The sequence below is a fragment of the Malania oleifera genome, chromosome 2 (genome assembly GCF_029873635.1).
Source record: "Malania oleifera isolate guangnan ecotype guangnan chromosome 2, ASM2987363v1, whole genome shotgun sequence".
NCBI lineage: Eukaryota > Viridiplantae > Streptophyta > Magnoliopsida > Santalales > Ximeniaceae > Malania > Malania oleifera.
In genome coordinates, this window is record NC_080418.1 from 35,288,837 (window position 1) to 35,433,015 (window position 144,179).

At 37.4% G+C, this 144,179-nt stretch overlaps 4 protein-coding genes across 4 annotated transcripts in view; 2 read left to right on the top strand and 2 right to left on the bottom strand.

The window, feature by feature from the left end:
• Positions 1-13,033: 13,033 nt before the first annotated feature.
• Positions 13,034-91,186, bottom strand: LOC131149514 (large ribosomal subunit protein bL9c). Its single transcript, XM_058100026.1, has 7 exons — positions 90,705-91,186; positions 90,454-90,581; positions 74,579-74,624; positions 52,148-52,245; positions 52,023-52,070; positions 14,048-14,244; positions 13,034-13,350 (listed from the first exon to the last, which is right to left on the bottom strand). The coding sequence occupies exons 1-6, from the start codon at positions 90,852-90,854 to the stop codon at positions 14,124-14,126; spliced, it is 591 nt and encodes a 196-aa protein (XP_057956009.1). The 5' UTR covers positions 90,855-91,186; the 3' UTR covers positions 13,034-13,350; positions 14,048-14,123.
• Positions 91,187-110,254: 19,068 nt separating this feature from the next.
• LOC131148118 (protein SENSITIVE TO PROTON RHIZOTOXICITY 2) lies at positions 110,255-111,529 on the top strand. The gene has a single exon (XM_058097850.1). It carries the CDS (start codon positions 110,255-110,257, stop codon positions 111,527-111,529), a length of 1,275 nt encoding a protein of 424 aa, XP_057953833.1.
• Positions 111,530-137,615: 26,086 nt separating this feature from the next.
• LOC131149516 (probable histone H2B.3) lies at positions 137,616-138,538 on the top strand. The gene has a single exon (XM_058100028.1). It carries the CDS (start codon positions 137,894-137,896, stop codon positions 138,323-138,325), a length of 432 nt encoding a protein of 143 aa, XP_057956011.1. The 5' UTR covers positions 137,616-137,893; the 3' UTR covers positions 138,326-138,538.
• A 96-nt stretch (positions 138,539-138,634) lies between these two features.
• LOC131149515 (pheophorbide a oxygenase, chloroplastic) overlaps positions 138,635-144,179 on the bottom strand; it is a 6,128-nt gene continuing 583 nt past the window's right edge. Inside the window, exons 1-7 of the mRNA XM_058100027.1 lie at positions 144,074-144,179; positions 143,693-143,928; positions 143,373-143,499; positions 142,291-142,427; positions 141,437-141,596; positions 139,220-139,498; positions 138,635-139,079 (exon numbers count right to left, since the gene is read on the bottom strand). The exon at positions 144,074-144,179 is cut by the window's right edge and continues 583 nt beyond it. Of these exons, the coding sequence (XP_057956010.1) occupies positions 138,825-139,079; positions 139,220-139,498; positions 141,437-141,596; positions 142,291-142,427; positions 143,373-143,499; positions 143,693-143,928; positions 144,074-144,179 (1,300 nt within the window). The 3' untranslated portion in view covers positions 138,635-138,824. The remainder of the gene's footprint in view (positions 139,080-139,219; positions 139,499-141,436; positions 141,597-142,290; positions 142,428-143,372; positions 143,500-143,692; positions 143,929-144,073) is intronic.

The window sequence follows — 144,179 nt, forward strand, 5'->3', positions numbered from 1 at the left end:
TACCACCTTCCTTTTGGACTTGGGAATGGGGGGAAGATTGGATGATTCAATGACAATCTTGACCTTAATATCTTCCATCAACATTACTTTCGAGTCATTATTTGAGAATTTGACAACTTTTTTACCCTTATCAATAATTTTTACTACACGAACAAGTTCACAAAAATAGATGGGAGAAAATTAATTGAAAAGGGGGGTTTCTAAGAAGAACAATGAAGAAATACTATCAAGCCAAAGGATGAAATGACAAAAGATGACTTATATATGTGAGCCATTGTAACCTTGCAGCTAAAGGAAAAGGTGTTTAGATAAATGTCCAAAAATTCCAAGTGGTTAAATAAGAGTTTGTTAGAGAAGGATTTGGTAGAAGTGATATCTAGGAGCCAATTTGACCTGAATGAGAAGGGAAGGTTTAAGAAGCAGGGATATAATTGATCAATCTATTTGCCTATTTTTCTTAGATAGTCAAATGATTCTTTGGTCATAATACCAGGGAATGTTAATATGTGCTTGGCCAACACATTTAATAAAGTCACAAAATTGCCAAGATAGTATTGATAAAGAGGAGGACATGAATGGACAATGAAAATGATTCACTCTAAAAATGAGCAGCTCGGAAGCTATCCCAAGTATATGAGTTTAGTCATGTAATAATTAGCCCAAGGGCCGAACCGTCTCCTTGGGGAATGCGGTTTAATTCCAAACTTTGTGTAATCCCAAAAGAAATTAAGAATAGAAATTTTTTACTAAACACAGTTCAGATTTAGTTTCGTCATATGTTTGAGATTTTGCAATGGAACTTAAAACCTCACTAAAGATTTAACATGCATAAAATAACTTGAATGAACACTAGATTCAATTCCAGAATAATGAAAGAAACACAACCTACAATCATTCAATTAAATAAAAATGCTTACTTTAAACATAAACCCAAACAAGAATAAATTCTAACTAAATAAAAACACTAACTTTAATAATAAAAACACCCAAAGAAAATATCTAAATCCCTACAAAAACTTTAAATAAGGAAAAGGCAACTGAAATTAACAATAATAATGCTCAAACAAGAATTTAAATGCAAGAGAGAGAGAGAGAGAGAGATTAAAATAATGATATAAAAAAAAAGAACCAAACAAAGCTAAATTTAATACGATAATCCAAAAGAAATTTAAACTTCCAATACTTTAAATGAAACACAACTGAAATTAATAATAATTTAAATAAGTTTTTAAGTGCAAGAGAGAGAGAGAGAGAGAGAGAGAGAAGAGTAGTGTAGCCATATGTAATGGAGGAGGAACTGAGGAGGCCGAATGTGGAGCTGCTATGCGGCACTACCTCTTCCAAGAACCCCTTGCTGCCTTGTCTTGTGCGGCTCCCCCCAAACAAAAGTAACCCTACTCTCCTTAAAAGTTTCGTTTTTTTTCTTTTCCCAAAAGCCGTCCAATCGGTTCCCTTTACTGCCCCTAGCACCCACACACACACACATGGGCCTCTTTTCTTCTTTTGCATGGATGGGTCACATCATGACCTAGCTTTCTTTTCTTTTCTTTTTTACATTTCCGTTCCAACACCTATACATGGCCAATGCCCACTTTTTTTTTTCTCAACTCACACACACATAGCAAGGCCCAATCCGACCTCTCTTCTTCTTCTTTTTTCAATTCTGCTCCTTTGCTGTCAGCGCCTCTTCTCCTTAACACTTCTTGCATGGCTAGGTCACATCATGACTTGGCCTTCCTCCTTTTTTTTCCAATTTCATTCCAGTGCATACACAGGCCACAAGGCCCAACTTACACTTTATTCCTCTCCCCCCCCCCCCCTCCCCGGCGAGCTGCACACACGGGCCTTCTCTCGATTCGGCTTCCTGCTTTTTGAGACCAAACTCACACAGCTAGCCCAAAGATGACCCAACCCTCAAACTACATGTACCATGTGCATACACGACCCACTTCATGTGAAGGTACACGGCCCCTTTTATCCATTTTTTTAGCTCCAAAGCATGGCAGGCCTTGCTTTTTTATTAAATTTCCAACAAGACCCTTTCCATACTCGTACATGGTTCGGTTTTAATTTCCAAAAGATTATTCTTTAAATATCCAAGAAAACCCCGATTGCTCACGATCTTGCCTTCGATGCACATGACCTTGATTTGGAACTCCAGCTTACATACACGACTCTCCACGAACACGGCTTATTCAAATGAAATTTAATTTCGACTTGGACGTCCAAAAATTATCCTACAATAATAAAACACAAATGCTTGTAAATTTTTGACAAAAAATAAGATAATTATTTAAAAATTATCAAATAAGCTCACTGATTAAAATAATGAACATAATCAGACATTTAATTAAAATTATAATCGTCAATGCATAAATTTAAATGCCTAATTACGCACCTTTGACGTGTAATCATATCTCCTAACTAGCGTTTTGCTAGTCTCTAGCAAATAACGTGAACGAAATCTAGGGCGGTACCCACAAACACTGATTCCAATGAATATTAAATGAACGCACATGCAACACACCCATACCATTTCACATATAGGAATATAACCAGATTACACACCAGATCATTTATACATAATTCACACAACTCTAAAGCAAGTCACTCATGCAAGTTTCATCATTAGATAGCCATTAAGAATAGTATACTCACATAGAGTCAACCAACAATTACAATTCAGAGTTAATGTAGTCATATAAATTCGAGTATAAAAAGGCAAAATCTCAAGACATGTGTAATGTATATGACTCATTACACCTAGGATACCAATGGGCACCTATAGAACGGTCGTTATGACTCGATCTAACATGTATACCCTCAAAAACACTCAAAAAGGATGTTTCACTCGTCATATGTGAGGAGGATTGTCATGATCAAACATCCTACATATTGTAAGGAACAAATGTTAAATGCATGGAGTGGACTAGTCTGAAAAGGATCCAGCCTATTTGTGAGGTGTTGGGTCCTTCACCTTAACATCTTCTAATCTACTCGCCATATCCAACCAAGACCACCCTAGATCAACTTATTCACAAACCAGGCGTGAATACATCTGAGGCATTAGGCGATTGAAGATGCTTCATACATGGAGAACATGTGTCGTGTCCCTAACTTTTTGTGGTATTTGTGTGGAGCAGGTATTAACCTTTCACTTCACTCATGTGCATTTCTATTTTTCCTTTTTCTTTCTTCTGCTCATTTTTCAATTTCTTTCTTTTCATGGTCAATTAGTGTTGACCATATGGGTCATACCCGATTTTGATAATGACAAATACTCTTTGTATTTGATGGCTTTCAAGTTTGTGTGCAGGATCATACTAATTGGATTATATTGATGGCATGCGACAACTTCAAGAAGAATGAAGACTCTGGCATATTTGTTTATTGTAATTCCTATTATTGGGTCTCTAATAGTAACATAGGAGAAAGGTATGTAATAATCCCTGCATTACACGCATGATAAGATAGATAAGCTCAAAAAGACCTAGACTGACCTTAGGACCCTCATGTCTGCATTAAAATATGCCATATTGAATTAAATTCAATCATCATATGAATAGGGATAATTTTATAAAGGGACTAGAACCGAAATGCTCCAAAAAGGCATGTTCTGTCGACCGAACTGTAATGCACAGAAGCATTCGGTTGACCGAACCTTCACGGGGTCAACATTTTTTACCCTTCGATCGACCGACCAGAAATGTACTCCAACGTCCTAGTTGACCGAACCTACCTAGGGTCAACAAGTTGACTCTTCGGTCGACTGACCAGAAATGAGTTGCAATGCTCTGGTCAACCGAACCACCTCAAGGGATGTCCCAATGCTTTGGTCGACTGAACCTCCAAGTTTAAAAGAGTTTGGTCGACCAAAGTTTGTACAATTCGGTCAACCAAACCCAGTACGGTCGACCGAACCTCAAAGGTTCAGGAATCGCCTTATGAATGGCCGACCGAACACTTAGTTCAAATTTTCCCTAGTCAGCCAAACTAAGCACTTCGGTCGACCGAACTCTCAAGACGATCGATCGGTCCTCTCAGGTTATCCGAATTTACCGAGGTTAAAACGTAGTTAAATATTATTAACCTCACTTAAACTTTTACAAAAATGACATATATGTCCCCAATGGTTATAATTTTCACATTTTCTATATATAGGGGCTCATTTGTGAAAATTAAGTAGAGATTAGCAAGATCATTAATGAAAAATCCTCTTAAATTTAAAAAACCTATTTTGCCTATACTACTCCCAAATACTTTCCTACTTCATTTTCTTTGATCATCTAAGCTTAGAGAGAGTGTTTAGATTATTAGTGCTTCATTCTAAATAGCCCTATACTCTCATTGAAATTTGTATTGTTTGATTTTTGTATTAAGAGCTTGGCATGGGTTCTTCCCATAGATTTAACTTTATAAATCTTATGTTGGGAAAACTCATTAGCTTGAGGATCTTAGCATTGTTATTGCAAGATTCCTTAAGCAATAGTTTTTGTGTGCAAAGTATTTTACAAAGCTTGATTTCAAACAACTCTTGTGCTTGATACAATTTGAGAAAATATTTTTGAGTTCATTTGAATATTATTGCAAGCATCTTTGAAACACTAATCTGATATTGAGATTTGACATACTTTGCTTTCAAAGATTAGCTTGTTTGAACACTCTTGTGCATACTTGAGATTATCATTGTATTGAGTGTAGACTGCACATCTACACCACTGAGCTTATCGTTCTTACAAGTTTGGTGTGTATTGATTATATTGTGTGTATTGTAGTACATATTTGCTTGTGTAAAAAGTGTTTATTTATACAAAAATTTTCATATTCGTTGTATTCCAAGCATGGGTTTGAAGAGGAAGACTAGCCCTATTGAATAGTCCCGGATTGGCTTAAACCCGATTAGGAAAGTTAGGTGCACCATCCTGGTAAGGTGGTTGAGGTCAGCCCTCTTAATTGACCTAGTTGTAACAGGTGCCGCTCCACCCGTTAAGTGAGCATTAGTGGAATCCTAATGCTTGCTAGCTAGAGGTGGGGATGTAGGCACAGTTGGTCAAACCCTGATAACATATCGTGTGCTTGTTTATATTTCTGCAATTTATATTCCTACACGTGTATGTTATTGTGTGAATGATGAGCATGATTTAAATCTCCACATATTATACTTATCTGCGCATTTGGGATTACATAGAAAGACTCTAGGTTATGTGATAGTGCAAATGTCTGGTCAAACCTAGGGAGAAATTTTAAATACCCAATTCACCCCCCTCCCCCTCTTGGGAATACACCAACGTCAACAATTAGGACAATCCTTATACTTCTTTTTTGTCTTCATACCACCCATGTAAATTAAGCTCGAATAGTAGTCCATGAACTAATTCTATTTCTAGGGGTGGCTCAACCTTCACATCTTGAGTAGGCTACAAGACCTAGGTTTCTATCTCCCCACTGAATGTCGCCTCTAGGCTAGCAAGTCAAAAATTGAGACTAGTGTACAAAGAATATCTAGAAGAAAAAAAAGTTGAGTTTCATGAACTCTGAGCTGACGTCAAAAACTTAAAAGGACAATAAATGGCTCAATAGTACCTCACGAGGTGTCAAAGTCGCCATGGCCGCTCTCTCAGTGCTCACAAGGAACCCTAAGTGCTACAAGTCATGTGAACGTGTATTTTCAATCTCATGCGATACCATATAAATATAAGAGTTTATATAGCCAGATTAACACGAATGAACTACTAGTCAACCTACATAAAGTTACAGTTCCTAGATTAGCCATATAAAGAGAAACTACACATAAATAATCCACTATACAGCTTAAGTGTGTAACTCCTAGGTTATATGCAAGTATGTGAAGGGTATAAGTCAATGGTAATCATGGTCTAATCATCCATATTCAATTTTATTTTTTTTTATTTTTTTCTTTTTGTGTTTTCTCATTCCCCCCTGCCCCAACTAAAGTGAAACATTATCCTTAATGTGAAAAACGGAAGAGATGATAATGAGGGAAGTAGGGCATATCTGAGTGGAGAAGTAAGGGAAAAGAAAAACTGAAACTAAGGAAAAATGTACCTGAAAATTAACTAAAAATAAAATAAGGTAAAAAAAAAATGAAAAGAAAGGAAAGAAAAACATCACAGTCTATCTGGCAGAAGCTCTAGAGGAATTTCATCTGGTGGGTGTAGGTCTATAAATTGAATCAGCGAGTCTCCAAATTTAAGTCGCCACCATAAATTAGTATTGTTACTTGCACAAAAGTTTGCCTCAAATAAATCAATACATTATGAGATACCAGACAAAACATGTGCAAATTGCCTTCCTTGTTTGAACAAGAAAGGATCTTTATTCAGTATATTTTTCAGGAAATTCATTTCTTTAAGAACCAATCTTTGAAGCAAGTTGTCAGAGCAGTTATCTTTGGTTCTTAAGAAGCATCAAAACTTCAACATTAAAATTTTTACCTAGTTCCTTGAAATTTAAACTCTCACCATTCTTCTCTACTTCCTTATCAGGTGTACCAATCACCTTGCCACTGAGGGGATTTGTTTCAACATTGCACTCCTTGACATTTACTCCGGTGGGGAGTGATGGTTCCACGGCTATCAATCTCTGAGGGTAAAGTACCACAGGTTGGTACTCCTTACTGGTCTCGGTCTCAACGTTAATTGACTTCTTCAATTCTGGGCTCGCTTACTCTAATTTTTCTTTGACCTCATCTATCTCAATTGTAACTTCAAGTGTCAGGACAACCATTGGTCTGTCAATGAGTATCTCAGGTTGGGAAACTTCTTTTCCACTTCTCGAAGTAATAACGATCTCTGTTGTCTTAAGAGAAATATTATGTATTTGTTGTTATTGGTGCTGGTATTCTTGAGGATTAGGTTGAGGTTCTACCAAAAATTTCCATTTTTCTAAGATATTCAACTGCGTGCTCATCTCATTAATGATGTCCCGCAATTCATTCATGGTCTTAGTATTAATCTGCATGAATTGCTAAAGAGCATCCTCAAAGACTTCTCTGGTGGATCAGGTGCTGCATTAGATTGAAATCCTAAAGGTGCATAACTCTGAGAGATCTGTTGTGGCTAATACTGATGCTGAAAGGCAGCCTAATGATATGACGGGTGATAAGGGGGTGCATAGGACTGGGAAGGTTGATTCCAAAGTTGCTCTATAATATTCTCCTTTTCCATCTCCATAGCCTCCACTCTTCTGGCAAGTTCAGCCATACGTGCCTTAATATAAAAATTATCTTTCAGTTCATACCACTCTCCACCATGTATTGCTCTCAATGATTGAGCTGCAATTGGTCTTCTGTCAATCCTAGTGTTCCACTGTTGAGCATAATTAGCTAAATGATCCATAAAATCCAATGCCTCATCAGGCTCCTTGTCGAAGAAATATCCTGAACATATAGTATAAACGAATTGTTTCGATTCAATAGTCAACGCAATGTAGAAATAGTTGACCAGACACCATGATTCAAATCCATGGTGGAGACACATGTTAACCAGATCTCTAAATCTCTCCCATCTTTCTTGAAATGTCTCATCAACTCCTTGCATGAATCGATTGATCTGTTCCTGCAAAAATGGAGTTCTCTGTAAGGGAAAAAATTTATGCAAAAATTCATTTTGCATATTAGCCCAACTAGAGATAGAATTAGGCCTAAGAGAATTAAACCACGTCTTAGCCTTGTCTTTCAATGAAAAAGGAAATAGACGCAATCTAATTACCTTATTAGTAGCATCCCCATCTATGAATGTAACACATGCAAGCTCAAAATTAGTTAAATGCTGATACAGATTTTCACACTTCATCCCATAAAATTGAGGTATCACAGATATCATTTCAGGCTTAATGTTAAAGTTCTGTACATTCTCAAGAAATATGATGCAAAAAGGTTGTGTGGTTTATGTGGACTGCAAAAAATCCATAAGCATGTGTGGTGCAAGTGCAACCATATTTTCTTCAAAACTCTTTTTTTTTTTTTTTCTCTTTTTTTTTTCTTTTTCATGATAAAACTTAAAATAACAGGAAAAACAGATGTTTGAAACTAAAACTGACATTCTCCGGCAACGGCGCCAAAAACTTGACTCACTCTAAAAATGAGCAGCTCGAAAGCTACCAAGCATAAAAGTTCAGTCATGTAATAATTAGCTCAAAGACCAGATCGTCTCCTCAGGGAATGAGGTTTAATTCCAAACTTTGTGTAATCCCAAAAAAAATTAAGAAAAAAATTTTTTTACTAAACACTGTTCAGATTCGGTTTCCTGGGATGCTTGAGACTTTGCAATGGAACTTAAAACCTCACAAAAGATTTAACATGCATAAAATAACTTAAATGAACGCTAGATTCAATTCCAGAATAATGAAAGAAACACAACCTACTAACTTTAAACATAAACTCAAACAAGAATAAATTCTAACTAAATAAAAACACTAACTTTAATAATAAAAACGCCCAAAGAAAATATCTAAATCCCTACCAAAACTTTAAACAAGGAAAAACAACTGAAATTAACAAGAATTTAAATTCAAGAGAGAGAGAGAGAGAGAGAGAGAGAGAGAGAGAGAAGAGAAGAGGAGAGGAGAGAGAGAGAGAGAGAGAAGAGAAGAGGAGAGGAGAGAGAGAAAAAAAAAAAGAGTAGTGTAGTTGTATGTAATGGAGGAGGAACTGAGGAGGCCGAATGTGGAGCTGCTATGCAGCACTGCCTCTTCCAAGAACCCCCTGCTGCCTTGTCTTATGCAGCTCCCCCCAAAGAAAAGTAACCCTACTCTCCTTAAAAGTTTCATTTTTTTTTCTTTTCCTAAAAGTTCTCTAGTCGGTTCCCTTTACTACCCCCAGCGCCCACACACACACACACATAGGCCTCTTTTCTTCTTTTGCATGGTTGGGTCACTTCTTTTTTTTTTTTTTTTATTTCCATTCCAACGCCTATACACGGCTAGGGCCCTTTTTTTTTTTTTTATTCTCAACTCACACACACACAGCAAGGCCCAACTCGGCCTCTCTTCTTCTTCTTCTTCTTTTTTTTCAATTCTACTCCTTTGCTACCAGCACTTCTTCTCCTTAACACTTCTTGCATGGCTAGGTCACATCATGACCTAGCCTTCCTTTTTTTTTTTTTTTTTCCAACTTCGTTCCAGTGCATACACAGGCCACAAGGCCCAACTTACACTTTATTCCTTCCCCCCCCCCCCCGGGGCGAGCTGCACACACGGGCCTTCTCTCGATTCGACTTCTTGTTTTTTGAGACCAAACTCACATGGCCAACCCAAAGATGACCCAGCCCTCAAACTTCATGTGCCATGCACATACACGACCCACTTCACGTGATGGTACACGGCCCCTTTTCTCCATTTGTTTAGCTCTAAGGCATGGCAAGCCTTGCTTTTTTATTAAATTTCCAACAAGGCCCTCTCCATACTCGTGCATGGTTCGGCTTTAATTTCCAAAATATTATTCTTTAAATATCCAGGAAAACCCCGAATGCTCAGGGTCTTGTCTTCGATGCACATGACCTTGATTTGAACTCCAGCTTACGTACACGACTCTCCACGAACACAGCTCATTCACGTGAATTTTAATTTCGACTTCGACGTCCAAAAATTATCCTACAATAATAAACACAAATGCTTGTAAATTTTCGACAAAAATAAGATAATTATCTAAAAATTATCAAATGAGCTCACGGATTAAAATAATGGACATAATCAGGCATTTAATTAAAATTATAATCATCAATGCATGAATTTAAATGCCTAATTACACATTTTTGTCGCGTAATCAGAAAACTAATATTCATCTTATTTCATCTTTCCTCCAGAAACTATTCAAGAATTCTCGTATATTTGGTGTTCAAAATATGTCTCAAGAGTTATGCACACAGACAAAGGAAATTAGAAGAAAAAAAAAAGAAGAACACAACTTTTAAGTGGTTTGACAATGTGTATAAATCTATGAAATCCTTGAAAATCTACTTTTTATTGTGAGCGAAAACTATCTTAGCTTCTGATATCCTCAATCATGTGTATTTATATGCATATGTATGCTACCTATATGGAAAAAATCCTAAAATACAGTTGTATAATAATGTAATTACATTACACCCTGACTTTGAAGACAATAATGAACCACAAGGGAGTTTCAACCCCTAAGCTTCTCACCCCTCCACACAAAACCTCACACTAATTAGTTTATAAACTTATGAATGTAAGTCACAAACTAGTTGTTAGAATATAACTTCTCTTTATAAATAGGTATATGAGATTTCAAAATTTTTATCACTAATGTTGCTTTAAAAATAATTGTAGTCTTTATTCAATGTCACATAACTTTGCCAAGTTGTTATATCTAATTTTCCTCTCTCCCCCCCCCCCCCCTATTAGGGGAAACATAAACCTAATAATCCCTAATTCGTATTTTTAATTTTTTTGGTTAAAAAATTTTTTAAAAATTGTTAAAATACCTACAATAGTCACAATTTAAATAATATTACTCTATGAATTTACTTTCCATCGCAATTTGTAACATTAAAAATCTATGTGACAAAAGCACAAAAGAAATGAGGAACTTATGAGCCCATATTCCTTACTTTTTGCTTCTGTCATATGGATCCATAATAAATAATGAAACTTGCCCTAAAAATTACTTGATTGAAGAACTACTTACACAATCATTGACATGTACATTTTATAATCATACAAACACACTTATGTTTTATTTGGGAGTATGTACTTCAAATTTTAAACTTGAACTTAGATGGATTTGGACAAATTTAATATAAGTTATGTTGCATTTTATGAAATTTAATACGAATCCAAGTCGGTCTCCAACCATAATGTAAAAAAAATTGTGAAATTAAGCTGTATACCTAACAGTGATCCAAATAAGAGCCAAGTGCCAAGCCAATAACATGCAAGACCCTCTGTAATTTTCTATACAAACTAAAGGCACTTCCACTGATTAGGTTTCTGACCTTCTCATGACATGACAAGTGTGCAGCAGTATCCTACGTGGCATCATGTAATCCCCCCTCCACTGCCCATCTGATTAAGACAAATGCAGGCTCTCCAACTGTAAAGGAGAGTGGGGACTGACTAATACAGCCAAAACAAACCCCTCTGATCATCATCTCCTTATGTTTTCTCCATTGAATTTGAGTCCATGTGGCTTGTCGGGGCCTATCCCTAATCCAACGCCTGCAATGCCGTTTGCCTGCCACTCCATGAATTTCTTATAGTTCTTTGTCCAAACCCCAATTCCATGGTCTCTGCATGATTGTCAAGATTTCTAAGTTCATTCAAACCTATCCATAAAGTAAAACATCACAACTCAATTCTGTTCCAAACAGGAATATTGTTCAATTATGACTTTGAATCTATTTTAATAATATGGATATGGTATGGATGAGATTAAAAAAAATAACTCTTTTATGCATAAAACTAAAAAATACATGGTCTAGGAGATAACCTTTTGCCTGAGATCAGTTTCACTTAATTCAAGCTGTAATGGGAATATGGGATAATTTCCTCGAGAGGTTGACTTTTATTTAAAACACGATTGAATGATGCAAATATGATTTCAAAAGTGGTTTCATGTTAATCGCAATTTGAATAGCTGTCCATTGTCCAAACCCTCAAGGAATGTAAAAATGGTCAATGGCCCCCAAGCACAGTTTGAGCTGTCAGGTTTTGACTTACACCATGTTGAGGGCCACTCCTCATACTAAATTTCCCTAGTGCAATGGAGGTGTTCCTCGAAGTTTTTTTTTTTTTTTTCCTCTTTCTTTTTCTCCCACTCCTTTTTGATTAAAATAAAAATAGGGAAAAAAACTACGACATGGAGAACACAATCCGTTCAACATCTGTTATAAGATAACTTAAAGACAAGCAAGAAAACACAATTGAAGCCTTTTTACTTACTATGAGACAAAATGAACATGTAAAGAACCATACACTAGAGTTAGAACATAAGAATAAGGGCGCTAACAGCAAAATTATCATTATCAGCCTTAGAAACAAAGAAAATAATAACTTTAGCATTGAATTCCACAAAGAGTTTTTGAAGTCGAAGGAATGAGCGAAAGAGGATCTTGCAAGGCCCAAAATTCAACTAGAGCACCTGTTGAACAAGCTAAGCTATGGAAAAACTGACCAGCCCTCAGCATGGACTAGGGTTGCAAATGTAGGAGCGATCAAGTCGTCAAATTTGTAGCAGTTATGGTAGGGTAAAAGGGTGAAGGATTCCACCTAACAGGGGATCATGTGGTAGAATTTCCCACAAATGCCGAGTCGTCCATGGCATTGACATCCCAGATCACGAAGGTGCCAAGTAAGGGAGTCACCCACTGCACAAACTCCAAACCCGTTCACGCCTCCTCGTTTGTATGTCAAACGTTTTTTTGTGTTCATCTTTTGGCGAGGATTTGTTTATCTAACTTGGGACCACAAGGCCCAAAAAATAAATTTGCCTAAAACCCAATCAGAGAAGTAAACGTATTCACTGTGGTTGGGCAACAGCTTGACAGGCAGATACGTTTATAATAAAATAGTGGCCCAAGTCACATGACATGCATAGAGACAGACAGGACAAGCAAGAACAAGCAAGAACTGTCTCTTTATGTTGAAGAGCAATATACACTATATACATTGCTCATTTTATTTCTGCAGGTTGGTCACAAAATTTTTCACTTTAGTCCTCTTATTCATTTCTTTTCGGCATATCTAACACTTTATTTTGTCATGAATTCAAAAAGGATTTTTTTTTTTAAATATATATAACTGGAACCATAACTCAACCTCAACTTCTATTCTTTCAATAGAAGGCAGCAAGATCCGGCAAAAGCATCATCTGCCCGTTGCCAAAATAGGTGGATAGTAATATTCAATTGTTAGATTTCAGAAATACAAAAGAGAAGGACCGGAAATCTTGGGATCAAAACGTTGGTCAAAAGGACTGTTCAGCAGTAAATGGCTGAGACAACCATACGATCTTCCTTCTTCAGCAAGCAGAGATGCCACTCAAGAGTGTTCATCAACCAAACACAGCCTCAAAGGAAATTTATTCTGAGAAATTTCCAACACCAGACACTTTGTATTAAGTATACAATTGTTGGAAGGTCAGAAAATAAAATAAAATAAAATTGGGGAGAGAGTATAAGGAAAATAATTGGGGAGAACATGAATATACATTGCAACAAGAAGTAAAAGAAAAGAAGTCTGATAAGCTGAGTGATGGAGAATTACAGCCATAGGGATTACACTGTTGGGCATAAATCTGACATTATACATCACAATGAACCAACTGAAGATCCGTTGACCAGAATTTGCTACTACTTTGTTCATGTCTGCCTGCAGAAATCATTAACGCATTAATCTCAGAATGCAGCAGAGAAATTTGGCACAGCTGAGCACGCAGGCATGCTGCCATGTTCACATCCAGCTAATATTGAGGGTTTGGGTTGGTTGTAAAAATGAATTATGACTTTCATGCAAATGAATTACTTCTATGCTGCATTCAGGAACATGGATTTCAGGTATCGCATTTGGATTGGGTGGATTTGCACAAAATTCAATACCATTTTATATTACCATTTTTCCAAATCTATACAAATCCAAATCCAAGACCTCTCCCAAACATATGGTAAAGGGAAATGATTATGCACAAAAACAACTGTCACCAAAAAGGAACCTAGCCTGACATGAAATGGTTTTTATGATCCAATACTGTTCAATTATCCAAGGGAAATGACAGCATTAAAATAAATAAAATTCACTCTAATTTTGAAACCCAAAAATTTAGCTATTTAGGAAATATTTAGCCATCCTCGTCTTTCAAACAGATGACACCAGCAGAAGTGGAAATTTCACCCAGATATAAGTACAAAACCAAGGGTGTTTTTCACCCAAATAAAACTAATGGGATTTCAAGGCATTTTTTCCCACTCAAATTGTGATCATATAAATATTTGCAGCAAATTTTCTGCAAAAAACTGAGAAATATGCTGGAATATGAATTCATGCAAGAGATTTTGCTTTTGCAGTTTACCTTGAGAGGTGCAAGCCGCTGGAAAAGAAGTTTATTTCAAAAAGTGGAGCAGCAGAAGGCTAGAAGCTTCTTGTCTCTAGTTGGCGTACACACTCAACCTCACTCGAGCAGTAACTTCCGGGTGAAGCTTCAACTCCGCAATGTATTCCCCTGTTTCCCGAATTTCTGGGAGAGAGACAATTCTCTTATCCACATCCCTACAGATGAGTGAGGAAATGAAGCAATATAAAAAACATATGAAATATTGAAGAGAAGTTGGCACAAGAAATCTACCGAAGGGTTAAACATTCTAACTGATCACGATGAGAGCCTAGCCTTAAATTTGATTGGTGCAGTTAAAATAGCTCCAATAGCATTACTTAAATAGTCCTTGTTAAGCAGTGGCTCTAGACGGAATGGGTGGTAAGAAACCCCACAGGTCCAGTGGAGGCAATTGCCCCTGGGACTGCAACCCCTGTACTTAGAAGCGCCTCCCCAAGAAATTTAGAATTAATGTTATACCATGCATTTTGAAATTAATACAATGGTGTAATCCCCACAAAAGTTCTGGATATAAATTCCTCCTGAACAAGAAGAACAAAGAAACGGGTACACAAGAAAAAGAGAGAAAAACCAGGCAAACAAAGCCTACAGATCAGGTGAAGATCAAAGAAATCCACATTGCCCGAACAAGTTGATAAAAACTCACATCAAAGCAAAAAAAAAAAAAAAAGGGAAAAAAAGAGAAAGAAAGATAAATCCTTTCCTAAATCAGATCAATAGACAAAGTGCAATCTAGAAAAATACAAGCAACTCTCTGACCAAAGCACCCATAAAACAGCAAAACTGCAACCCACCGTAAAGTCATTGCATCATTGTGTCTCCCAAAACCTCTAAAAAGGCCTCTTAAAGAATCAAGGCATAACATTTTCCAAACAGACCAAAAAGCTTGTTCCATAAATTGCAGGCCACAAAGCACAGCTATGAATTACAGCTTTCTCAAGAATAAGACACAATTAGATGCTTTTAGACTTCCAAGAAACAAGAAAGCAACGAAATGCTAAATGGGGAGCATGAGTCTTGCCACTACCATAACATTTCATACACACAAAACGAACACACCAAAAGCATTCAAACTCTATGCTTTCACATCCCCACAATAAGACTCCAACAAACTAAGATGCAAAGAAAGCTCCTCAATCTCCCTATTGCTAAGATTCTTCCAAAAACGAAATTTCAAGGAAACGCAAATCACTATCAATAATTTAAAACTAAGAAATAAGTGTATCATGATGCAAGACGAAAGAGAGAAAAGTAACAAATAAACAATACTCCCCAAAAAAAAAACAAACAGCCATAGTTCTAAAAAATGGCTCTTGCATAACAGTATCGGTGGCTTCCGAGATCATTAAGGACAATATCTCAATGGTGCATCAATTCACAACCATGGCCATTAAAGTCGGCTACAGTATGACAATGGCCATTACAGACCATTACAGGCTGTAATGGGCTGTTACAGTGCCACTTTGCCAGACTGGCTGTGAATGACTAAAATAGGTTTTTTTTTTTTTTCATTTTTTCATCTCTTTTCCCTTTATTGAAAATAAATTTTAATTTCTCTTTTCAATTTTTTTTATAAAATAAATTCATTTTTGTGTTTATTTTCCTTGGTATGCATTTTTTTTATAACTAACAATCAAATAAACCCAACTTTTCACTCGTTGATGATACTATTTCATTCATGCCTTTTGATAGGCTGTCCTATAATATTTTTTCTATTTAACAAGTTAGAATAGCTATGCACTCGATCCATTTTCATCAAGTGGGATAGAAGTTTAAAAGTGTTCCATACTTTCACCAAATGAGTATGTGTTGCTAACTGACGGGAGAGAACTAGAATGTTATGAGGATGTCAAGTCACATGAGTACAAGAATGAGTGGTTGAAGGCCATGCTAGAAGAGATGAAATCCTTAAAAAATGGGTGTTTAGATTGAAAAATGAAGAAGGAAACTCACCACCAAGGTACAAGGCAGGACTAGTTGTGAAAGGTTTTGGTTAAAGAAAAGGCATCGACTTTGAAGAGATTTTCTCGACCGTGGTAAAGATGTCATCTAATTGAGTTGTTCTCAGATTGGCTGCCAGCCTGAATTTGGAGATTGAGCAACTCAATGTAAAAGTTGGTGAGCTAGTGTTGGGCCCGCCTCATATAATAAAAAGGAGGCAAAGACTTGCTCCACATGGTGGTCATACTTGGCTGCAGTTTGGTGCAACCATTTCCACCTATTGCATTGAATAAGAAGGAAAGTTGATGGTGTCGTTTATTTTGTGGAGGAGACTTGCTGCAATGATCTCCTCCTCCTCTCATATAAAAGGAGAACTTCTCCTCTATTGTGAAGATAAAGAGTGTGAGTGACGACACAATAAGTGTGAGTGTACTGTGAGTGTGTATTAAGGTGAGTGAGTTGAGTGTTGTAATCCTCCCCCTCCTTCACTGTATACCCTAGATAGTGAAGTTACACCTCTACCGTGAACGTAGGCTAAATTGGCCAAACCACGTAAATCTTGTGTATTCTTTGTATGTGTGTTATTTGATCTTGGGCGGGATTCATATCCTAACAATTGGTATCAAAGCGACTGGTTTACCGCCTTGATGGCAAGTTTTATTTCTGTATATTAATACCGCCTTGATGACAGATTTTATTGCTGTGTGTTAATACCGCCTTGATGGCATGTTTTATTGATGTGTATTGATATCGCCTTCATGGCTAGATCTGTTCTTAATTTTTGAGATTATACTGTAGCAACATTGTTCACTGCAATTGTCCATGTACAGTACCATAGCATTTTAAATGGAGGAAAGTACAAGTCTTGACAGCAGTTCTATGATCCAACTTATAGAGACAAATTATTCCATCTGGAAGGCAATGATGGGAGATTTGTTGTACTGTAAAGATCTATTCGATCCTATTAAATGCAAAGGGATCATACCAAATGGAAAAAATGAGTCTGATTGATAAGAAGCCTTCATGATAAGAAGACTTGTGAATTTAAAATTATGTGATGGACAAAATGTTTCTGATCACTTGGATAAATTTAATGAAATTCTTGATAGTCTGACAAGCATGGAGTTGACTATTGTCGATGATATACAAGCATTGATCCTGCTGAGTTCATTGCTAGATAGCTAGGAGACACTGGTGGTAGCTCTCAGTAATTTAGCACCAGACGGAAAGGAAGCCTCGAGTATAATGAAGGATAGCATCACTAGAAAAGGCAAGAGAAAAGCTGAGCAAGGCTTGCCCACTCACTCCCAAGGACAAGCAATGGCTACTGAAAGGGGCAGAAGTAGATATTCCCAAGGAGACAAGAAGAACATAAGCAAATCCAGAAGTTAGTCCAGAGGCAAATCAAAATCAAGAGGTAACTTCACCTGCTATTATTGTAATAAGCTTGGAGATATAATGGACTATTGGAAATGGAAGGCAAAACAAACCAACAAAGACAAGAAAGAGGAGGACAAAAGTAGTGTAGTTGTGACTTCTCATAAAGGTGAAACTTGCGTGGTGTTCACAGGAAGGACACGTTAACCTCACTTGCCAAGACACAACATGGACGATTGATTCTGCAACATCATTCCATGTAATAGCAAGAAGGGACTTCTTCTTATCTTACAAATGTGGTGATTATGGTTTTGTTAAAGATGGGAAATGAAGTCAAATGCAAAGTTGCTGGTAAAGGAGATGTGTTGATAGAAACAAATGTTGGATGCAAGCTACTATTGAAGGATGTTTGGCATGTCCCATACATTCGCCTTAACCTGATCACCACAAGTCAACTTGATGACATGGGTTATGAAATCTATTTTGGTGATGGAGTCTAAAAGCTTAAGAAAGGGAATTTGGTGGTGGCCAAAGGAAAGAAGGATGCTAACTTATACTACACTCAAGCTAAGCAATTCTGTGCAGGAGATGTGAATGATACAGAATATGAAGTCACCACTAAGTTATGGCACAACTAACTTGGCCACATGAGCGAGAAGGGACTCCAGATTCTTGCAGGGAAAAAGCTCCTTCCAAATTTCTCAGGTAAATCTTTGAAGAATTGTACTCATTGTTTAGCTAGTAAACAACATAGAGTTGCATTTCAAAGAACACCCCATTTAGGAGAAAGCATATTCTAGTTCTGGTTCATACTAATGTGTGTTCTAAGAATTATAAAAGTATTGGTGGGTCATCGTACTTTGTAACTTTCATTGATGACCACTCTAGAAAAGTGTGGGCATATCCTTTGAAAAGTAAAGACCAGGTGTTAGATATGTTCAAGAATTTCAGGCCAATGTTGAAAGACAAAGTGGAAGAAAGTTAAAATGTGTTTGTTCAGACAATGGTGGTGAAAACATTGGACCATATGAAGAGTATTCCAAAGTCCAAGGTATCGAGTTTTAGAAGTCAGTTCCCAAAACTCCTCAACATAACGACATTGCAGAAAGAATGAATAGAACTATTAGCAACAAGATTATTTGCATGCTCTCTCATTCAAGACCACCAAAATACTTTTGGGGGTGAGGCGTTAATGACAGCAGTTAACCTCTTCAACCTCTCTCCTTCAGTTCCTTTAGGAGGTGACATACCTGAAAGGATCTGGACTGGGAAATATGTATCCTATAAACACTTAAAGGTGTTTGGTTGTAAAGCTTTTGTCCATGTTCCTCAGGATGAAAGGACCAAACTTGATGCAAAGATAAAAGTTTCTTCATCGGTTATGGTGTTGATGAGTTCGGCTACAAAGTATGGGATCCAAAGAACAAGAAAGTCATCCAAAGCAGAGATGTGGTGTTCTTTGAAGATGAAACTATTGATGATTGTGAGAAGGCCGATATTCCAAAGCATGTCCTTAGGAATCCAATCGAGTTGATTCCAGATTTACCACCACAGCCATAAGAAGAGCATGACAATAAATGGAAGTCGATGAGAGTGGTGAACCAATAGCTGAAGGTAATCAAGAAGCTCAAGCAGAAGAGCCCCAGATAAGAAGATCCACTAGGAAGCGTCAACCTTCTAGCAGATACTCACCAGATGAGTATGTGTTGCTAACTGTCAAAGGAGAACCAGAATGTTATAAGGATATCATGTCACATGAGCACAAGAATGAGTGGATGAAGGCTATGCAAGAAGAGATGAAATCCTTACACAAGAACCACACTTATGATTTGGTAGATTTACCAAAAGGAATGAAAGCACTCAACAACAAATGGGTGTTTAGATTGAAAAATGAAGAAGGAAACTCACAACCAAGGTACAAGGCGCGACTAGTTGTGAAAGGTTTTGGTCAAAGAAAAGGCATCGACTTTGAAGAGATTTTCTCGCCCGTGGTAAAGATGTCATCTATTCAAGTTGTTATCGGATTGGCTGCCAGCCTAAATTTGGAGATTGAACAATTCGATGTAAAACTGCATTTCTCCATGGTGATTAGAAAGAAGAAATTTACGTGAAACAACCTGAAGGATTCAAGCCAAAGGAAAAGAACAGTTGGTATGCAAACTGAGAAAGAGTTTGTATGGCCTCAAGCAGGCACCGAGACATTGGTACAAGAACTTCGATTCCTTCATGATGGAGCACGAGTATAACAGGTTCAAATCTGACCATTATGTTTTTATTAAGATATTTTCTAGTAATGACTCCATTATTCTCATGCTTTCTATGGATGATATGCTGATTGTTGGTCGTGATATTAAGAAGATAGAAAAATTTAAGAAAGAACTGAGCAAATCCTTTGCAATAAAGGATTTTAGTCCAACAAAATAGATTCTTGGAATGAAGATCTTTCAAGATAGGAAAAATAGAAAGTTGTGGTTATCTCAAGAAAATTATATTAAGAAAGTTCTAGAAAGATTTAACATAAGCAAGGCAAAACCAGTGAGTTGTCCACTTGCAGGACACTTCAAGCTTACTTCCAAGCAATATCCTACAAGTGAAAATGACAAAGAAGAAATGAAGAAAGTGTCTTACTCTTCAGCCGTGGGTAACTTGATGTACACCATGGAATGCACAAGACTTGATATCGCTTATGCAGTTGGAGTAATCAATCGATTTCTTTCTAATCCTAGCAAAGAACATTGGGAAGTCATCAAGTGGATTCTCAGGTATCTCAAAGGTACTTCTCATTTATGTTTATGTTTTGGTCACGGCAAACCTATGTTGGAAGGTTACACTGTAAGCGGAAACCTTGAATTCTATTGAATTAATTTTTCATATGTACATCACAATCTTATATAATACAATCACCTATTCTAAACAAGGAAACAATCCCCTTACCGAATAATATCAAATCCCCCACATTTACCCACTTTCCTAATTTGTTTATTATTTACAATGATACTTGGGATTTTAACATTCCCCCTCAGGTTGGATCATAAATATTAATCATCTCCAACTTGCCAATGAAATCGTCAAAGTTCTGTCATCCCAACCTTTTAGTGAAAATATCTGCAGTTTGTTCCTTGGTAGGTACATAAGTCATTCAGATAATTCCTTCTTCAATTTTCTCTTTGATAAAGTGTCTGGCCACTTGCACATGTTTAGTCCTGTCATGTTGAACTAGATTGAGAGAGATCCTGATAGCTGCCTTATTGTCACAATAGAGTTTGATTGGAAATTTCACCGGGACCTGTAATTCTTCCAAGAGTTTCCGTAACCACAATCCTTCACATATCCCTTGAGCAACTGCCCTGAATTCAACTTCAGCACTACTACGAGCTGTTTTTTGCTTCTCCAAGTTACCAAATTTCCCCAGACAAATGTGCAATAACCTGTGATGGACCTTCTATCTTCCACTGATCCTGCCCAATCTGCATCTATAAAGATCTCTACTTCCTTGCTTTCACATTTCTTAAAAAGTCCTCTTCCCAGGGATCCCTTGAGATATCGAAGGATCTTGTACACGGCATCTAAGTGGGCTTCTTTTGGTGAATGCATGTGTTGGCTTACTACACTAACTGCAAATGCAATATCTAGTCTAGTATGTGATAGGTAGATTAGCTTGCCAACCAATCTCTGATACCTTTCCTTTTTAACCGGTATTCCACAGTCTTCAACCCTCTTTACCGCTTCAATTGGGGTTTCGCTAGGTTTGCATCCAAGCATGCCAGTTTCAATTAGGAGATCAGTAACATACTTTCTCTGAGAAACACTAATTCCCTTTCTCATTCTCGCCACTTCCATGCCCAAAAAATACCGCATTTGTCCCAAGTCTATAACTTCAAATTCAGCAGTCAGAACCTTTTTCAATCTCTCCATCTCTACTGTATCATCACTAGTAAGGATTATATCATCAACATACACTATTAGAATTGTTCTCTTACCTCTTTCAGACTGTTGGAAGAATAGGGTATGATCTGATTGCCCTTGGCGATAACCTTGATTCTTTATTACTTTTGCAAATCTGTCGAACCATGCTCTAGGAGATTGTTTGAGTCCATACAAGGACTTCTTGAGTTTACACACTCTGTTTTCTTCACCTTTCCTACTGAATCCTGGTGGTATAGTCATGTATACTTCTTCTAACTCGCCATTTAAAAAAGCATTCTTAATATCAAGTTGTTGTAGTAGCCAATCTAAGTTGGCTACCAAGGATAAGAGGACCCGAACTGTATTTAAGTTTGCCACCGGTGCAAATGTCTCTATATAGTCAATGTCATAAGTCTGTGTAAATCCTTCTGCAACAAGTCTGGCTTTATATCTTTCAACTGTCCCATTAGATTTATATTTCACTATGAAGACCCATTTACAACCCCCTAGCTTCTTCCCTCTCGGCAAATTTATCAACTCCTAAGTTCCATTTTTTTCTAAGGCCCGCATTTCCTTCATGACTGCCTCTCTCCATTTAGGCATTTCTAGAGCTTCCTGAATGTTCTTTGGAATTCTCATCTTTTCAAGGTTAGAGACAAAAGCACGATATCCTATAGACAAGCTTTTATAAGACATGTATTTAGACCAGGGGTATTGAGTACATGACCTGGTTTGTTTTCTGATTGCAATAGGTAAATTGATATCATCAGGTACAGGATTATCAGAAGAAAGCTTAATTACCAGATCAGGATTGGGCATGGACTCATGGTTATTTGGAGTCATCACTGGTTCCAACGCTTTTGGTGCCTCAAGTATGACATTCTCCCTATTCTTTGTGTTTGACTTTCTTGAGTAAACAAGTATGTCTGCGTTGTTTTGCTTTTCTGTATCTCCCCCTGAGGTTAAGTGTTTTGTTGTTTTTGGCAGGTCATGAAGTGCTGCAATGGAAGGCTCGATAGATGGGTCAGGGAATGAAGCAACGGGAGGCTCAATAGGTGGTACGGGTTCAGATGACGCAGATTCAATAGTAAAGAAGTCAAAGAACCGATCTTCACTCCATTTCTCCCCCTGAAGAGAGGGTTTTGGGAAATAAGGAGTGGTTTCAAAGAAAGTAACATCAAGACTAACAAACAGCCTTTTTGAGACAGGATCATAGCATTTTTAGCCTTTCTGGATAGGGGAATAACCAAGGAAGACACATTTAACGGCACGGGGATCCAATTTATCCCGATGGTGTGCATGAACATGAACAAAAACAGTACAACCAAAGATTTTCAGTGGGAGACTGGAGGGGAGTCGAGAGGAAGGAAAGTGTTCCTGGAATTTCTGAATAGGGATGACAAAGGAAAGTACTCAACTCGGCATTCGATTAATGAGATGTGTGGCTATTAAGATGGCATCGCCCCAAAAATGGTTTTTCATGTTGGTAGTGAACATTAATGCCCGGGCTACTTCAAGTATATGTCTATTTTTTCGTTCAGTAACCCCATTTTGTTGAGAGGTATCCACACAAGAACTTTGATGAACAATCCCATTTTCTTGAGGATAAGTTCCCAGAATAGTATTAAAATATTTCGTACCATTTATCAGTACGTAAAATTTGAATATGAGTCTAGAATTTTGTATGAATCATGGAATGAAAACTGATGAAAATGGAGTGGACTTCAATTTTGTCTTTCAGCAAGTAAACCCAACAAAGACAAGTATGGCCATCAATAAAAGTAACGTACCATTTTGTATTGGTGCGATTGAGGGAACGTGAGGGACCCCACAAATCACTGTGAATCATAGTAAATGGGCGAGATGGTTTGTATATGGATGATGAGAAAGAAGTACAACGGTGTTTTGCAAGCTCACACACGTCACATTGAAACTCAGAAGACATTTTATTTGAACAAATAGAAGGAAACAAACGTTTTAAATATTGGAAATTGGGATGACCCATCATTGAATGCCATAACAAAAGTTCACTATCTCTAGAAATAGATGCAGAATCACAAATTGCAATATTACATAGTTCACTCAAGCCTGCCTCCTCAAAGTAGTAGCGTCCCTCATACGCCTTAGCAGTGCCAATCATCTTCCCCGATGATAGGTCCTGAAAAACACAATGAAATGAAACAAATTTAGCATAACAATTTAAGTCTTTTGTTAACTGGCTTATGGATAATAGGTTGCAAGATAACTTGGGAACATGTAGGACAGATTGTAAAGTTATAGAGTCAGATATGTGAATACTTCCTTTACCAGCAACTGGTGAAAGAGAGCCATCTGCAATTTTTACTCTCAAATTCCCAACATATGGTGAGTAGGATGAAAACAATTGATAAGAGTCAGTCATCTGATCAGATGCACCCTAGTCAATTATCCATGGAGATTTGTAACAGGATGTAGCATTTAAAGCTGACAAATAATTACCTCGGTGAGCCAGGGAACCAGAGGAAGACTGACCCAATGTTTGAATTGACAAAATCATTTTATACAGCTGATCTAACCGCTCAAGACTGAATGCACTACTTGAGGAGGTATTGGTTTTTTCTCCTTGTAATTTTTCAGTTGACCCGTCAATGCTAGCCTGGTACCCACGATTTTTTTGGTATTGTCTCGGCTTCCAATCTGCCGGTTTTCCATGAATCTCCCAGCAGGTATCTTTTAAATGACCTGTTTTTCGGCAATGTTCACACCATAATTTACCTTTCTGTGGTCGTTGACTGGATCCCCCTGGGCCTTTTGATACAAGGGCCGATACATCAGGCCCATTAGTGTGCCCATTTGGATTTGGGGCGGATACGAGTAGGTCTAGCCCGACATGGTCACTTTGGGGCCTCAGCATCACACGCCTCCTACTCTCCTCCCTCTTAACTTTTGCGAAGACTTCTCGGGTTGAAGGAAGAGGTCGCCGGCCAAGGATGCATCCCCTCACGTCTTCTAGATCTCGGTTGAGGCCAGCAAGAAATTCGCGAAGACCCTTTCGTTTTCGAGCCTCCTTCGGTATCGTGTGCTGTCGCCTGAGCACTCCCACTCCTCGTTGATGCTCAGGTCGAGCTCCTACCAAAGATGGGTCATCTCCATGAAATCCTCAGTAACGCCTCTCTCACTTTGCCTCATTTGCCACAATCGGGTCTTGATCTCGAAGATTTGCGAGTAGCTCTCTACGTCGAAATATGTCTCACGAACGCCATCCCATACGTCCTTCGTCATAGGCAAGAACAAGTAGATTTTCCCGATTGACAGCTGCATCGAGTTGACCAGCCAAGCGGTGACCATGGAGTTTTCGGACCTCCATTTTTGCAACACTACAACATCGGTAGAGTCTGATTTCCTCTGTTCACCGATAAGATGACCTAGTCTCCCTTTTCCTTCAATCACCAATTTTACGGATTGAGCCCACTCACGAAAATTTTTTCCGTTTAATTTCTCCACTGAGAGTGGAAAAGCTGTGTTGTCTAGCCCATTCAAACCCCCAACAGATGTGGCCTCTACGTCACCGTCGATATTTTCAGAAGAGGTCGACCCTCTACTGTTGATGGTGCCACTGGCCATAGTTAGCTAAGGTTGAGAAACCCCAGCTCTGATACCATGTAAGCGGAAATCTTAAATTCTATTGAATTAATTTTTCATATGTACATAACAATCTTATATATTACAATCACCTATTCTAAATAAGGAAACAATCCCCTTACCGAATAATATCAAATCCCCCACATTTACCCACTTTCCTAATTTGTTTATTATTTACAATGATACTTGGGATTTTAACATACAGAGATGCAGATATGGCTAGTGATGTTGCCTCCAGAAAGTCTACTTTGGGATACCTGATGACATTTTCAAAGGGAGCAATGTCATGGCAATCAAATTTACAAAAATGTAACACATTGTTCATTACTGAGGCAGAGTAAATTGCCATCACTGAAGCAAGCAAAGAGCTTCTATGGATAAAAAAGTTTCTCGAGGAACTTGACCTTAAGTAAGAGAAGTATGTTCTATACTGTGATAGTCAAAGCGCTATTCATCAGAGCAAGAATCCAAATTTTCATTCAAAATCGAAGCATATAGATGTCCAATATCATTGGATTCGAGAAGCCTTGGATTCAAAGCAGTTAAGCATAGAGAAGATCCATACTGATGAAATGCATCAAACATGATGACTAAGACAATGTCCAAGTCAAAGCTCGAAGCATGTAGAACCACAACAGGTTTGGTGGAACTCTCCGCATGAGTCAAGCGGGGGAGATTTGTTGGGCCCGCCTCATACAATAAAAAGGAGGCAAAAATTTGCTGCACATGGTGGTCAAACTTGGTGAGCTAGTATGGGGCCCACCTCATATAATTAAAAGGAAGCAAAGACTTACTGCACATGGTGGCCATACTTGGCTGCAGTTTGGTGCAACCATTTCCACCTACTGCATTGAATGAGAAGGAAAGCTGATGGTGACGCTTTTTTTTGGAGAAGACTTGTTGGATGATCTCCTCCTCATCTCCTATAAAAGGAGAACTTCTCCGTTGTGAAGATAGAGAGTGTGAGTGAAGACACAATAAGTGTGAGTGCACTGCGAGTGTGTATTAAGGTGAGTTGAGTGTTGTAATCCTCCTCTTTCATTGTATACCCACATATATAGTGAAGTTACTCCTCTCCCGTGGACGTAGGCTAAATTGGTCGAACCACGTAAATCTTGTGTTCTTTGTATGTGTGTTATTTTATCTTGGGCGGGATTAAGGTGACCATCAGCTTTCCTTCTTATTCAATGCAATAGGTGGAAATGGTTGCACCAAACTGCAGCCAAGTATGATTTAAAAGAAGAAATCTACGTGAAACAACCTAAAGGATTCGAGGTCAAAGGAAAAGAACAGTTGGTATGCAAACTGAGAAAGATTTTGTATGGCCTCAAGTAGGCACTGAGACAGTGATACAAGAAGTTCGATTCCTTCATGATGGAGCACGAGTATTACAGTTTCAAATCTGACCATTGTGTTTTTATTAAAAAAATTTCTAGTAATGACTTCATTATTCTCATGCTTTATGTGGATGATATGCTAATTGTTGGTCAAGATATTAAGAAGATAGAAACTGAGCAATTCCTTTGCAATAAAGGATTTGGGTCCAACAAAACAGATTCTTGGAATAAGATCTTTCGAGATAGGAAAAATAGAAAGTTGTGGTTATGTCAAGAAAAGTATATTGAGAAGGTGCTAGAAAGATTTAACATGAGCAAGGCAAAACCAGTCAGTTGTCCACTTGCAGGACACTTCAAGCTTACTTCCAAGCAATATCCTACAAGTGAAAATGACAAAGAAGAAATGAAGAAAGTGCCTTACTCTTCACCCGTGGGTAGCTTGATGTACACCATGGTATACACAAGACCTGATATCGCTCATGCAGTTAGAGTAGTTAGTTGATTCCTTTCTAATCCTAGCAAAGAACATTGGGAAGCTGTCAAGTGGATTCTCGGGTATCTCAAAGGTACTTCTCATTTACGCTTTAGTCATAGCAAACCTATGTTGGAAGGTTACACAAATGCAAATATGGCTAGTGACGTTGACTCTAGAAAGTCTACTTTGGAATACCTTATGACATTTTCAAGGGGAGCAATGTCATGGCAATCAAAGTCACAAAAATGTGTTGCATTGTCCAATACTGAGGCAGAGTACATTGTCACAACTGAAGCAAGCAAAGAGCTTCTAAGAATGAAAAAGTTCCTGGAGGAACTTGGCCTCAAGCAAGAGAAGTATGTTCTCTACTGTGATAGTCAAAGTGCTATTCATCTCAGTAAAAATCCAAGTTTTCATTCAAAGTCAAAGCATATTGATGTTCGATATCATTGGATTCGAGAAGCCTTGGAGTCAAAGCAGTTAAGTATAGAGAAGATTCATACTGATGACAATGCATCAGACATGATGACTAAGACAACGTCCAAGTCAAAGCTTGAAGCTTGTAGAACCACAACAGGTTTGGTGGAACTCTCCGCATGAGTCGGGCGGGGGAGATTTGTTGAGCCCGCCTCACATAATAAAAAGGAGGCAAAAACTTGTTACACATGGTGGTCAAACATGGTGAGCTAGAGTTGGGCCCACCTCATATAATAAAAAGGATGCAAAGATTTGCTGCACATGGTGGTCATACTTAGCTGCAATTTGGTGCAACCATTTCCACCTACTGAATTGAATAAGAACACATGTTGCTGATGGTGATAAATGATTACGCGTTAAAATTGCGTAATTAGACATTTAAATTCATACATTAAAGATTATAATTTTAATAAAATGCCTGATTATGTTCAATATTTTAACAGTGAGTTCAATTTATAATATTTGGATTTTTATTCGATAATTTACGGATTTTTGTACTTTATTATTGCAACGAAATTTTTGGAAATTAAATCCGAAATTAAATGTACGAAGCTATGTGTATCAGTGCTAGGCGTTCGTGATGGATCAAGCACCGGACGTTGGACCATGCGTGGAAGAGCCATGTAAGTGAGTCGTGTACGTGAACCGAGTGCCATGCATGAAGTCGTGTACATTAAGTTGGGCTTCATGCTTGTGGCATGATACGTTGAGAAGAACCAGCCGTGCGTTGGAGTCTTGGGGCAGCCAAATACACACAAAGAAAGGAACAAGAGTTGGACCATGCACGATAATGCAAGAAGAAGCAGCCCGTGGGAACCGTACATGAGCTGGGCTTCATGGAGATGTGATGTGATCACGTTCAAAGGAAGCCCATGCGTGAAGAGCCGTCGATGCATGCAGCAAATGGGCCGTGCACTGGATCCAAAATGAGGAAGAGGCTCCGAATTGAAGAGAGGCGGCCAGGGATTTCAATTAACATGGCTAGGGACATTTTGGGGAGAAGGTTGCTTTTGCTTTTATAAAGTAGCTTTTAGGGTTTTAATTTTTTAGGGCGACTAGGATTGGAAGCTTTTGGAAGGGGCAGGAGGTCTTCTTTTCTTTCTCGGAGGAGGCAGTGCCACACCACAGAAGCTCTCCACAGCCTGCTTTCTTCTATTCTCTCATCTCCTATCTTTGCTTCACTCTCTCATCTCCCATCGTTGCTTTTCTTTTGTTTACTTATTTGTTATTTGAATAGTTATATTAATACCGTGTTGAATTTAAATTTAGTTGGAATTAATTTAATTGCTACGTTCAGTTTATCTTTTTCTTATTTAAAATCTTTGTTGGAATTTAAATATTTCTTTGGGGTATCTTTATTATTAAAGTCGGTTTTTTTTATTTAAAGACCTTGTTGGATTTAAATCTTGTTTGAGTTTATTCATTATTTAATTTAGTTTATTTACTTAGTTGAGCTTTATTTATTAGTTAGTATAGTTCAATTTTATTTAGTTGAATGATTTCATGTTATTTATTTCATTATTCTGGTATTGAGTCTGGCATTTATTTAGCTATTTTTATGCATGTTAAATTTTTAGTTAGGATTTATGTTGTTCTATTGCAAAAATCTCAAAAAAAAAAAAAAAAAAAAACCGAGGAACTGAATATGAACTATGTTCAATAAAAATTTCCTTTCTTATTTTCTTTTGATTTTACATAAAGTTTGAAATTAATCTGCATTCCCTGAGGAGACAATCTAGCCTTTGGACTAAATATTACATGACAGAACTCATATACTTGGGATAGTCTTTGTGCTGCTCATTTTTAGAGTGAGTCAATAAACATACAAAGAATATACAAGATTTACGTGGTTCGGCCAATTTAGCCTATGTCCACGAGACAGGAGTAACTTCACTATATATATGCAGGTATACAGTGAAGGAGGAGGAATACAACACTCAACTCACTCACCTTAACACACACTCACGGTGCACTTACACTTATTGTGTCTTCACTCACACACTCCCTATCTTCACAACGAAGGAGAAGTTCTCCTTTTATAGGAGAGGAGGAGGAGATCATCGCAGCAAGCCTCCTCCAAAAAAAACATCACCATCATCTTTCCTTTTATTCAATGCAGTAGGTGGAAATGGTTGCACCAAACTGCAGCCAAGTATGACCACCATATGCAGCAAGTCTTTGCCTCCTTTTCATTATATGAGGCGGGCCCAACACTAGCTCACCAAGTTTGACCACCATGTGCAGCAAGCTTTTGCCTCCTTTTTATTACATGAGGCGGGCCCAACAAATCTCCCCCGCCCAACTCATGCGGAGAGTTCCACCAAACCTATTGTGGTTCTACAAGCTTCAAGCTTTGACTTGGACGTCGTCTTAGTCATCATGTCTGATGCATTGTCATCAGTATGGATCTTCTCTATACTTAACAGCTTTGACTCCAAGGCTTCTCAAATCCAATAATATCAGACATCAATATGCTTCGACTTTGAATGAAAGCTTGGATTCATGCTGAGATGAATAGCGCTTCAACTATCACAGTAGAGAACATACTTCTCTTGCTTGAGGCCAAGTTCCTCCAGGAACTTTTTCATCCATAGAAGTTCTTTGCTTGCTTCAATGATGGCGATGTACTCTACCTCGGTAGTGGACAATGCAACACATTTTTGTAACTTTGATTGCCATGACATTGCTCCCCCTGAAAATGTCATCAGGTATCCCAAAGTAGACTTTCTGGAGTAAACGTCACCAACCATATCTGCATCTGTGTAACCTTCCAACAAAGGTTTTCCATGACCAAAACATAAACATAAATGAGAAGTACCTTTGAGATACCTTAGAATCCACTTAATGGCTTCTCAATGTTCTTTGCCAAGATTAGAAAGGAATCGACAAACTACTCCAACTGCATGAGCAATATCAAGCCTTTTGCATAACATAGTGTATATCAAGCTACCCACGGGTGAAGAGTAAGGCACTTTCTTCATTTCTTCTTTGTCATTTTTGCTTGTAGGATATTGCTTGGAAGTAAGCTTGAAGTGTCCTGCAAGTGGACAACTGACTAGTTTTGCCTTGCTGATGTTAACTCTTTCTAACACCTTCTTAATATATTTTTCTTGCAATAACCACAACTTTCTATTTGTCCCATCTCTAATGATCTTCATTCCAAGAATCTATTTTGTTTGACCCAAATCCTTGATTGCAAATGATTTCTCAGTTCTTTCTTCAACTTTTCTATCTTTTTAATATCAAGACCAACAATCAGCATATCATCCACATAGAGCATAAGAATAATGAAGTCATTACTAGAAAATCTTTTAATAAAAACACAATAGTCAAATTTGAACTCGTTATATTCGTGCTCCATCATGAAATAATCGAACTTCTTGTACCACTGTCTCAGTGCCTGCTTGAGACCATATAAACTTTTTTTCAGTTTGCATACCAACTGTTCTTTTCCTTTGACCTTGAATCCTTCCAGTTGTTTCACGTAGATTTCTTCTTTCAAATCACCATGGAGAAATGCAGTCTTTACATCGAGTTGCTCAATCTCCAAATTCAAGCTGGCAGTCAATCCGAGAACAACTCGAATAGATGACATCTTTACCACGGAAGAGAAAATCTCTTCAAAGTCTATGCCTTTTCTTTGACCAAAACCTTTCACAACTAGTCGCACCTTCTACCTTGGTTGTGAGTTTCCTTCTTCATTTTTCAATCTAAACACCCATTTGTTGTTGAGTGTTTTCATTTCCTTTGGTAATTCTACCAAATCATAAACGTGGTTCTCGTGTAAGGATTTCATCTCTTCTTGCATGGTCTTCAATCACTCATTCTTGTGCTCATGTGACATGACATCCTCATAACATTCTGGTTCTCCCCCGTCCATTAGCAACACATACTCATTTGGTGAGTATCTGCTAGAAGGTTGACGCTCCCTAGTGGATCTTCTTATCTAGGGTTCTTCTGCTGGAGCTTCTTGATCACCTTCAACTATTGGTTCACCACTCTCATCGACTTCCCTGTCATAATCATGCTCTTCTTGTGGTTGTGGTGGTGAATTTAGAATCAACTCGATTGGATTCCTGAGGACATGCTTTGGATTATCGGCCTTCTCACAATCGTCAATAGTTTGATCATCAAAGAACACCACATCTCTGCTTCGGATGGCTTTCCTGTTCTTTGAATCTCATAATCTGGAGCCGAACTCATCAACACCATAACCGATGAAGACGCACTCTTTTGTCTTTGCATCAAGTTTGGTCCTTTCATCCCTAGGAACATGGACAAAAGCTTTACAACCAAACACCTTTAAGCTTTACAACCAATCCTTTCAAGAATGTCACCTCCTAAAGGAACTGAAGGAGAAAGGTTGATGAGGTTAACTGCTGTCATTAACGCCTCACCCTAGAAAGATTTTGGCAGTCTTGAATGAGAGAGCATGCAAATAATCTGGTTGCAGATGGTTTTATTCATTCTTTCTGCAATGTCGTTATGTTGAGGAGTCTTGGGAACTGACTTCTCAAGCCTAATACCGTGGACTTTGCAATACTCTTAAAATGATCCAATGTATTTGTTAAAGCTTGATATACATTGTTGGCTCACAACCTAATAGCTTAAAATTTTAAGTAAAGTGGTAATCTAACATGTTATCAAAGCTGGTTACGAAGAGGTCCTGGGTTCTAGTCTCGTCGCCCACATTTATTCCATGGTATTTAAAAATTTATTGTGTGTTTATCTCACCACATGTTATCGTGCTACACATGCGCCCAGGGGGGGGGGGGTTAAAGCTTGATATGCATTGTTGGCCCACAACCTAATAGCTTAAGCTTTTAGGTAAAGTGGTAATCTAACAGTATTCACCACCATTGTCTAAACAAACACATTTTAGCTTTCTTCCACTTTGTCTTTCAACATTAGCCTGAAACTTCTTGAACATACCTAACACCTAGTCTTCACTTTTCAAAGGATAAGCCCAAACTTTTCTAGAGTGGTCATCAATGAAAGTTACAAAGTACAATGATCCACAAATACTTTTATCATTCATAAAACACACATCAGTATGAACCAAATCTAGAATATGCTTTCTCCTAATTGGGGGGTTCTTTGAAATGCAACTCTATATTGTTTACCTTCTAAACAATGAGTACAATTCTTCAAAGATTTACTTGAGAAATTTGGAAGGAGTTTTTTCCCTGCAAGAATCTAGAGTCCCTTCTCGCTCATGCGGCTAAGTCAGTTGTGCCATAACTCAGTGGTGACTTCATATTTTGTAGCATTCACATCTCTTGCAAAGAGTTGCTTAGCTTGAGTGTAGTATAAGCTAGCATCCTTCTTTCCTTTCGCCACCACCAAATTCCCTTTCTTGAGATTCCAAACTCCATTACCAAAATAGCTTTCATAACCCATGTCATTGAGTTGACCTGTAGAGATCAGGTTAAGGAAAATGTCTGGGACATGTCGAATATCCTTCAGTAGTAGCTTGCGTCCAACATTTGTTTCTATGAACACATCTCCTTTACCAGCAACTTTTCATTTGACTTCATTTCCCATCTTAACAAAACCATAATCACCACATTTGTAAGATGAGAAGAAGTCCCTACATGTTGTTACATGGAATGATGCTGCAGAATCAATCGTCTATGTTGTGTCTTGGCAAGTGAGGTTAATGTGTCCTTCCTCACACACCACAAAAGTTTCACCTTCATTAAAAGTCACAGCTGCACTAATTTTGTCCTCCTCTTTCTTGTCTTTGCTGGTTTGTTTTGCCTTCCATTTCCAACAGTCCTTTATATGTCCAGGCTTCTTATTACAATAATAGTCGCTAGTTTGTTTTGCCTTCCATTTCCAACAGTCCTTTATATGTTCAGGCTTCTTATTACAATAATAGCAGGTGAAGTTACCTCTTGATTTTGATATGCCTCTAGACTTGCCTATGTTCTTCTTGTCTCCTTGGGAATATCTACTTCTGCCCCTTTCAGTAACCATCGCTTGTCCTTGAGAGTGAGTGGGCAAGCCTTGCTCAGCTCTTCGCTTGCCTTCTTTAGTGATGCTATCCTTCACCATACTCAAGGTTACCTTTCTGTCTGGTGCTGAATTACTAAGAGCTACCACTAGTGTCTCCCAGCTATCTGGCAATGAACTCAGCAGGATCAATGCCTGTATTTCATTTGCAATAGTCAACTTCACGCTTGTCAGATATCAAGAATTTCATTAAATTTATCCAAGTGATCTGAAACATTTTGTCCAACACATAATTTTAAATTCACAAGTCTTCTTATCATGAAGGCTTTGTTCTGGGCAATCTTTGGCTCGTACATCTCTCCCAAATGTTGCCAAAGTTTGTAGGCATCCGTTTCTTTGGCTGTAACACGGATTGCCCTCGGCTCAACCCACTGTCTTATAACACTGACAGCTTTTCTGTTGAGCTTCTTCCAATCGGACTTATTTTTTCCACTTGGTATGATCCCTTTGCATTCAATAGGAACGAACAGATCTTTACAGTACAACAAAACTTCCATCATTGTCTTCCAGATGGAATAATTTGTCTCTGTAAGTCGGATCATATAACTGCTGCCAAGACTTGTACTTTCCACCATTTAATATGCTATGGTATAGTACGTGGAAAACTGCAGTGAACAATGGTTCTACAGTATAATCTCAAAAATTAAGAACAGATCTAGCCATGAAGGCGGTATCAATACACATCAATAAAACCTGCCATCAAGGCGGTATTAATACACAGCAATAAAACCTGTCATCCAGGCGGTATTAATATACAGAAATAAAACATGCCATCAAGGCCGTAAACTAGTAGCTCTAATACCAATTGTTAGGATATGAATCCCGCCCAAGATCAAATAACACACATACAAAGAACACACAAGATTTACGTGGTTCAGTCAATTTAGCCTGCATCCACGGGAGAGGAGTAACTTCACTATATATGTGTGTGTGTGTGTGTGTGGGTATACAATAAAGGAGGAGGATTACAACACGCAACTCACTTGCTTTAATAAACACTCACAGTGCACTCACACTTATTGTGTCTTCACTCACACTCTCTATTTTCACAACGGAGGAGAAGTTCTCTTTTTATAGGAGAGGAGGAGGAGATCATCGTAGCGAGTCTCCTCCAAAAAAAACTTCACAATCAACTTTCCTCCTTATTCAATGCAGTAGGTGGAAATCATTGCAACAAACTGCAGCCAAGTATGACCGCCATGTGCAATAAGTCTTTGCCTCCTTTTTATTATATGAGGCGGACCCAACACTAGCTCACCAAGTTTGACCACCATATGCAGCAAGTTTTTGCCCCTATGCCTAACTTGGATAAATTATTATCCATTATAAAACAGCAATTTGGAGGCTGATTTTGCCAAAATCGATTACACCAGTGCGTCTAGAATGGCAAAAATAGCTAGGTATGGGTTTGACCCAGTAAATGTGGGCCCCACTAATAACGTGCTAGATTGGCCCCACTAATGACGTGGCAGATGGGCCCCACTAGTGACGTGGACATGTAGGGCAGTTTTAGGCCTTCTCAACCCCAAAATCTAGCTCATGGGGTGAAACTTTTCCTCACACTTAATAACTGACCCAGCCCCATCCACATTTTTTGATGTGGGATAACCCCAACAATCTCCCCCTCACACATCGAGCTCCAAACCTACAACACCACCCAACATCCCGAGGAGAATGTTGAACCATGGCTTTGATACCAATGTTGGGCAGTCCAGGGCCTTCTCAACCCCAAAAGCTAGCTCATGGGGTTGGGGTTATCCGACATCGGAAAATGTGGATGGGGTTGGGTCAGTTATTAAGTTTGAGGGAAAGCCTCACGCCATGAGCTAGCTTTTGGGGTTGATAAGACCCTGGACCGCCCAACAAGTATCACAGCCATGGTTCAACATTCTCCCTGGGATGCCAAGTGGTGCTGCAGGTTTGGAGCCCGATGTGTGAGGGGGAGCTTGTTGGGGTTATCCAACATCGAAAAATGTAGATGGGGCTAGGTCAGTTATTATGTGTGAGGGAAAGCCTCACCCCATGAGCTAGCTTTTAGGGTTGAGAAGGCCTTGAACCGCCCAACACACTTTGTTACACCAGAAGAGTCCATAGGTGTGCTTGATACACATGGCATGGGTGAGTTGCTTAACCCAAAAGCTTAATCCTATTGGGTCTTGGGCCCAACCATGTATATAAGCACCCATCATCCACTCACTTTTTCCATTGTGGAACAAACTCACAAGTGGAATTCTCAACAATCTCCCCCTCACTTGTGAGTTCCAACTGCTCCCCCTTGAACGGAAGTCATCTTCTCCCTCATGGGACTAATTCTCCAACAGTCACTCAAGTAGGCCTTACTACCGCACCTTACATGTCTCAAATTGTATTCCATGTGGGCCTCCGTACCAATCCTTCCTCCCACATCTTGACCCTATTCGAATCCATCTTCGGTCACACACTCTCACACCCACAGTTATGTACCGTCGGCTCTGATACCAATGTTGGGCGGTCCAGGGCCTTCTCAACCCCAAAAGTTAGCTCATGGGTTAAGGCTTTCCCTCACACTTAATAACAGACCCAGCCCTATGTCGGGCGGTCTAAGACCTTCTCAACCCTAAAAGCTAGCACATGGGGTGAGGCCTTCCCTCACACTTAATAACTGACTCAGCCCCATCCACATTTTCCGATGTGGGATAACCCCAATAATCTCCCCCTCACACATCGGACTCCAAACCTGTAGCACCACCCAGCATCTTGGGGAGAATGTTGAACCATGGCTTTGATACCAATGTTGGGCAGTCCAAGGCCTTCTCAACCCCAAAAGCTAGCTCATGCACTGAGGCTTACACTTAATAACTAACCCAGCCCTATCCACATTTTCCGATGTGGGATAACCCCAACAATTCGAATGAAAGCCTCGCTTGGATCTCAAGTTGTTTGGGAGATCATTTGAAAAGGCAGGTAGAACCATAAGATGAGGGTACCTTGAATCAAGCACAGAAGGATGTTTAAAGGTTTGGATGAAATTAAGTTTGAAAAATAAGGATTAGAAGACTCACCCTTATATATCAAGGTTTGGATGAAGTAATGTTTGAAAAAGTTGCAAGTGAAACTTCTTCTAAACAAGCACAGGAGAGCCTACAAAACTCACAAAAAAGGAGTTTATAAAGTGGTGAAACTATCACTCCAAACACTTAAAGGTGACTTTGAAACACTACACGGAAGATTCTAAATTAATTTTCGATTTTTTTTTTTCATTATTTTTGGGTTCTTCGCAAGTCTATGAAGAAGGCTTATTAAGAAGAAGCAAAAACTATTGGAACAAACTCTTCAAACCAAACTTGTTCAAGGAGAGAGAAGAAAGTTATGAAAGAAGAGGTCGTGGATGTTGTTATGATTTGGGTCGAGAAACAAGAAGAAATGATTCTGATTCATCCAATAATGATAAGAGGGACCAAAACTCTTAATTCGCTAGAGGAAGTGGAAGAGGATCAAATTTAAGAAGGCAAATGTATGACAAATCTCAAATTAGATTATACAATTGTAGTAAATATCATCATCACTCATTTGAGTTTAGAACTCTCAACAATGTTGAAGAATAAACAATTGTGTAGAAGAAGAAACTCCTCTACACGCTTCTTCTCACCCAATAGCAACTAAAGCAACCAAGATGACATCCAATACTTATGGTATATGTTATGTTTAAAGATTAAAAATTTACTAAAAATCACTTGTATAGGATTATGGAATCAAAGTATGTGAATATATATTTTGTTAACAAGTTTGCTAATGCAAAAAATGAATTCATGGATGTGGTGTCCGTTACTCATTATGTAATGTTTGTAATAGCCCCAACCATTACACTGCAATTGATATTGTAAAGCAGAATGTTAGCATTATTTAAAACCATGGCAAGGATATGAAATTCTCAAAAGAAAACAGGGAAAAAAAAAACAACAACAACAAAAAGAAATTAAAAAGAAAATTGAAGGGGGGGAAATCCAAAATTAACCAAGAAAACCCTTGTTTAAGCCCTTCCTAGTATAATTCACCAACATTTCAAAGCAATTCCTTTTGACTCTTCTTCACCTTGGATTTACCACCATCAAGCCATACTTCATTTCCTCCACACCCAAACAATTGAAGGTCCAATTCATCCAACAAAATATGACCTAGAAGGTCCTCCTCAAAAATCTCTTGAATTGGGGTGGGCAATATTCCATCACTACACTTTTGCCCTTTAACAATACCACCATCTTCAAAAGTACTAATCCCGTCCAATCCTTCCATTGGAGGTGGTGGCACATAAGTTAAATCCCTAAGACAAACACAAGAAGAGTCAGAACCATGAATCTCATCCAAAAGTAAACCCCTATCACATTCAAAATCAATACTTCCTTCACTATCATCATTAGAAACAACGCCCACTTCAGTTTATCCTTGCAAGTGCTAGCCCTCTCACCAATTGGCTCCTCCATTATTTTCAAAACATCATTCTCTTAAGACTTTTTTTACCTCACCAAACAAATTTCAACTTTTTTCAAAATATTTCCTCATATTCAAAGCCCAATTGCACTTCCTTTCGGCAAGCATAAACTTTTGACTTCAAATTATCTGAATTTGCTTCCTTACTAGACCTATTTCCCTCCAAACCAGCAACAATTATACCCTGAGTTTCATCCTCACAAGAATTATTATTCTTAGAGAAAACTTTCCCTTTTTATCACCCATATACTGCGAACCAATGATCCTCTGCTCTAAATGAGAAAACTCTCCCTCTAGAATACATGTTAAGTTTTTAGAAACTATCCTTTCTAATCCTGCTTCTTTCCCTCTTCTATTTCCAGAGCAGCTCCTACTATCCGCTTGGCCACCATGGATCTGCTTTGAAGATGAGTGGCTGGTGTTATCATCTACCTTTTGCTTGGAGGGTTGATGAAGTCCAAACCCACCCTTAGTTTTTAAAGAATGAATTTGGGCTTCATTCAGAAGGGGACCTCATAATCAGCCAGGATATTTTGGGCTTTTGGAATTGGTTTTTGAATATTATTCTACTTGTTAAACAGGCCCAACCTATTAATTATAGTCCAATTACAGGCATGCTTAACATACAAGCCCAACATCGATTTAAAAGCTCCCATTACTGTATAATATATGGCCCAGGTCCAATATAAGCATAAGAGACCCAGGCCCAACCGACCTAGCCTTTGGCGTCCTTTCTTCCATGAAGGAAACCTAGCATCTTCTAGAACTCCTCCTCATCAGGAGCCCTGTCCTCTTTGACTTCAACTGATCATTAATCACTTGCATGCGATGAAGACCAAAAGACTTTGTCTTGCAACTTCTGCTCCCTTCTCCCTTGAAAATTGGCTAACCATAAATTTTCCAACGTCACGACTTCCTCCTTTTTATCCAATGAGGCAAATGGACACATGGTGATCTCCGCTACTGCCTTGGGAAACTGATCCCTAGAAGAAACCATTTTTCCACTACATGAAGCACATAACAACAATTTATCCTCCTTCCTCAAATTATTTGACTCTATCAAAAGATCCTTCACACTTTTAGGTTGAAGTTCCTTTGAGTTTGGGATACTTGACTCCTGTTGCCCTAAAAATCCTTGTAATCTGTCCACAAAATTCTTTAGCTAAGCCCTTGCAGACCCCCCAGGATTGAAAACTAATAGCCCTTACCTCTAGAAATCAAACCAACTTATATAAATTTTCCAGCTCGAGTTGGTCTTACTTGCCAACAGATACTCAAATATACCAAATTTTTCCTACTAACGAAGCTACTCAGCCCATGCCAAATGAATTTAGGTAAATAAGCCACATTTAATATATTAATTGAAATTAATACCGGTACATGAATAAGGCTCCATGTAAAGCCTATAAATAGCTATGGCATAGATTCAAATTGTTCCATACTTTCTCCACTCTCCACCTATCTTGAATGCTCTTTTTTCCAACAGTAGCTACCCTATGAAAAAATATTGTATTACAAGTACCCAATTAAATCTAACCTTGTGTCTCCAACTCCTATCCACCTATAACAATTCCAACAAATCATTTTAATGGTCTCTCCTAGAGGCCAAATCCTCCAAAAGAGTGCCCAAGACTTCCAAGTCATCTTTTTTTCTCTGCCCTTTTATTTTTTAGATAACAAAGAAATTTATTAGGAAGAAATAAGAAAGAATTACAAAATGGAGAACAAGGCATCCTCCAACAACTCAAGGAAAACAACAAAAGGAAAGGGGAAAAAACAGCACTAGTGAAGCAAAACAGCACTGGTGAAGCAAAGCGATACAATCATGCTAGAATTCATCTTGAGAAACATCCCTACAACCGTTTGCAGAGCACTTCAACAATGTAATAAAACACACTACAAACCAAAGTATGAGAGTTAATAGTACCATTAAAGATTCTAGAATTTCTTTCCAACCAAATAGACCAAATAATGGCAAGAACTTTCGATCTATACAAAGCTTTCCTTTCCTTCCCCTTCCCAAAGCCTTTAAAATTATCAGCTCATCCAAAGAAGGGCAGCTGAATTCTCACCAAGAACTCCAAACAAATCATTCCACATATTCATTGAAAAAAGACAATGTAAGAACAAATGTGAAGGAAGTCTCCTCCCTCCTGAAATAATGATAATGCAAAGCTTGCTCCTCTGAGTAGGTCATTACTATTGATTCTAAAATTCCTTTTAAGGAACTTTATAAAAGAACAGAGGAAAAAATTTTACAAGAATCTTGCATAAAGAATCCAAAACCTAACTTCTTTTATCTCTTGCCAAAGAATGTGAAAAGAACCAATCACATTCAACAGGATGATAAGATCATTCATCTCTCTCTCATACAAATTTCTTAGAGACTGAAAATCCCAAGACTATACATCCTACTGAACGAAAGGAAACATAAAATCAGTCAAAAAATGAGAAATATGGGGAGAGGCTCTAGCCAAAGAAGCCTCCCCAACCGAATGATATATCAAAACAAAAATCCTCTTTCCATTACCAACCTTATATTAAACATAAGGAAAAAAGAGAAGATAGATCTGTTAAACAAATTTCCAAGTACTCACATAAAATACTTGCTCTAGCTTTGGAGTCCCACATTCCCACATATTATATTGAAACTTGAGCTTATTTTGCATTACCTTCTGCTAAAGGGAGTCAAGTTCTAAGGGAAAACACCATAACCATAGAAAAACTACTCACATCATCTAATGAAAAAAGAACAATTTCATCCAAGAATTAGTGCATTGTAAGATAGCCAAATCTTCATGGCCCACTTTAATACCCTCTACAGGATCTCTACCAATTTCTCTTTCAATCATCCCAATCAACATATCAGCCACGATACTGAATAAAAAAGGAGATAACAAGTCCCCTCTTTTAAGACTCCAAGGCCCTTGTCTAAGACTCACTAAAGCTTTAAACCAAACTGGTCTCTCCATTCACTAAACTGGGGAAAACAAAAAACAAAAACAAAGAAAAACACCCTCTAACCACTTTCTCCACTTCATCCCAAAGGCCTTCCTACCCAAAACCCTATCAAAACAAAAAAACAAAATCTTAAGTACAAGTTTATAAGCTTTCGAAAATCCCATTCCAAAACAATGTCATTCCTTCCTCTTCCAATACATCTTCCACAAACTGATTCACCATACTCCAATTCATGGTTGTTAGATTCTTACAATTCATTATTCAATTCGTATGATTTGAATCACTTCTACATTAAATCAATTCGAATCTTACTAGAGAATCTAAACACGGCTGAATCATTGTCGAATCTATCGATTCACCTCGTGAATCTAACGATTTGATCCGAATCTATCTATTCAAAATTGTAATAACTATCGTGGAATTAAACTTATGAGTCATACGATGAAACTATGGGAAAGGGTAGTTGAACAAAGATTAAGGTTAGAAACAAAGATCTCAGAAAATCAATTTGGTTTTATGCCTGGGAGATCTACCACAGAAGTTATTTATCTCTTGAGGTTAATGGAAAAGTTTAGGGAAAAGAAGAGGGACTTGCATATGATATTTATTGACCTTGAGAAAGTATATGATAGGATACCTAGGGAAGTTCTATGGTGGGTTTTAGAAAAAAAGGGTGTATGTTGTAGGTACACCGATGTCATTAAGGATACGTACAATGGAGTAATGACTAGTATAAGGACTATAGATGGAGAAACTAGAGAATTTCCAATTACCATAGGTGTACATCAAGGATCTATTTTGAGTCCTTATCTTTTTGCTTTAGTGATGGACCAATTGACTAAGAGTATTCAAAAGAAGGTTCCCTGGTGCATGTTGTTTGCAGATGATATTGTATTAATTGACGAAACTAGTGATGGAGTAGAGGCTGAGTTAGAATTATGGAGAGAATCTTAGGAATCTAGAGGCTTTAGGATAAGTACAAATAAAACAGAATATATGAAATGTAATTTTAGTAATGATAGGAGGAATATTGGAGACAAAGTTAAACTTGATGATGAATAAATAAATAGCACTTGTAGATTTCGATACCTTGGATCTATTATGCAAGTTGAAGGAGAAATTGAAGATGATGTAATGCATAGAGTTAAAGCAGGTTGGGTAAAATGGAGAAGTACTTCAAGTGTGCTATGTGATCACAGAATACCCTTAAAATTGAAAGGGAAGTTTTATAGGACAGCTATAAGACCAACTATGCTATATGGATCAGAATGTTGAGCGATGAAGAAACATAATATCCAAAAAGTAAAAGTTACCGAGATGAAAATGCTTAGATGGATGAGTGGTATAACATTGAAAGATAAATTAAGGAATGAACATATTTGTGGTAAGTTAGGTGTAGCTCGAATAGAAGATAAGATAAGGGGGGACGACTCAGATGGCATGGACACTTGCAACATAGGCCTTATAGTGCACCTGCGAGGAAGAGTGACTTAGTTACTATGGGGGGCAGTACAAGGGGTAGGGGTAGACCTAAAATAACTTCGGAGGAGATAATGAGTAAGGATTTAATATCCTTGAATCTATCAAAAGAAATGGTCCATGATCGCATAAATTGACAGAAAAGGATTCATATAGCCGACCCCACTTAGTGGGACTAAGGCTTGGTTTTGTTGTTATTGTATATCTTGACAAACCCAACTAGTTTGAAACCCCAAAAACAAAATTTCTTTCCCCTTTTTATTGCTTTTATTTTTATGCAATTACCTTCATCATTCCTTGTCTATGTCAGTTTTGTACTAAAAAAGAGGAGAAAATTGAATTTTTGGTCTCATGTTGTCTTCAGAAAATCATTCTTCACTCTAGGAGTATAGTGTTCTGCCATTGATAAGAAGCGATAGAACACTCACCGGCTATGGCAGTACTCTTGTTTCGTGTTGTTAAGATTTAGCTGGTTTTTTCAGTAGTTTGTTCAATTATTATCATTTTTGGTTAATTGTTTTTTTTTTTTTAATCTAAGAAAGAATATGCATGAAATAATATTATATTTTAATTGTTGATAAATACCAAAAATTCAATTTTTTATTATTTTTTTCTTGATTCTTTCGCTTAAACAATATAAAGTTCATTTTTTTATTAATATTTCTTGATTCATTCTCTTACTTTTCATTTGTTTAGGGAAAGCATACTGTGGGAAAACATGTTTAATGACTTGTATTCTATGATGTAAATAGCTTAGTTTAGTTTATATTTATATTGTATATAGCAGCCGTAAATAATGCTGCAAATCAGGCAGCATGTTGACACTGAACATGTTCCTGAAATTCTGGCAGCATTTAGGTGCTGAAAATCTGCCTGAAAATATGGCACCAACTATGTAAATTTTTCTATATAATGAAAGCAAACCCTATGGAAAGGGTATTCAGACCAAAATTGACATGGTATTAGAGCCTACTGCTGCTTCTTTGTACCCTGGTTTCTAGGTTCAAAAACAGAGTATTTTTGCATTTTTTCTGTTCAGCCTTCATTGCAGAAATTTCTTAGAGCAGTTTCCATCCTTATTTCTACCGTTGCTAGCCTTCATTGCTGATGGTTTCCATTTCTGAGTGATTGGCCTTAGTCGCCAAGAGATCATTGTTAGTGAAGAATGTCGGAGGTTGGAAACTTGTGGTGCACTTATTGTAAGAAGGCACACCATACTCATGAACAGTGTTGGAAACTTCATGGAAAACCTCCAAGCCGAGAGTGGGGACAGAAAGGGGAGCAACCAAGGAACAATGGTCAGGCTCATGTTGCTGCGGTACAGCAAAATGACGCAGCACCACAGGGGTTAGGCAGTCTCAACCAAGAAGAGGTCGAGAGGGTGAGATCTCTTATTGGCAATCTTGACAAACCTTTAGGTACTTGCTCATTGGCATATTCAGGTGAGTTTCCTACCTCTATTGGATTAAGTGTCTTGGGTGAAACCTTTGCCAACTCCTGGGTCATGGACTCAGGAGCTACCGACCATAAGACCCACTCACCGAATGGTTTTTTCACATATTTGCCATGCCCAAGCAGTAGGAAGATAGCCACAGCCAATGGTTCCTTGACCACTGTAGCAGGGGTAGGAGATGTCAAAATAGGCTCATCACTGATTTTAAAAAATTTTCTCCATGTTCCTAGATTATCCACAAACCTTGTCTCTATTCAAAAACTCATTTTCTCCATGTTCCTAGATTATCCACAAACCTTGTCTCTATTCAAAGACTCACTCAAGATATACGTTACAATGTGGTATTTCATCACAGTTTTTGTGTATTTCAAGGCGAGGATTCGGGGAGGATAATTGGACATGCTAGAGAACGGGATGGACTCTACCACCTCGAAGCACCAAGTCAGTGAAACATTACCAAGGGCAAATTATCTCACTCTTTTGTTTCTGAGCATTTTTTGTCCAATAAAGAGAAAGTTTGGCTTCACCATCGCTGACTTGGACATCTGTCATTTAGAATCATTAAAATTTTGTTTACTTCTTTATTTAAAGATATAAATGTTGAGAATTTTCATTGTGAAGTGTGTGAACTTGCTAAACACAAACGTGTATCTTTTCCAGTTAGTAATAAAAGAAGTTCTATTCCTTTCTATCTCATTCATAGTGATATTTGGGGTCCCTCTAATATTCCTAATGTTTCTAGGGCACGATGGTTTGTGTCATTCATTGATGATTGTACTCGTGTTACTTGGCTTTTCTTGCTCAAACATAAATACAATGTCTATACTGTTCTCCCAAATTTTGTTCTATGGTTAAAAATCAATTTGGGGTTGATATCAAAAGGTTTAGATAGGATAATGCTAGGGATTATTTCAATCAAGTCCGAACTCCATACTTTCAGAAGGAAGGGACAGTACACAAGTCATCTTGTGTCAATACCCCACAGCAAAACGGCATAGCAGAAAGGAAAAATGGTCACCTTCTTGAGTCAACCCAAGCTTTCATGTTCTAGAAAATGTGCCTAAATCCTTTTGGGGGGGAAGCAGTTCTTACAGCCACTCATCTTATAAATCGTTTGCCTTCCAGAGTCTTTGGATTCAAAAGTCCAATGGAAATGCTCTCAACATTCTATCCTTACCTACACGCTACAAATAATCTAGTCCCTAGGATATCCGGGTGCGTATCATTTGTTCATATTCATAGTCAAAGTAGAGGAAAGCTAGATCCGAGGGCGTTAAAATGTGTCTTTTGGGGTTATTCTTTGACTCGGAAGGGGTATAAATGTTATCATCCTCCATCTAAGAACTTTGTCTCAGCGGATGTAACTTTCAATGAACAAGAATCCTATTTCACCACTCCTTATCTTCAAGGGGAGAGTTCAACAATGGATGATAAGGATAGGGAGGATAGGGATATTTTACTTGATCTGCTGTCACTTCCCGTATATAAACCAGTTCCTTGTTTCTTGTTCCCCTGTGCCAATTCCTGTGCCTGAGCCTGTGCCAAATCGTATGTCCAAACCCGTGCCCGAAATTCCCTAGAAAATAGCTGACTCTGCTCTTGAGAATGTGAGATTTGACAAAATGTTTTCAAGGAGGAAGGTGGCTGTCGCTGAATCTATGCAAGTCCGAGACTCCAACTCAGAACCTGAGAATGAGGTAACAAAATCTAACCCTTCATTGCAAGCTGAAACTGAACCTCAGGTTAATGACCAAGATCTTCCCATTGCTGTTAGAAAAGGAACTAGATGGTGCACAAAACAACCTTTATATCCTCTCTCACATTTCTTGTCCTTCAAAAATTTTTCACCATCCCATAGATCCTTCCTTGTTAGCTTAAACACCGTTGTCATCCCTACCACCTTATCCAAGGCTTTATCCAATGAGAAATGGAAACAAGCTATGAATGTGAAGATGGAGGCGTTGGAAAAAGACAAAACGTGGGAGTTGGTGAAACTGCCAGCAGGAAAGAAGCCCGTGGAGTGTAAATGGGTTTACATTGTGAAGTATAGAGCAGATGGATCAATAGAGAGATACAAGGCAAGGTTAGTGGCCAAGGGCTATACTTCAAACCTATGGAATTGACTACCTAGAGACTTTTGCTCCAGTTGCGAATGAACACTGTTAGAATCTTGTTGTCTCTAGTATCTAATTATGGTTGGGACTTGCAGCAGTTTGATGTCAAGAATGCATTTTTGCATGGAGAGCTAGCAGAAGGAATTTATATGGAAATCCCGCCAAGTTATGGGAATAATTTGGCTGCTCATACTGCGTGCAAGCTGAAGAAAGCCTTGTACGGTCTTAAACAATCGCCACGGGCATGGTTTCGAAGGTTTGCAAGAGTTATGATGACCATGGGATATAAACAGAGCCAAGGGGATCATTCATTGTTCATTAAACACTCACCTTCAAGGGGAGTCACAGCCCTCTTGGTATATTTTGATGATATAATAGTGACAGGGGATGATGATAAGGAGCGGCAGATTTTGAGTCAGTGTTTGGCTAAGGAGTTTGAGATCAAGGCATTAGGGAGGCTGAAATATTTTCTTGGGATCGAGGTGGCTCACTCTAGACAGGGCATTTTTATATCTCAGCAGAAGTATGCTACGGATCTCCTCAAAGAAACTGGCAAGACGGTGTGCAAACCAGCAAGTACTCCAATAGATCCTAACCTTAGAATTGGAAAGGCAGAGGAGGATGCTGCAGTAGATAGAGAAATGTACCAACGCCTGGTAGGAAGACTCATTTATCTATCTCACACACGACCGGATATAGCCTATGCAGTGAGTGTGATTAGTCAATTTATGCATAGCCCGAAGGAAGTCCATCTGCAGGCAGCTCACCGAGTGTAAGGGAGACCAGGAAAAAGTATTTTGTTTAAAAGGAACAGAAGCTTAGTTCTTGAGGCATACACGGATGCCGATTATGCTGGGTCGATTGTGGACAGGAGGTCGACCTCTGGATATTGCACCTTTCTTGGCGGAAATCTTGTGATGTGGAGGAGTAAGAAACAAGATGTGGTGGCTGGGTCTAGTTCGGAGGCAGAACTCCGAGCAATGGCTTAGGTTGTATGTGAACTACTTTGGTTGAAGATTATCTTAGAAGACATGAAGATTAAGTGGGATGGTCTGATGAAACTCTATTGTGATAATAAGTCCGCAATCAGCATAGCTCATAATCCGGTACAGCATGATCGAACGAAGCACATTGAAATTGATACACATTTCATCAAAGAAAAGTTGGAGAGCAGATTGATTTGTACACCTTATGTGTCTACACATGGCCAACTTGCTGATGTACTTACCTAGGGGTTAAGTAGTTCAGTGTTTCAGAGTATTGTATCCAAGCTGGGAATGGAAAATACCTATTCGCCAGCTTGAGGGGGAGTGAGGGAAAACGAGTTTAATGACTTGTATTCTATTATGTAAATAGCTTAGTTTAGTTTATATTTATATTTTATATAGCAGCTGTAAATAATGCTGCAAATCAGGCAGCATGTTGGCACTGAACATGTGCCTGAAATTCTGGCAGCATGTTCCTGAAATTCTGGCAGCAGATGCCTGAAATTCTGGCAGCATTTAGGTGCTGAAAATCTGCCTGAAAATATGGCACCAACTACGAAAATTTCTTCTATATAATGAAAGCAAACCCTATGGAAAGGGTAAGTAGTTCAGTGTTCAATTGTTTTTTTTTTCTTTTAAAGAATATGCATGAAATAATATTATTTATTTAATTGTTGATAAATACCAAAAATTCAATTTGTTATTATTTTTTTCTTGATTCTTTCACTTAAACAATATAAAGTTCATTTTTTTATTAATATTTCCTGATTCATTCTCTTACTTTTCATTTGTTTAGGGAAAGCATACAAATGAAATATGAATTTTTTGTTGTCAAATGCGTTTTACTATTTTTCTAGTTGTTTGTATATCATTATATGCATGTCATTTAAAATTGATTTTGGAAATTTATACTGAATCTTACGATTCGATTTGATTCGATTCTCAATTCTCAATTCCCAAAATTGGAATTTCGATTCATGATTCGAATCTTGATTTGACAACTATGCTCCAAGTGATCAATTTTTTTTTTATAGAAAGTGAAGAGATTTTATTGAAGAGAAAATACACAAAGGAGCATAAGAAATACTATTTCGAAGTTAGAAAATATAAGAGCAAAGAGAGAAAAATATCAAAACAACACTACCGCCCATCACACTGTACGTCTGAAAAAGGCACTCCTGTGAACAACCATCAGCAAAAACCCACACCGAGACAAATACTGAATACCATCCCAAAGCATGGATGAAGATATATGCTTTCTGGTGAATATATGTGTGTTGCTCTCCAACCAAATCCCCCACAAAACAGAAAAAAGCTCGCACTTCCACAATGCTTAACCATCTCTACTCCTAAAATCAGAAAATGAGACAGCAAATAGTTCCTCACAGACTCCAAACATACCCATTTCTTTCCAAATAGACCAAATAAATTAATCCACATCCTCCATGAAAAGGAACAATGAAGGAATAAGTGAGAGACAGATTCTGAACTACCAAAACATTAAAAATGCCTTAAAAGGTCTACTACCATGCAAGAGATTGTTAGTGTAAATTCTGCACACACATCTTCGTTTTAATCAATAAAAATCTTTAAAAAAAATTATTTCGAAACATTGGCAATCGCCAAATACTGATTTTCTGAGTTCTACCATGTTTCCGTAATGCCACACAACTATAATTGTGGCTGGAGATGTGGAAGAGAATTCTCACAAAAAAAAGAGAAATATTAAGCAATATGTGATTTGCCTAGTAATTTGAAATGCAAATCTTCTAATATAAAGGAGATTACAATATTTTGATTCTCCCTCCCCTAAATCAACATATACAATTTAAATTCGACATTAGTTTGACCATACAATTTTAACCATAAGATACTATCAAAGCAAACAGACAATTTCCCACACCCATATAAATAATAAATTAAAAAGAAACAAAATTCTGCATCTGCTTCGGGATTTCTGGTCTAAAAGGCAAAATGTGCTATTTAATGTCCCATTAAATTAATTTTCCATTATGTTAAAAGGACGTCCATGGGCCACAACACTCCCAGCTTTGCAAGCGTAGTGGGAGGGTCATCAAAGTGCGTGCAGCCTTACCCCTGCCTGCTTTTATGCAGCAAGGCTGTTTCCTTGGACTTGAACCCGTGATCAACTAGTCACAAAGGAGCAACCTTCAAGGCCCGCCCACTAAATTTCCATTATTTTCTAATTTTTTTTAATTGCTTGCTTGTAATTCAACCAAGTAAAGAAAACCTGGAATCTTATATATATGTATGTATGTATATATATAAGTAGAACAGGGGCCTCACTAATCCCTATGGCCTCTGTTAAGGCTTGATATACATTGCTCGCCGACAACCTAACAACTTAAGCTTTTTGGTAAAGTGTAATCTACCAAGGTATTAGAGCATGATTCAACCTTGACCCTACCATCAAACCAAACTCAGCCGTCACCAGAAAACACCCTTCCATTGCTGCCCTTCTCAGAATCACTACAACCCTTCAATATTTCACAAAATCAACCACATAGCCAAAGATAGAACCCTCTGAACCATAATCCTGCAAAATCCCATTGCTGGAAAGTTTCCGATGTACCCCCACACACTGGCTGACTGCCGGAATTCCCAGCCCCATGCAACGGCATGTAGAGAGAGTTTCTGGCCACCTTTTTATGATTTTCTTTTTCTCCAGAATGTTCTGATTCCTTCCATAGACCACAATATCAAGCTTTTGGCATGTGTTTCGGTCAAAGATCCAATTTTTTCGACCATGCAATCGTGGTTATCCGTTAGTTGCTGTATGGTGTTAGTAAAGGACACTGGTGAGTCTCTTGGAGCAGTGGCAGTGTTCATAAGCTGTTTCATGAGGCTGTGGCAGTGTTATATCAGTTTTTTTGCGACTTGACCATGGTAGTTTCAGTGGTTCACCTAGTTCGTGGTAGTCTTGGTGTGTTGTTTTTTTTTTTGTTTCTTGGAGGGGCAGTGGAAGCCTTATGCTCGTTTAGTTGTGACTCATACGTGGTGGCTCACCTTGTTTGTGGTTGCTACAATCATTTTGTGCTGTGTGTTGGTTTCTTGGGGCTATGTCTAAGTTCTGGCAGCCTTGTGCCAATTTATTTGTGACTCAGTTGTGATTGGTCACCTTGTTCGTGGTTTCTCCAATCGTTCCAGTGCTGTGTGTCAGTTTCTTGGGCTGTGTCTAAGTTTCTTGGTGCTGTGGCAGCCTCGTGCTGATTTATTTGTGACTCGTTCATGGTGAATAAACTTGTGAGTGTTGGTCTAAGCTTGTGAGTGTTGGGATGGAGTTTGCAAATCCCAAAAGTATGGTACCATTGTTAGTCACTTGTTTGAGTGAACTGTGTACTATGACTACGTCAGAGGAGCATTCAAGGTTTCTACAGTATCAATTGTCTCAATAAGCATCTTATCACATTGTATCCTTGGCCTACAAAGGTAATCCAATAGTCTTATGTCATTTGGTATCTCTCCCACTAGTCCTTGATTTATCAATTCTGCTGCCACTGACCATATGACAGGTGCAACCAACTTCTTCCTGCCCTCTAGTATCCTAAAAATCTATCTCAAGTTACCCTTGATGATGGGTCCACTACTGCGGTAAAGGGAATAGGAAAAATAAATTCTACTCCCCTGATGTTAAGGCTTGATATATATTGTTGGTCCACAACCAAACAGATTAATCTTTTAGGTAAAGTGGTAATCTAACATGGTATTAGAGCTAGTTACCAAGAAGTCTTGGGTTCTGATCTTATTGCCCGGGTTCATTGTGTGGTGTTTAAAAAGTTAACGTGTTCCCTGCCTGTAATGGGTGTTATTTATCATATGCTTATCTTCTCACGTGCTGTCGGGCTGCAAATCAGGTAAGGTAATCTAACAATCTCCAAAACCCCAAATCCTAAATTCTTGTGATTTTGAATTAAAAATAAAATAAAATTAATTGAACCAATTAATTTTTTTAATAAATAAATAAATAATATATAATATATTTATTATAATGCCCTCGCCGTGTGACCTAGAGGTCACGGGTTCAAGGCGTGGAAACAGCCTCTTGCAAAAATGCAAGGTAAGGCAGCGTACTATAGACCCATCGTGGTCCGCCCCTTCCCCGGACCCCGCATTTGCGGGAGCTTTGTGCACCGGGCTGCCCTTTATATTTATTATAATGCCCCACACAGTTCAAAATAGGCATTTATCACACTCATTTTCTCATACATCTTGGACTCATTTATTGGGGTTTTTGAAAAAGATACACATACATTTAATGCATGGGTAGATACATAGATTCATTGCATGCTTTGTTTAAAAGATATCCTAAATAGGTTAATTTAATTCAATATTCTTGTAAAAATCACACATGCATTCTAAGATGCATACTACAAGTTGACTGCGTAAGAAAAACATCTTTTTAGTGATGGTGCTGCTAGCATTCTCGGCAACTTTACAAATATGCATCTCAAATTTCACATGGTGTTCTTTTGGGTTCCACATATCAGGTTTGAGTGATGATTGTGTGGTACCCAAAAGAGCATCACACTAGATTCCTGATACAATGTTTATAAAGTTTACGGAAGGGCTAGCACTGTCCTTGTCATTTATTTAAACATTGATCAAATTGAATAATGAATAAGAAAAAGTAAAACAAATGACATTTAAAATTTATTCTTATTATGTTTTAAATTATATATTTTATAATAATATATAAACATATATGTTGCATAGTGCTCAACAAATTCAAAAGCCAAATATCCTATGCATCACACGAATCTCTACTAGTTTCGTTACAAAAGTAGAATATGTAATTCTTTTCCTATATCATATTGGCAATCAAAAGAAACATTGTATTCTACGTTGACACAACAAATAATTTTACAACATTGTTGTGTATGAGAAACAAAACAACTGCATATGGACCATCAAATTCATTTATCAGCAAGTTAGATGACTAGTAACAACAAATGCAAATTCCAAACTTAACAATAACTCATGATCAAAAGAAACTCAGATATGCACAAAAATGTGGGGAAACAAATGGCTTTTACAAGATTCAAAATGGATATCAGGCATGAATATTAAAGTTTTCTAGAATAAATTACAAGGATAAAAATGTAAAATAGAAGGAAAAGTAGCATATCCTGTTGGGAAATAATTTGGACATTTCTTTGAAATATTCGTGAATATTCAAAAAATTATTAGTACATTCCACAAAGGTCCGTAGTAAATTGGGAACCTTTTGAGGACTTTAAGAAGTTGTAACCATTCTCCTAAGAAAATATCTGTATGACAAGTCTGTTTGGGTAGGATGACAATACCTCTGAAGCTGTGCCTTGATTATGTCAACAAGATCTTGTGAAGTAACACTGCCAAAGTATATGTCAGACATTATATGCCAACAATATTAAAATAATCATTCAACATTTTGCTGTGTCCCACTTACCTTCCAAAAATTAGTTTTCCTTTTCCTCCTTTGCGCTTGACTTTTAATGCTCCAATGGTTTCAAAAGCCAAAGCCAATTGTTGTGCCTCTTCTTTTACCTGCATTCAATATAATATTTGCTAGAAATGGAGAAGGGAGAAAGAGCAGTGGTAACTTGAGAACCTAAAGGGCTGTTTGGTATCACTATCAAAACTCAAAGAAACGAATACCAAAAACTAAAAACATCAACTAAAAACTAGAAACTAGCAACTTTTGGGGTTAACATTTATAAAACTAATACAAATTAGAAACCTAAGGAAAAAAAAAAAAAATCTCATTTTCATCTTTAAATCAAAAGTATTGTAAAAATACAATTAAAATAACAAAATTACAAATAACAAACATTTAAAAAGTTACTATAATAAAAATAAAATTTATTATAATTATTTTTCTCAATTGTTCTACTTTCAAAAATTACTTTACAATAAAAAATTTTATTGAACATGACAATTGAAAAATAGTAAAAGAGTTTTGTAATTGGTTTTATTATTATTTTTTTAAATTAATGTATATTTTTCTTTTAATTATATTTAAATTTATATGATCATTTAATTTTGATTTTAATTTAAAAGTGTATAAAATGAATAATTTAATCCAAAAAAAAAAGATTTCTAGATATTAAAATTTTTGGCAACAAGTTGTCAAAACAACTGAAAACCATAAAATCTAGTTTTCAACTTTTTGGCAAACAGCTGAAATCTGACAATAGAAACAAAAAATTGACAACAGAAACAAAAGCGTTCTTATAATCTGTTTTTTCACTATGGAGAAACAAAAACAAAAAACAACAACTATACCAAACAAGCCCCAACTAAGTGTTAGATCTCCCATTTTATTTATAAATATGTTTAGTGTACTCCAGAAGAATAATAGTAACCTCACTAACATATGGTAATTGGTAATAAGACACATGGTAACTTGTATCACTCCCCCTATATCATATGCTCCTAGCTTGATACAAATTAATTTAAGTTGGGCACCCACAAGGAATTAATAAACAAGTCAGCCTCTTGATAAAATGATAGCCATTCATATGACTGATTACAATGAACTTCTACACAAGCTTTTCCTTGAACAAAATGAGAATCAATTTCATTGTGTTTTCTCCTCTCATTAAAAAATGGATGGGAAGCAATATGAATGGCAGCTTGATTATCACATGTCAACATCATTGGTTGCAAATTTGCAAAACCAAGCTCTTCCAACATGTTTTTTAACCACACATATTCACATTTAGTATGTTCATGGCTCTACACTCAAACTCTATGTTTGAGAGTGCAACCACAGTTTGCTTCTTACTCTTTCAAGACACTAAGTTGCCACCAAAACAAAAACAAATTATGTTGTTGTGAACATTCCGTTAAAGGATGTCCAATCTGTATTTGTGTATTCTTGAAAAAACATCATCACCTTGTTGTGCTACCAATTACCTCTTTCGAGTGAAACTTTAAGAATGAGAAGATACAAAAAACAGCATCTATGTGACTGGTTCAGGGAGAATCAAGGAACTAACTCACAATACTTGTTGAAATTTAATTTCCCAACAAGGTTCTAGACCATCTTTAGAGAACCAAACTTAATCACTACTGCACTAAATCTACCAAATCGTGCTTTGGGAGTCTGCTTCAAGCTGTACAAAGATTTTTTAATGGCAACACACCAACCCTAACCGCCCCCACCCCCCCCCCCCCCCCCCCCCCACAAAGCAATAGCTTTATATAGAGTCCCTCTAGAAGATCACCAAGTAAAATTGCATTCTTCATATCCAACTTATGTGCCACCAATTATACGTAGTAGATAAAGAGATGCACTCATAGCTAAAGAGATAAAGAAACACACTAATGTAAACTAGAGAGAACATGTTTGAATAGCTCAAAATCCTAACCATACATCTGATTATATGGGTATACTTTTTAGCCACTAGTGTTGCCTTAAAATGGCAATAGAACCATATGGATTTACCTTCACAGTACACACCCAATGACACTCGACCACACTTATCAAGGAGCGGCACAAGCTCCTAAGGCTTACTTTAGCCTCTATATAGGAACTTCTAAAAAGGAACTAACGAAAGGAGCTGTTTGAGATTTTTTTTACAATTGTTCCCCCCCCCCCCCACCCCGGTAAAAAAGGAGTTGTCAAAAGGAAAAAGCCAATTTTGAATGCCTAGTAAAAAGTATAAGGTGGTTGAAAATATTTTAAATGGAAATGCAATTTGTGCATAATTATTTTTAGGAAATGTTATCAATAAATATTAATAAATAAATAAATAAATAAAACCCACTAGGAACAACATGGAATAGAATTTTTTTTTGGGGAAAAAAATAGCTTTTAGCTTTTGAAAGCTTCAGATGCACAGCTACTTAAGTTCCCCAAAAAAGTTTAAAAGTTGAAAAAGTTGTTTACCAAATGCATTATGTCTTGCTTTTACTTCTAAAAAATGGAGAAGTTGAGGCATGTGCATGCAGCCCAGGGAAGGGGGGCAGGGCTCACCCTAAGTATCATTTACCTACAAGCCATGCATCTCTTCACCCATTGTGGCTCTCCACCCAAAGTAGCACAAGGTGTTAGAAATAGACTAGAGAAGAGAGATGGATGATAGACACATTAAATAATAATATAAGGATAACAAAAAAAATCATATTAATATGAATGCATTTACCTTTTTGCTCAACAATAGGAAAATCAATATCAACAGAAGCAAACTAGTAACAAAGGATCAAAGGTGCAACACGATTCAAATGGTGAAGCGAATTGTTGAAATTTGAAACAAGATAATGAGTGAGGAGGTTACACTCACAAGGAAATTGTTGTGCTTAAAATACATGCATGGGCTAGTAGGCCTAGTTTTAGAGGCCCGACATGGACATGTTGCACTTGTCAATGGGATACTTAGACTTGCACAGTGAGAGCAAATGGACCTTGGATTTTAAAAGGCTAGTAGAGGTAACCTACCCAAATTATTTAGAGGCTCCTATTGTGGACTAGAAAAGAAAAAATTGGGCTTGATTCACCTTCCTTGTTTGCCAGTCCACAATAGCAAGGTGTTGCAACATGTCAAGAAAAGTAGGTGCAACCTTAGACATTAGTTCAATGAATTACGAGGGCAATTGGTGAAGATGATATCTCTATTGACAGTCGAGACTCGAGACAACCTCAAAGTGTCCTACGTCAAGTTTCAAAAGCTTATACAAAGGTGAAGGCGGGTATGGGGGTTGTACAAAAGCTTAAGAGGAAGGAGATCCTAGTGTCCAATTAGTATGAGCCTATGTCCATCAAGTCCTATGATTTTCAAAAGGAGGTATTGTTATTGGAGCAACTAAGATGCAATGAAGGTCTAGATTTTTATAGTGTAAAGATTCTAAAAAGCAAAGGTCAATCCAAGTTGCAAGAACAGATAAAAGAGGTGGAGGATTGTATTGTGATGACTCTTTACAAGTTAAGCATTGTATTTTTACTACTAGAGGAACTTAAACCTCATACAATGGTTGGGTTTAAGGAGGGTACTAGCCCGATTCAACTAGGATTTAATCCAATTGCTTCACCTTCTATGATTCCTAGTCCAATTCCTAGTTCCATTCTAGCAAATGTGGTCTACAACCATGGGCACTATTGAGTAGTGATGCAACCTAAGGTATTCTTTCCCCTCTGATGCATTCTAATTCCAATTTCAAACATTGTTGTGCCAAAAGGGGTTAACCAATGAGGGAGACTTGTGTATTGTGGACCTTCTAGGGGATGAGTGGGAAAATTGGGATGTTCAAACCCTTTTTGATGAGTTAGGTGTCAATCTAATGAACCATAGTGGTTAAATTGTTAGGATTAGTAAAATGTTATTGGGGAGAGAAAAAAGAATTTAAAGTTAAGTAGAGAGTTAGGTAGACTTGCTTCTTCTATTATTTATGATAAGGGGCTGGAGTTTGGGTAATATTAGAGGTGTTAAATGAGGCTTCAACCTCAAAATTCTTGGGGACCTAGGGGTGATAGAAAGTACAGAGGGGTGAAAAAGTTAGTGAGTAGAGTATCTCCAAAAATTTTGCTCATTCTAGTATCCTACATTATTAGATAATAGTGGGTACTAGAATAGTGTCTATTAAGGAATGTGTGGTTGGGTTGTTTACAATTGTGTACGGGCTTACTTTGCTCCTTGCCTCCTTCTAGGATCCTTTTTTTGAGGAGTCGGCTAGTTTTTCGGTCTTTGTAGCCCACATAGGGCCAAAAGATTAGAAAGAGCTTATTTATGAAAAAGGGGTTCTTTATGTCATTAGTTCATAAATAAAGTACCAATAGTAGTGATTAAATTCCTTCTATAGTTCCATGTGAGAAACTAGTACAAATATAACCTACATGTCCAATTGAACTATGAGATAGAGGTCTTTTGACTTTCTTTGTGGCCATGGCAGCTGTTACTCGTAAGATCATAGAAGCAACGCTGCAGAAAAAGAAGATTTGTTGCAATGTAGCACTATAAGTACCATAAATAGAAATATGTCATTTTTGTTCAAAACTTCAAATATAGGCTGGCCGTAGTTACGATGATTCCCATGATATTATTATATGGGATATTATTCTATGGAAGTGGGCAGGCTGTTAGAAGTTCAGTCCAGTTTTTTTTCTTCCCACCCCCCCCCCCCCTCCCCCCTTTAGGAGAGGGATTGACCTTTCTAATGCATATTCAGGCAGCCCCACTAATTTGTTTCCAGTCTGAGCATCAAGTAGTGCAACCTTGATCTACTTGACTAAGCTTCATGGATGTTCAAGGACGCAGTTTGCTTTACCCAAACAAGGCAGAACTCCCTGATCCCAACATTCACAAGTTTCAAATGAAAAGTGCAGCAAGCACCTACTCCTATAAGAAAAAAATATTACTTTACTAAGCAAGCAAGACAAGCCCTTTATATGTTATTAGTAAAGGCCCCACAAGACAATGGATTAAACTATGAGAAAGCTGTTCACTAATGCCCAAGGTCTTAAATTCCGATTTTGACTAAAATTTCAAGGCTAAAAAAATATGGAAATTTTGTTAATGATGTCAATTTCGATTTTAAAAAATAATGGGAATTACTAGTAAAGTATGGTATTCTCTTATCAAACTTTAGAATTTGTCGATAAACATAATAATGCAGAATTTAGAACTAAAATATCATACATAAAATTCATCAATAACATGTTGTGGTGTATAAGGTGCAATACAGTAATCTTATTAGAACATACTCAATTAAAGTAAACAAATCCACAAATTTGGTAACTGTTATTTATTATACAAATACCAATAATTTAAATATAATTGACCAAATAAAATGTTGGACCTAGTATATAACTTTATTTCCATACAATTTTGAAATTATGAAAATTATCATCCATATCCTTCTAGCAAGCAAAAAAAAAAAGGATTAAGAGAGAAATTTCTATTGGTTTTCAAATCTCAAATTTTAAGTTCAAGAAAATTTTATTTATAGTTAAAATTTTGCCCAAGTTAATTGAAAAAATCTCAAGATTTCGATAAATTGTTATGATCTGTGGAAATTTTGAAAAAAAAAATTTGCAATATAGAAATTGACTGCCATTTGGATTTCGAGGGTGGTAGAAAGCAGAAATGTCGATGGAAATTTTGACAATTTTGTGGAAATTTAAGACCATGCTAATACCCATCTATTTTCTTGCTTTTCAGCTGTTTCTTGTTGCCCCTTACTCCCTTAGTGAAAACTAAATTAGGTTGTTGGGGTATTTTAACATTGTTTGGATCGTTGGTGAGTGATTAGGAGGGTTGAGAGTGACTGGCAGTATAAAGATGCTTGATTCCTTTATTCAGGATTGTCACCTTAGGGATGTGGCCATGGCTAATGGTCATTTTACTTGTGTGTCTTCGGGAAATAGGCTCGCATTCTCTTGTATTGATAGGTTTTTGTTCATTAACAATAGGGAAGATTTTTTTTTGAATGTCATTCAAGAGGTTTTAGTTAGGCTGCTTTCATATTATTGCCTAGTGTTGTTGGATGCTAATCTGGTTTAGTGGGGCTCTACTCCTTTTAGATTTGAAAATATGCAGTGTGCAACCCACCTTAGGGAGGTGTGTTAAGACTAGTGGAGAGACTATTGCACACAAGCATGGGCGGGTTTTAAAATTTATGAAAAAATTGAAACTTGTGAAAAATAATTTGAAAGTGTAGAATAAAGAGGTTGGGAATATGAAAGAACAGAAGAATGATTTGGAGATTATCCTTTTCGACGAGGACATGTTGGAGGCAAAAGTTGAGGATTAATTGGGTTAAAAAGGAGGTTGTAATTCAAAATTGTTTCATAATGTAGCTAGAGGAAGGGGAAGGAGAAGCCTTATGATTCAAGAGGATACTATGGGGGTTATATTCATGAGCTCCATCAGAATGAAGTGGCGAGGAGAAATGAGAACCCTGTTTTTATTGTCTTGTTTCTAAGGAATTACCTAAGAAGAGGGATTTTCATCCCATTCGTTTGGTTACTAGCCGTTACAAATTTTGGGCCAAGGTTTTGTGCAAAAGAGGCCGTGAGGCGTTGGGAAGGACTCACTTTGGAACAGGCTGCCTTTATGCAATTTTTTCCCTTTTTTTTGTTGGCCCCCGCGGGGGGGGGAGGCTGGGGGAGGGGAGGGGAGGGGAGAGCAAGATATCCTCCAAAGAACGAAAGAAAACAATCAAAGAATTGCAATAGCACTGCCTTCCAATCCCCAACCAGATCAGGCAGCAGCAAAACCCAAAAACCAAATGAGTGGGCCTAGAAAAGGGCTAAGACACTACTTATCCACAACGAACAAGGAGAGGTGGTACAAATTATAGTTGTTAGAATCTTACGATTCAAATCATTTCTACACCAAATTGATTTGAATCTTACAAGCGAATCTAAAAAAACTGAATCAACTGAATCGATCAATTCATCTCGTGAATCAAACAATTTGATCCAAACCTATTGATTTACACAATTTTGGACCTATCATATCCTAACAAGCCCAACTAGTTTGAAACCCCAAAACAACATTTCTATCTTCTTCTTTTTTTGCTTTTAATTTTATTCTTCCTACTCTTGCCCAAACCCCAATATCTCACCAACTAGAAATCCCCAACCACCTGTGGAGACACCCAAGCATTCCAAACCAAGAAAAGAGAGTACTTTAGAGATAAAGTGCCACCTTGAGGAGAAGGAAGAGATGAGCATTCGTTTCAATGGACTCACAGCACATCACACACATGTCAAGGTTGAGGGCCTTGAAGGCCTCTTAACCTGTGACTGATCGTGCGTGTTAATCCTGTTCAGAGTCACCATGCATACAAAAGTCCAAACCTTGAAAGGAACCTTAGCCTTCCAAACGATGTAGCTCCAAGGGAAAAGACTGAAAGAAGGAGATTTAAGATGTAGATTTGTTTGCTAATAAGGTGGTTGAGGATGTTAGGAAGGGAGGGAGGGGAGTACTTAAATTTTGGGCTTTGAAAAAGCATATGGCTCTGGGTTAGTCTGCAGAAAATGGATTAATGGTTGTTTATCTACAGAATGTGTATGTAATTGTGGATAGTCAACCAGGGATGGTTCAAGGTTATTCATGGGTTAACGCAACGGGGGGCCCTTTCTCCTTTTTTGTTCACTTTCACAGTTGATTTGTTGGGGAGGTTGTTTACACATGATGAGGGTCTTAAGGTGATTCATGATCTTAGGTTAGGCAGGGAGGAAGTTATTGTGTCCCACCTCCAGTTTGGGGATGACACATTACTTTCCTTAAAGATAATGTCGTGAAATTAAGGTATTATCTTCACTAAAAAATTTCGAGAAAATTTCAGGTTGAAGATCAATGTTTAAGAGTGGGTGGTTGATATTAGGGGTGTACAAAAGCAACCGAAAATCGGACCGAAACCAGACCGAAATCACAAGCGGTTTGGTTTTTCGGTATCCGGTTTCGGTTTTGGTCTCAAAAAATGTAAATTTTTTGTTTCGGTTTCAGTTTCCAAAATATAACCGAACCGAAAAACCGATTTAAATTTAAATTATATATATAAATGAATAAAATTACTTAATTAATATGTTAATACATGATTGGTCCATTTAATATTTAGAAATCAAAATGTCCAATAGATTCTCAACAACCCTTGTGAAAAGCAATTGTTGAATATTTAGAAAATCGGTTAAAAACTGGAAAAAAAAAAAACCCGTAACCAAACCGTCGAATGTTCGGTTCTCCAAGGGATAATAAATCCAATCGGTTTCAATTTCAGTTGGGGAATAATAAAAATCACAAGATTCAGTTCAGTTTTCGATTTGGCCCATAACCAAACCGTAAAAAACCGATTACACCCCTAGTTGATATAAACAAGGGAGGTGTGAATTAGAGGGGTTTATCGCTTCAGCAGGTTGTACAATTTTAAATTAGCCTCGACTTATTTGGGTCTTCCTATTGGAGGAGATCCTAGCTCTCCTACTTTCTAGGAGCCGGTGGAGGACAGTGGGAAGGAGGTAAGAGGGGTGGAAGATGGCTCATTTGTTCTTAGGAGGTCATGTTACTCTGATTAGTGTAGTTTTTTCTAATCTGGTTCTTTACTTTTCTTTTTCCTTCTAGAATCCTTGCATGTATGGCCAACAGGCTGCCACCTTGGAGAGGCTTTTGTGAGACTTTTTATGGTTGGGTGTGGGTAATACAGAGAGGGATCATCTTCTTGGTCAGGATCAGGTTAGGAAACCGAAGACTGAAGGGCATCTGGGTCTTGGTAATGTGGTGTCCAAAACTCTATTTTTCGTTGGAAAATGGATAGGGAGGTTTACATTGGAGGACAACTCTTTATGACATGAGGTTATTAGAAGCATGGAATGCATTGTAATGGTTTGGATACTAAAAGATGTGGTAATGCTTCTTGTGTGAGCCCTTAGAAGTCTAGTTCACAGGTTGCTCATTCTTTTATCCTCTTTCTTAGATCGGAGCTAGCAATGGGAAATTTGGGAGGATATTTGGGTGGGTGAGGTTTTGTTTGGAGTTCTTGGTTCCATGTCTCTATCGACCGTCTTCAATCATAATGCATCAATTAATTCCTTTTGTTCTTTTGAGGCAGGCCCTCTTTCTTGGTATTTCATTCTCAGAAATCTCAATGAAAGAGAGGTTTATGAGTACACTATTTTCTTGAGAGTGTGGATTTGTTTGTTTCTCAAATGAGGCTCTTTTGGTTAGCAGTCCTCAAATGAAGAATAATTCGAGAATTTGGACGGGGATGCTTCTAGTCCTTTCACTTGGAATCTTTCTTCTCTTAATGTTGAATTCTTCTAGATAACCCTATTTTCTTTTGAAAATAATGTCTGAAAAGCTAAGATGTGGACTTTGGCTCTCAATAGGATTAATACTAAAGACTGGTTGCAGATAAGGTGGCTTTACAAGGCAGTCATCCTATATTTGCATTATGTGTTCAGAATCTGACGAAACAAGTGACCAGCATTTTCTCCATTGTTGCATGAAAAAGGAGCTTTGAGGTAATCTTGTTTCTGTTTTCAAAGAGGCAATAGTTTTGCCATGCTTAGTCAAAGCATTCCCAATGGTGAGGTGAAAGGGAGCGAAGGCGCAACGATAAAGTTGTCGTCGTTTGACTTGGAGACCATGGGTTCAAGGCGTAGAAACAGCCTCTTGCAAAAATTCAAGCTAAGGCTGTGTACTATAGACCCATCGTGATCCGCCCCTTCCCTGGACCCCACGTAAGTGGGAGCTTTGTGTACCGGGCTGCCCTTGTATTCCCAATGGTGAGATTTAGGGTCTCGGGAGGAGAAATAATGGAATGATGTTATGGAAGTGTGCTGTGTTTGTTCTTTTTTGGACTCTGGATAGAGAGGAATGCTAGAACCTTCCACGGAAAATCAGTTTCTCCCTATTTATTATGGGACAGACTCAATAGAGTTGTTTTTCTTGCCTTTTAGAATGCACTCTTTGAGATTCTTTTGGGGAGTTCTGTTATCTGATCTCTGATGGGATTCCTCTAGAACGCATTCTTTAGGAGGATATCTTATTCTCCAACATTTACAATTCCTTCTCTATTCTATTAATGATATTCTTTTATATTTTTTTATAAATAAATAAATAAGGATCACCGCCAAAGGAACCCTTTAATAAGTCAATGGCCAATCTTGAATACCACACCCAGCTAAAGAAGCCAAATCCAAAGATATAGCATCACACAGATTAATGCCTGTGAACTGAAAAGAAGTTCCACAGACTAATACCTCTCAAAAAGCTGTAAAATAGTGAGCGCATTCAAAGAGGCTCTCTATGATGAAATAAAGACGATTCATCCACAAACTCAACATGAGACACAAGTCACAAAACAACCCCCTCACTCCACACTCCAATCCCTTCTACAAGCCACTATCCACAGCCTTCTCTCCCATTCTACTCAAGATATCAACCACAAGAACAAACAAAAAAGGAGATAATAGATCCCCTTGTCTAACTCCCCCAAAGCCATAAACCATGACTTAGGCTCCCCATTAATAATGACTGAAAAAGAAGCATTGGACAAACAACCCATTATCCAAACTCTCCACCTCAACCAAAACCCTTCCTATTAAGATGAGCAATATCATTTTATTTTATTATAATATTTTCTAATTTGTATTCATTTGCATTTTCAGTTTTTTGGTTTTTTGGTTTTTTTTTCTCGCTTTTATCTTCACGACTTTTTCCAGTGATACCAAATGCTAAAGTTCTCTTTCCCAACAGCACAAACAGAAGGGAGGCTGGACAAATAATTGCAAGAGCAAGATTCCCCAAACAGCAACCTGAGTAAGTGAGTACCCTTAATCCACTCCAAAGTTACAGGAGAAGCTTTCAATTCACTCACAGTGAAGGTCCAGAGTAAAATGGCAAGGTGGAAGTCGAACTTTAAAGTTTAAATAAATATGACAGGATGACAAGCAGTTTTTAGTACCAAGACTATTCACATAATGCAAACTAATTCTTTACCAGTCCCAGTTTGTGAATAAATAGATAAATTATTTGGATCAACAGGTTCGCGAGCAAAACAGCTCATTTAGGGGCTGTTTGGTGATCACTATCAAAAATTAATGAAATGGAAACCAGAAACGAAAACCAAAAACTAAAAACTAGAAACTAGCAACCTATTTGGTTAATATTTATAAAACTAAAATAAATTAAAAATGCTCATTTTCATTTTTAAATCAAATAATAAAATTACAAAATAATGCACATAAAAAAATGCTATAATAAAAATAAAAATAAAAATTATTTAAATTTATTTTTATACATTCAAAATTTACTGTTAATGGTTATTTAGTTATTTAGCATTATTAATAATTGTTAAGAGTTTGGTCTGTAATAAGTGTAAGTTAGCAAGGGTATTATGGTCATTCCAATTGAAATTGACATACATTATAAATAGAGAGAGAGACCCATCATTGAGTTTAGGTCTTCCATTTTACCCAATTATTCAACATGGTATCAGAGCATGATTCTGAAACCTAAACCCTACGTGTTACCACCACCATCAAATTGAAGCTTGAAACCCGAAATCCGCTGCATGTCTATCATCAAAGAAGATTTTTCAGTGATACTATAACCCTAGAAAACAGCCAGCAGCAGCAGAAATTCAGACCAGTTGCTTGAATTTTCTGAGCGACATTGCCAATTTGAGAACATCAAATCCACTATAGAATTGTCAAAACCAACACCAGTCACCCACAGACACTGCCGATCTGCCCTCCCCTGAAATCCCACCTCCAGGCAGTGTCCCACGTGCCCTCACGCACTGGATGAAGGCTGCCAGGGCCAACCCATGCGCCGGCGCATGAAGCCACTCTCAGGCATGGTTTTGACCTGAAATGATCCAACAGTGATCCAATCTCTCTATTAACATGTTTTTGGAGTTTTTCGTGATTTTTTGCCCAAAGATCTCACCTTTTTTAATTGCTCAAGTGCGACACCTAAGGAATGGTTGTTTGATGCTTCGTGAAGAAATTTATCAATGGTTATTGAGTTTATTGGGTCTAAAACAGTGGGATTTGCTGTGTTTTTTGATTCAATGATCTAATTCCTTCCATATATAAAAATATCAAGCTGTTGGACATGTGTTTTTGCTCAAAGATTCAATCTTTGTTTAACCATGCACATGAGGTAATTCATCAGTTGTTGTTCAGTGTTAGAAACAGTCATTGGTGACTTTCTTGGAGCAGTGACAGTGCTCATAAGTTGTTTTTTGTGAGGCTATGGCAGTGTTATATACGTTAGTTGGTGATTTCTCCATGATTGTTTCAGTGGTTCACTTCTCCAATTGTTTCAATGCTGTGAGTTGCTTTCTTGGGGCTGTTTGAGTTTCTTGGTGCTGTGGCAGTCTTGTACTAATTTGTTTGACTTGTTCATGGTTGGTCAACTTGTTCGTGGATGTTCCAATTGTTCCAACAATTAATCTTGTGGTCATTGGTCTGAGTTTGTGAATGTCGGGACGGAGTTTGCAAATCCCAAAAGTATGGTTCCTTTGTTAACCACTTGTTTGAGTGAACCACTTACTGTGACTATATCAGAGGAGGAGTACACAAGGTCTCTACAGTATCAGTCATCTCAACAAGCATCTTCTCACATTGCGTCTTTTGCCTAGAAAGATAATCCTGCGGTCTCTATGTCATCTGGTATCCTTCCTACTAGTCATTGGGTTATCGATTCTGCTGCCACTGACCATATAACAGGTGCACCTAACTTCTTTTCTAATCTCTAGTATCCTAAAAATCTACCTCAAGTTACCCTTTTTGATAGGTCCACTATTGCTGTTAAGGGGATAGAAATAGTAAATCCTACTTCTTCCATCTCTCTTTCTTTTGTTTTATACATTCCTAAATCTCCTTTCAATCTCATGTCAGTTAGTAGGCTTACAAAATCACTAAATTGTTTTGTCACATTCTTTCCTGATTCTGTGGTTATTCAAGATCTGAAGATGAGAAAGAAAATCGGCACAAGACGTGAGGCTCGTGGAATTTACTACTTTGAGTTGTTTTCTCCACCCATTGCCTACACAGTTGCAGCTACACCACTTCAAATCCATTGTTGCCTTGGTCATCCATCCTTGGACAAGTTGAAACAACTGGTTCCTACATTGAGTTATGTGTCTAATCTTGAGCGTGAGTCCTGTCAATTGGGCAAGCAACACCATGCTCCCTTCGCTTCCTAGGTCGACAAACGAGTGGTTAGTCATGCTAGTCCATTCCGATACTTTGGGTCCTAGTCGTGTCACATCAAAGTTGGGGTTTCGGTACTTTGTTACATTTGTCAATGACTACTCTAGGATGACTTGGTTACACTTCAGGAATTATTGATCCAAGTTGTTTGATATCTTTTGTGCCTTCTATTCCCAAATAAGTACTCAATTTGATATGCCAGACAGGGTACTTTGTAGTGAATCTACTAAGGACTACTTTAGTACCCAATTCAGTACTTATAGGACTAGCTCTGGTAAGATCCATCAATCCTCTTGTCCATGGTAGTTTTAGTGGTTCACCTCTCCAATTGTTCCAGTGCTGTGTGTTGCTTTCTTGGGGCAGCGTTTGAGTTTCTTGGTGCTGTGGCAGCCTTGTACTGATTTATTTGTAACTTGTTCATGGTGGGTCACCTTGTTTAGGGTTGTTCCGATTGCTCCAGCAATTAATCTTATGATCATTGGTCTGAGTTTGTCAATGTTGGGATGGAGTTTGCAAATCCCAAAAGTATGGTTCCTTCATTAGTCACTTGTTTGAGTGAACCGTGTACTGTGACCATATCAAAGGAGGAGTATTCAAGGTTTCTGCAGTAGCAATTGTGTCAACACGCATCTTATCACATGGCATCTTTTGCCCAGAAAGGTAATCCTACAGTTTGTATGTCATTTGGTATCCTTCCTACTAGTTCTTGGGTTATCGATTATGCTGCCACTGACCATATAATAGGTGCAACCAACTTCTATTCTAATCTCCAGTATCCTAAAAATCTACCTCAAGTTACCCTTGCTGATGGGTCCACTATTGTTGTTAAGGGGATATGAATAGTAAATCCTACTCCTTCCATCTCTCTTTCTTCTGCTTTATACATTCCTAAATCTCCTTTCAATCTCATGTCAGTTAGTAAGCCTACAAAGTCACTAAATTGTTCTGTCACATTCTTTCCTGATTCCATGGTTACTCAGGATCTAAAGACAAGAAAGGCAATTGGCACATGACGTGAGGCTCATGGACTTTACTAATTTGAATCGCCTACTCCACCCATTGTCTGCACAATCGCAGCTACACCACTTCAAATCCATTGTTGCCTTGGTCATCCATCCTTGGACAAGTTGAAAAAGCTAATTCCTACATTGAGTTTTGTGTCTAATCTTGAGTGTGAGTCTTGTAAATTGGGCAAGCATCATTGTGTTCCCTTTGCTTCCCTGGTCGACAAAAGGGTGGCTAGCCCTTTCATGCTAGTCCATTCCGATACTTGGGTTCCTAGTCGTGTCACATCAAAGTTGGGATTTTGATACTTTGTTACATTTGTCAACAACTACTCTAGGATGACTTGGTTATATTTAATGAAAGATCGTTCTAAGTTGTTTGATATCTTTTGTGCCTTCTATTCCCAAATAAAGACTCAATTTGATATGCCAATCAGAATACTTCGTAGTGATAATGCTAAGGAGTGCTTCAATTCCCAATTCAGTACTTATATGACTATATCTAGTATGATCCATCAGTCTTGTTGTGCCCACACTCCACAACAAAATGGAGTTGTAGAGCAGAAAAATAAACATATTCTTGAAGTCACTCGTACACTATTGTATCAAATGAATGTCCCCAAAGTTTTTTGGAGTGATGTTGTGCTCATAGCTTGCTCCCTCGTCAAAAAAATGTCATCCTCTGTCCTTGGTGGTAAAATCCCATTTTCAGTTACCTTCCCTAAGGCTCCTTTGTTCTCCATTCCTCCTCATATATTCGATTGTGTGTCCTTTGTCCATCAATTAACTCCAGGAATGGATAAGTTGGATCCTCGTGCTATCAAATGTATTTTTTTTAGGCTATTCCTATATTCAAAAAAGATATCAATGTTATAAACCTACTTTATATCGATTCTTTATCTCTACTGATGTCATCTTCTTTGAGTCTACACCATACTACTCTGATTTCTTGAGTTTTGTTGGCCTTGATGAGTCCTTTCCTCTGCCTTGATCCTAGCCTACGATCTGTGCCCAATCCTCCTCCATCTCCACCTAGTTTGAGTCCTTCTAGTCGCTTGGATCATCCCAATTTGCAAGTTTACACACAACAACTCAAGGGGGAAGTGCCTCCTCAAGCTTCTACAACTATGCCTCTAGTTCCCTCATCAGATGATCTTATTTCCCACGATGTTGATCCTCCTATAGCTATTTGAAAAGGTAAACGCACTTGTACCCAAGGACTTAAATTTCGGTTGAAATGTCGAAATTTCGAATTTCGAGGGGTCCTAAAACGAAATTGATATACAGATTTGATTTTGCATAAATTCGACCAAAATTTCAAAATTTCGGTAAATTTCGAAAATTTCAATTGTTCTTTCGAAATTTTCAGGAAATCATGGGAAAAAAAATTGGAGGGGGGAATTTTAGTGCTATCCTCTGCCTTTGATTTGTTTTTCCCACGTGATTTGTTGGGTTTTTTTGTGTAACCCATGAGTATACAGTGGGGACTAGAGAGATTTGAGTCAAATCTCAGTTCACTACTTGAGTCATGACTAAGAAAAAAGAGATCTTGCAGAGGTGTTCTGCAGATGCAAGCCAACAATTCCACAAATTCATCAAAAGGCTTAAGACCCTACCAGCTATCAATGAAAATATCTACACAATAACGCAAACAAAATGAAATTTTTTTCTATAAATTAGCTTGTAGCATGCATTAGGATACATACCTCAAGATCCTTGACAAAAGGCTTCCTCTTCTTCCATCTTCCACCTTCTAACTTCAAAAAAAACGCTAGATTTCAATTGCCTCCTGCCTCCACCATTGAACTCCAAAAAGCCCTATCCTTCGACTCCCCTCCAGTGCTCCGACCCTTCGACCCTCTACCTCTAGCCTTCGGCTTCACCCTCCACCTCCATCTCCCAAGTCGTAGACTTGCAGCCAGCAGCAACACCTCCCATCACTGCAATCTTCCTCTCGGCTCTCACAGAGCTGCAAATAGGACACGACTTAGTCGAGACTCGAGTCCACCTCCACGAGTAGCAACACGAAAAAAGAAAATCAAATTGCCTGGTTTAAGTTTTAACTTTTAACTTACTTATATTTTTTTCTCCCCCGATGCTACTACGCTTCCTTACCAAAGCCCTTCCTCAGAAAGTAACCCCGAATCTCCCTTCTCCCCAATATATTTACGAGATTGCCCCTCCTTAGAACTTAGATACATTTTCCCTACTAACCTCTCCCATTTACCCCCTTAATCCAAGATTGCTAGTAAATAGTAAATAGTAAGTTTAGTAACTAAATAAAATTAGAGTAATTTACTATTTAGTAGCTTATTATAGTATAAATTAATAAATTATTTCATTTATTTGAATTTTTTTAATTTCCAAAATTTATTACTTAATAGTAATTTTGTAAAAATTATCATTAATTTTGTAATTTTAATTTAATAATTTAATATTTTTCTTAGTTATTAATTATCCTTATTTAGCATCTAAATATTTTTCTTTTAAAATTGTAGAGTAACATTCAAATAATTTTTTAAAAAAAATTTAGAGTAATTTAACACCTAATCATTATAGCCTAGTAATTAAATAAATTAAAGTAAATTACTACTTATTAGCTTAATATAGTCTAAATTATTTCATTTATTTGACTAATTTATTTCCATAATTTATTAGTAATTTTGCACATTATCAGTAAATTTCATAAATTTAATTTAATATTTTAATGTTTGTCTTATTTATTAATTTTATATTGATAAAACATCTTAAATAATTTCCTTTTAAAATTGTTGACTAATTTAACACCTAATTTTTGATTCATTGTAACCTTGTAAGAAAGTAAAATTATCTACAAAAAATGTTTGAAGGAAGAAAACAAGATCTAGCATGAGAACATGGGTACCCGATGCCTAATGTAAAGAATGGATTTATTTGCAAATGCTGCGGAACACAAATGAAGAGTGGTGGTGCAACAAGATTAAAAATGCACTTAGCAAATTATGACCCACAGCATAATATAAAATTTTGCAACAAAGTACCTCTAGAAGTTAAGCAAGAAATGAAAATTGTTTTAGAATGAAAAATAGCAGCTATGGCAAAGAAAATAGAAATAATGGAGGAAATAAAAAATGAATTGCATGGGAACTTGATGCAACCACAACAAATTGATGAAGAGGACAATGCTGACGATATTGCATACCCGCCTGACATTTCTCCCTATGAAAGGTCTACATACCATCGAGCATTTTATGCTTCAAAAAAGACGGAATGAGAAAGAGACCAATCTCGTAGGTTTGCAAGTAGCCAACAAGGAGGCAGTTCTAAGGCTGGTAGTAGTGGAGGGCGACCTCCGATGAGGCGATCTCAAAGTGTGAGAAAGCCAGAAACAGAGCCATATATTTGAAAGTCTTCTCAATATTACAAGTCAAACGCAACAAAACAAAAAAAGCTTGAAAATTTATTCAAAGGAAGTAAAATAAAAGAAGAAATTAATAGACTGATTTTAAAGTTTTTTATATATGATGATGTTCCACCTAAGAAGGCAAAATCATCTCATTTTAAAAACATGGTATGGGGTTGCCAAGCAGTTGGAACAGGAATCGATTCACCAACACCCTATAAAATTAGAACAAAATACGTTGATTTAGAGGTAAAAGAAATGGAAGGTCACATAGAAGAAGTGAAGAAAAAGTGGGTCACATATGGCTGCATGGTAATTTGTGATGGATGGATAGGCCGTACAAAATTATCCATCATAAATTTCATGGTTTACTCGAAAGGAAGCACAATTTTTCTAAAGTCAATAGATGCTTCTAACAAAATAAAAGACCATCAATACATATATTCCCTATTAAAACATGTGTGCAAGAGGTAGGAAAGCAACATATTGTCCATTGTATTGATCTCATTTTTTAGGAGATCGGAAAAAGAGAGACAATAAGCACGGTGATCTTGCAGGGGAGACAGATCACTAATTTTATATATAACCATGGATGGCTGCTTGCTAAAATGAGAGAGCACTGTCAAGGGGATATTGTGTGTCCAAGAGCCACACGATTTGCTACAAACTACATCGCTCTTGATTACTCACAAAAAAACAAAAAGAGTAGGTTTAAAATCTCTATTCACATCTGATAAATGGGCTAAGCATGCTCTTAGTCGAATAAAATTGGGTAGAGAAACTGAAAGCATAGTTCTTAACCATCAATTTTGGGATAGAGTGGCAAAAGTTGGTAACATTTATGAGCTTATATATCGAGTATTGTGTATAGTCAATAGTAAAGTGTGGCCAACATTAGGAGTTGTGTTTGAAACAATAAGGGAGATGAAAGAGACCGTTGAAATGGGTGCAAGAAGTGCAAAATGAAATCTCAAAGTAATCAATGACCGGTGGGAAAGAACCCTTGAACACCCTCTTCATGCAGCAGGTATAAAATATTTATAAATGTCAAGAAATTCATATATCAAATTACTTATTACATATTTATACTTTACTTTAATTGATTGACAGCTTATTTTTTAAATCCAAAATGTCAATACAAAGAAGGAATTGGGGAAGATTCTTATTTTCTTGATGCAGCTCATAAAGTTTTTAACACCCTTGAGCCACATTCCTTTGGCCTAGATCAAATTGGAAATGAGGAATATTTTCAAAATAAAATAAGTCTTAATCCATGTTTAATTATTCAATAACAATTTTTTTTATATTATTCTAATTAGAAATGCTAAAAGAAGCTTCGAAGAAGCGGCTGCTAAAGTAGCTAGGGCAACCATGGCACCTGGTAAGTATATATATATAAATGTATAATACAAAGTTACAAACTTCAAGTATAATCTGCTAAGTACTAACTTATGTTCTTAAAATATCTTGCATAGTCGATTGGTGGATGATGTATAGATCAAGTGCTCCAATCCTAAGAAAGCTAGCATTGCGCATTTTCTCACAAACTGCATCTTCATCAGCTTGTGAACAAAATTGAAGCACATTTGCACTCATTCACACAAAGCAAAGAAATAGACTAGTCTACACCAGACTTCAGCAACTTGTTTTTTGTTATAACAACATGAAACTTCAAATAAGAAATATGGAGGCCGAAATGGACAAAGTGGCTGAACAAGATCCCCTAGACCTTCTTGAGATATCAGTTGAATCGGGAAATGAGGATGAGTATCCACTTTTCCAGTGGATGAGCCCATCCCATCTAGATGAATGAGATGGAAGTCCGCGCCTACAAATGGCCAAGCATGCACGAGATGACTTTAGCATTGATGTTAATCACGTGATGGTAACGAAGTAATATCTAGTAGTGATGATTCACTAATGAATCTTGGGTCTAGATATGGAACTTCATCCACTATGCCCTTTGGTGGTGACGACGATGATGCTGGCGGTGACATATCTAATCCCGACGATAGTAGTGGGCAATGTGGTGATGGTGGGGACTATGGAGGAAATGAGGGATGGCAAGATTATAGACTAGAAGTAGAATATACACATCCTCCCCAACTAGAAGATAAGGGTGCACAAAGAGAAACACACCCAGTTGATAGGTAGTACAATCATAGAAAGGGAAAAGGGAAGATGCATCAAATAGAAGAGGAGACCTTTTCCCTTAGTTTGGAATCTATGAGTATAGGAACAAAGCATGACTCTAATAGTTATAGTGGTTATGAATCTACACAGAACAGCTCCTCACAATCTACATATGGCCAACCGTTTCCATATGCATAGGAGCGGGCACGACAATGTGGAAATTGGCAACCACATGCCTAGGGGTAGGGACAAATAGGCCAAGAATGTATGACCAGTATGCAAATGCAAAACAATCCTATGGACATACACAACAGGTAGAACCTGCAAGAAGACATCCTAGTACAGGTTGATCTTCTGGCCGAGTATAAATTGCCATGAACCAAATGACTATGGAAGAGTATGAACAACACATGTACACCTATACTCAATATTTTGGAAATTATATGACATGAAGTGATTATTGTAAACAATATATGTCATCTCGAAATACCAATGATAGGGAAAGGAGAGATGACTTTGAGCCACCAAGAAACTCCATGTGGTATTGGATCATTAAATGTATGATATTTATTGAAAATGTAGTTGTTTAAATGATAATTTGTTGCCTTAAAACATTAAAGGAATAGCTTCAAAACTTTATAATCATTTGAATGTTCTCCATTTCATAGCTTGTTTCGCGATATGCAGTTTAATATCCTACACACTAAAAATTTGTCATATATGCATTTTTTTTAATGTATTTTGATACCATATTAAGCATAATCATTTATTTTAATATGTCCTAAAGTTTTATTGTAAATTTCCATCATTTACTATAAATTTCCGTAATTTCTTTAAACCGAAATCGAAATTTCCATCAAAATTTTCGTAAATTAAGACCATTGAAATTTCCATCGAAATTGAAATTTAATTCCTTTCTTGTATCCAATTGCTGATCTCTAATTTTGTTTGTTATGATTTCTTATCACCCTTTTATTACTGTTTGTTAGTACTTTGTATTCTGTTGCTCTTCCAAAATCTATTTCTGGAACCCTTTCCCATTCTAGGTGGAGAACAACAGTGGTTGCAGATATGCGTGTGCTACATGATAATGATACTTTGGATTTGGTACCTCCTCCTCCTGATAAATCTGTGGTTGGTTGCCGCTGGGTGTACAATGTGAAAGTCAATCCTAATGGCTCTATGGCTTGTTTGAAGGCACGCCTTGTTGCTCAAAGGGAGTCAAGCTAGGTATGTCAACTTAAGAAATCATTGTATGCATTAAAACAATCTCCAAAAGCATGGTTTAGCCATTTAGTGCTCCATATTCCATCTAGCGGGATTTTGCTTATTATGTATGTGGAGGACTTTGTGATCACTGGTGATGATGATCAAGGCATCCAAGACCTAAAGCTTTTCCTACACAATAAATTTCAGACCAAGGACTTGGAACCATTGAAGTACTTCTTGGGTATAGAAGTATCGAGATCTCATACAGAAACTATCTTGTCACAAAGGAAGTATGTTATTGATCTTTTAGATGAGACGAGATTGATGGGATCCAAACCTACTGATACACCCATGGATCCCAATAGTAAGTCGGTGCAAGATATGAATGATTTGTTGCCTAACCTAGGTCAGTATCGAAGACTTGTTGAAAAGTTGAATTATCTCACATTCATTCGACCAAATATATCCTTCGCAACAAGTATTGTGAGTCAGTTTCTCAATTCCCCGAGAACAAATCACTGAAATGCAGTAATTCACATTTTGAGATATCTCAAAGGTGCACCAAGGAGACACCTCTTATATCAAGATTGGGATCGCACTCATATTCAGGGATATACAGATGCAAATTGGGCAGGGTCAGCTTCCAACTGAAGATCCACAACCAAGTATTGTATCTTTGTCGGTGGTAATTTGGTATCTTGGAAAAGTAAGAAACAAATTGTGGTGGTCCAGGTCAAGTGTTGAGTCAAAGTACAAGGCTATGGCGCACACTACCAGTGAACTTGTTTGGCTGAAGAACATGCTAAAAGAACTAAGTTTCCCACATTCTCAACCCATGGAGTTGATGTGTGATAATCGAGCTGCTATTCATATTGCCTCCAACTCAGTCTTCCATGAGCGGACAAAGCACATGGAAGTTGATTGTCATTTTATTCAAGAGAAACTTGTACAGAAGCTCATTACAACCACTCATGTGAAGGTTGAGTTTCAACTTGTTGATTTGTTCACTAAAGCCTTAGGAGGTGCTCATGTGAAATTCATTTGTAACAAGCTAGGAGCATGCGATATATATGCTCTAGCTTAAGGGGAAGTGTTAATGGTTATTTAATCATTTAGGATTTATTATTATGTGTTAAGAGTTTGGTTAAGGGAATTATCAAGGGTATTATGGTCATTTTTGTTGTACTTGACATATGTTATAAATAGAGGGAGAGACCTATCATTGTGTTTTAGGTCTTCCATTTTACCCTATTATTCAACAATAACAAATATGGATAAGGAAAACCATGAAGGGATGAACATAAAAGTCACAAAGAGATGGGAGTTAATAATTGTCACAGTAGAGCAATCTGAACAGTGGGGATGGCATGGTGGTGGTTGTGGTAGTGATGGTGAAGTGGGAGGATTTTTCTTTCTTTTTCTTTCTAGCTTCCCATTTTCACCTTTGAGGGAGTGTATCAGCAATTTAATGTAGTGCATGATTACCCGTTTTTTCTCAGCCTCAATTCTCTCCCCTTCCATCCGCATTTCCCTGCCAATGAAGAATCAAAAGCATGCAAGGAATTAGTTTCAAAGTAGAACACCCAAAAAATCACCAAGATCATTCTTGGGGGATCCATTGTCTAGAACAATGACTAGCCATTCCTATCATAAAAAGTATGCCATGTGACAGAAGATCAGGCAGCCTTGGTCATCTAGATAGTGTTTTAGCATGCATATTAATTACTATTCATTTCTCATTCAGTAAGAAATTGCAGTTTTTGTATGGTGGTTGTGACATTTAACGAGGACATTAGAAATTTAATAGACTAAACACAAAACCAAAAAAATAATTCAACAATACATGACCCTTGGGCTTTGGGCACAAGAATTAATGGCTAAAATGGTGTGATGTCCAACATGCATGATAGAATAAAATTTCCTAACCACATAATTTATAACTCTTTAACATTTTTTTTTTGGTGACAAATATTTTGAAAACCCTTAACAAAAAGTGGGCATAATTTATGTAACAACACTAAAGTCATGTTTGGTGCCTATTGAACTTCATAGCTCAACCCAACAAAGCCTTAGCGCAACTACACCAGCCAGCTGCATGTTGTTGGTGCGAAGATTAAGATATTATAAACAGAGTATTCTAAATTCAATATTATATTGCCATTCCTTTTTTCACTTTTATTAATATCATTGACGCCAAAGCAAATCATTTGCTAACATTACAAGACTGCTTTGTCACACAGATTCTTCTGCAAAAACATCCAGAGATCTCCAAACCAACAACTCCTTCCTAAGTAAAAGGGAATGAGGATAACTCGTAGTTGAATGGAATGGGAAAAATAAAAGTTATGTTGATAGTTATAGTTTTGATGAAGCTTACTTTATCTGGGTTGTTTCAAGTTGAGTATATAGAAGCAAATCGTTATATTAGCTCATATAGTTTCCTAGAATTAAATTTTTTCAGCTAAAAGAAAATAAAATTGTTTAAGCCTTTATGAAACCTTCCAAAGTACCGTTAATTGAGTACATAGAAGCTAAGAGTAAAAGCTTCAATGATAATCATATTCATGACACCTATTCACAGTTGAAAGATAGCATTTTGAAACACCATAGTATTATCTTATGGTTGTTCAATTGTGATAGAAGTCATAGAACCTTGTTTTCAGGATGACTTCTACCACAAAAAATATAGTCAGCTTGAGAGACAAATTTAAGTTTTTTGATTGTTGAAATTTTTATCCATCATCAAGAAAAGAATAAGATAAGGGAGACTGATCCATGAAACTTAATATACGAAATTCTTTTATCCCATGACATTGATACAACATCAAAGAAAAATATTCCAAGCCAAAATTTCATAGTAGTGAGTAAGAGTTACAGCTAATTATTCTTTTGTTTTTTCGATAATAAAAGAAGCTACATTAGAATATTAGATAGAGAGAAGAGAAGGTGCAACGTGCGGATACAGCTTTTCCATACTATAGTTCTCCCATCCATTCATTGACTAGAATAACTTTTAATAATATTGGATGTCTCCGAATTCTTAATTTCCATGAGATAAACGAGCTCAAGATCAATCTGAACTTGCTCCTAGTTTTTCTTTGTGCTTATAAGGTCATAAAATAGCTTTAAATTCTTGTGGATCACAATGAGTATATCACCAATGTGAGACCACTATGGAACCACGCATGGCAGAGGAACCACTATGAAACAAGGAAATATTCTTCCAACCTACTCACTGTCACCATGCGATACGTGCTTAAACATTAATTTTTCAAAACGACCATGAAAAATCCAGCACCTAAAAACTAAATTGCAGAGTTAATAATAAAGTGTCATCAATAAGAGCTAATGCTAGCGAAGCCCAACTATGTTGCCATGCTTGCTAGAGATTTTTCTTTCATCTCACCTTAATCTTGAATGAACAACTAAAAGGGGACCAAAATGTGAGGCAATAAGGGTAGGCCAAAGCATGTAATGTGATCTAACTCAATTTCTCAAGTTGAACTCATGAAGTATGAATTAAGATGTATTCCAACTCCCCTCCCTTCTTGGTTTTGATGATAAATGCATTCCTAAATATTATGTGTGCCTATACATATGTATGAATTTACTAATTTTGCATACCACACAATTCATCAATTACACAAGGAACAACAACAACAAAACCAAGCCTTAAGTCCCACTAGGTGGGTTCGACTATATGAATACTTTTCCGCCAATTTATGTGATCATGGACCATTTCTTTTAATAGATTAAGGGCTATTAAATCCTTATTCACTATCTCCTTCCTAGTTATTTTAGGTCTACCCCTACCTCTTCTACTACCCCCATGGTTTTAAATCGCGGTAGCGGATAGCATAACATAACGATAACGGGTGTAACAGGAAGCGGGAGTAGCAGATGTTACATAACAGGAAGCGGGTGTAACGGTCGTGAATTGTTTTGAAGCATGCACAAGCTTGTGCATATTAGCGTACTTGCATGTTTTAAGCTTTTGGCCCTTCTTAGAAAGAGTTTTAGTGTATTTTGGATTGTTTAGTTCAAGCAACTAAGTTATTTAGTAAGGGCAATAAGTTTACATTTGGTTTAAACTACCATTGATAGAAATCCTGTGTGTGCGCATTTATACTTCCTCATTATTCTTATCTGTGATAAATTCTTATGAGTGCTAAATTGATTAAATAACAAAATACATTATACACTCCATTAATCTATTAGACACATAAGACATACGAATAATACAAATATAAAATAGTTAGAAAAGAAAGAAGGTTGAAGTTGAAAAATATAGAACATAAATATCACATTACTAATATTATCAAAATAAAATTTTTCCTAACAAGTTCGTATTTTCAAATTGTTAATTAATGCATCTATTGTGAGTATTTAAAGAAATAGTAAATTTTGTATCATTGTCATCCTCTTTATAATCTTTTCCCCCTTTTGCCACTTGGTATATTGAGAATGATATATGAAAGAGAGGGAAAAAGTGAGAAGTAAAAGTAAAAAATAAAATAATTTTTTGGTGTAAGTGTCCTGTAGTGGTTATGTAACGGCCGTAGCGGCCTTTACATAACGGTCGTGGTCCGTAACGGCCGCTACGACTGTGATTTTTATTCCCACCGATTTCGCGGTGTGTAACGGTATCGGTAACCTAAAAAACCATTACGTAACGGTGTTACGTAACGGTCACGACCTTTATTTAAAACCATGACTACCCCCCACAGTAACTAACTCACTCTCCCTCACTGGCGCACTATGTGGCCTACGTTGTAAGTGTCCATACCATCCGAGTCGTCCCTCCCTTATCTTATCTTCTATAGGAGCTACACCTAACTTACCGCAAATATGTTCATTCCTTAATTTATCTTTCAGTATTATACTAATCATCCATCTAAGCATTCTTATTTCGACAACTTTTACTTTTTGGATATTCTATTTTTTCGTCACCCAACATTCTAATCCATATAGCATAGCTGGTCTTATAGTTGTCCTATAAAACTTCCCTTTTAATTTTAAAGGTATTCTACGATCACGAAGCACACTTGAAGCATGTTGACCTTATAGGTCACACTCGGTTTTGATCATGACAAATACCTATTGTATTTGATGGCTATCTAAGGATATGTGCAAGTATATATTTGGCAAATCAAAATGATGGCACATGAAGAAGAGTATGAAGACCCTGAAGACCATATTTGTGTTGTATTTTAAATTCATTAATATGGGTCTGTAATAGTAATTAGGATATATGGTCTATAATAATTACCTACATGTCATGCATATAGGATATATTGTAAGCTCAGTAAGACCTTAGGACCCAACACTCATGCACAAATATCATTCATAATCAGGTGTGTAAAAAGGAATGGAATTGAACATAATAGGGGAAGTATGAGAGAGGGCAGGCGACCGAACCCCTGGAGTCAAAACTCCTCAGGCGCCCGAACTACTGGAAAGTCAGCAGTTTGACCTTGGTTCGGGCTACCGAACCAAAATGAACACATTGCCCTCAGGCGCCCAAACCCTTTGAAAAAGATGGTTCACCAACTCGAGCTGCCGACCATTTTAGTCCAAATCATGCCCCGGGTGACCGAACTCTTGTGTTCGGGCTACCGACCCCAGAACCCGGGCACCCGAACCTCGAAGCAAATGTTTCTGACTTTTGTTTGGGCTACCAAACCTAGACTCGGACGACCAAACCATTTAAAATGTTCTTCAAAGCTGAGTTTATTCGGGCGACCGCACCTTGGTTCAGCCACCCAAATCTTCTCGGGTAAATTAAATTTTTACCGAGGTTAAATTGATTAAATAGGGTTAATATTTCCTAAGTGCTTTTAAACTTTTCTAAGAATTCCCTATGGGTCCTAAACGGTTATAATTTTACCCTAGCCTATAAATATGAGTTCATTTGTGTAGATTAGCAATAATTAGCAAAAAATCATTAGTGCAAAATCCTCTTTTTTTCAAAAACTCATATTGCCCAAATACTCTCAAATACTTATTCTCTTGATACATTCTAATATTGTGAGAACTTATTGAGTGTGCTTGTGATTACTAGATACTACTAATACTCCCACTATTCTTGTTTGATTGTGTGATTCATTTTTAGGGAGTTTAGTTAAGTTTATCCCACATATTTCAATATTATAAATTTTGTGTTGGGATAAACAAACAAGCTTAGGGATCTTTGCATTGCCATTGCAAGATTCCCTTTGCTTTGATTTTGTTGTGCAAAAACATTTTCTACAAGCTATAATATTTTTCAAACTACTCTTGAGCTCATTACATTGAAAGAAAATAATTTGAGTTAGTTTGAATATTTGATTAAGCATTTTGAAACTCTAATTGAACATTGAGATATGATATTAACTTGTTTCAAAGATATAACTTGTTTTGAACACTCTTGAACATTCTGGTGATAATATCTTGTTGAGTGTTGTTTGCACAAATATTCACATCACTGAGCTTACATTTCCTATATTGTTGATGTGCATTTGATTGATTGTCATTGGTACAAATTTACTTGTATTAGAAGCACTTTTCATTGTACGAAAAAGTTTTATCTGTTTGTACTTCCAGGCATGGCCTGAGGGGGCGGTAATCCAGCCTATAAGGATTGTTAGGGCCTTCTCCGCCCCGCAAGGAGATTGTGTAAAGGTTAAGGTCAACCCTATGCTAATTGACCTGGTTGTTTAGGTGCCGCTCCACCCGTTAAGTGAACCTTATAGTGGTAATCCTTGTACTTGTTAGCCAAGGCGGGAATGTAGGCAGTTTGCCGAATCTCGATAACATTTATGGGTGTCATCTCTATTTACTGCTTTATTGTGCATGCTTAACTAAATTATTTGTGCTGTTTAATTTCCGCTATATATTTATATTCATTTACTTATCTACACTAGATTGACCCTAGGCTTGTGTAATACTGCTGTTGTTGGATTAATTGAACCTAGGAAGAAAGTTTTAAATACCAATTCACTCCCCCATCTTGGGATTGTACCAAAGCTAACAAAGCACTTCTCCATTTTACCCAACTTGCTCTAACTCTATGCATTACATCATCTTCAATTTCTCCTTCAACAAGCATAATAGATCCAAGGTATCAAAATCTACAAGTGCTATTTATTTCTTCATCATCAAGTTTAACTTTATCTCCAATATTCCTCCTACCATTACTAAAATTACATTTCATATATTTTGTCTTATTTCCACTTATCCTCAATCCTCTAGATTCCAAAGTTTCTCTCCATAATTCTAACTCAGCCTCTACTTTGCCCCTAGTTTCATCAATTAATACAATATCATCTGCAAACAACATACGCCTTAGAACCTCATTTTGAATACTCTTAGTTAGTTGGTCCATCACTAAAGCAAAAAGATAAGGGCTCAAAGCAGATCCTTGATGTATCTCTAGTTTCTTCATCTATAGTCCTTACACTAGTCATTACTCCATCGTACATATCCTTAATGACATCAGTATACCTACTACATACACCCATTTTTTTCTAAAACCCACCATAGAACTTCCCTAGGTATCCTATCATACACTTTCTTTAGGTCAATAAATACCATATGCAAGTCCCCCTTCTTTTCCCTAAACTTTTCCATTAATCTTCTTAAAAGATATATAGCTTCGGTGGTAGATTTCCAAGGCATAAAATCAAATTGATTTTTCTGAGACCTTCATTTCTAACTTTAATCTTTGTTCAACTACTCTTTCCCATAATTTCATCGTATGACTCATAAGTTTAATTCCACGATAGTTATTACAATTTTGAATATCTCCTTTATTTTTGTATATAGGTAGTAAAGTGATTTTCCTCCATTCATCTGACATTTTCTTAGTTTTTATAATTATATTAAATTAATTATTTAACCATATAATTCCGTTATCACCTAAGCATTTCCAAACTTCAATTGGGATGTTATCCAGTATAGTTTTCCCATTTTTCATTTTTTTAATGCAAACTTAACTTCGTTAACTCTAATTTTGCAAATAAATCTCATATTTTTAGTCTTTTCCTCATTTGTCAAATCTAAGTTTAAGTCTTCTATTTGGGTTTCATTAAACAACTTACTAAAGTAACTTCGCCATCTTTCTTTAATGTCTTCGTTCTTAACCAAGAAAATATCATCCTCACTTTTTATACATTTTACATTTCCTAAGTCCTTACTCTTCCTTTCTCTAACTTTAGCAAGTTTAAATATATCTCTTTCCCCTTCTTTTGTATCTAATCTATCATACAAACTATTAAATGTTTTGTGTTTGGCTTCACTAATGACATTTTTTGCATCTTTTTTGCCTCCTTAATACTTTTCAAAGTTATCCATATTTCTACATTTTTGCCACGTTTTATACCAAACTCCTTTTGTCTTTATCGCTTTTTGGACATCTTTATCCCACCACCAAATTTCTTTTCTATTTGAGAATCTTCCCCTTGATTCACCTCAAATCTATTTTGCTATTTTTTTAGTAGAGCTAGATAATCTACTCCAAAGAGTATTTGAATCTATCCCATCTTCTATAGTCCAATCCCCATCTTTGATTATTTCATCTTTAAATTTTATTATATTTTCTCCCATTAGGTTCCACCACCTAGTTCTCTTACACTGGTTTATTTTATCATTTTTCTTCCACTTTATAATACATATATCTAACACTAAAACTCTATGTTGTGTGGTTAGGCTTTCACAGTTTCACCTGGAATAACTTTACAATCCTTACATGATAAACGATCTACCCTCCTAGTTAAAAAAAAAATCTATTTGACTTCTATTTTGTCCACTTTTAAAGGTAATTAGGTGTTCTTCTCTCTTCTTAAAGCAAGCATTCATTATACTAAATCATATGACATAGCGAAGTCTAAGATCACCTCCCCAAGCTCATTTTTGTCTCCATATCCATATCCACTATGTATCATCTCATAACTTTTATTATCCCTTCCAATGTGTCTATTCAGATCTCCTGCTATAAATATTTTTTCAATCCCTGGTATGTCTTGTATAATACTATCAATATCTTCCCAAAATTGTCTCTTAAGATTTTCTTCTAAGCCTACTTAAGGAGCATAAGCACTAATGATATTTATTATCTCTTGGCCTAATACCATCTTGATTTTTTATAATTCTATCCCCTACTCTATTTACATCAACAATGCTATCTTTTAAGTTTGTCTATAACAATTTCTACTCCATTCTTATGTTTCTCTTTCCAGTGTACCAAAGTTTAAAACCTGATTTATCAATTTCTCTAACTTTTTCCTCCACCCACTTAGTTTCTTAAAGGCAAATTATATTAATTCTTCTTCTAATCATTGTTTCCACAATTTCCATGCTTTTACCCGTAAGTGTTCCTATATTCCAAGTTGCTAATCTAATCCTAATTTCCTGAACTAATGTCTTTACCTGCTGATGGGGATTAACATGCACATCGAGTATCTTTCGCGGATATTGTGACACATGCCACCCGAAGTCCACCATTGGATGTGAACTTTATTTGTAGCAATTGAAGCTTCTCTTGGAAGCTAGCTTGGAAAGAGGATGACAACTTGCAAGTCAAAGAGTTTTATTTTTTCAAGAAGCATGACAACTTGCAAGTCAAAGAGTCTTAGTTTTTCAAGAAGCATTTATTTCATTTTAAGTTCCTAGACTCCACTATCATAATTATTCTAGTTCCTAGGCACCTATTTCCTATGACAAACTATTTCCTAGGAACCTCATTACCTACGTTTTAAATGTTTTATTTTACTTTTGTATTTTTTTTAATCCCTTAAGAAGCCAGGTGCAAGTCATGTGCATGCTCATGTAAGGCTATAAATATGCCATCACTTGTATTGTAAAAGAGAGCATTGCATTTTCAATTAAAAAAAAGGAAGCCTTTGCTTGAACTTGTGAAACTTGTTCCTCTCCTTGTGAGTGAGTAGTTTAAGGCTACGTTCCATCTCCCCGGAGATTGGGTGATGAGAGACCACGACAACATCAATGTCATCATCAACACTACACGCCCACTCCTCTGTCATAGCTCATAGCCACAACCTTCCTCAAGCTTCATTATCGTCTCAAGATTTCTAAGGATCAACAAGCTTGTTCGTGGTGCGATCGAGTAGTCATGTGTCATGGTATTTGTCATTCCAAACCTTTTGGTAAGCTTGTTTCAATTCTTTGTTTGTGACCATCTAAAACAGCCCCTAAAAGTACCTTGCAAGCCTTGAAACTCAACCTGAATCCTTGATTGAAAAAACATTGTTCATTTTCTTTGAATCTTCTTAAATTTTCAACATGAACATGCTTGCTAGTACCGTGCTTAGGGATATTTGATTTGTAAGCTAGGACTTGTGATCTAAGACTTTTAATATAGCATCTTTTAAAGTGAACTTGATTATTTGAATGAAATGATCAACTAAGGGCTTTTAAACCAAATCATATACGTTTTCAAAATCTCAACAACTTGTGATCATTAGAATATTTTTTTATGTTCATGCTTGGTTAATTCAATTCTTCCCATAGATTGTGATATTGTGTGTGTGCTACAAAGAGGGTCAACCATAGGACTAGGGCTACTTAGAATCGTCCTGCATAACCTGCCCACATCCAAAATGATGCAGGAACCCTCGCATATTTGACGCCGTACCCAAGCACCGACACAGCACGTCACTTTAGGGCGACAACTTAGCCCACCATCACCCACTTTTTGCTACACCCAGGTGGTACAAGTGCAACACGTCATTCGTGGGGGACGCCCCAGCAAATATTCAGTAAGGATTCATATCATAGTGAACAAATTTTGCGCTGGCTGTCAGCTACCTAACGCAACCTTCGTCCTTTACCCGGGTTTGGGACCGGCTGTGTGTGAAAAAATTAGGATATTAAGTGCATCACAAGCGGAGTTAAACAATTCATTAATTACAACTAAACAAAAAGGAAAATCTAATAACCATTATTTCTCGAAAATTCTTAACTAACATCAAACAAAAGCCCCTTGTCATTATGTAAACATGTGCAAAATCTACCAAACCTAGATAATTCTACTGTAAACTAATTTACCCTGTGTTCAACACATTAACCCCTTCCTCTCAATCTCCATGACAAACATATTCCTAAATTCTATTATTTGTTTATTCTGTATAATATGCAATTCATCAATCACAAACAAATGGAAAAAAAAAATATAGTAATTTTTATAGAAAAATCCTACATTGGCACCAAAATACCAAATAGAGCCCCTCTGTCATTATGCGAACTCATGCAAAATCTTATCTACTTAACCTGGATGATTCTATGGGAACACATTTACCCTGTATTTGGGGGCATGGAGTTGTTGTATTTGGATTTTTGTTGCTTTTAACATAATGCAATACAAAAGAGTTGTTGAATACCACAACGGCACAATTCCAAATACAAGGCTCAACCTCCATCCTCCCAAACACAGCAGAAGTATCTAACCAATTGGAGCAAAACAAGGAGCCTCAAAGACATTATCCAGCTAAGAAGGCACTAATTGCATGTTTGATACATAGAAATGTGTCACGAGCTAAGCTTGTTCAGGGCATTATGCTTGCCTGTGACCACTTGCCTCGTGTGTTTGGGATGGGTTTCCATCATGTAAATACTAGTGTAGGGTTATTTTCCAGTATTTATTCCATTGTGTGCCAAATAAGGCAGTATGACTCCTCGGTCACTTTGATGTTTCCTTGTGTCAGAGTGAGAATAGCCTAGAAACCTCTTTAGGGGAGGGTGAGTGTTCATCAATCATTGTAGAATTCACTAGCTATTGTCAACATGTTTAGCTTACTTGCCTCCCTCGCTAAACACACGATGTCAACGGAGGTGTTGTTAAAGAATTGCGTAGTTTCAATGTTTACTGCTTGTTTGCCACTGCTTTCATGAATGCTTACTGTTTCCACTGCCATTTGATTGAATGTTAATGAAAGTGTTTAGTGGATGAATGTTGATGAACGATAGGCGGGCTAGTTAAACAAAAGTGTTTTAGCTAGCGCTGCACGGCCTTTCACAACGGTGTGAAAATAGTCGGACCATGACATTTGTATCAGAGCCAAGGCTCAGTTGCTACGAGAATTCAGTTACCTTTGCTGTGGGATTTGGAAAGCTTTGGTGAGTGACCATGGCACCAAACAATGCTGAGAGGATCAGCGCACTGGAAGTGCAGGTTGAAGAAACAACCAACAATATGGCCAACGAGATGGCCCAACTGAGGGGACTTGTTGATTAAGTGATGGGATCACACCAACATCAAGCAAGTTTGACAGGCCCGAATGGCTAATCAGGATGCAAAGGTGAATCTGATGGTTCTTGCTATGGGGAACTCCAACACTCCGAGAGTTTGCAAGGCCAAGGTACCGGAACCCAGGACGTATGGGGGTGCCCGTGATGCCAAGGAGTTAGAGAACTTCTTGTTTGATATGGAACAGTATTTTCGCGTCGTGAGGATGGCCTCAGAACAGGTGAAAGTGGATACTGCAACCATGCACTTGGTTGGTGACGCCAAACTGTGGTGGTGTACTAAGTACAATGACATTGAAAATGAAAACTATGTAATTGATAGTTGGGCAGACTTGAAGAGAGAACTCAAGGCCCAATTCTTTCTTGAGAATGTTGAGTATAATGCAAGAAAAAAGTTGAGACACCTCAAGCATACTGGGTCAATCAAGGAATACGTGAAACAATTTTTTGCTTTGATGTTGGATATCAGGGATATGTCGGAGAAGGAAAAGTTGTTCTATTTTCTAGAGGGAATGAAACCGCGGGCAAAAACTGAACTTCATAGACAAAGAGTTCAAAACTTGTCTACTGCACAAGCTACTGCAGAACGCTTGATTGACTATGCTGGGGAGAATACCGCTTCGTCCAAAGGGTCTAGCGGAGAGGAAAACAATGGAAAGTCTTTCAAGAAAGGCAAACCGAAGAGTCAGGGGAGCCGACTATAAAGCATCAATCTCAAAGGAAGCTTTGTCGTCTCGAGGGTTCAACACACCCAAGAGAAAGGGTAAACTTGAGTGTTACTTGTGTCGAGGTCCTCATAGAGTTTTTGAGTGCCCTCACAAAGCAACACTTAATGCTTTACAAGCTTCCATTGCAGAATAGGCAGTGGGAGACGATGGGGAAGAGGATGATACCCTGAGGATAGTTGCAATGCGGCAGGTGAGCGCATTGGAAAAGCAAACTAAAGCCCCAAATATTACACGAGCCAAAGGGCTAATGTTTGTGGACTTGAGAATCAATGGAAAGAGTACCCGCGCTATGGTGGATACCAGGGCTACCCATAACTTTGTTTCGCAACTGAAAGCTTGGAGACTCAACTTATCCTTAGAGAAGGATACAGGACGCATGAAAGCAGTTAATTTTGTAGTCCACCCTACTCTGGGAGTAGCCAAGCAAGTTACTGTGAAGCTTGAGTAGTGTGAAGGTCATGTGAATTTCACAGCAGTGTCATTGGATGACTTTCCATTCATTTTGGGAGTGGAGTTCCTAAGGGGGACGAAGGCAGTGCTAATGCCTTTGGCTGGTTCCCTATGTCTGATGGGAGATCACCCATGCATGGTGCAAGTTGTTGCAACGAAAGGAGACAATGGGATGTTCCTTTCAGCCATGCAACTCAAGAAGGGTTTGAGAAAGGGAGAGCAGACATATCTAGCCACGGTGGTAGTAGATGAAGAAGTAGGCCAAGAGCTGGTGCCTACGACCATCCAAGCGGTGTTGGATGAGTACAAGGAGGTGATGCCAGATAAGTTGCTTCGCAAATTACCTCCATTACGAGGTGTGGAGCATGAGATCAAGCTGTTTCCAGGAGTGAAACCACTTGCTAAAGGATCATATCGGATGATGCCTCCAGAGCTAGCAGAATTGAGGAAGCAACTTGATGAGTTATTGGAAGCAGGATATGTTCGCCCTTCCAAAGCACCGTTCGGAGCATCGGTGCTGTTTCAAAAGAAACATGATCGGAGTTTGCGGATGTGTATAGACTACCGCGCGCTCAACAAGGTAACAGTGCGCAACAAGTATCCTATTCCGTTGATTGCTGATTTATTGGATCAGTTGAGTCATGCCAACTACTTCACTAAACTTGACTTGAGATCAGGCTACTATCAGGTGAGGATTGCTTAGGGATGAGCTGAAGACTACTTGTGTGACACAGTATGGAGCATATGAATTCTTGGTGATGTCATTCGGGTTGACGAATGCGCCTGCAACATTCTGTACCTTGATGAACCAGGTTTTTCGTGAGTACCTTGACAAGTTTGTCATGGTGTACCTAGATGATATTGTTGTCCACAATTCTACTTTGGAGGAACATAAAGAGCATCTACGGAAGGTGTTCGACAAACTGAAGGGGAACAGTCTGTATGTGAAAAAAGAGAAGCGCTCTTTCGCTCAACGGAGCATCAAATTCCTTGGTCATGTGATTGAACAAGGTCATATCAGGATGGATATGGAGAAGGTAACGGCAATTCAAGAATGGAAGATCCCAACGACAGTGAGGGAGTTGCGTTCCTTTCTGGCCTTGCCAACTACTATAGGAAGTTCGTAGAAGCGTATTCACGAAGAACGACTCCTATGACAAAACTACTGAAGAAGGGTCATGGGTGGAACTGGACAGAGAAGTGCCAGGGAGCCTTTGATGACTTGAAGGATGTCGGATGTCATGAAACCCTTTGAGGTACAAATAGATGCTTCAGACTTCGCCCTTAAAGGAGTCTTGTTATAGGAGGGACATCCTATTGCGTACGAAAGCCGTAAGCTTAGATAAGTAGAGCGAAAGTACACAACTCAAGAGAAGGAGATGCTAGCGGTGATACATTGTCTTCGTGTGTGGAGGCATTACTTACTTGGGTCAAGGTTTGTGGTGAAAACAGATAACTCAAGTGTTAGCCATTTCTTCACACAGCCAAAGTTGACACCCACGTAGGGTCAATGGCAGGAATTCTTGGTAGAATTTGATTTTTCCTTTGAGCACAAGGCGGGGCAATTGAACCAAGTCGCGAATGCACTGAGTAGGAAGGCCGAGCTGGCGGCCTTACAAATGGTAGCACATTTAACTGTGAGAACTGTTACCACAACGATGCCGGAACGCATCAAGGAGAACTTAGCCAAAGATCCTGTTGCGCGGAACTTAATGAAGCTTACCGAAGAAGGGAAGGCACAACAGTTCTGTATGAAAGATGGATTGTTGATGACCCATGGTAACCGGCTCTTTGTGCCACGAGCTGGTGATCTGAGGAAGACATTATTGAAAGAATGTCATGATACCATGTGGGCCGGACATCCAAGATGGCAATGCACTTTGGCCTTACTAAAGCAGGGGTACTATTAGCCACACATGTGTGATGATGTGGGTGATTATACCCGAACTTGTCTCACTTGCCAACAAGACAAGGTGGAGCGGAGGAAAATTGCAGAGCTGTTGGAGCCCCTACCAGTACCGTCCAAACTGTGGGAAAGTGTCTCATTGGACTTCATCACCAACCTGCCCAGAGTGGGTGATGCAGGGTCTATACTTGTTATTATAGACAGGTTTTCTAAGTATGGTACATTCATAGCCGCACCAAAGTACTGTTCGGCAAAGGAGACAGCACAAATATTTTTCAAGAATATTGTGAAATATGGGGTGTTCCCCAAGACATTGTTAGTGACCAAGACTCGAGATTCACCGGCAACTTCTGAACAGAACCTTTCAGAATCCTCGGTTCACAACTTAAAATCTCTTCGAGTTATCATCTACAGACGGAGAGATTCAATGGGCTACTAGAAGAGTACTTGCGTCATTTTGTCAACGCCAACCAGAAGAATTGGGTGCAACTACTTGATGTGACTCAATTCTGTTTCAATGCCCAAAAGAGCTCAACAGCCAACAAGAGCCCTTTTGAGCTTGTTACAGGCCAGCAGCTGCTGTTACCTCACACAGTGGATGAGCCGTACAGAGGAAAGAGTCTCAGGCGTACATCTTCACCAGAGAATGGAGACAGAATGCTGAGATTGCCCAAGCCTATTTGGAGAAAGCTACTAAGCGGATGAAGAAATGGGCAAATCAGGGGAGAAGACCGCAGCACTTCAACGTAAGTGACTTGGTGCTTGTTAAGTTCAATCCTGAACAGGTTATGTCACTACGAGGACAAGATAGGAGACTACTTCTTAAATATGAAGGACCAGTCCCCATCTTGGCCAAAGTCGCGAAGGTCTCCTACAAAATCGACCCTCCGACTTGGATGAAAGTGCAGCTTGTGTTTCACGTCAACTGCCTCAAGTCATACAATGCCGACACCGACAATCCGAGCATAAGTTAGTCAACCAAAGCAGAAGTGAGTACAGTTCATCCCGACAGACGTGAAGTTGAAAATATTCTTGCAAACAGAGAGTTCATATCCTCAAGGAAGAAGCGGCAGGAATTCTTAGTGAAGTGAAGAGGCCTTGGTGATGAAGAAATCAGCTGAGTTTCTGCGGAAGATATGCAACCGTTCATGGACAAAGTTGAAGTGTACCTAGCGTCAAAGTCTACGAGGACGTCGACCGCATAAATGGGAGAGAATGTCACGAGCTAAGCTTGTTCAGGGCATTATGCTTGCCTGTGACCGCTTGTCACATGTGTTTGGGATAGGTTTCCATAATGTAAATACTAGTGTAAGGTTAATTTCCAGTATTTATTTCATTGTATGCCAAATAAGGCAGTACGGCTCCTCGATCACTTTGATGTTTCCTTGTGGCAGAGTGAGAATAGCCTAGAAAGCTCTTTTGGGGAGGGTGGGTGTTCATCAGTCATTGTAAAACTCACTAACTATTGTCAATGTGTTTAGCCTACTTACCTCCCTCGCTAAACACACGATGTCAACGGAAGTGTTGTTAATGAATTGCGTAGTTTCAATGTTTACTACTTGCGTGACACTGCTTTCATGAATGCTTACTGTTTCCGCTGCCATTTGATTGAATGCTAATGAAAGTGTTTCATGGATGAATATTGATAAACGATAGGTTGGCTAGTTAAACAAGAGTACTTTAGCTAGCACCGTACGGCCCTTTCATAACAGTGTGAAAATAGTCGGACCGTGACAAAATGGAATGGAAACCAGCGGAACATAATTGAATTTATCACTTGTTTTTTTTTCATTCCATTGCATTCCTACCCCATTCCATTCTGCAAACCTAACTTAAAAGGAGACGCAAAACATAGTCCCAACAATTCAGGGCAGCTCTAATTGAATATCGCAAATATGCGAAAAGAGAATTGCATTAAAAACTTTAAGAAAAATTATTTAGAAAACAGAAGAACAAGGAGAAGAAAATGAAATGATCGGGATTTGGGGATGAGGTTATTCCAGAATAGGGCTGATATTGTTCAATTTGTACATTACCTGAGAAGAAGCGGAGTGACAATCTGAGCCTTTCCCGTGGGTAAGAGATAATTTCTGTAATACCCAGCCTTCACATCAACTAGTTGCCCAATTTTTCCGAGCTCTGCTACGTCCTCCTTCAATATAATCTAACACCATCCAATAGTAATCTATAACCCCATTAAAATGCAGAAGTATGTGCGCATACAAAGGTGGCGATTGGCAAATGAAGACCCATTTCACTTCGATAATCGTTTCCAAATTTTCCTTACCTTTCGAGTCTTCTTGGCTTTCTTCTGTGCCACCACCGCCACAGTAATAGACCCTCTGTCTGGTAATGGAGTGGGTTCGTTCATGTTTTTGCCAAAGCTTTGCAGCCACGAGGATGAGCTCCATGACAGAGTCGCTGCTGTTGATGCCATTGCAACACCCAGACCGCTCTCTCTCTCTCTCTCTCTCTCTCTCTCTCTCTCTCTCTCTCTCTCTCGGGTGCCGTCGGGTATGGTCTCTCCTACGAGCTTATCTGCAGTGGATATGCCACTGGCAGTGAAGTTGAATCTCGCGGACGGCTCTGATGGCAGCTCGCTGCAACGACTCCCCGCCGTTGATTTCAAAAGGGAGGTTCGTGATGCCACGGTCGCAGCCGACTGTCCGTGTGCTTGTTAATACACACACGGAGGGGACGAATGTGACATTACAATTTGGGAGATGCACCTAAATATTTGAATTTGGATTTGGGAGCGTGAGTCATTTCATGCATGTTATGATTTTGTTTAGACGCCAAATGAATTAAGCTAAACATGAAATGTGATATAAGTATAAAATTAAGCACTAAGTATTAAATATTTAATATTATTTTAAATTTATTAGTTAAGTCTTAAAGTTAATTGAAATTATCCCTAGTACTAAACTGTTTTAGTAGTTTTAAGGATATCTTTTTCAATATTAAAGCCCTTGAGCTAAGGCATATTAAAATTAGTTTACTAAGTGAATCAATATGACATGAAATCATTTGGCCATAATTCTTAGATTATTTGATTCAACAAAATAGTTTTTCCTTTAAATAAGATGGAATATAGTTGAATTTTATGAATCAAGTGAATACTTATTTCTTGTATATTCTTAATTATTTCATTCAATATATAAAAAAAAATAAATGAAATTTGGGAATGATTATCCCTTGTCTATTCCTTATTATGGAGTTATAAAATGTTTCATATTTTTATTTGCTTTATAAATAATTTATTTTATAACTAATTGTAACTAACCTACTAAAGCTAATATATTACTAAAAATAGGCATTTCACAAATCAAACATAAGCTAAAAGTAGTCTAAGTGAATTAGATGGCAAGAAGAAGAACTCAAAGATCCTTGTAGACACCTCATTTTATCTAGAGCTTTATATAGTAAAATTAGGATTTTTTTTAATTTAATTTTAATGTCCTTTTTTATTTTTTTTAGGTACGATTTTTCATTCAAATTCAAATTTTGCATATGATTTTATTCATTAAAAACAATAAAATAAGAAAAATATAGAAAAAAAAACTAAATACATTAAATAAAAAAATTGAATACATGGAAAATATAAAAAAAAAAATAGAAGAATAAAATATAGGAAAAAATAAAGTTAAGTGGGCTAGCTTCTTCATGCTTACACCCGCACACATAAAAAAGATTTCAATTAGACATATGGATAAGTGCAAAATCAAAATTAGAAGATGAAAAATCAATCAAATCAATTTAAGATTGTTTGATCAATCAAATTCAGATTGATCAGTCAAGATTAATGGAGTTATTACCCTTTAAGCCTATAAATAGTGAGTTTCAGAAGACAAAGAGACACAACAGGGAAAATGAATTACTTACTAAAAATAGAAAAGAGAAAGATACTTGGAGAGGAACTAGTGGTTGAAAAAATATTTTTGAGAGAATTGAATGCAAAAATATGACGAAAAAATTGAGTGGTTAAAGACTGAAGACTGAAAGAGTTCGAATTGCTGAAATCGGAGAAGTGGCGGTGGAGACTCAAAGGCTGGTGGAAACTCTAAAGAGGGTTCGAGCGAAGGAAGAGTAGGTTGGCAGAATTCTAGATTAGAGGTTGGTGTTAATCATATTAATTCTGTCTCAAATTTTGGCACTGCTAAATTTTAAATTCAAGTTGGGATTTTAGTTTAAAACATAACTCTAAACAAAATTTAACCTTGTCCCAAAATCTTAAAAACCATACTAGAAAATAAAGTCCAAATTTGGATCCGAAAAAGCCCATATCCAAATACCCATTGATCCGACCCGGGTCCAATCAAATGACCTGAAGACCTAGGACCTAGGTCAACCTTAACTTGGATTCGTTGATCCATTGACCCAAATCCAGTGATCTTAGAATCCAAGAACTCATGTTAAATCATATTGGGTCCAACCCAATCGGCCAAGCCCCAATTGAATTCAAACCAAACCCATTAAAACTTTAAATCAAACTCCACTTAATTACCTGGACCCAAATCAACTTATCAACCCAGTTGTTAGAACCAAGCCCAATTAAATCTAACTCAGTTCAAAGCCCAATTGGGCTCAACCCTATCCTAAGCCCAACCTATCCGTTTACCTAGCCAAATACCTAATCCAGCCCAAGTCAAACGTAGCCCAACCATATCAATCTAATCCCAAATAACCCTTAAATGTGTTTGGTTCCTAAGAAAATTTGCAAGGAAAAATTCAAATAAAATTCAAAGAACCAAAGATAAAATTGGAATAAAAATCAAAATAGAAGGAAAAACTCACATGTGGATTTCAAATTCATACTTAAAGAAATTGTCTCTACCTTATCCTTCATTTGAATCTACAAAAAATAAAAATAAAAACAAGACGAGAAATTGAAATGAAAGATAGTAAGATTGAAGAAAGGGAGAGAAGTAAGAAAACGAAAAAAAAAAAAAAAAGAGAAATGCGCAAAGGAGAGAGAGGGAGGTTAAAGAAGGAGAAGAAAAGGAAAAGAAAAAAATAGAAAATTTTTATTAAATTTTGTCTAAATAAAATAAATATAATTAGTGGGACACATGTCTCCATACAAATGGTGACACATGTCGTAGTTAGGACCACATGTTTAGGGAGCAATGTTGCACGGTCCTAATCATCTAATGCGTGTTTTCTCCAGATGGTCGGGTCGCTGCTACATCAGTGATCCGCATCAAAAGTCCAACGATTGTCGCAGCCTACCACGTGGTGGGTGACGTCACCCTGCTACAATAAGTTAAAAAAAAAAAACAAAAATGAAATAAAAAATAACAATATCTTATGCGACATGTCGCAATCATTGGCCGACACATGGCAACCCTTTTCCCCAATCGGGTCAGCCGATCTGATTCAGGTCAACTTGAGCAAACTCATTAACTCGATTCAAACTGTTTGAACCAATCTTACCAATTTCAAACCACCAGGATCATTTCTTTAATTTAAAAATTGATTTTTAATTTATTTTAATGTTTAAAATTTTGGAAAAATAGTAAAAAAATTGGAAAAAAATTGATGAAATTTTGAAATTAAAAAATGAATAAAATTTATTTGATTCATTTTAACTCCAATAACAAAAAAATGGAAAAGTAAAAATACAAAAAATAAATAAAATGGTTAAAAAGTCTTTAAAAATCATATGGAGTTGAATAAAAATGTTGTCTTACAAAATTTTGGAAACCTCATAATGTTTTAAGGACTTTTTTTTTTTCTCAAATTTGATAAATTTGTTTGATTATTGTCTGTATATATATATTTTATTTTGTGTGTGTATGTCCCAACAATTAAACAAAGGGTAAAGAGGTGTTTCAAACCATAGCTATATTAGTTTTGAGATGAATTTTTTTAACAAGATCCCCTCTTTTGGAGGTCTTATTAGACATTCATAAATCGCACCTTATTTTATATTTTATTGTGAAATTTTAATATTTTTTTATTTATTAAGGAGTAAATTAAATACCATTATATTCAATTTAGGAATAATTCATAGTTAATTAGGCATTGTTCGTAGAAATGGTGTGTAGGGGGTGCTAGTACATTTCCCTCGCATGACTGAACTTCTAATCTCAACTATAGTAAATGTAGATCGAGACTACTGGTTCCTTGGCGTAGGATTAGTCTAAAGACCCATCAACGAGTAGTAATTAGGTGAACTAAACCGCACCTAGGTAAATAGCAAGCTAGTGAAGACTCCATTGAACCTTTATTATTATTACCCCTTGCCATTTCGAACTCTTATCCGGAACATTGCAACAACTTGGCGACTCGGCTGGGGACTTAGGGAGTCGAGTCATTAATTAATTTTGAATTATCCCAAATATGAATTTAATGGTCCTTTTGATTACTTCATGATATTTTACCTGTAAATATGAATAATTGTTGTGTACTTGTGAATATTTTACCTGTGTGTATAGCTCTTCTATATATGTTGTAAATGAATGGATAAATATGTACAAGGTGTGATGATGTGCTGGAATAAGGGGATTGGCTTTTGAATTTATATAAGCATTCACACTCTCACGAGCCTTATACTCGGACTTTACCCTTTTTAGGAATAAATAAGGGTGCAGTAGCGTTAGCTTCTATAAAACAAAGGTCTTCGGGAGCATGTGAATCACTCCACTCAGTTTGTGCTTTGCCCAATCCCATTGGGTAAGGATAGGAGACATTCTGGGAACCTATTATTAATAGGGAATAGAGTTTGAATCACACATATCTAACTCTAGTTTCCTCCATTAACAGAGCATCGGAGAAAACCCATAGTCAATGAATCCACCTAGGGTTAGGATAAGAGCTTCATCCTTCTTCACATGACTTAGTCCATTATTTTGTTGTATATTGTTTTGAGTTCCCTTATGTTTTTTACCAAATTCTTCATTCATTTTAGGCATACTCAATACCTTTCCAAAATTCGAATTAACCCTAAACTATCCCATAAACAGCTCAATAGTGGTGTACAGTAAAGAAGAAATAGAAGTTCAATAGTATTTAGGAGTCTGGAAAAGTCGTTGAGAAAGTAGTTGGATTGAAAAAATTGATGTGATTGAAGAATGAGTTGAGGTTGGTGCACCAATCGAATTAATCCTCACAAATTTCCAACCATTGTGTCCTCAGGTAGTTCTCACTTTTTATATGGGGCCTTCGGTTACCTAGATCCCGCCTTAGTTTCAGACGAGAATGGAAGTTCAAAGAAACAATATGGCTACATGGAAAGGTAGGGCTGCAAGAAAGATTTCTCCTAGCCAAGGAAAGCTTTGTGAAGAGTTAAATTGAACGCTCAAAAAATGAAGTGTATGGGATAATTCTTATGTAACGACCCGAAAAATAATGATATTTAAATAATAAAGGGGGAGAGAAATGGAAACAGTAACAAAAGGAAGCAGTCGACTTTGAGAAAATACCTCCAATAATTTATCAGGGTCTTGTCGACGAATACAGGGGATTTGTCGACGAAGGTACAACAGAACCTTGTCGATGAGGGCGAGTTTCGTCGACGAGAAAATACCGAGAAGGGTTTTTGGAGTAGACTGAAATTCGTCGACGAGAGATGAAGTTCATCGACGAAATTATTGAAGAACTCGTCGACGAGGTGACGTGTCTCGTCGACGAATCCGGCTCTATAAATAGTGAAAACTAGGATTTTTCAGCAATTATTTGGCACAATTCTTCCTTCTTTCTCTCTTTACGCCCCTCCCTCCTTCTCTCTTCGATTCTGGGCCCATTTTACTCCAGATCGATGATCTGAAGCCACCACGATACTCCTAGTAAAGTTATTTGCAAGTCTGCCGGAACTGATCGTTGGTGGAGTTGGTTTGGATTTCGTCCCAATCTCAGGGTAAGGCATTTTATTCAGTATTTGTCTTTCCCTTAGTTATAAGAAATACAATACATGAAGAAATACTGATGTTTTGTTCGGGGGGATTTGATTTTCAGGGTGTTGAGTGGAGAACTCTGCGGGTATAGGGCCAAAATTTAGTAGGGGCTTTTCAAAGTTAAGGTAAGGGAAATATGCTATGTTAGGAATTATTATAATGTTAACAAAGATTTTACACATATGTATATACTAGCTTATTACCTAGTTTTACAGAATATGAGTTTTAAATGCTTGTGTGGCCTGAGTGGATATTTATGTGATGAAGAACTTATATAGTTTTTACAGTGTATCATATTATACTGAATACACATATATAGACAATATATACAGTTTATATAGTTTTTCCAGTATATGGAGTTATACAATATATATATATATATATATATAGTTATATATTCACAGGGATTATATAGAAATATATGCATGCATATACAACTTTTATACGAATAGTTTCATAACATAGGTATATATATACATGTATATAGTTTTGCTCAGATCAGCATATATATTACAGCTTTATACAGAACAGTATATATAGTGTTTATAGTATGCCATGTTTCCTATTACCATAACATACAGAGTATACAGACATAATATATAGATAGAAAATACAGACAGACATACAGAGATAGCATCAAGATGCTACAGATACAGTATACAGAGATTACAGTATTTACAGTACAGGAAGATAGCGTTATGGTAATTTTGGAAACATGATGAAAATAGTAAAAGAGTATATATATATATATATATATATATATATATATATATATATATATATATATGTAGTATCAAATCCCTGAGGAAAGAATATAGACAGATACAGATAAATAATACAGAGCACGGTACCATTGCTAGATACAAATAGAGTGCAACCACATATCTCAAATAGTGTGTCGGTACCGTCGACCGTGCTCGGAGAGTATGCAGCTCCCCAATTCGCTAGGTGGAGGGCGCCGGTTTGACGAGGTAGTAGCCAATCCTAAGCCTAGGATTGGATGTCGTTTGACCGGACTGAGGTAGTGTAGAGTATATTGACTTATCTGGAGGGTCGACCAGATTAAGTCCCGCCTATGGGCCGCACAACCCTGTCATGAGGGGTCAAATCATGACATACAGAGTTCTAGGAATAAAACACAGTTATATATATGTATACAGTTTTACAGTATATGATGAGTATAGTATGATATTAGCAGTATGAAAAGTAGAAAATACAGATGATACAGTTATATTTTAAATTGTGAAAAGAAAGATATGTTTTACAGATTTACTATTGTATTACAATTCAGTTGTTATTTAAACAGTATTCTTAACTTAGTTGTCACACACTAGTAATAGCATATTTCCACTTACTGAACGTTGACTCACCCCATGACTTTAACATTTTTCAGGTGAGCTAGCTGGGCGAGCAGATTAAGCTCGCAAATAGAGAGTATTTTGATTACCCTGGTTAGAGGGTGAGTTTTTGACAGAGTTTTGTATTTTTGGGGTAGATGATGCTGGAGGGATTTGTTTTGTATGGCTATGGTTGATATGTATACTGGATTCTGGTATTGTATAGTGTATATATATATATATATAGTTATATGATTTGTATTTCCGCTGCTTAGGTATGGATGTAGATAAACATATATATAAAATTAAAAAAAATGGTAAGAATTTTGAGGATGTTACATCTTAGGTGCCAGCAGAGGAAAGAAATGTAACACGTAAGTACAAGTATGATAGTTGGATGATAAGTGTAGTAGTAGTATTATTGAAAAACTGAAGCTTTGAATAAGTACTTGTTGGGGATGCAGCTCATATTTAGAGCGGATCACATGTACCAGAGAAAGTTATGTGATACGAGGGACAAAGGGAGAGAAGTAAGGTGCAACCATGGAGGAAAAACCATCAACGATTTGGTGTGTAACCGTTGACGGTTTTAGACAGTAGTTGCAAGGTGTTTTATTTTGCTTCAAACCATCAACGGCTTGATCAAACCGTCAACGGTTTCCGTCGGCGCAAGGGATTTGTAGATTGGGCTTATCGAAGGGATTTCCTATGGGGAATTGCTATAGAAGTGTTTTAGATTAACTATAGGTCTTTTATACGCATTAGATTATTATATAAACAATATTATGTAACCCTAGAAGGGATTAAGCTTGGTTCAAGCTTCATTAGGCTTGTAAGCTTCATTGATCATAGTGAAAACCAAAGTATTGCTCCTATGGACATAGGTTATTGCCGAACCACATAAATCTTGTGTGTTCTAGTTGTATTTTTTATTCTTCTTATTATTGTTTGCTTGCTTCTTGATTGTATTTCATCATTGAGTGATTGCACTAGTGATTGTTGGTGTTCGTATTTGATTGTGTGCTTCCTATTGACTTTTTTAGTCTGATTCTTATTTTGATGCTGACAAAGGACAAGTTACTTATGTGTGTATTTAGTGATTGAACAGGTTATTATTCAACACATACATAAGGGGACTAGAAATGGAAGTCTCAAGGACTTAAAGACTATACTTTTGGCACATTCCATGAAGAACCAGAAGAGCAAAGAAATGAAGACAAATTTATTTTAATTGTAATTGCATTTAATTTTGATTATTTGGTCTGTAATAATGCATGCATCAGTATGATATGGATTGAATGCTCAGATGGCCATAGATTGACCTTAGGAGACCTAACCTTTAACACAAAACCTTTTTCTTAAATGTCAAAACTTATACAAAGGTTTTCAAAATTATTTTAGGTCAACAATAGGGACAAAATTGAGTTTCATAAGGACCTTGGTCGACCGATTACTTACAGTTCAAATCACCTCAGTTGACCGACCACACTTAAGGCCAGAAGTCAAATAGTTGACCACACCTCGGCCGACCGAGCATAAAATGAACATAGGTTTCACGGTCGACCGACCCATGAAATTTAACTTTTCAACCTTCCACGGCTGACCGTCCTTTTAATTCAAATTTGCCTTGGCCAACTGGCCCTCATTGCTCGGCAGACTATTCTTGAACCTAGGTTGATCGAACTTATGAAGGGTTCGGAAACACCTTCGACCAGTCGACCCACACCTTGCTTGGTCAATTGAACCCTTTAGAAATTCAAATTTCTGTATTAGAGGACAGCCGATCGACACCTTGGTTCAATCGACCGAACCTCTCGGATTTTGGTAATTACCAGCGGTAAAACTTAATTAATTTTTCATTAAACAAATTCCAAAATACCAAGCGTGTCCCTAACGGTCATAATTTTCTAAAAATCTATAAGTAACCCTTCATAAGCTTTAATTTGGAACATTGATTAGCCAATTTTTTCTCTCAAATTTATTTAGGCTATTTTCAATCAAAGTTCCCCCAACCTATTTTTATTGCAAAAATCTTTCCTTTGGAGCAAATTTTTACTCTCCTACTCTATTTCCTTTTGTTCATTTGAAAAACTTTTTGAAAGAGAGCATTTTTATTTTAGGGCATTTATTTTTGCATCCATGCTTTCATAGATAAATTTTATATTGTAAAAATCATTTGAAAAACCAAAACCCTAGGTTCTCCTACTTCGTATTGAAAAATAATTTTGGAGAAAATTTCTTATTAGGGTAAAATCTTTGAAGCACTTATACATTATTTTTCAAAGATTAAAAATATTATTTTGAAAATAACACCCTCACTCTTTGAGCATGTTTCATATCATTATAGAGTGCATTTTAAGAGTTTTATTGTTATACATCTCTACTTGTATTTTCAGAAGCATTTTTAAATGTACAAAAAATACTTTTTTATGTACCGGTTGGGTTTAGCTCATAAATTTAACTGAGAAGTCTCTGCCCCATAAGGGAGACCAGTTGGTTTCGGCCCGTAAATTGAACTGAGGAGTCTCTGTCTCATAAGGGAGACCTATTGGGTTCAACCCGTAAATTGAACTGTGGAGTCTCCACCCCATAAGGGAGACTAAGGGAGACCAGTTGGGCTCAGCCTGTAAATTGAGTTGGGTTTTGGCACCGCCCATAAAGTGTTGTTGAGGTATCTCCGTCCTGTAAGGGAGACCAGTTGGGTTCAGCCTGGTAAAAGAGCTGGGGTTTACCTTGTCCAGTAAGGAAAGGTTGTAAACGGCTTCTGCTCCACCTAGTTAAGTGAGTAAGGATAGTGGAATCCTTGAGGGGGTATGCCCAAGGCGGGGACGTAGGCTGGTTTGGCCGAACCTCAATAAAAAATATCGTGTCTCTCTCTCTATCTCATTTACTTTCTGCACTTTAATTTTCATATGTGTATGATTGTTTATTTACTGTTATAATTATCTGCATGCACACATTTGAATTAAATGAGATATGTTGCACTCGTGTATGTTCGCATTAATTGGTAAATCATTTTTACATACACACCTTTTAATTTAAATTGGATATGATGTGGTATCTGTATGCTAATATTTAAATTGTTATAAATGATTTATTGGTTTTAAATATTAGCATATTGGATTAATTGGGGAAATTGAGACTGCTTAGAAAGAACTTAGGTTGTGTAATACTGATTGTGATTTTGAATTAACCTAGGAGAAATTTTTAATACCCAATTCACCCCTTCTTGGGATCACACCAATTACATCACTTCCACTGCGCATGTTTAAGTTGAACAAAACACCAACAAGTCATATAAGAGCTATTGGTTTTCAATGGCTGAGATCTCTTCTGCGAGGTTCGAGGTTGGTAAGTTTGATGGAACGGGGAAGTTCAGATTGTGGCAATGAAGGGTGAAGGACTTGCTAGTGCAACAAGGGACGGTGAAGGCTTTGTATGGAAAGAAGTCGGACTACATGAACGATGCAAGTTGGAAGGAGCTTGAAGCAAAGGCAATTTGCATGATCAGGTTATGTTTGGCCGATGACGTGTTATATTATGTCATGTATGAGGACTCGTTGGCGGAAATTTGGTTGAAACTGGAGCGCTAGTACATGTCCAAGTCCATCTCAAACAAGTTGTATCTTAAGCAAAAGCTTTATTGGCTTAAGATGGCGGAGGGTTCGGGCTTGACTCAACACGTCAACACATTTAATCAGATCATTAGTGATCTAGGGTGAGTTGATGTGAAGTTCGAGGAGGAGGACAAGGCATTGATGCTGTTGAATTCCCTACCTACATCACCTACACATGAGAATCTGGTTACGACGTTGACTTGGGGGAAAGAAACCCAAAAGTTGGAGGACATCACGAGTGCATTGTTAGGGTTCCATCAAAGGAAGAAGGTCGGCTATGAGGGTTCACATGGTGAAGGGCTCATGGTGAAGGGTAATCAAGACCGAGAGAGGCAAGTCCTGGAGTGGATTGAGTGGTAATAAAACTCAGTCTAGGAGAAAGAAGGACGTTCACTATTTTAAGTACGGGAAACTAGGACACATAAAACTGGAATGTCCATAGTAGGAGAAGGGAAAGACAAAAGCTCAAGGGGGTTTGTCAAAATTTGTGAATGTAGTTGAAGAAGGGGACTCGGGGGAGCAGTGATTATGAGATGCTTACTGTTTCATCAAGTTCAGAACGCCTCACGGGTTTTTGGATCATAGACACAGGATGTTCTTTTCACATGACGCACAACAAAGCCTGGTTCACCATTTACAAATTAGTGAGTCCTAGTTTCGTTCTTACGGGAAACAGTATGGATTGCAAAGTTATCAGAATGAGGGATATTAGGATTAAGATGTATGACGGTACGTGGTAAGGACGTTGTGTAGGGTAAGACATGTTCCCGATCTGTAGAAGAACGTGGTATCATTGGATGCTTTGGATTGTAACAGGTATAGTTACAAGTCCAAAGGCGGGACGATAATGGTGTTGATGGTGTATTGATGGTGATGAAGGGACTAAAGATAGCAAGGAGTCTCTATGCACTGCACGGTAATACAGTTATAAGTGGAGCAGCAGCTGAGAGTTCTGAGTCAGGAAATACCGTTTTGTGTAATGTAACCACTCACAAAGCGGTGGGTATTCTTAACTACACTAGTGTGGATGTTTGGGGACTGATGAGGGCAGAGGTTATCACGAAAGATCTGGGGGTATCTCATGCGACACAAGTTGGAGTTATTTGCCAGGTGTAACTTGTGGTTGAGGTGGAGTACTAGACCTGGAGAGAGTTCCTTAGGTCAGATATTATTGCTGAGTATGTTGGCATTCAAGGAGTTTTGTGAGCAAGACATGGTGTATGCAGGGCTTGCAAGGGACTTCTTGGTGAAGTCAGCAAGTATGGTGTGTTTTTCGGTTAATTGATCACCAAAGGAATCACTAGATGGGAGAGTTGCAAGAAGTACTTGGACTAGTTATGCAGTAGACTTTGGAAGTCCAGCCATGCACGTTTCTAGTGAGGTAGGTTTTAGGCTTTGTGCGATGTCTAGACGGTGCTTCTTTGTGGTATATAAGAAATATGGGTTCAAGTTGGGTGATCCAATGGCAAACAGGGTGACAATTGGTGAATACATAACTTTAGGTGCTAAAGTCATGGGACAACATACTCAGGTAGATGAAGAGAAACGGGTGCTAGAAAGCTGAAATAGCAGCAATGAGCATGTTGTGCAAGTGGAGTTGCAGTCTCAGGGCAAAAGTACAGGGAGTTCTAACTCAGGAGACTTGTAGTATCACAGGATAAATTGGAGTAGAAAAGAGATTACAGTGTAGGTGGAGTTACGAACTTAGGGTAGAGATGACGTTAGTCATAACGCAGGGAGTTCAAGATCGGGAAACCAGCAGGATCACAATGGGCTTAAGTGCATTATTAGGCCACCACCCAGGTGTGATCTGATGTCTTATGCAACCATTACTACCAAGGAGGATCCTACTACCTTTCAGGAGGTAATGCACGACCAAGAGAAGGGTAGGTGGACATGTGCCATGGTGGAGGAGATTGAGGTAGTATATAAGATCAGACGAGAGGGTTGGTGGGGCTCCTATAGGGGGAAAGGGAGATAGGATGCAAGTGGGTAATAATTGTGTGGTTTTATGTGAGTGACATGCCAATTATTGGAAAGGTTTTGACTAAGGTAAATCGGTTGGGGACTTCGTTGAGAAAGGAAGTTGACATGAAGATGTTGAGTGCTGCCAAGAGTGTTCTTAGGTTAGAGATTCGCAAGGTTAAAGTTACAGGGAGATTGGGATTATCTCAGGTTGACTTTGTAGTCATAGCTGCGAGGAGATTGGTGTTATCTCAGGGTGGTTGTATGGAAAAAAACTACATGGAGATTTTGGTTATTTTAGGGTGGTTTTTGGGATCAGGTGTTGGTAAGGTTTAGCATGGTTAGTGTTAAATCAGACAGCAGTACACCGTTGGAAAATCTAAGTAAACAGTCTACCGTTTAGTACTCGAGGACGGACGATGATTTTCGGGTCGTGTCAAAGGTTTCCTATGCCAGTGCAGTTGGTTACTTCGGCGGGCAACAGAGGGTTTCGTCAGTTGTAAGATTCGTAGATGGAGACTACATAGGTGGTTTGGATGACAGGAAGCTTGCAACGGGGTACGTTGTGGGAAGACCTAATTGTTGGAAGTCCAGGGTATAGTCTTAGGGTGCGCTGGTTACAACTGGATCGAAGTTCTTAGCAGAGGCTGAGGCTACCAAGGTTGCATTGTGGTTCAGAGGATCGTTTATGAAGCTAGGTGTTTCAACTAGGTGGAGTTCCTACTACCACAGTCAAGTTCAAGCATGACTCTGATTCACTCATAAGAGGTATGTGTTATTTTGTGATAACAAAAGTGCTATTCATCTCAGTAAGAATTCAACCTTTCATGGTAAATCAAAGCATATTGATGTAAGATATCATTGGATTAGAGATATTTTGGATTCTAAGTTGCTTGAACTTGAGAAGATCCACACAGATAAGAATGCCGCTGATATGATGACAAAGGTGGTGCCTCGTGCAAAGCTTGAGTTGTGTGCCGAGGCAGCCGGTATCAAAATTGTTTGATAATCTTAATGAATGTCTCCTTCCTCTTATGGGCTGGATGGGGAGATTTGTTGGGTTCTGGCCACATAAGAGAAAAAAGAGAAGAGGAAGTACATGTTTCTAAAAGCCCATTAGGGCAAATTAAAGAAGGCAACTGTGTGTTCTCCTTTGGTGAGCTGCAAAAAAGGGGGCAACAACTGTTGTTGTTGTGTGTGTGGGAAAGAACACTCACAGCCATCTTCATCAGCTCGACGATCGGAAGGTCTTTTGTGATACGATTTTACTGAAATTTGGAGAACACATTTGGGATTTGTTGACCTTCGATCTGAATGGTGGAGATCTGTTTCAGAGCTTTGGAGGACCTAATTTTGTAGTACTGATAGTAACTGCATTCGGGTGACTTTTTCCACTCATTCTTATTTTATCGCGATTATTTTGGAAATCTTTTTTGTTCTAAGTTTGTGAGCATTTGGTGATTGTACTGTTATAATTTTTGCCTCTATTATAGTGGAAATTTTATTGGGTTTTATAGGCCCCGTGGTTTTTACCCTTCACATTGGAGGGGTTTTCCACGTTTAAAATCGTGGTATTCCTATTGTGATGTGTGATTTATTATTATTGTTGATTGGTTATTTTTGCTTGTCACAAATTTAATTTTTGGGAAAGACTTATCTGCTGTGCTAGTTGTCTTATTACTTTCCCAATAGCTGCTCCCGTGGACGTAGGCAAATTATCGAATCATGGAAATTCTTGTGTCTTTTGGTTATTGCTTTCATTGATTCTTATTGTTACGTGATTGCTAGGTTCGTTTAGTTTATCATCGAGTGATTACATAAGTTGATTGTTTGATTCTAGTTGCTTGTCATTGGTATTTGAATCGGGTGCTTGTTGGTGGACATCGAATCACAACAAAAATTACGTACATCTAGCATGTAGGACATTAACCCTATTCTTCTTAATTTTCCTGAAATTAATTACGAGGTGGAAGAGCGCCTTTGCCTACATCCACTAAACCATCAAATTGTTTAATTTAATTTGTAAAAGAGATTTGTGTGTAGCTTTTGACTTGGAGCCCCTCTTTATAATATTTGAAAAGCATTTAAACTCTCATCTTCATGACTATATATCTCCCAATGGCAGATTGTTAGTTACTTTGTTCACAAATCAATTGAAAAACAAATTAAAAACATGTTTTTTATTTATATTTGTGTGTGTCCAAGCACGATAGATGTTCAAAGCAAGTCACCAACTTCCTTAAAATATTTGCATACTTGCATTAGTTTACTTAACATTTTTAATTTGGAAGGTCCTCCATGCGCGAATTTAGTACTATAGTAATTAGTATTAAAATATTGTGGAATGAGAATTTGAAAATGAAAAAAAATTTTAAAAAAAAAGTTCAGGGTTTTCATCATGCTGTGTTTTTCATTTTTTTCAGATTAGTTAATTTTTTAATATATACAGCTAACCAACACAAAGTCAAATGCATATATTTCAAATTGGAGAAAAATTATGGAAGGTCATAAATTATTCGCCTATTATGTTTATATTCCACGCAATAGACTAGTAAAATGTATTTGAATGGATTAATTATTACAAAGGAATGCAATAATTAATATGTACACAAAAATAATATGATCATTCAAGGTAAATTAATTAATATGCTAAGTTATTAATACGCAAGAGGGGTGCTAAGAACACTAATTCACTCCATGCAGCCACTTCACATTCTACATATATATAATTGGATTGCCAGTTGATTATTTTCTTGAAACATAATACATGGTAAACACTTAAAATAGTTTAAGATTCTCATTAACACATTTTAATTTTTTCATGAGTTACTGTAAAGATCAAGCAAGTAACCAAATTTTTTTTTTCTACTCCTAGGAGAGTGATGCAATTTTCAACCTTTATGCTTGCGGCTAAGCTATAGTGTATATGACTCTGCCTTCTCAAATAGTAGTAGAGTGGTTTGTTGCTTACCTTCAATCCCCAAGATGACTGTCTAAGTCCCTTACTTTATGAGATTTTACATTTCAATGTTAGCAAAGCCTACCTTAGTAAAGGAAGTGAGGAGAGGTGGAAGAAAAGACTCGCCATGGAATTAGGAGTCTTTGTTGCAACATTTCTCCTTTGTTACAATTGGAACATAGTCAGTTTTAATTTGATTCTCTATTAATAATAACTGGTTTGGAGAATCGACACACTCTATAAAAAGTGTGGGCTACAACAAAATTGTTTCCTATCCGTTCTATTTTAATTATAATAGGAGACTAACCATTACATTATCATTTGCCTTAAAACAACGCCATTCTTTTTGTTTTTTATAAACTAGTCCCAATTCCCATCTAGAAATAACACCTAAACCATGGAGTTTAAAATGTACTAATCTATATTAATATCAATGTGTGGAGAAAGATTTGTAAGGGACATTCCTCTATAGAAGATTTGGATTCTGAAGATGTCACGTTAGCATTTTGATTTATACAAGTGAGAGGTATAATTTGTTGTGGGCACCAATAATATGGGTCCTGCATGATCATTTTTGTGGGTTCAAATATTAATTTTATTTCTTGTTATTAGTGAGTGCAAAATCTTATATAAAGAAATCATTTCTGACAAGTATATATTTCAAATATTTGAAAATGTTTACATTAAGGTAAAGACCTTTAGGATGGTCTTAATGTTTCTTGGGATAGATATTATTTGCCTTTGTCATTTCCTAATCATATTTGCCTACAAATGGAAAGAATCCTTATTTTGGCCTTGTCATCTAATGAGAAAAGATTATTTGTGTATTGGCTAAAAATGGACCATATTAGTAGGAAAGTCAACTTATTATCTTCTTCTTAGACTGAAAAAGGATTATGCTAACATATTAGCCCTAATCTAACTCTTATAGCCCCCAGCACTTTTTTAGGCATCCTTTTTTTGGTCATCTTGAATGTGATAATATTTTTAACTATGTCTATATACGCGAAGGTGAACTTTATTGACGAATTTCCCGTGTCTAATGGATTCTTTTGTTTTTTTTTTAAAGGAAAAAATATGATTGATCAAAGAAATAAAAATTACAAAGAATTGTATTCATTTTTATTTAGAAAATAAGAAAAAAAAAGTTTTATTTTGTGTATTTGTCGATAAAAAATTGTATGCATTGTTTTTGTAGTAGGAAATCTTGATTATATATGAGGACGAATTAAGTTCTAACATCATAAAACATTTTTTATGGTGTAACATAGTGAGACCCAATAAATTAAAATATATAATACCTGGTCAGAATTAGAGATATTGACCATTATACATACAATATCAACTTTCCAATATCACCTAGAGGGTACAAAAAGAAAATTGTGAATATTAAGCAGAAGTGTGCAACCAAATTAAAAGATCCAATATTGACCTTGTGATTTTGGAATTGGCCCTTGCTTCTTCACAAATTGATTCCACTAAATCTAAGCATGCAATTGACTAATTGTTGATGATTGTTGTTGCCAAAAATTGGCTAGAGAAAATGGACTATTTTTTTTTTTTACCATGGCTAGTACTTGTAAGGAATCAAATAAGAGACGCTTCGAGGACCTAGGGTGTACTTCGAGGGATTGCTTCGATACTTAAGTTAGGGAGCGCGGGAGGATAAGATTATTGTAACAGTAAGAATAGATGAAAATAAGATCAGATGTCTTACTTTTCTTAGGAGGTATTTTTTATAAGCATTTAGAATACCTCCTTATTGATTTCCCTGTTAATGGATCACTGAGTTTACATTTCAAATAGGTTATTAGGGAGTAAGTGCTAACCTACTAGTTTAATTAATGGATGATACCTTTTTTTCATTAATCCCTTGATGTATTTTCAAATTTTGGTCTTACATTAAATAAAGTCGAATTTAATGTCAGGATCTCTTTTAGGTTATATCAATGATAAGAATTAATAAATCGTCTTAAAGTTGACATTGGTCAGTGGGTCATTTTAATCTTTCCTTCAGCCCTCAGTAATCTCAAGGTTGAAATTTTAAAGTATGAATTCAAATTATGGTTTTGGAGTTAGCCATAGGTAGCTAAGGTTACGACTTTTACAATCTCTTTGATTATTTAGAGCCAATTTGGTATCGTTGTTGTTTTCTATTTTTTGTTTCTATTTCTCCGTAGTGAAAAAATAGATTATAAAAATGCTTTTGTTTCTGTTGTTAGTTTTTTATTTTTGTTGCTTGTTTTCATCTGTTTGCTAAAATACTGAAAACCAAATTTTATGGTTTTGTTTTTATGGTTTTGTTTTGACTACCTGCTGTCAGAAATTTTAATATCTAGAAATAAATTTTTTGGATTAAATTATTCATTTTATAACTTTTAAATTAAAATCAAAATTAAATGATCATATAAAATAAAATATAATTAAAATAAAAATATACATAAATTTTAAAAAATTATAATAACGGCAATTACAAAATACTTTTAAAATTTTTTAGTTGTCGTGTTATTGTAAAGTAAAATTTGAAAGTAGAATAATTAAGTAAAATAATTCTAATAAAGTGTATTTTTATTATATTAATTTTTTAATTTTATTATTTTTAATCATTTTTTAATATTTTTTGATTTAAAGATGAAAATGAGTATTTTTTTAATTAAGTCTTTAATTTATATTAGTTTTATAAATAATAACCAAATAGGTTATTAATTTTTAGCTTTTAGTTTTTATTTATTAATTTTTTATTTTTATTTTTAATTACCGTGATACCAAATGACCTTAAATAATGACCCAACCAGTCATTGGAGATTCTTTGTTTAATATTATGTATATTTAATAATCTCTATCACTTGTTTCCAAGAATAAAATTAAATTAAATAGGGAAATCAAGAGTCAACTAAACGAGCGGTGGGGAATCACTGGGGGCGCATGGCAGGGCCTTGTCACGCGTGAGATCTCTCTCTCTCTCTCTCTCTCTCTCTCTCTCTGTGAGTTGGTGGGTGAGCTCCGCCAGGTGCTAGATTTTACTTACCAGACAAGTCACAATACTCTTGCTAGATTTTCAAATGGCCGTGGAAAAACAAAGCCAAATATATATAAGAATTTTTAAATAAAATTTTAATTTTACATTTTATTATTTAATTTTTATTAATTTTAATTACATATATATATATATAGGCTTCAGGTAAATAATTTTTCCTAATATAATTTGGGTAATTAATCAACACAGGTGTAAATAGATACACACACACACACATATATATATATATATATATATAGGAATATTTCATTTGAAATTTGAAGGATTCTAACTCATCATCGGTGACGCCAGGAAAAGAGATTTTGGAGCCGGGGGGGAAGGTTAGGGTTTGGAATTACGATGCATAGATGAAGGTGGTGAGGTCATGCATGTTGACATTGTATCATCATGTAGAAGTAAAAAAAGGCGCGCGTGCATGCATGGCTTGAAATTTTCCCTCAAAATTTAAGAAAATATAGTAAGAGTGTCATTCACGCAAGTAAATCAATAATAATGTTTTAAATGATTCCTCTCCCCGCCCCCCTCCCCCTCCCCCTCTCCCTCTTCTCCTAAAGCACTGTTTGTTTCATTAATTCATTAATATATAACAACCTGGTTGGCCCCAACTGATCGATCAGAATCAGATTGGTGCGACTTGAGGTAGGCTCAAGCGGAAATGACCTCTATTCACTTCATATATATATCATTTAGGGTTGACTAGAACCTCTCTCTCTCTCTCTATTAACTTATCTGTTCATAGCTACGTTAACAAAAATGACAGGTTTTCTAACACTTAACCCAAATTATATTTATATATATATCAGCGCAGTTTTTCAATGGCCGGGGATAATATTTTTTGTTCGTTTCAATGACTTGACCGGATATTATATACATATATATAAAAGGGTTTGCAACCCAACCTAGGTAAGAAATACCGAGGACAATATTGATCACAGAAGCTAAGAGCGATTCAGGAGGTATATCCTGTAGATAGAGTCAAGAGATCGTAGATCGAAAAGGAGTTAAGATTGTGTCCCATCGATCAAACATGAATATTTCTTCCAAGGGAAATCCTTGTGAATTCTCTAATGGCGGTTCACAGGAGTTGCCAATCTACGGCGTGGCCGAAGATGTCGTTTCACACCTTCTCGAAGCAAGCTCGATCTCGATCCCGGGTACTTCCGATGAAACTCACTCTGGTTATCTCTTTTACAGTCTCTCCATTCTCAAAGAAAAGGTTCATCAAGTGCAGTCCCTGGTCAGCATCTTCATCTCCCCTAACCAAGGTCAACCGTCCGAGGCCGCAGCCATGGCCGTAGCCAGCATGGGCACCCTGATACAGGAAATTGTAGTCACTGCATCATCCATGATGTTCACATGCCAGCAGATGGCTCTCGGCGCAACTAACGGTAGCGCCAAGTTCTCCGATGGAGGGTTATCGCAGCTGAGCAGTGGGGGCGGTGGCCATGACCGGCCGGTTATTTCCATTGGAGAAGAAAGAGGGCAAGCGTTCGCCTATTCGAGCGAAAGCCTAGAATGGTATGGCGACCACCCTGATCAAAACCATAACAAATGGACTAGTACTAATGATCATAGCACCAATCCCGGTAATTGTGCTATCCGCGCGGTTAGTAGCAATACTAAATATGAGATGGATTTAGGGGGATCAGATTTGCGTCAAGGAAGGAAAAACAAGATAGGGTTTCAAGCGAATGTTTCATCGAAGAGCTACGACATAATCGAACTGGATGCTGCGGATTTGTTGGCTAAGTACACACATTACTGCCAAGTTTGTGGGAAGGGGTTCAAGAGGGATGCTAATTTGAGAATGCACATGAGAGCACACGGGGATGCGTACAAGTCCAGTGCAGCCTTGAGCAACCCCTTGAAGAATATTAGTACCAATACTAATGGCAATGGAAGCGAGCTTCAGGGGGAAAGCAAGGAGAGTGGTGTGATGAAATTGCCGAGGAAGTACTCGTGCCCGCACGAGGGGTGCAGGTGGAACCAGAAGCATGCAAAGTTCCAGCCACTGAAGTCCATGATCTGTGTCAAGAACCACTACAAAAGGAGCCACTGCCCGAAGATGTACGTGTGCAAGCGGTGCAACCGGAAGCAGTTTTCGGTGCTCTCGGACTTGCGAACGCACGAGAAGCACTGCGGCGACATCAAGTGGCAGTGCTCCTGCGGAACGACGTTCTCCCGGAAAGATAAGCTGATGGGTCATGTTGCTTTGTTCGTCGGCCATGCTCCTGCCATCAACATTGCTGCAACAAATAAAGAGGGAAAAAATGAAAATCTGATGGATTTGGAGGAAAGATAAATTTAATATGATGCATGTACCTTTCAAAAAAAAAAAAAAAGTAATAATAATAACATGATGCATGTTGTAATAATCTGTTCATCAACTAAAAACTTAGATATATAGTTGATTGTTTCCCCTTGTAGCTGTTCCTTGTATACATTTTAATCTGATGTGATAATGAAATGTTACTCATTTTAATTTTTGCGTTATGTGGTTGTAGATATAATATATGCTTACAAACGTTATAACTTTATGTACTAATAAAACTTCCATTGGAAATAATATATATGACTGGGTTAATTGCTATTGTGACAAATGAATGCTAGCTGCATGCTACACGACCTTGTCAATTTGAACTTCTAATTTCTACTATTCTACTCATTAGGACTGGATCAATTCCATACTTCTTAATTAATGTTTTTTTTTTTCAAAAACTCTGAGTGAGTTTAAGAGACCTCTCAGGAGGATGTATTCATATATATGGATAGTTTTGTTTTGAATATTTGAATGTTGCAGAATGGTAATGCTAAATAGTGGTTAACATATGAGTGATATATATATATATATATGGTTAAGTCGGTAGGGGTTGGTTGGGTTGGAGAAATCCAGAAAAGAGGATTTGGATGAGTTGGGAGCTTCAGCAGCCATTAAAGGAAAAAGGGTTCTTACGCTGAACCTGACTCTGCTACCATGTAGGAATAGAGAAAAAGGAAAAGCTGCTACAGAAAAGGCTCTGAAATATATTCATTTTCTGTGTGTATAAATTGTACATGATCTCGTTTATTTATACAGGGAAAAGTAAAAGCAGATTGTAACAACTAAAAAATATTCTAACAACTAATTAAAACAAATTGTGCAATTACATAATAATACAAAGACACCTAAGCTGTGGATGGGGCTATTTTGTAAATTTCCTGAACTATCATCACATGAGGTGTACCCAACTGATGTAGGATGGGGCTGAGTTGCAGCATGGACATGGGACTGCTCTGATACCCCCCCCCCCGGGAAGATGGAGAGTAGATGTCAGCTAGTCCCAACTCGGATAGATGTAAGTAGAGTAAATGAGATGGTAAGGACTTGGTAAACATATTTGCAACCTACAACTAAGTAGAAACGTGAAAAGTCCGGAGAGTGCCAGCTTGTATATTGTCCTGAATAAGATGACAATCCACTTCAATGTGTTTTGTCCTTTTGTGAAACACTGGGTTAGCAGCAATGTGTAAAGTAGCTTGATTGTCACAAAATAACTCAGCTGGGTGAGGGTGAGAGATGGAAAGATCATTCAATGAATGTCGTAGCCAGGTGAGTTCAGTAGAGACGGAGGTCATGGCCCGGTATTAAGCCTCAGCAGAGGATCGGGAAACCACAGTTTGCTTCTTTGACCACCAAGAAATGAGAGATTGCCCTAGAAAAACACAAAAACCAATTACAGACCTGCTAGAGTCTGGGCAAGAAGCCCATTCCGAATCAAAATAACCAATGAGTTAAATAGAAGAGGCAGTAGACAAAAGGATGCCTTGGCCAGGTGCACGCTTGAGGTAGCAAAGCACTTTGTGTGCTGCAGCAAGGTGAGTAGTTGAAGGATGATCCATGTATTGACTCAGGACTTGAATGGGATAGCTAATGTCAGGTCTGGTGAGGGTAAGGTAAAGCAAACGACCAATGAGTTGGTGATAAGGAGTGGGATCGGACAAAGGGGTTCCAGAGGATTTTGATAATTTGTGGTTTTGATCCATGGGGAGTTTAAGGGGTTTGAAAGCAAGATGACCACTGTCACCTAAAATAACTAGTGTGTATTTACCTTAGCAGAGAAAAATTCCTTCGGGAGATTGAGCCACTTCAATGCTTAAGAAATACCGTACGGGACCAAGATCTTTGATACGGGAATGATTGTTTAAAAAATTACGGAGAAGGGAAATGGAGGTAAGAGAGCAGCTAGCAACAATTATGTCATGGACATAGACAAGGAGAGTTGTGAAACCAATAGCAGTTAGATAAGTAAAAAGGTTGTAATCAGCCTTGGATTGTTGGAAACCAAAACTGATTAAAGATTGAGAAAATTTATCATACCATTGTTGTGAGGCCTTTTTGAGACCATAAAGGTTTTTGAAGAGTCTGCAAAGCTGGCCTGGGTCACCTTTAGAGTATCCCGGGGGCTTCTTTATATATATTTCTTCATGTAAATCACTATGAATGAAAGCATTGTTAACGTCAAACTGCTGCAAATGCCATCCTTTAATGGCAGCCAAGGCAAGCAGGGGATTTGTCGACGAGGATATAAGAGGAGCTCGTCAACGAGGACAGATTTCGTCGACGAGAAAATACCGAAAGAGGTTTTTGCAGCAGTCTAAAATTCGTCGATGAGGGAGGAAGTTCGTCAACGAAATTCTTTAAGAACTCGTTGATGAGATGACATGTCTTGTCGACAAATCTGGCTCTATAAATACTGAAAACTCATAATTTTGACAAATTTTCAGCGCAATTACCCTCTCTCTCTCTCTCTCTCTCTTTTTAAAAGGCACCTCTCTCCTTCTCTCTTCGATTTCGATTCCGTTTCTCGCCGGATTGAAGATCTGAGGCCACCATGACGCTTCTAACGAAATTCTATACAAGTCTGCTGGAGCTGATCATCGGTGGAAGAGGTTTGAAATTCATCCCAAATTCAGGGTAAGGTGTTTTATTTAGAATATGATTTCCATGCCGTTATAAGAAATGTTGTATGCAAGAAAATACTGATGTTTTGTTCTAGGGAATGTCATTTTCAGGGTATTGAGTGGAGAACCCTGCAGGTGTAGGGCCAGAGTTCAGTAAGAGCTTTTCAAAAACTAGGTAAGGGAAATATGCTATGCTAGGAGTTTTACAATATTAGTAGAAATTTTATATATATACCAGTTTACTATCCAACTTTTACAAAATAAGAGTTTTCAACGCTGGTGTGGCCTAAGTAGATATTTATTTGATATAGAATTTATATAGCACTTTACAGCATATCATACTATACAGTATTTACATATAAAGATTGATGTATATCACGGTATATCTCAGAATAGTTTGCTATAAATGCTTATCTAGATCAGTATACATATATATAGAAGTTTATTCAGAATCAGTACATTACAGTTTTTAAACAGATCAATTTATACAGTATTTACAATATGTCATGTTTTCCTAAATGTCATAACACTCAAAGTATACAGATAGATTATATAGTATAACATCAAGATGCTACAGTTATTCAGATATACAATATTTACAGTACAGAATTATGGTGTTGTGATTATTTTGGAAATATGATGAAAATAGTAAAAGAGTATATATGTATATATATAGTATCAGATCCCTATGAAAAGATTACAGATAGATACAGATACAGATACAGATACAAAATACAAAGCACGGTACCGTTGCTAATATAGATAGAGTGCAACCACATATTTCTGATAGTGTGTGAGTACCGTCAACTGTGTTCAGAGAGGATACAGCTCCCCAGTTTGCTGGGTTGAGGGGGCCAGTTTGAAGAGGTAGCAGCCAGTCTCGCACCTAGAAGAGTATACAGTTTGATCGGGTTGAGGTAGTGTAAAGTATAGTGACTTATCTGGAGGGCCGACCAGATTAAGTCTCGCCTACGGAGCTGCACAACCCTATCATGAGGGGTCAAATCATAACATACAAAGTTCTAGGGATAGAGCATAGTTATGTATACGTATACAGTTTTATAGTATTTGATAAATATAGTATGATATTATCAGTATAGAAAGTAGTAAACTCAGATGATACAGTTATGTTTTAAACTGTGAAAAATATAAGATATGCTTTACAGATTTATTCTTTATTACAACTCAGATGTTATTTAAAGTATATGTAACTTAGTCACCACACACTAGTAATAGCATATTTCCACTTACTGAGCATCGACTCACCCTATTATTCCAACATTTTTTAGGTGAGCTAGTTAGGTGAGCAGATCAGGCTCACGGATAGAGATTTCTTGGTTACCCTAGTTACAGGGTAAGATGGTGTATAGTTTTGTATTTTTTAGATAGAGGGAGAGATGTATTTTATGACTATGTGATAGAAATACTGAGTTCTGGTATTGTATGGTATATATGGTTGTATGATTTATGTTTCCACTGCGTAGGTATGATTTTTGTATACAGGATTACCCAGTGCCTTCTGAGGCCCGAGTTTCCTAGTAGGGAGTATCAGAATAGTTCATATGTAAAAAAAATGATATGATTTTGAGGTCGTTACAGAGGGGCTACCATGTCCACTGGTTGGTTGGATGAGATGGAGCTGGTCTGTTGTCAATGAAAGTCCTATAAATAATAAGGAGTTGTTCTAGCATGAGTGGATTTGTGAAGGAGGAGATGAGATGGAATAGTAGGGTTGATTAAGGGAGGAGAATCTGTGGAAGGTGAAGGTATATGTGGTGATAATGCTACAGGTAAATCGGGAAAGAGAGAAATGGAAGGAGGTGAGATAAGTGAGGAAGGTGGGGAGGAATTGTCTGATGTGGAGTTAAGAGAAGTTAAGGAAGGAGAAGGAGAATGATGTAATGAGTCAGATTGTATGGGATAAGGAGAGGGTAAAGATAAAGATAGAGGAGGGGATGTAGGGGTAGTTAGTTGATGTAAGGGAAATATGTGTTCATGGAATGTAACATCCCTAGATATGAAAACAGACTTTGTATTGAGATCAAGTAATTTGTAGCCTTTTATACCGAAAGGATAACTGAGGAAAACACAATGTCGACCTCTTGGATCAAATTGGTGGCGATTTTGGGAGAGGGTGGAAGCACAACAAAGGCACTCGAATACTTTCATGTGAGAGTATGTGGGAAGCTTGTTAAATAAGAGCTCAAATGGTGTTTTATTTGAAAGTAATGGACTAGGAATGCGATTAATAATGTAAGTAGCTGTAAGGATGCAATTTGTCCAATACAAGAGAGGGAAATTGGATTGAATTCTTAAGGCTCGGGCAATGTTTAATAAGTGCTGGTGTTTACGTTTAATCTTTCCATTTTGTTGTGGAGTTTCCACACAAGTTCATTGATGAATAATGCCTCAGTTGTTGAAGAATTCAGTCATTTGAAATTCAAGACCATTATCACTGCGAAGGATTTGAACTTTGGTGTGAAATTGAGTGTCAACCAGATTGCAAAAAGCCTCAATACATTTCCTGGCATCAGATTTGAGTTTAAGCAAATATATCCAAGTACACCGAGAATAGTCATTAACGATGGTTAAAAAATATTTGGTGCCATCATATGCCATAATGGAATGAGGTCCCCATATACCACAATGTATTAGTTCGAAAAGAGTTGTATTGTAATAACCAGGAAAAAAAACATTATTAATTAATTAAAATTATTAATCAATTAATTAGTTAATATTATTAAATTAATGTATTAAATAAACAAAAAAGGGAATAGTAAAAAAAAAATTAAATTAAATTAAAATTATTTATTAGTAATTTATTAGTTAAACATTATTAAGTTGAATTAATTAAGTTAAGTAAAATGCTGATTATATATATATATATATATATAAGTATATGATATAAGTTAAGTTAAAGCAAGTAAAAAAAAAAAGAAATGAAAGCATCTTCACGAAGCTGAAATCTTCCTAAAACAGACGTCCCTCCTTCTCTCTCTGTCTCTCCGCCGTCTCCGTCTCCGCCACTCTCTCTCTCCTCAATTTCGTCCGCCTAATGAGCGCCAATCGGGAAACGGAAGGTGCCATTGGATTCCTAACTCCACCACCGACATTTCTACTGGAGCGGATTTGTTGTGGGAGCAGTGTAGGCACCATTCCTATGGTAAGATAATTTTCTCCTAATTTCTCAATTTGTCGTTAAATATGCAGTTAAGTCGATGATCAGACGCTACCATGGGGTCCTAGTCATGATCGTCGTCATTTTTACATGAGTAAATTTCTAATTGGGTTTTCTAGGCCCACTCCAAAGCGAAAGTGGGATATGAAAATTTTAGCAAATTGATTATATTTGAGGGTATAATTGTTACCTAAGAAATATTAAAATAGTATTTTATTTAGGATTAATTTAATGGAATTAGGATTTTTGATTCAAGGTCTGGGTGAGCGCCGCATGTATTTTTTGGGGTCCCTGTTGGCGTAGTTCAAGAAACCAGGTAAGAGGAAATTATGTATTAAATCAGATTTTGTGAAATTAAAGGTAGTAAATTATGTTATATTATATGTATGTTTTGGTGTGAATTATAAAATGTCAACCATGTAAAACTATGTTTTGGAGCCTAAGATTGCTTATGTAGCTATGTATATATGAAAGTAAACGGATGAAAGTGAAAAGTGATTTTTGAGGAATTATGTAAGAAATGAAATGTATTTTTAGCATATAAATGTTAAATGTGGGTTGGCCTATTTTATAGGAATATGTATAAATTTTACTGTTAAATTGTGTGGCATGAGATTTTGTGCAAATATATGTTAAATGTATGAGATGCAGGCTAAGTAAGTAAGTATTGAGAATAAAATATGTTATGAACTATGTTACTTGTGTATGTTAAATGCAACTATGTAAATGTAAGACAGCTGAAAGACCGTCATGTTAGCAGATCTAGCACATTTTTATGTAGACTAACTGATGACAGCTAAAAGGAACTGTAAACTAACTGATGATGGCTAAAGACCAACTGTAGAACGAAGGAATGAAATGAAAATGTTATGTAATGACAATGAAATGACAATGGAATGAAATGACAAATGTAAATTATGTAACGTTGAAGAATTACGTAAAGTGAAACGCAATGCAATGTTTAAGTTATGAACATGAACAAATGTGTATGAATGAATAATGACAGAAAGAATAATGTATTATGGTATTAGAAGTATCTATGTATGTAGAACATGTTACAATTAGGCGGGGTGTAGTCTTCGTCTGAGGGCTTGCTGAGTAAGGCGAATGCATTAGTAACTTCATATGTGGCAATAGCCGCATAATGTATTAGGGCAGAGGGAACCTACTTATATAGGCGGGTAGATTTCCCTATCCTTAGGGCCTTTGCCGATAAGCCATTGTTGAACGGTGTGAGTACGAGATCAATCTTACACTTGAGGGCTTACTGAGTAAGGTAAGTGCCCTGCTATGCTTCAGTTGTGATCTTCGGGTTGCCTAAGTATCAGAGTAAAGGGGTGCTACTTGTATGGACAAGTAATCACCCCTATCCTTGGGTAATCTCGTAGGTTAAACCTTTGTATGTGATTGGTAGGTTCAAAGAATGATTTTAGTATTAAGTTAATGATTTCCAAATGTTATTAAAATGATATTTATTTATCTCATGTTAGTCACACGCTGTTTTAATATGTATATTTCTTCCCTTACTGAGATGTATCTCACCCGAATATGAATTTTTCTTTTTCAAGATTTCCTCGAGATCGAACTTAGAGAGCTCAAGGTTTTATAACATTTTTGGGAAATAGAAAGAGAAAAGGGTATATTTTTATGTTAATTTTGAGATGTATAAATTTATGTTTTATTTATTGAAGTCTTCAGATAGATGAATAGTTGTGAATACTAGTATTTAGGGATTATGTTTTGGAGATATGTATATATTTGAATACAGGTGGATGCATGGTTTATTATGGTGTAGATAGATTTAGAAAACTCTGGTATTATATTTGTTGGAAGATTATTATTATGTTTTCCGCTGCGTACATGATATTAGAATGTAGATTATCAAGTAAATAAATGGATTAGTAGCACTCTGGACCCACTTAGAGGGTCGGGGCGTTACATGTACTCTGGTGAGTACTATCAGGAAATGAGAGACGATGATGCTTTACAAGTGGACAAACAAGACATGGATTCTTATCAGAAACAATGAAAATATGATTACTAATGCAAGGATCATTGATTACATGAAGCTTTGAAAAGGGAGTATGACCCAATCGACAATGCCAGAGATCAGAAATCAGATTCACATCTTTGGAAATTGCTGAAACAGAAATGGTTTTATGGAATGAAATGGGAAAGTGGTCGAAAAGAGCTGCAAGAGGGACTGGAGCAGTAATCAGATTGTAAAGTCTAGCTTTCATCTCACCCATGCCAATCGTGGTCCATGACAAAAGGTCTTGAATAAAACAAAATTGGGAAAGGAAAAGAACACAACAAGAAAAAGAGTTGATTAGCTGTTTGACAGAAACCAAATTGAAATGAAAAGAAGGAACACATAAAACATTGTGCAAAGTTAATTTTGGATTGATACAGACAGTACCAATGTGGGAAACAGGAGCTGTTTGACTATTAGGTAGCTTAACAACAAATGAAACAGAAGATGTTATTGAAGAAAAGAAGGAAGTGTTGCAGATCATATGATATGTAGCTCCTGTGTCCATTAACCAAGGAGTGTGTGAAAATGAAGAGATACCATTCATGGTGGGTGGGTATGAACAATCTGCCTGGACATTGTTGATTGAATGCGTAGCAATGGAAGTCTTAGTAGGCTGCAAAAGAGCCAACAACTGCTGGTATTGAGTCTTGGTGAAGGTCATCTTGTCATCTGAGATTTCTTCTATTGGGTTGAGAGAAGACATGTTAGCAGATGGATTATACTGCATGGATTTTCCATGAAACTTGTGGCCTGGTGGATACCCATGCAGTTTATAACACTTTGCACCAATATGTCATGTCATATAACAGTGAATGCAAGTTGGGGGTTGAGCATTTCCACCTTTGAAGCAAACATCAAGAGTGTGGCCTTGAATTTTGCAATGGGTGCAAAATGGTTTGTCATGTTTGGATGATTTGGAAGGTTTATAAGAGAATTTATATGAAGAATAAGATCGGTTAACAGCTCCTACTATTGAACCATAGAAAAAATTTTGTTTATGGGAGGTAATGGATCCAAGATCATAATCTGATCATGGGTGGCATTGAATGAATCATTAAGGCCCATAAGAAATTGGATTACACAATCCCTTTGATATCGATCAAGAAGAATAGCCAACTTGCCACAGGTACAGTCAAGTAAAGGATCATACAGAATAAGCTCATCCCACAGAGTCTTCAGTTTGCCAAAATAAATAGAAACAAAGTCATTGTCTTGGGTGAGACCTGTTAATGCCTTTTTGAGTTGAAAAGTGCGATGACCATTTGATTGAGTGAATCATTCTTGGAGTTCTTTCCAGACTTGAGTAGCATCGTCCACCAAAGCAATGTTGGATTTGAGAGATGGATTTATGGAGTTATGCAACCAGGAAACCACCAGATCATTGCATTGCTCCCACGCATCAAAGAGTGGATTTGAGGTGGAACTTGGTCTGAAGAAGGGGCCATTGATGAAGCCGAGCTTATTTTTAGCACGAAGAGCTCTGCACATGGCTCTCGACCAAGTAGTGTAGTTATTGGAAGTAAGAAGATCAGGGACTAAGGGAAGAGACGGATTATCTCCATGGTCAAGTCGGTAGGGGTTGGTTGGGTTGGAGAAATCCAGAAAAGAGGATTTGGATGAGTTGGGAGCTTTAGTGGCCATTAAAGGAAAAAGGGTTCTTACGCTGAACCTGGCTCTGATACCATGTAAGAACAGAGAAAAAGGAAAAGTTGCTGCAGAAAAGGCTCTGGAATGTATTAATTTTCTGTGTGTATGAACTGTACATTAGGGGTGAGCAAAATTTGGTGAAAACCGAATTAACCGGCCGAAATTGGTCGGTTCGGTTCGGGTAAAAATCCCGGTTCGGTCGGTTTGGTTATAATTCTACAAAATTTCGGTTAATCGGTTTCGGTTTGGTTAAGGGTAAAAAATAACCGAATTACTAATTAATTAGATTTTAAATATAATTTATGAATATAAATTTTGCTTATGTAAGTTCATTAAGGAGTTTAATTAACCTATTTGGATTCTTTGTTCTATGGTAAAATATTATTTTCGTTAATAAAATTAATAAATAAGGTATTTAATTAAGTTGGATTTGGTTTTAAAAAAAATTTATAATTGTATTATATTTCTAACAATTAATTTTAAATAATTTCGGTTAAAATCGGTTAACCGAATTACCTGAATGGGCAATTCGGTCGGGTCGGTTCGATGTATTTCGTCAATTCGGTCGGTTCGGTTAATGGTTTATATTAACTGAATTTTTCGGTTAATTCGGTTAATTACCCGAATTTAACCGAATCGACCGTTTGCTCACCCCTACTGTACACGATCTTGTTTATTTATACAGGGAAAAGTAAAAGCAGATTGTAACAACCAAAAAATATTCTAACTAGTTAAAACAAATTGTGCAATTACATAATAATACAAAGACACATCAGCTGTGGATGGGGCTATTTTGTAAATTTCCTGAACTATCATCACATGAGGTGTATCCAGCTGATATAGGATGGGGCTGAGTTGCAGCATGGACATGGGACTGCTCTGATATACGACCTTGTCAATTTGAACTTCTAATTTCTTCTATTCTACTCATCAGGACTGGATCAATTCCATACTTCTTAATTAATTTTTTTTTTTTCCGAAAATTATGAGTGACTCTAAGAGACCTCTCAGGAGGATGTATTCATATCCATGCATAGTTTTGTTTTGAATATTTGAATGTTGTAGAATGGTAATACTAAACTGTGGTTAATATATGGGATATATATATATATATATATATATATATATATATTTTTTTTGTTGCGTACGTATTGCACCTAAGATGGGATGAAGCATACAGCTGTGTTAATTAATTTCTATCAAGAGATTGAAATAATTCATTGACTTAACTCATTAATTAGATCATCCTAACTAGCTAGATAGCTTAAATATTTATCATTCCTCACGTTTGCGTGTTGTTGATCTCTATTTATTTCTGGACTTAGAATTCAACCTCCCACGCTCAAGGCTTTCATTTTTCTCATTATATATCCCAGCCTCCGCACATGCAAATTCATAGTTAATCTCTTCAACTGGGATTTTTATCCCGAAATACGTATTTACTTAATGACTTTCTGATAATTTCTCATTTCAAAACTTAATTATTTCAAAACAAAGAACACTGGGTTGATTTGATTAACGATAATGCAGGCGTGAGAATTTTCCCTTCCCCAGTTGTCATGAGTTATCCGCTAATATTGTTTGAGGTGTTCCATCAAAGGGAATAAGGTTAACTTTCCATTGCGTGTGGAGACTTGGGGTGAGGAAAAAGAAAACTTGCGTTGAAAACAGAGTAGTTCATTTTTGTGCGGGGAAAAAACTAGGCGTGCAGGGCCATGTACAGTTGCTAACATGAAACGGCGCCACGTAAGATTGAGCGGGGGATTATATTGCGTACGCGCTGGGGTTATTTTATTGGATGGAGGATTTAAGTGATCTTCGTTTGGATGCAGGAGGATTCTTCGTTTTTGAAAGGTAGAGATAATATTATTAAAAGAAGCAGCAATTTGAAAAATAACACCAGTTGCCATCTCTAAAAATTGGTAGGGTATGGCTCCGGAAGAAAACATTAATGTGTTCGAGGGAATTCACTCACTCTGGTTATGATTGAAACCCAGTGAGTATTACATGCAAATATATTCAATTGATTTTAATAATAAACTGGAAATAAATTATAGAAGAAAATTTCAATACAAATTTCTCATTCGCTAGTTATTCACCCGCTCTACACCACACATTATATTACGCGCACACACATCTATTTATAGCAAAGGATGAATGGTAGGTAGAATTAAATTCAAACAAGTAGGCTGGTTGGTGAAGGTAGGTTGCTTAGTCTCCACTATAATTCAACAACAATGGGTTGGGGTTGGTGGAACTGTCGCCGTCAAATTTTGTTGCCACCGTCAAGTTTAGTTTTAATCTTCAACATCCACCCTTAAACTTGACTCTCCTGAATTTGTCATTCCGAGCGTTGTCTTCAGTCTCACAAAAATATCATGCTTGAGTGGTTTCATGAAAATGTCAACAATTTGATCATACGTTCTGCAAGATATCAACTTCACTTATTTATTCTTGACATGCTCCCTGATAAAATGATACCAAGTATCAATATGTTTGCTTCTTTCATGGAATATTGGATTCTTCGCAAGTGCAATCACTGATCGATTGTCGATGTAAACTTCCGTGTGGTCATTTTGAAGAAATCCTAGATACTTCAGTTCATTCCTGATCCATATACCATGACAAATAGCTGAACTGACGGCAACATACTCAGCTTCACATGATGACAGTGTTACGATGGGTTGCTTTTTCGATGACCATGTAAATGTTGTATCTCCCATGAAGAATGTGAATCTAGTTATGCTTTTTCTTTCATCAAGATCTCTTCCCCAATTGCTATCTGAATAGCTAATAAGTTTGCATTCACCTCTTGATGAATAAAACATACCATCAGTGATGGTACCCTTGACATAGCAAAGTATCCTTTTCACTGCATTCAGATGGGACTGGTCAAGAGTATCCATGTACCTTCTGACAAGTCCAACTCCATAGAGTATGTCTGATCTGATGCACGTCAAATACCTCAAGCTTCCAACTAGACTCTTGAAATATGTGAGTCCAACATCTCTTTACTCATTCTTTCTCAACTCTAATCCCGTTTCGACTGGAGTTGTCACAGGATTGCATTTGTCAATCCCAAACTTCTTCAGTACTTCTTTTGCATAGTGGCTCTGGGAGATGAAGATTCTCTTCTTGCTTTGCACGACTTCTATGCCAAGGAAATGAGTCATCTAGCCAATATCCATCATTTCGAACTCTTTGACCGCGCTTCTTTTGATAGTGACAAACATCTCTAGATTGTTGCCGGTGAAAATCAGATCATCAACATATAGGTAGGCAATCGGCATGCTTCCTTTTGTCTCCATCTTCATGTATAGCGCATGCTCTTAGGGACACTTCTGAAATCTATTCTTCTGTAAATAGTCATCAATTCTTATGTTCCACGCATGAGGTGCCTGCTTCAAACCATAGAGTGTTTTCTTCAGCTTGTACACTCTATCTTATTTTCCATTCTTCACATATCCAAGTGGTTGATCTGTATAGATCTTTCCTTCTAGAAAACCGTTCAAAAATGTTGATTTCACGTCCAACTGGTAAATCTTCCATCCATTTTATGTTGATGGTGAAATTAGTAATCTGATAGTTTCAGGCCTGGCAACCGGGGCAAAGATTTCTCCATAATCAATCCATTCTTTCTACTTGTAGCCATTGGCAACAAGTCTTGCTTTGTATTTATTAGCTTCTCCTTTAGCGTTCTTTTTGGTATTGTAAACCCATTGCACATTAATAGTTTTGCGGCCCTTCGGGAGATTAGTTAGCTTCCAAGTTTTGTTCTTCTCAATGGATTGAATCTCTTCATCCATTGTTTTTATTTATTTGTCTTATTTGTTAGCCCCCTCAAAGCTAATCGGGTCGCTGGTCAACAATAGACCATATAGTGTAACATACTCTTCTATTGGTCTTGTAGTTTCATACAGATCAGCTAGATTATGAGCTCCTCTAGGCCTCATATCTAAGATTTCACGCTCAATTGGTGATGGAGATTCATTCCTCTGTGGTGAACTGTGTGGAGGTGTCTGCAGCTCAGGAACTTGTGAGTCGATAACCACTTCTCTTATCTGTGTGGGTTCTTCTCCTTCAAGCGTCAATTCCATATCTTTAGAAGATTCATCCTGGTCCCACTTCCAGGATTCGTTTTCTTCAAAAATGACATTCCTACTGTGAATAACTTTCTTGTTGATGGGATTGTATAGTTGATATCCCATGGTGTTGTCGCCGTATCCAACAAGGATACATTTCTCTCATTTATCTTCCAACTTTTCTCTTCTTGCCTCTAGGATCTTGGCGTAGGCAATGAAGCCAAACACTCTAAGATGACTCATACTGGGTTGTGAGTACTTCACTCTTCATGTGGTGTCTTTGTATCAAGACTCTTTGTATGACACCCGCTAAGTAAATAAACTGCACATGATAGTGCTTCTGCCCAAAAACTCTTGAGCACATTCTTATCCTTTAACATGCTCCTGGCCATGTTAAGGATAGTGCGGTTCTTCCTCTCAGCTACACTGTTCAACTGGGGAGTGTAGGTCGATGTGAACTATTTTTGAATACCTTGTTGCCTAAGGAATTCCAAGAAAGCTTTGTTTTTGTACTCTCCTCCTTGGTCTGATCGGAGTGACTTGATGCAATAGCCACTCTGTTTCTCCACAAGGGCTTTGAACTCTTTGAACTTGTCGAACACCTCTAACTTCCTTTTCAGGAAGTAGACCCAAGTCTTCCTACTGTAATCGTCAATAAAGGTGAGGAAGTATCGGTTCTGTCCATTTGAAAACAACCTCAATAGACCACGCACGTCTGTGTGAACTAGCTGAAGCGGCATGATAGATCTCCAGTCAGCTTGCTTTCCAAAGCTATTTCTGTGTTACTTGCTTAAAACACAACTTTCACATATCACATTTGGGTGGTGGATGTTGGGTAAGCCTTTGATGATAGCGCTTAAACACCTTGGCATATCATGCTGAATGGAGAGCAGAAACATTCGATTCTTTGACATTTGTACTCGAGTAACGAGCTTACCTTGAACATCTGTTATCACCATCTGCTTATCTTTAAGGCTAATTTGGTAGCCTTTCTCCACAAGTTGTCTGAGATTAAGTATATTAGTCTTCATGGCTAGCACATAGTACACGTTGGAGATAAAAACATGGTCTTTATCCTTCCTCTTGATTAGGACATTTCCCCTTCCTCGAACTGGGACTTTAGAGAGATCACCAAATGATCTCTCCCTGAACTTTCTTATCAAATTCATTAAATAGGTTATTTCTTCCAGTTGTGTGATTGTTGGCTCCAGAGTCAAGTTACCAAACATTTTGGTCCTGATGAGCTGAATTGTGTGCTATCAGCATCAACAATTCATCTTCAGCTTTCTCATTTTCTGCAAAGTTAACATTTTCATTTACCTCGTGATTTTGGGGATTACCTTTGCACTCATTATTGTAGTGTTTGTACTTATGGCAGTCGCAGCACTTAACATTTCTATTGTCTACGTTCGGACGGTTATTGTATCCCCCTCTTCTTCCTTGTCCTCTGCCTCGTGGAACATAGTTCTGTTGACTGCGTCCTTCTTTAGTGGGACCTCTTCCGCCTCTACCGCCTTCTCTGGGGTCAAAATTTCCATAATTTCTTCCACGAGATCCTTGGCCTCATCCTCATCTTCGCTGTGACATCCCCTCTTTGTTGTATCTATCTACAATGAGGGACAACTTCATTCGGAGGGTTTGCTTCAATGCTTTATCATCACTCATTCTGTTGACTTTTTTCTCATGGGTTTGGAGTGAGCCCACAAGTTCTTCTACGGACATGGTTTCCAAATCTTTTGTTTCGTCCATGGTCACAACTATATAATCATATATTTGGATCCAAAGATCGCAAATTTTTTTCACAAATTCTCTCGTCGTTGAGAGTCTCTCCATATCTTTTCAATTGATTTGATACTACCATAACTCGTGTATAGTAATCAACAATAAATTCAGTATATTTCACTCTTAAGGATTTGAAATCACCTCGCAATGTTCGAATATGAATCTTTTTCACTTTGTCTGCACCTTCGTGTGTTCGATGAAGAGAGTCCCAAATTTCTTTAGACGTCTTGGCGAAGGCGATGATTTCAAACGTGGCCTCATCAAGGCCTTCGTAGATTATGGACTTCACCTTGCAATCGACTTGCAAGATCGTTCTTTCAGCATCAAACATAGATGCTTTGTCTTCTTTTGATGGGGCTTCTATGTACCCATCTTCAACGATGTCCATAACATCCTGAGAATCTAGTAGAGCTCTCAATTGAATAGACAAGTTGTCATAATTATCTCGTGTCAACTTTGGAATGACCGCTTGGGTAGCATCGTTCGCCATCGGGTTTAATATATCAAAAAAAGAGTGATAGAGATTGATTTTGGCAAATCTGATGTCACCAATATGTTCAAAAGGTCAAAAAAACTTAAAAATCGATTTTGAGTTATAACAAACCAATTTAGAAATCACTGAACTGGTTAAAAACAATTCTAGACCGATTTGACTTAGACCAGTTTTTCTTAACGAAGATAAACGACGTCAGTTCTTACCGTTAGTCCACATGGCGGCCTCTGGGCATGTCGCATGTCGGCGATTGGACGCGGGTGCGTTAGCCGGGTCGGGTCGTGCTCACAGGGCCGGTTCTAGGTTGCTAGTTGTTGGGCTAGGTCGTAGATCAAGTTTCTGGGTAGGATCTCACCAACCAGGCGAAGAAGACGTGTGCAGGCACATGAGGGGTGTGACGGTAGCGTCAATATCTTTGCCAGCGCGTGCAGTGCGTGTCAAGGATGTTGTTTCTGATGCTTAGCCTTAACCTTTTGGCATGTTAAACACTGTTGTACAAATTCGATAATTTCTCATTTCATTCCACTCCACCAAAAATACTCTCGCAGATCCCTGTATATTTTAGAATTGCCAGGATGGATAGTGTATAGTGATCTGTGAGCTTCTTCCAAAATCGTTATTCTAATATCATCTTCTGCAGACACACACAATCTGGTGTGAAACCTCAGAGCTCCATCATCAGAAATAGTAAACTCCTCTCCCTAACCATCCCACACTCTATCCATTACCTCTGCTAATTCTACGTCATCACCCTGAGCGGCCTTAATCTTTTCATATAGCGTTGGTTGCACAACTAGGCCAGTGATAAATGTCTGAGGATTATCCTCTACCAACTCTACGCCAAGTCTCTCCAGATCCATAAGAATTGGATGCTGAACCTCTACAGCTACGGCGCTGCCAGTGCTGGTCCTACTGATTTCCTGCTCAGAGCATTTGCTACCACATTCGCTTTCCCTGGGTGGTAACTAATAGTAGTCTTTAATCAGTTCCAGCCACCTTCTTTGCCTCATATTCAGTTCTTTATGGGTAAGTAAATATTTTAAGCTTTTGTGTTCCATGAATATTTCGCACTTCCCACTGTATAGATAATGCCTCTAGATCTTGAGAGCGTACACCACTGCATCTAATTCCAAATCATGCACATGATAGTTTTTTTTCATATTCTTTAAGCTGTCTAGATGCATAGGCAATGACTCTTCCATGCTGCGTTAACACACATCCAATACCCTTCAATGATGCGTCACTGTATATCACAAACTCATTCCCTCATGATGGAATAGCCAGAACCGATGTTGAAACTAACTGCCGCTTTAACTCTTGAAAGCTCTGTTCACAATCACTAATCCAATCAAACTTCACATTTTTCCTCATAAGTCATGTTAATGGACTTGATAATCTAGAGAAACCATCTACAAAGCGTCAGTAATAGCTTGCCAATCCCAAAAAACTCCCAACCTCTTGTACATTTCTTGATCTTTCCCAACTCACCACTGCCTTTATCTTATTCGGATCAACTGATATACCTGCCTCAGAGATCATATGGCTTAAGAAAGAAACCTGCCTTAACCAGAATTCACATTTCTTGAATTTTGCATACAATTTTCTTTCTCTCAATATCTGTAGCACCAACCTCAAATGATGTTCATACTTCTCAAAACTTCTCGAGTAGACCAATATATCATCAATAAATACAACCACAAATTGGTCCAAGTACTGGTGGAACACCCGATTCATTAAATTCATAAATACTGCTGGTGTGTTAGTCAACCCAAATGACATTACCAAGAACTTGTAGTACCCATATCTGGTTCAGAATGCTATTTTCGAAATATCTTCCACTCGAACTTTCACTTGATGATATCTTGACCGCAGGTTAATTTTAGAATAAATTTAGGTCCCCTGGAGCTGATTAAACAAATTGCGATCCTAGGGAGAGGATATTTATTCTTGACTGTGAGTTTATTTATCTCCCTATAATCGATACACAACCTCATGGTCCCGTCTTTCATTTTCACGAATAGCACTAGTGCACCCCAGGGTGACACACTAAGCCTGATAAAATCCCTTGTCTAGTAATTCATGTAACTGATCTTTCAATTCTTTCAATTTGACTAGAGCCATGCAGTATGGTGCTTTAGATATCGGTGCTGACCTCGGCAATAGATCTACAGTAAACTCAATCTCTCGGTCTGATGGTAAGCCAGGCAATTCCTCTGAAAAAACATCTGGAAATTCTCTTACTACTGATATGTCAGCTTGTTTTAGTTCTTATTTTGGCAATTCATTTATGTATGCAAGATACCCCTGACAACCACCCTATAGCAATCTCCTTACCTGAATAACTGACACAAGCTGTGGCGAGGCACGCACACGTGAACCCATAAATTTGTATTCTTGCTCACCCGGGGGTTTGTAAATCATTTCTTTTTTATGGTAATCTATGTTGGTGTGATGAGTTGCTAGCCAATCCATACCCAGTATCACATCAAATCCTTGCATATCTAGAATCACAAGATTAGCTAGTAGTACTCTCTTTTGAATACTTACTGGGAAATTCTGAAGCACCTTCCTACATCTTACCACAGATCCCATCGGAGTACCCACAGACAGCTCTACATCTAATAGTTGTGTCTCTACCCCGGTTACTCTGACATACCTCGTCGATATAAAGGAATGAGTGGCACTTGTATCAAACAAAACAATAACTTTATATGGTAAGGCAATAAGGGTACCTGTGACTACATCTTCGACCGTCTCGACGTCAGCCGACGACAATGCATAGACTCTCGTCGGTGCAATATTCCTCTATTGACCTTCGTGGGGTGCCTGGTATCCACCCCGAAATGGTCTGGGAGTTGGTGCATAAATTGATGGCATCTGGAACAATCGAGCCATATGGCTAGGTCTCCCGCAGTGATAGTAAACATTCTTCCCTAGTCGACACTCCCCTTGATGTCTCCGTCCACATTTGGGGCAAGTGGTAGGAGGTTGTCCACCCTGAAATCTACCTTGCTCTACCATCTGCCTTTGACCCCCGCCAAACCTACCTCCTCTCCACAGTCCTTGGCTGGACCCACTTGAAAACTCGAGGGTGGGGTCCTCTTCTCCTGGCTCTGTATCTCAGTCTCTCTCGGCACACTCTCCACTGTTATTATGGCTCGGTTAACCAACTCTGAAAAATCTTGTATCCTCAATACTGCCACCTGTCTGTAAATTTTTCTCCTCAGATTTCTCTCAAACATTCTAGCCTTCTTAACTTCATCTGAAACAATATAAGGGCAGAAATGCGATAGCTTGATAAATTTCGCCACGTACAGCTGAACTGTCAAGGATCCCAGGGACAAGCTCAAAAACTCCTATACCCGAGCCTCTCTGACTGAGGCAAGATAATATCTATCAAAGAATATATCCCTGAATCGAGCCCTGGTCATCGACACTGGAATCGTTCTCTGTCCCTCCAACAGTCTAGTGGTCATCCACCACCTCTGGGCCTCCCCTGCTAGCCTATACGTAGCATATAGAACCCTCTGCTCATCGATGCAGTGAAGTACTATCAGAATCTTCTCTACCTCCTGCACCCAATTCTCCGCAACTGCAGAATCAACCGCTCTTGAAAATGCTGGTGGGTTCATCTTCATGAATTTCTCTATGGTGCACCCCTAAGGTGGAGATGGACCTCCCTGCTCCCTAGAGCTCTGAGCTATCTTAGCCATAACTTGCTGAGCCACACTATGTAGCACAGCATCTGAATCCCTGCCTCCTGCACTAGAAGGCCTAGCTCCGTCATTACCACTAGCATGAGCGCTACTACCTCTTGGGTCCATCGTACAATATTACCAAATTGTTTTAAGTATTTGAATCCTACAATACTATACTAGCTAAAATACCCCCAACCTTTCATTACTAATTTAAGGTCGAGCCCTACCACATGAAAATAGAAATCATCAACAGTTTACTATGATTTTCCTGAAATCATCATGTCACGCCCCGAACCCCGAAATGGGACCCAAGGGTGAAAATGTAACCTAATCAATCCATGTATCCGATAAAACATCCAAAGATCAGTACAATGGATGAGGGTCCGATCCCGTGGGGTTCCCAGACACCCTAAACACATCCCAACACAATCATATACGCAACGGAAAAAAAGGTCATTCTATATAAACATATAGAGTACCATACCAGAGTCTATACAAAAGCAGAAATAGGCTCTATCAAAACGTACAAACGGGTGCCCAATTATATCTCAAAATGGCAACCCACCAAAATACAGTCCTATCACTTACCCAAGTGCTAACCGCAGTACACCAGCTACTACGCTCCCAACACTAGGACGCTAGTTCCGGTTACTCAAAGTACCTGTAAAAATGTACGTACAATAGGGGTAAGACACCTCTCAGTAAGGAAGAACATAGGTTATATCGGTGCGTGGCATTTGAGTGTTATCATGATACAACATACACGCAGTTAAATGCAATCCATTACTAGTTTACACAGTGCATACATGCACACATACATATACACATGATCATTAATCCTGGTGTCATGACACCCTTCGGCCTGAAGCTGGCCCGCGACATACGGCGTTGGCCTGTAGCCAACCCGCGAACACGGCGCCACCGGCACATGGCTAGTTCCCGACTCCAATGGCATCGTACCAGCGCTAACTGGTAGTTTCACACCCTTCGGTCTGATTTGCCGAAATAGGCTCACGCCCTCGGATATAGAGCCAAACACTATTGCCTTCGTGGTAGGTGGTAAACACGCCCTCGGATATAGAGCCGGACACTCTCAATACCTGGAACAATTTCGGAACCGCATTCCTACTAGCATTTCAACATATCAAACACACATGCATGCTCATATAACCAAACAAACCACACCCATTTGGTAATCTAAATCATGGTTTTCCAAACAAATACAGTTTAAACAAGTCCAGGCACGGCCATCCTAATAACACAGTATAAATCACCATATACGCTCGGTTTTCAACAAAACCAGGGATGCAGCTCATCGCCCCCTTTTTCCAAAACTGTACTAATGAAAAACCCATGGTTTTCCCTGTTATATCCCCCCAAATGAGTAGCCAAAACACACATAAGACCGTGAACTACAGTTCCACCGAATCTGATTTCAAAAATAACCGATATAAACATAGTTCCCTTTACCATTTCCCCGAATAGAAAATCCCAAACTCCAATGTCCCTAAACAGTGAACTGAGTTCCAAAACCTACAAATCATAGTACATAATATACTCATAAGACTGTTTCCTACAAAACTACTGGATCAGAATTGAAAACCGAGCCTTACCTCAATTTTACGCCGAAACCCGAAAATCTCCGAAACGGGATTCCGATTTGTAGAACTTGTAGAGAATTCTTCTATGATCCTCGTGGTAACTTCAGATTCCTGATTCTAACAACGATCGGCGTAGAAATCTAGAGAGAGAGAGAGAGTAGGGAGAGTTCTAGAGAGACAGAGAATTTGAATTTTCTTAGTGAGGAAGTAAAGAGATTCCTATTTATAGCACCTTTGACTTGGGTGCCTTCATCGATGAAATGGCGCACTCATCGATGAATCTTCCATTGCCTTCATCGACGAATCGGTGGCCTCGTCGACGAGTTTGGGATCTCCGATTTTTCTGAGACTCCTCGGCTCCTCCTTGTCGATGAGTCTCTGAATTTTGTCGACGAAACCTGTTCAAATACCAATTTTACCCCTCTCTTATTATTTAAACCCACTTATCACAGTTCGGGTTCTTACACGTCACCCCATGAAAATCACAGAGACCACCCTGAAACTCTACCTCCAAACCGCAGAACAAAACCCTAAATTCTCATCCTAATTTCCTAACATCACTTTCACTGATTCTTATGTCACTCTTCTTAAAAATCCATTTCTAAATTATGGTATTATTTTACATTGCACTCAATAATCTACAGAACCTAACAACCTAGGCTCTGATATCAAAAGTGTAACGACCCAAAAATTACCCCATTTTTTTTAAAAAATAAAATACTCTGATACCTTTGCTAAAGCATCTCAGGCCTCAGATGGGCACTAAGATATTCTTGTATATAATAGGCACAACTATGCAACGGAAAACATAAAATCATCATAGTAACATATTCACATCTCACACTAGTACCATCTCCCCAAAAACTCAACTCTCTATACACACTTACCCTATAAATAGGGCAATTAAGGGGTCACTCTATCTGTGAGTCTGATTTGCTCGCTTAACTAGTTCACTTTAAAAATGTTAAAGTAATGGGATGAGTCGATGCTCAGTAAGTGGAAGTATGTTATTATTAGTGTGTGGTGACCAAGTTGTATAACTATTATAATAACATTTGAAGCTGCATAAGTTGGTAAATCAATAGAAAGCATATCTTATAATTATCTTGGTTTAAAATATAATTGTATTATCTGAATTTTCTACTTTTCATACTGCTGATATCATACTATATCTATCAATGTTGTAAAACTGTATACATATACATAATTGTGTTTTTCCCTGGAAATCTATATGTCATGATTTGACCACTCAAGATAGGGTTGTGCGGCCCGTAGGCGGGACTTAACTCTGGTTGGCCTACTAGGTAAGTCAATGTACTCTACCCTTCCTCAGTCCGACCAAACTGCATCCTCTCCTAGGCACGGAACTGGACTAATACCTCGTCAAATCGAGCCCCCTTAAGCCAGAAACTGGGGAGTTGCATCTACTCCGGGCGTGGTTGACAGTACCCATACACTATCTGAGATACGTGGTTGCACTATATTCTGTAAATAGCAACGGTACCGTGCTCTGTAAACTGTATCTGTCTATAATATTTTCTCAAGAATATGATACTATATAAATATAGATACTATTATAACTACCTTACTGTTTTCATCAAGTTTCCAAAATCACCATAACACTATAATTCTATACAGGAAATACTGTAATATCTGAATAATATAATTGTATATCTGACTGTATAGTCCGAGTGTTATGGTATTAGGAAACATGACATTTTGTAACTACTCTAATATACTAATCTGTATAAAATCTGTAATACTTGTCTAATAAATATCTATTTATATCTGTACATACTGTAAATCACGATATGCTAGAAAAGCCATATAATTTTTATATCAAGTAAATATCTACTCAAGCCACACAACTGTATAATTAAAATCTCATGAACCATTTCTGTAATTTCATTGTAAAAATAATAATCATGATATTTTGGAAAAATAATCTAATCAACATGCTTATAAATATATATTCAAAAAATCCATAGCATAACATATTTTCCTTACCTGATTTCTTTAAAAACCCCCTATTGTGCCTGGTCCTACACTCGCAGGGTTCCCCACTTAACACCTTGAAAACAAAATTTCCTATAATAAAATATCATTATTTTTCTATATACAACATTTTATATAACTATGGGAAAGACAAATACTGAATAAAATGTTTTACCCTGAAATTGGGATGGAGTTCAAATCACTTCTACCAATGATCCACTCTGAAATATTTACAAATAACTTCCCCGGGAGTGTCGTGTTGGCCTTGGATCGTTGATCCGACGAGAAATTGGGCTGGAATAGAAGAGATAAGGGGAGAGGGACGTTTAGAGAGAGAGAGAGAGAGAGAGGAAGAATTCCTGCGCCAACATCTGCTGAATAATCCGGGTTTTAACTATTTATAGCCCCGGATTAGTCGATGAGACACGTCATCTCGTCGACGAGTCCCTGAAGAAAGTTCGTCGACGAATTTCAGAATGCCAAAAACCTTCTCTCGGTATCTTCTCGTTGACGAGACATGTCCTCATCAACGAGACACTCTCATGTATTCTCGTCGACGAATCCCTTATGTTCGTCAATGAGGCCCTACTTAATTTTTTGGGTTATTACTGTGTCACTCTCTTCCCTATGCTCTTTAATTTCCACACTTTAATGTTTATATTTTTATTAATGTGAATGGTTGGGAAGTACTGAGTTTGATTTATCTAGTTTATCTATCTACTTAGTTTTATTGTGTTGGATGATTGATATTTGCTTAAACATACCCTAGGTTGAGCTATACTGATTGCTGATTTAGATTTAACCTAGACAAAAATTTTAAATACCCAATTCACCCCCTCTCGGGAATACACCAATTCCAACAATATTTATTTATTTTTTTCTCATTAACATCTTAACACATGTGAGTTAATAACACTTATTTATTATTTAATTTAATTTTTTAACAATAAATTTTTAAAAATTATTTGAAATATTAAAAATAACATCTACAAAGTATTTACTATTTTTTTCTCCTCAATATTTCAATAATATAGTTGCATAACTAGTATCTTATTTTTTTTTTAATAAATATGTGATGTATCATATATATGCATCAAATATCATAGTATATTTATAATTCAATAATTTTTTATAAAAAAATTAACAGGTGATTGAGTGAGTATCCAATCCACACTTAGCTAATACGTTTATTAATTGGATTATGTTTGGATTGACCCATTTATAAAAGAGTTGCCCCTCCTATACCCAAACTTGTTTTAATAAGTCGAATAATGATTCACCTACTAAATCATGACTCACTTTGCAACCCATGCTTATAGGAGGAGATAAGAGTAGGATGAACATATTTCATGAAAATTTTTATTTACAGGAAATATGAATATATTAGTCATGTCAAATTTTAATATTTAATCAAATGTGAAAATGTGATGTAATGAACTAAACACCCCTTAGTCTTAAGTGTCCAAAACACAAAAGTAAAAGGAGGTTTATAAATTTTTTAAAAACATTCATAATTTGTTTGGATCAAAGATCTTATTGAGAAAATGAAAAGAAAGGAAAATATGGAAGATATTTATTTTCCTTTCCATTTTCTTTCTCTATTAAATATTATCATAAATGGAAGTATGTTTTAATATGACTAAAAATTTAAAAAATAACTAAATATTAATGATGTGTAAAATTAGAATTTTATTTATAAATTTGGTATATTTTTATTTTATTTCTCACTTTTCTTGATAACCAAACATGGAAAATATGGGTACTTTGATATTTTCCTTTTCTTAATATTTTTTGAGCTCCAAACGATACATTAGTGTCTGTTTGGAACTTGAAAAATTTTTGGGAAAGGAAATAACAATATGAAGGAATCTACTTTTTCATGTTTGGTTATCAAGAAAAGTAAGAAAGAAAATAAAAAATATACCAAATTAATTAATAAAAATATAATTTTACATACCATTCACATTTAATTTTTCTTAACTTTTAATTATTGTAAAACAATTTTTCATTTTTAATAGTATTTGATATTGAGGAAAAATATAGCAGGAAAAAATTTTGTTTCTTATTTTCCTTTCATTTTTCCAACTAAAATCTTTAATCCAAATGGACCCTTAAGCTCTGTGTGGAAATTAAAAAATATGAGGGAAATGAAAGGAAAATATAGATGAATCTTCATTTTCATGTTTGGTTATTCAGGAAAATGAGAAAGAAAATAAAAAATATACCAAATTTATAAAAAAAAAATTTGATTTTACATATCATTAGTATTTTATTTTTTAAAAATTTGAAGTCATATTAAAATAAACTTTTATTTTTGATAATATTTAATAACGAAGGAAAATATAAGGATCCGCATGGAGCAACGATTTTACTTATAAAAAAGAAAAGAAAAGAAAATAAGGACGAAACTCATTTTTCCTTACATTTTGCTTTTCTATTAAATATTATAAAAAATAAAAAATATTTTAAGAAGATAAAAAAATTTAAAAAACTAAATATTAATACTGTGTAAAATCAAAATTTTGTTTATGGATTTCATATATTTTTTTCTCACTTTTTTTCTCTATAACTAAACATGAAAATATGGATTCCTTAATATTTTTCTTTTCTTTTCCCAACGTTTTTTAAATTCCAAATGGAGCTCAAGTAAAAATAAATTTTTTCTATATTTTCTTTTTAATTTTTATTTTACAGCATGAAATCCTTGATCCAAAACCTCATTTTTTCAATCTAAAATTTAAAATTTTACAGAAGGTTCCTTTACATTTTTTCTTTTTTGTTTTTTGGGCTCAAAATCTAAAGGGAGGGATTTTTTTTTTATAAAATGAATTGGGCATTCATGCCTCCCTTAAACCGCAGTGTGACTCTAGCAAATCCCCTCAATGGGCCCGCCTTCTTCATTTCCCCACCGCGAAGTCCAAATTTCCGAACAAGTACGAAAATGGAGGACGAAATTCGAAAACACAAAACTCCCCGCCCCCGCTAACGCACAAACGGATCTCCTCCGCCCATTTTCCCCATCCCTTAAAATCGACGGCTCACATCTACAATCCGCGCCAAACCAAATCCACCAATCACGTTTCGCACATCAACCTATATATTACCACACATCAAGCATTTGTTCCACATCCGGCATCAAATAGTCAATTTGCTTACTATCTTCGTCTCGCCTCTCTCTAGATTTCCCTGCTTCTCACTGTTAAGATAAGAAGAAATGGCGCCCAAGGCAGAGAAGAAGCCAGCGGAGAAGAAGCCGGCAACGGAGGAGAAGAAGGCGGACAAGGCTCCGGCGGAGAAGAAGCCTAGGGCAGAGAAGAAGCTCCCCAAGGAGGGATCCTCGGACAAGAAGAAGAAGAGGTCGAAGAAGAGTGTGGAGACCTACAAGATATACATCTTCAAGGTGCTGAAGCAGGTGCATCCTGACATTGGTATCTCCAGCAAGGCCATGGGCATCATGAACAGCTTCATCAATGACATCTTTGAGAAGCTTGCTCAGGAATCCTCCAGGCTCGCCAGGTATAACAAGAAGCCCACAATTACTTCCCGGGAGATTCAGACCGCCGTGAGGCTGGTGTTGCCCGGGGAGCTTGCCAAGCACGCCGTCTCCGAGGGGACCAAAGCTGTTACGAAATTCACTAGTTCTTAGGCGTTGGATGGTGTTCTGTTTTTTTGTGATTTCTGGGACCGCGATGATGAACTGTTCTTATTTGACACTGTTCTTGTGTCTAATTTTGTGGTTCACAGATGTAAAGCCTTGTCTTTTGTTGTATTCAGCTGGTTCTTTTTTGTAATGTCTCGATTTGAATTAATGTGTCTTCTTCCTCCGAAGTCACCTCTAAATATCAATGCTTTCCCTGAACCTTCTTCCAGCCTCAATGCATGATTCTATGTTGGCATAAATGGGTGAAAAAATAATTTCCCATTTCAGAGAAATTCGATCGTATCATAGAATTAGTTCATTTAAAATTATATTATCATTTACTCGAATGATATTTTAAACACTTATGGGTAAGAAATGCATCCAATCTACGACTCGTCCTATACTTTTTATATGTTCTAGACACTCGTCAATCGTGTGAAACAATTTATATTGCCTATGCTAATAGTATACATTTCCTGGTCATCTCCTTGGCTCTGTGATGAACTCAATCAATTTTGGCATGTACATAATCAACGAACACAAAGTTCTTTTGCAGTTCACGCAAGGCATAGGCCAAACCAGCACTTGCAAGTGCAAATCCTCCCAAAATTACCCGCAACTGTATATCAGAAGGGATGCCCACTGTTGCACAGAACACAACGGTTGCACCCATCAGGACCTTCTGCAATGTCTGAAATGCTTCATTAGCTACTTTACATGATGAACATTTCAGAGTGTGCTGCTCGAATCTATCCAGCATCTGCAATTTGAAATGTGAAAAAGGAATCATTAGGTGCATCAATCCATTTTTTGCAGGTGTCTATTCAGGCTTTGAAGAGTTAAAAAGGGTCCAATTTCCATGGAGGCGAAAACCCTGTCCATGAATGAGCTTTCATATACCTGACGTTTTGACAAAACGGCTGAAGGCAGAGGTTGTTGGTTGACGCTGCCAAACCAGTCGGGTTGGCTGTTGCCATGCCGCCTTAGCCAATTTCTAAATGCTAAGACAAAGCGATCTGCCTGTGTGGGTGTAAATGTGAGTATTGTATACTGCTTGTTAATATCAGCAGAACCCTCCACTGATTTTGAGAGGAAGATCTTCTCTTGGCCCTGTAGGACAATCATGTCTCCATCATATACCTTGTTTGAAGTCCAATGCTCGTGCCACCTAGGAACCACCTGACAGAACCACGAGTAAGATAAGAAGAGGGCTCACCATAAAGAAAAAATAGGTACACAGTAACATAAGTAAATTTCTGGTAGCAATTTAAGACGCTTCAGTTCTCAAGCAGATTGTATTGTCTGTTGATTCTGAGAAAAATAAACAATTTTCTGAAAAGCAATTTGTTGCAAAATGGGGGAAATGACCAAACACAATCACACTTCATTTATATGCTTACAAGCTCAAATCAAAGTTCTTCACAGTTCACCTTTCAAAAATCATATAACAGAATGGTACAAAATCAACTCTTGCAATCACAAGCAAACAGATCTGCATAAAAACATAGATCTGAGGACTAATCGCCATATATTGTTACAAAATGTTGTTGGCCATGTCCTTAACCTCAAGTAAAATAAAACCAACAAAGCCATTGTCATACAGCGTGATAATTTATGCCCGCGATATTAATCCAAATAAATCCTTTCTGGCCATTTTGAAGGTTTTCTATGGAACCTTTTAAAAGAAGAGAGTTCCTCTCATTTCCTCAACCCAAGTAACAATATTAACTACCCAAGTAAACAATTATTAAGGCTACAATTTACTCCTGCTGCAGTTCTTGGGGGCATGGTTTGGATGTAGTTGGAACTTCTAGCTCTCTTGCATGAAATGGCTGTTCTCCAAAAACTGGAACCTGCATATTATGCTTGGCAAACCTACGCAGGAGAGTCCATATGTGACACAACATAACCAAGGAACATTATTGATATATTAATGATTTGAACCTATGCCACGGGCGAAAATTTTACACCTTATGAAGGGTCGTGCGACACTTGTTAAACACATGTTGCTTACAGAAGGTGCTTTAGTTAGTACAGCACGGCCTTCCACAATATGTGAAATATTCGGCCTGTGACAATTTGGGATCTTAGTATCTTACACCAACTATTAATGAGAATCTTGGTAGCTCGGCTTGGTAAGGGCTTGTGAGCTCGTTCATTTGCATAATAAACAAGCTTGAGCCACTATATTAAAGTTCGAGTTCGGTTAAAAGTTTAACGAACAAGCTTGAGCAAGGCAAAGTTTGGCTTGGCTTGCCTCATTTGCAGCACTAGATTATGATGTTAGGAACTCGACACCCTTGAACAAGTTCTCCATAGGAAGCAATCAATTGATAGTGGCATGCATTATGTATGTGCAATTTACTGAAGTACAATCTAGTTTTGTACAAGGGATCATAAAAAGATGGACCAAGCATCATTTACAAGTTCTTATTGTATCCCTCAAGCTCCAGATTACAGATTCCATGGGGTAAACATTGCAATGGCTATCGTACTAGCCAAGAAAAAGAGGTTTAAAAAAATTTTAAATCTGAAAAAAAAAATAAAAAAAAAAATACAAGGCATAATATCAAAACTGCCAAGTTATATCAACCTCTATAACTGCAACATTATCTAGTATCTACCAATGATCCTCCCTTCCCTTCCCTTCTCTTTGATGGCCACATACAAACACAAAGCTAATAAGTCTTTTTTCTAAAAAAATAAATAAAACAAATCTAGTCTATTGGAAATTTTCATTCATAATCATGTCCAACCTTCCCTAGAGATTGTTGTGATCATTAGGATCCATAGTGAGTCTGAGGGCCTTCTCAGTTTTGATGGGCAGAATGGAGGTTTTCTCTGGTGAATAGTGACTCTTACCAACGACGAAGATATTTAATATGTATGACATGAGAAGGTCACCAACAATTTATTGTAAGTTACTACAGTTAATGTTCTATGCCACAAAATCTACCCTGTTTAGATGACACACATGTCCTAAGACAACAATTGTCAACAATTTAAGTCATAAAAGCATAAGTTAAACAAGCACAGCAATTTGATTGATTGATCCACAATACTGGTTTATTTATACAAAATTAAATTGCAGCCCTATCATCACAAATGAGAATTTACCTGCCACCAGGCAGGTCCTGGCATTGTGAACTGGAAAAAGTTTCGAGCACTACAAACAATTGAGCGGGTCTTCCCAGGTGCCATTGGCACATTAAAGGAACAGATCCATATTTTCCATTGTTGATCGCCAACTATAGGGAGCTTTGTGTCTATCTCTATTCTGTCAAAATGAAAGAAGCATGGTAAACAATATGCGGATTAAGGATCTCATCAAACTTCTCATAATGATAAAATTAAATGCAGGGGCAAAGAAAATTATTCAATTATGTTTAAGTTGTAAACTAAACAAAATCTGCAATAGATTATGGTGATTAAAAAAACTAAGGCTCTCTGTTTCTAGGAGGTACTATCATCCATCTAGACTATAGCACCAGAAGAGTTTCAGCTTTCAGTAGTAAAAACATAAGAAAAAATGCTATTAGCTTTAACTAAAAGCATTTAAAATTAATTTGATCCACTGGAAATATAAGATATAATGCTATTAGCTTTAACTCAAGGCATTTAAAATTAATTTCATCCACTGGATGAACTTTCCATTGATCAATGTGTAAGGCACCTGCATCAAAGTTGGGACAATCCTTCAAGTGATTGATGCAACTCATATAAACATTACTTTGAAATAGACGTCTCCATTTATAGACTTGAGGCAATATCATCCAGAACTGCATTGAGGTAAATCTAGACAACTCTCAACATTGACAAAAAACTGAAGCTTATTCTAAGTTAAAACTACTTAAACATCTTCAACAATTATAATCCTATTGTAAGCATAAATATGCAACCTTGTCAAATAAATCCAATCATAATAGCATGTTCTGCAAAGTTTATTGGTAATATGGGAGAACTGAACTTACTTATTAATATAATAACAAGGTGCAACAAATTCAGCACTAATTTGTGGGTTCCCGTCATTGGATCCAGCAAAGCCCCAAGGGCCACTAGACTCTAATTTAAATGGCAAAGGCTTGGCTCTATCCCTCCTCCCTGTAACCTGTGGAATGATTCCCCTCAATAAGCAATACAATAATTCTTTTAGCATGCATAGCGTCTAAAAGCCTATGAGAGCCAAACCAAAACTAACAGATCTACATGTCTTAAGGAAAAGTTATGTTTGATGATAAACTTTTCCACTAACAAAAATAAAAATGCAACCCGGTGCACAAAGCTTCTGCATATGCGGGGTCTGGGGAAGGGGAGGACCATGATGAGTCTATGGTACGCAGCCTTCCCTTGCAATTTTTACAAGAGGCTGCTTCCACGCCAACAACTTACCATTCTGCTTGCAAGAGAACAAGAGAACAGAGAATGAAAGACAACAGCAAGGCAAGCGTAACACCCTTTCAGCAGAGTTCATTTTCAATTTTTGGACAAGAAAAGAAAACCTTCAATTTTAAGAAACCCTCCACCCATAAACAAGTGGGTTAGTTAACAGTTGATCTTGTTTGAGAATAAGGTTTCACAATTTTGGTTTTAGTAAGGTTACACACTGAGACCTTTCCTCCATCCATTAGTGTTCAACTGTCTAATTTGAAACTATATTGGGGCCGTTTCATTGTTTTAACCAATAAATTATATTTCTCAGTCTCTTGTTTGTGTGTACGCAAGATTCCCAAGTATATATCAAGGCAACCTTGTTGTCAACCAAAAAAAAAATTAATCTCTTTAAATATTATATCAATGCCCATTCCATTATTTTCTATATCTGATCAAAGGGGCATGATTTCAATTTGAAAAAAAAGATAAAAAAAAGGTTCTGTGAAAAGAACAAAGCCCCTGGCACAAACAGGTGGTCTTTAACTCTTAAGTGGAACCACTAACTTTTAAATTTCACTAGAAGTTTGCAGATACACCAAGCCAGACCACTCAAACACATATTTAGTTTTACTTTCAGAGCCAAAATCTTAAACAAGTTTAGATTGAAGCATATATGATATACCTTATGATGCGCAAAGTCTATGTGGGAAGGATCAGAAACATTCTCCATGAGGGTATCATAACCATAATACAGATCACGCTGAATCGTCACGGTTGAAAACTCGGGGTTCTCAAAGTCATCAGGCAGCCTAATCAATTCCCATAATAAATACCACATGCATTAAAATACTCAGCACATAACAATTCTTTAGTTCATGGAGATGTTAGTAGAATAATATATAAAAAATAGATAAAATTAATTATGCAGTTAATGATCAAAGAATCAATTCATTATACATATAAAGAATTAACATAACAGAGACATTAGTGGGATTTACTTACATGGGAGGCTTGGTGGCCCGAGCTCGTTCCAAACCATTCTCATCCGGCCAAACAAAAAGCAGACCTTGAGACACCATTGTGGGGAGCTTCGTTGCACAAGCTCTTGGAGACCCAACGGCACGGGCCTCAGGTCCTTCAGGTGCAGCCTGAGGGATCCGAACGCACGATCCGCACTGATCGAACGACCACCCATGATACGAGCACTGCAAATGACCCTCCTCATCAATCCGGCCTTCCTACAAAACCAAAGAAGATCGAATCCGTCACCTCCACAAAAGCCCTAATTCTCAATTTGTTTCAAGAAAATGGAAATCTAATCAAGATTCAGAGCAGGGCTTCTGCACAAGAAAGAAGCAAGGGATGGAAGAAGAGGAACAATACAGAAAGAGGGGCGAGGCGGTGGGGGCACTTGTCGTCGAAGGCGACCCATTGGGCGGTGGATTTATCAAACCAGAGAACGAGGTCGCGACCTAGAAGCTGAAAGGGA

Bases quoted from the DNA above. Each gene is read 5' to 3' on its own strand.
- LOC131149514 (XM_058100026.1), bottom strand. From the start codon at position 90,854: ATGGCATCAACAGCAGCGACTCTGTCATGGAGCTCATCCTCGTGGCTG. The intron at 74,625-90,453 runs GTAATGTACAAA...CTTCATTGGCAG, and splicing joins GTCACTCCGCTTCTTCTCAG to GGAAATGCGGATGGAAGGGG. The intron at 52,246-74,578 runs GTAATCATGCAC...TATTGAATGCAG, and splicing joins TTGAGGCTGAGAAAAAACGG to GTAAAAGAAGAGGCACAACA.
- LOC131148118 (XM_058097850.1), top strand. From the start codon at position 110,255: ATGAATATTTCTTCCAAGGGAAATCCTTGTGAATTCTCTAATGGCGGT.
- LOC131149516 (XM_058100028.1), top strand. From the start codon at position 137,894: ATGGCGCCCAAGGCAGAGAAGAAGCCAGCGGAGAAGAAGCCGGCAACG.